The following is a 114,419-nucleotide window of genomic DNA, read 5'->3' on the forward strand; positions in this document are numbered from 1 at the left end:
TCAGAGTTCGATCCGAGGTTAATGCACTTCACTGAGAGGATCTGGGTTGCCAGCTGGGAAGTCCACACGTCTGAGTATCCTCAGTAAAGATGCATCAACCTCAGTCACCCCTGCGCTTTCCTTTGTGAAATGGGAAGCTACTGTTTTGATCTTGCGTGATATGTAGAACATTGAGAGAGTGCTGCTGCTGCTGTCCTCTCCGCTCATGGTCTCATGTCTCCGTTTGGTGGTAACTCGCCAAGATAACTGAATTAGCTTTTTTGATTTACCTAAACAGACATGGTTCAATGGCTATGGTTTCAAAGAGTAATTCCAAAGGCACCTCTAATATGTTTTGATACGCATAACTGCACCAGGAGGACGGCTGGGTGGCTGGTTTCAAACAAAGCAATCGCTGCGGCATTCTGAGCACTTTCCTTTGACAGAAGCTGCAATTTCAGAGATGAGAAGCTATCTCTATTTGCAGTAGCCTCCACCAAGTCCCTCTATTTTGTCCGCATGAAAATTGTCAGAAGGGTTTGCCACATAATATCAACTTGAAGCAAGAAACAAAGTTTGTAATTCAATCTGGCTGCATTGTAGGAAAGATTCCACACCGTTCCATGGTGATCTACAAGTTTCTTGTGTTGGGCCTGATTGCAAACGTCAAGAACATAATTTTTTTTGTTCTCCCTCCATGAGACTTCCTGTTTACACATAGAACACGGCAGTATTGGCTTGCTCTGTGCACCAAATGTCCTCCTCACGAAACCGATCTAAACCTTTTTTTTTTGTTTGTCTTTTTTTTGTGTACTTTTTAGAACTATAACTTGCAGGATTTATGGCACTCTATAAGCTCTTGGTACAAGGAAAACATATTGTGCGGTCTAGGCCTATATTTTCCAATAAACCCTAGATACTGCGTGTTTATATAACTGCGGTCGTTAACTCAGCCAGTCACACCCTGTGTGGGATGAGATCCTTTGTGGAAATGATTTTGTCAATTACTTCCACAGCAGGCTACAGTTTCTTTGTCCAGTGTCAGGGATGTTACCAGAGATTTGCCCCCCACCCCCTCCCCCCATTCCCTCTTCCTCCTGATTAAACATTAAAGTTGAAACCAGGTGATGTTTAATATTCATCACGTGTCTTTAAGGTCAGTAGCCAAATAGGCACCGATCCCATCACATTCAGGACAAACGTTTTTATCCTGCTGAGCAGACAGTGGATTTAAAGTGACGATGATGGAAATACCTCAATCGTTCCACGTGAGGTCAGAGTTCCATGTTTAAACTAAGAGCAGCAACTCTGAGCATAAACTGCGGGTGCTTCCCCAAATGAAACATTGTATTATCTCCAGGTTGATTTCAATAAGGTTACTGCCACTTGTACGTATTGTCACTGCTCCTAACTCGGCTCTGCTGCTGTTGCATGTGGCTTAAAATGTCTCAGGGGATCACTTTAATGTCTTATTGCCCTTTTGAATATACTGCAACTTACGTTGTGATAAGAAATACTTTTGTTGTTGTCCCATATTGATAGACTAACAATACAAGCTAGTGGCTACTGGTTATTGACTGGTGACAGAAAGTGATAAATGGTGACATTCTGGATTTAATTACTGTCTGAATTGGAATTGTATTTCATAAAAGCACAAGTGACTTTGTAGTCTGAAAACAACATTCTGGTTCTACATACAAATTATTTGCATCCTTTAATGTTGTGGTGGCTGACAGACTTCTGATGTTATGTGATATTCGTTTGGCTTGGACTTTCCTTTGGCCATTTCCAAAAATGTTTTCCTCAGCAGGTTAAAATCACCGTTTACTGGCTTGCTTGGTGGTGACAGGTGAGAGGGCTGTTGGATGAAGGCAGTATGAGTTCACACCATGCCGTGTTTTGTCTTTGATACGTGAGGAATTTGCCATATGCTGCCAAAAATGCACAGCTAAATGATTAATAGAAAATGAAAAGCCTAGTAGATTTGTATTCTACTATCTACATCCCACTGTAATCTACAATAACAACGTAAACTGAGACAACATCTACTTAGTGTAAACAAGAAACCTTTATGAATACAACATATTTCAATTTCTTCATCACATCCATACATCTGGAATTTAAACCTTCATTTTCAGCGTGCCACGAGAAAATCTTTGTTTCACTGATCACAGCTGAGAAGCCCTGGACCTTAACACAAAGAGGGAAAATGGAGATGTGGGACTAAGTGGCATGGTCAAGGGATGAAATGGGATTCATCTTAAATTAATTTGTCAAGTCTTATTTGTTTTTCCTCATTTTGGCCTCATTTCCAGCCAGTGCCCGTTCACATTACGGAAAATTACATTGCGTTTCCACTATCCACACCCTGGTGGAAAAACTCTGAACACTGTCTAAACTAACCTTTTGGTTTAGTATGAAAGGAAGTCAGTCTTGCTTCTGCATGCATAAGTACTTGCAATCAAGCTAATTGCATTTCAGTAAAACGCAGAGGACAGAAAGACACCTGGCTGGGTCAGTGTCCAGCTAGGAAGCAAAACATTTAAACATCCATAAAAACATGAAATCATGAGAATGGGACCGGGTTTTGTTTTTTTTTTGGAGGGGGTTTGCTCCTTAATTCACTGTGTGTTCTCGTAAGCAGGCAATGAAAATGAGCACCTGGTGATTTCTTGAAAACTTTCATTCTCAGGCGATATCTGAGAAAAAAAACAACAATATATCAAACAAAGCAATGACTACAGATATCACACGGTGCATAGATAATGACTTCCTCAGCCTCGCATGAGGATTGTGATGGACAATCCATGTTATTTTAGGCCAATTACCTTTGCCGGGAACCTTTCCATGACAACGAGTCACTGCACTGTATCTCTGTCCAAATCCATCTGGACACTAAACTAATGGCTTATTATATGACTGACGATGTTGAGTCATTTTCTCTGCCTTAGGCTGATCTCCTGTTATTCTGCCAGCGCTCCCATCATCATCACTAATACCCAACCCCCCCAACCAACCATGTCTGCAGCCACAAAAGCTATCAGGAGCTCTGGGTCAAGATGGATCAGACCCCCGTCTCCCGGATACATTATCACTGGCTATTTGATTTCACTGGGCTTTGCTCCATCATTGTGTTCCAGCATCAAGTTCAGTCATCGTTGAGAAAAATTGCAATGGCTCAGTAAGCTGTAAAATGTGACTGCATGAAAAAAAAAACAAAAAAAACTTGCAGGTGAAATACAGATGTTTACAAAGGGACCTTCGAAAAAAGCATCATTCTTGGAGGCTTCACAATTTGTCTTTGCAATTTTAACATGTGACAATAAAGTCAAAGGTAGTACCCTGAACATTTAAATGTCTCCTACATGGTCGTGACTACGTCCACAGAGCATCTGCTGAGACTTCTACCACTTGCTTACTACATTCAATATATTACAAGCAAGATCTGTTATTTCTTCTACTTTGTTTTATTTTTCATGTATATTACAATTTTGAAGACCATTATATCAGACAAGCTCATCAGTAGCATTGGACATGCCCTTTTGCTGCTATTTGTTGTCCATTGTAGTGGTTCTTAACTGGTGGAGTCTCAGGGTAAAGTGCCCACGAGGCCACAACCCAATCAAAACAGCTGCATGACCCACTTTTGGGTCGCGACTCACCAGTCGAGAAACACTGGTTTATTGATATAATGTCGGGACATAACAATAATTTGCATATGCATCGATGTGCGACTGCACTGCCAACTTAAGACGGGAAACAGGAAGCAGCAGAACAGCGTATGCAAAGGAAATTTGTATTTCTGAAACTCTAATGAGCTAATATTATTAGGCTCCTAAACTTGAATAAAATTACATTTTGCATATTAATTTCTTTTGAATAAATGTTGTGTTTTGTAAACTTTGCATTCACTACCGGCAGTTCAATAGCACAATGACTAACATGACAGACAGAATTAGCTTGACCGCAGTGGTGACTGCACTGTGAATATGTTGTCTGTCTGAAATATAGTGTAATTGTTTTTTTTTTTTGCTAAACTACTAAACAAAAGGCTTAAAAAAGCATTTTTTTTTAATTTTCTTATAATTTTAATTGAAGCACATTAATCAGATAAAAAATTGTATGAATACCATTTAAAATCTTTACCATTAGAATTATTTTAGCGTATTTTTTCAAACCACGCTTTGCAAATGTTAAAAAAAAGAAAAAAAGAAGAAGCGCAATGGAAACCGCAATGCCTTGTATTTTTTAGCTGCATGGTGCCCTCGCCCCCCTGCCACCCCCTACCTATATCCGCCCCTGCAAAAGGTGTCATTTCAAAATCATGGGAGCATTTGTTCCACTCCCCCCTCAGCAGTGAGGCACGACTTACTAGTCATTACGCGGACATGCACCAACGTGCTTTTTAGCCTACATTTCTCGGCGGACTAAAAAGCTGCATTCCGCCCCACCCCTTGCAAACAACATCATCATCATCATCATCACCGCACACAGTACCCAAATCAGGAAGCAGCGCCGCACGTTTTCTTTCAGTCTCTCGCCCCCCCACTTTTTTGTTTGTTTTTTTGTTTTTTGTTTTTTTTTTTTCTCTTGCGGAGGCGAGTTTTACGGTGATCAAAGCGACGGCGAACCATAAAGAGGAAAAAAAGGGCGTAATCGTTGGTTGGTGCCGTCGACAACCGACGTCGTCGCCCTGCTTGCTGACAGAAGACTGACAGCCGGTTACATCCAGTGTTCGGGCGCTCAGCTGTGGATGCAATTGGCACAGCAACCGGAGACGGGTACGTGCAACCAGGTCCAAGTGGTTCAATTCACTGAGTAGAAGTGAGGAGGGTGGGCATAAAAGCAAACGAGAACGGCTTGTAATCGCAATCGCGTCAGCCGCCGTGTTTCGCTCGCGGGTGGCGCGCGCGCGCGGTTACGATAAACGCGCGACGGCTTGTTTACAGCGCGTAATAGACGTTACGAAAGCTGCGGAGGCGTTGTTTTCGGAATATATCCGCGTCCAAGTCTACCGAACTCTCTCTCTCTCTCTACCTGGACGCATTAAACGCCGTTTCAGTCAGCGGCAGCAGCATCACGGCCACCAGACTGTGTCACTGCCTCGTCATGTGCTTTGACAAACCCTAACCCCACCGAAACACACACACACGCACGCACGCTGTTGTCTCTCTGCAGTCCCCACGTGCAATGTAACACTGTCGAACAAAAACCGAGAGTCACTCGCAATATTTCGACCCTTCTCTTTAATTCGGCTCACTGTTAGCGCTTCGACGTTTTATGAAGCGCCGGGCTACCAGGAAGCCCTGCGTGTTTGGATGTCAGTGGAGTTGTTAGTTACGTCAGCAGGGCTCTGCTGTACGTTCCTCACAAACTGAATCATTCATTCCAGCCGCCAGTATGCGGCGTTAATAGTGCCGACGAGTTCAAAGAAGAAGAAGTTAAATCTTTCAAACACAGGAAGTGGTACTGGACGAAGCACGTGCACTCATAAAAAATTCAAAGGATTTTGTGGGATGTTGCCGCAGAGCAGCTTTGTGCTTTACATTTTCCACCCCCACGCACCCATGTTAGCTTGAGCGTAGGCACAAACCTGGCAGTCCACCTGCAATTAAGTTAATCAATCCTGTAAACATCGAATTGTACACATGGTTGTTAGCATCACATTAAACGGTGCTGCCTTTTGTTTTAACGCTTGTAGTTCCAATTCCCCTTTCCTCATAAATAGACGTAATGCGACTTTTGCGCTGCCCCCATCGCACCTTGTCAGGTAACATGTATCGCTGTTAAATATTAAACCGTTAAATGTGTTCTGTGGTGTCATTTCGGTGGAATGTTTGGTAAAACTGGAATTCCAGGAGTCGCGACTCAACCTTGAAGCCCGGCAGCTCAAGAAGGAGCTTGAGTTTGCCTGTGACTACCTGAGCCGCGAGGCCCACAGGAATGCATTCCCCTCGCATTCCTCAGCGTTCTGTCGGATTTGCCTCCGCTTTACCCAGAAGGGAAAAATGCCAGGGGGGTTTACTTAGCTGTCACATGATCCGCTTGGCATTACACTGTTGAGCTAGAACCAACATACTGATACTTAATGCAATCTGGTAGGCGAGTTACTGAAAGAAAAAAAAAAAAAAAAAAAAGGTCAATCATTTCTAATTTCCCTGATGAATTAAGTGATCCGTGTCTCCTTGTGTAGACGTGACTGTGTCACTATGTTTTTCAGGTGACTCGGTGAGGTTTGTCAACTTCCGTGCTCGCGTTCTTACAAACTTCCTCTTCTCTTTCACTTCCCCCTCCTTGTCTGCCTGTGTTCTTGGCAGACAGGTTGAGTCACATTAGTTTAGCTGTTGTTGTGTTATTTTCCGCCAGGGGTGTATTCCCGCCAGTAATCTCAACGTGCGACTCTGACTGCTTTACACATCAATCGATATGCATACTGGCAAATTCTCACAGTTTTGTTTAAAGTGTTGCAAAGGACTTTTGTAATTGACACATTGGAGACCACAAATATGTTGGCTGTTTTCTTCAGCTGCAGAGAATTGTTTTCTATGTTTGGTTTGGTGTTGTTGTTTTTTTTTTGTTTTTGTTTTTTTTTACATGGATGCCTGGGCCTATTATTGTAGCATTTTTGTTATGTTAAAAGCATTGCAATAGATTGTGTGTGGTTTTTTTTTTTTTATAAAGTGAACTTGTCTATCTGTTTAAATAGTGCCATTTTTATATCCTGCTTAGGCTTTTTGCAACTTGTCAGCTTCTCTGAGATTTTCCAGCAGATGGTAAATGAATGCATTAATCTTGGGTCATTGAGAAAAGCTGATAAGTAAAGTAGTTGGATCGCGAACCCCCAGACGGCGGTGGGTATTTGTCTTCATTGAAAAACACTGAACTTATAGTTGGCGCCTAAGGCCGTCTCACCTCAGCAGATGTGTATTAAAGCAAAAACAAACATGTGCTTGGATTAACCATGCTGTAGCAGCACACAGCTGTACCTCACTGTGACTGGTATTCTGAAGAGCTGGTTGTGCTTGTTGAAGAGGAAAATATCCCAACTGAACAGTTATTTTTTTATTTTTTTGCCTTTATACGAATGTTCACATTAGTGATGATAATTGTCATCATCTAATGGGCCACTTTACGTTGCCAAACTCCAAGCCATCAGCTTATGTCAAGTGAGCTGCACGCTCAGAAAGCAGTGGCGCTGATGTGTCAGACGTACAGCTGGGGGATCAGAGGCAAACATTGTGGGCAGACACGACTGGGCGGTCGCTTGGCTGCCAAAACTCAAACTCGTCTTCTCGCTTGATGCAACACAACTGTGGCTCCCTTCTCCGTGGAGCAGTGTGAGCCAGAGTGGCACTGCTGTTCATGTGCAGTGGCAGTGCGGCGGTGACTACATGGAGGGTGTTGTTCTCGAGTTGAAAGTGAATGTCAGTCTGTCGGAAACGGCAGATCCACTCTTAAAATTCAAAAGGAAAAAACGTTTTACCGGCTGCTTTTGTTTCCCTGATATCATTTAATGGCAGTGTTAATGGGTACTTTTTTACAATGCCAGCCGACGACTGTCTTTATACTGAGAAATAAGGTCTGGTGACCTTTTTTTTTAATTTATTATGAAGCAGAGCCAATTAAACCAACACTTGCATCGTGAATTAGTTTGGATCCCTGTACATTGCTTCGCTTCTTTTCTATTTAGCCCGACTCATTAAAAAAAAAAAAAATAGCATTGCATAGAAAATCTGATGTCCTTCAGGCCATTCAAAACGAGCGGCGGACAAACAGCACAGAATCTGAATTTAACTCTGCCTGTCTTTTGGGAAAATATTACCCGAAGGACACGGTTGTTATTAGAGGGCTCCGTTTGGAAACATAACCTCTGACCTTTCAAGCTTATGAAATTTGTTTTGACAAACTTAAAGCAGAGAGTAAGCCTTGTTAGTTGTGGGCCTTGAGCGCTTAAGATGAAAATGCCAACAAATTAAGAGGTGGACAAATGCAATCTGGCCGTTCCTTGGTTTGTTCAGAAAACATTTTCCAGTCAAAATGATTTTCACCCGTATTTACTTTGGACTCAGATATGAGGTGCTATTTTTTCAGCAAACACACAAGGCAAATTGGCTTCCAAAGTATGTTTTAAAAAAAAAAGAAAAAAAAAGATGATTCTAAGCAGTTGAAGTGCCTCCAAAATGCGATGCCCGACAAATTCACAAGTCTGTTGTTGATTTATTTTGTGCCTTCAGGAACAGAAATCTACCATCTGCTCACTCATATGTAACAGGAGAGTTTCAGTTGCATAAACATGTCAGCTTATTAGTGGATATTTGTGAGTGTTTCTTTCAGTGTTGAATGCGTCCTGGTAATTTATTTAGAGGCTTATCCTTCAGTTTGTTTTTTTTCCAATTTAACTGCCTGAAAGGTTAAGACAGAAATGAATGTGTAAAAACTAGGAAGTAGGAAATGTGAGGAACAGCTTTTAGTCTTTTATTTCATTAGAAAATGCATATCATGTCACATGAGGTAAACACATTATCTTGTGTTATTATATAGCACGTGCTAACCCACCAGCCCAGTTAAGCTCCAGCGGTTAAATCAATTGGTAGGTTTGTGACCCACACATTTATCCATGCAGTCAGTTACAGCGAGTAACCCTCACTTGTTGGTAGTTAGTCTAGTCTAGTTCAGTCAGTTCGAGTCAGTTCAATAGTAAAGTCTGCCTGTTGGCCAAGATAAGTTGGCAGTGATTAGCTAAGCTGCTCTTCTTTCAGTGCGTGCATTTTATTTTCTGTTCTTTTGAACAGCGGTGCTATGGTGAACTAGATTGTCTGCACAAGGTGCACCACTGATCTGTCTGAGCATGGAAAATGAAACTGCTGTTGCAAGTGACGAGTCGAGACTCCACTGCTACGTCAGTAGTGACATGCAGTGCAGTCCTGTGTGGCTGTATTTCAAACAGAAGGATTTTTTTCATATCACAAATACATGTATACTTTAAAACCACCTCCTCCTCCTCCTCCGTGTCACCATAACTAGTATCAGCCTCCGTATTAACTTTGATCGAGTGACTGCATACTAAATGATGGCAGCGTCAGCTGACAACAAGGCGTTTGGCAGCTAATACGATGTGTCAGCAGCGTCAAACGCTATTGCAGAAGCTCTGCAAGCTCCCATTAGCAAAAGCAACTCGTGTCATCTGCTACACGCCCTGGTGTCAACAGACTGCTGCCACGGTATTGTCCATAAAGGCTGCTGTATTTTCAAGTCTCTGTCTCGAGAGGTACTTGTTTTTGTCAAAGACAAACAACAGAAGCACAGGCATAAAACAGCGTAAACAAAAAAGCAACAACAACAATGCAATCAAAACAAAATTAGCTAATAATGTGTAAGTCTAATTCCCTCTAACGTGAAAAGCAGCGCATTGGAGGTGCTGCACGTTTTACAGTCCGTATATATCTAATAAATTTGCCAGCTCACTTCTCTGGTCTGGCCGCTCCATTTTATCCTGGCATCCTCAGCTGTCAAAAGAACTCTAGGATTCTTTGAGCGGGGTCTGGTCTTGAAATTCTGCACATACAGGTGTTATGTTAGTGAAAGAAGCAAAGTGAACATGAAACACGTGTGCGTGTGTGTGTGGGGGGGGGAATAAGAGAGAAAAGGGAAGTGAGTCGACGAGCAGAGCGGCGAGGCCCGATGCCAGGCTTCCCAGGCGCAGCTCTCACACTCATTGCCGTGTAAACAGATGCCGCCTCCTCCGAGACAGATGTTGACATTTGACCTGAGATCCCATGCCAGCAGTGAAGTGCTTTCGCTGGTAGACTTGTCAGCGAGTAGCTCTCACTCTCTCCCTTCCCATAACGTTATCAGCTCCTCCTTTTACGCCCGTTTCGTTGCTACGTCGGGTGTTAAAAGAAGCTGTTGCCCCGCTCTCTCGCACACACACACACACACACACACACACATTAGCGATCTTGAACCCGAAACAAAGGTCCCGGGCAACGACAGGCAGGCAGACAGACGCTCCAGCCACTCCCAGCTCCTGTCAAGACAGTGAGGAATGTGCTTGTCAGCGTGTTGCATTGTGCTGTGCATGCGTCTGCTGCACTCCAGTACTCGTACAGCCCCCAACGTTAAAAGCACATTGCTCAGGGGCAGAAGTCTACTCTCGAAGTGATGAGTCTACTTGTTCGCATAATTATTATTTTTTTTATGTGTACTGCAGAGCTGTTGTGAGGGAAAGTTCACCCAAAATTGAAACGATCACTTCCTTACTGTTGGCATCTTCTAATCTGCAGGGTTCCCAGTAGGTCACAGGATACCACCACGTGGTATAGAAGTCGCAAAATTCCATCAAAGATAAAGAAAAAAAAATGAAAGAAAAGGAAGAAAAGCATTGCATGCCTCGATACTGCTCCTGTGGTTTCATCCGGTATCGCACGTGATTGAAATTGGACTCCGAATGGTGATATTCACAATATGTATTTTGCAAAATGTCAGCTGCAGGCCCCTCGCCTGGGTTGTGTCCACGTGAGCGTGCGTGAGAAGAACACTCCAAGCGCTTCCACTTCCTCTCTCTCTCTCTCTCTCTCGAAACACCACCGCGTTTGCGAACGTCGAATGTACGGCACTGATTAAAATAGCCGCAGCGTCACGTTGTCGCTCCGTCTCCTGTGTGAGAACATGTAGATCTTGGATTTTCTTTTTCTTTTTTTTTAAATGTTGTTTTCACACACAGACATTGAAGCGCTTTGTCACCGTAGACCTTTGGAGGGATTTTTTTTCCTCCCTGTGTGAAATGGTTGCTAATGTGGATTAGTAAATGGAAGCAGACAGTGCCTTTGCTGCAGGATAGCGAGTTAAAGGCAGAAATTTCAACTTTTCCTAAACTTTTCCCCCCAGTCGCGTCTGTGTATCTGTGTATCTCACGTCTCAAGTTGTGTTTTTACTGCTTTCCCTCCCCGGGGATTTTTCCAATGGTCCTTGAAAAAGGGTTGTGTTTAAATCCCCCAAGAACCAAAAACCCCCTCAATCAAATTCTTTAATCTCCCCTCCCAGATCCATTTTTTTTGGGGGGGGGGGCGGGGGGGGGAGTGAACCTGAATTTTTTGTAACGTGCAACAGGGGATCATTTAGACGAGCACGAGTCCGGTCCACTGCAAATTTTGCTGTCGATATTTTCTTAGTCACATTCCTGCTGAAATCATTTTTTTGTGCCTTCACGCTGAACCCTCTTTTGCAGTAACAATTCAGACGTTGCAGTCCCGCTGTTGTGTCATTGTTTCCTCATCATGAGAGCACCGAAGTTTGGGACTCAGCTGTGCTGCTGATTCCAGACCTGCACGTCCCTCAGAGTTTTCTCAGAGCAGTTATTATGCAGTGATCCATGTTTGTGTCTCTCTCACAAGGACAAACATGTTGCAGCAAAGTAATTCCTTTTGCCTTAGCAGGCAGCAGTAAACAATATATAATAGTGAAGTAATTTTCTTTTGTGTAGTTTTAATGTAGTTGCTAAAACCTCTGATTGAAACATGTTTTTTTTTAGCCGAGCTGGTTGATTTTTTCAATTTCAAATGAAATCGGCAGTTCAAGTTGCACTTCAGTAGCTTTATAACGCCGTCGTAACAGTTTTATGTGTTTTAATCTGTGTTCCCTTCGATCTTTTCAGAATGAAATGAAGTTTAGTTTCAGTCAATAATTCATACCAAGCTCAAACCTTTGATGAGAGTCGCGGCGTTGTCCCACGTTGATTTTCAGTATTTGCATCACAACCTGTATTTGTATTTATCATACATAATCAAGTGTCATATTTAAAGTGTTAACACAAACTAAGACTGAGATCATTGATATGCCTGTGGAAATATGTAAAACTCTAAATATATCAAAACTATATAGATAGATATATTGGATCCCTGCTTATCACACTGAAATCCTAAAACATATCATTGTATAAAGTGCCACTAAATGTAATGCAAGGTGCGTAAAGCCGGACGGTCATCCTGCAGGTGTTACTTCAACTCTTGTCTTTTCACTGCCCTTACTGCTTTTTTTTTTTTTTTTTTTTTTTCAATGGCAGGTCTTGCAACTAGTTAATCCTTGGCCTCAAATGACACTCTGGTCATTTTAAGTGTTTCAAAAAAAAAAAAAAAATACTCCTGAGCTGCTGGTGTCAGTCGTTTCTCCCATGGAAACGAAGCCCAGACGCTTGGTTGCATCCTCTCAGCCATAGTCGTATTAATGCAGTAGCCTGGCAGCCTCTGATAATCAGCGCAACATTAAAATTAAAAACAACTGCACTGCGGTCGCAGTTTTGTATTTGTCAAAACAATGCTCACCTGTATCTATGGCTGCAATTCCCCTTTTATGAGAGCGACAGCAGAGCCTCGGTGAAGCAGAGCCTTTGCTGTTAATTAGCCGAGAGGCTTTCAATTGTGGTTAACAGTGAAGCTGGTTCCTTGCTGCATCCCTCGCTGGCAGAAACCCTTCCACGCCCCCTGTTGATTTCACAGCCACTAGCTGCCGTACGCCGATCTTTTCCAGCCGATCAGATCCAGCCATTAAACCTGTCAAGATGTAATGAGTGCGCAGGCCCCAGTCGGCGCTGCTCCCAGCTTAACCCTCAGCAATCGCCACAAAAAGAAAAGTGGGCGATTAAAAACTTTTTTTTAATGCATCGTTCACGTTTTCTTTCTTTCTTTTTTTCCAAAATCGGAAAAATTAAATGCGTGTTGTTCTCAGGAGGATCAAAGGAGAATTGCTTTTTCTCCTGCTGCCTTCACAACATCTTCTCTTTTCTCACTAAATGACTGAGTGATGCGCAAGGAACAAAATAAATACTAGGCTGCAGGCTAGATAGAATTTCTACATAAATCACTGCTGCTCGTTTCATTTTCTTTTTCTTTTTTGGTATCACAAACTAGCCCCTCCCCCACCTTTCAGCTCCCCTGCTCTCTGCCTCTCTCTCTCTCTCTCCCTCTCTCTCTCTCCCTCCCTCTCTCTCTCTCGCTCTCTCTCTCACATATGCTATTATGCAACAGTCCTTCCTTGCATGTCCTTGCAGGATGTCAGTGATGATTGTGTAATATTTCCAGAGAGAAAGTGGCTGCGAGGCCTTGCGTTCACTTGCAGAGAATGCTTGCTTTATGCGTTTTCCCCACGCGCAGGTTTTAATGGCGTGTCGCTCTGGGGCACACAAAACGAGTGCGCACCTACTGGCAATGTGGCCGCATGCCCTCGCTGCAGATTTAGCCATATGCTTTACCTTCTTTCTTTTTTTTTCTGCTGTTGTGGCTCAGCAGCTAGGACACAAGATCTAATAAGGCTCAGCGTGCACAGCATATTAGGGCGTGATCGACCCTGTTTAAAGGGATTTATTAAATTCATTCTGGTGGTCGACCTCCAACAATAAAAACAAGGTTTGTTTGGTCAAAAAGCTCCTAGTTTGAGTTGTGCAGGCCTTACAGAACATTCGTCTCTGGCTCTCCTATTCCCACCCCAACCTGCTCCATCCATGGCTGTAACAGCCCAGTCCATTGTGATTGGCCAGCCGCTCACTGCTAGCGCTAGCTCTCATGCGGCGGCGATACCTTGCTCGTATTTAAAAAAAAAAAAAAACTAATAATAATAATAATAATAATCAGCTTGACTTGTGATGTAGAAAGTCAAGCAAAATCCAAACGGCTCATTGCAGTGTCTACCCAGAAATGTGCAAGTTGTAATTTTTCATACTTGGTGTGTTAGTTGACATGCCAGTAACACAAACACAACATGTTAAAGAGCTGAAAAGGTTGATTTTTCACAGTAGGACCCCTTTTAAAAGTGTCGTTTGTCTCCATAATGAAAATGTGAGTTAGAAAATGTACATGAAATACCCTACAAAGCTTCCACTTTACCTACATAGACAAGATAAAAGCTAAATGGATCAGAACAGTTTACTGCTGCTTCTTTAATAAAGCAAGAAAGAAAATCCAGGACCAGTGTTACATTTCTTTCTTGAAAGGTTCATGTGGTTATGATCTTTTTGTTTTTATAAGCTGCTTACAGTCATCTTACTCGGTGACCTGAGCTTGTGCCTTGGACCTAAAATTGAAACTGGACTGCTTTCTAGGCGTTAGAGGTTGCTTAAATCTTCCTGAAACGTACATACTACCTTATTTCTTGTCTTCATTTCAGTAAAACTACTAGTTAAAGATTAAAAATGAGTTAAAGATTAGTTTCAATAAGAAAGCTTGTTTGTTTTTCTTTTTCCTAATTAAGCTTAAGCCAAGCGACACTGATAATGGAGCAATTTCTCATTTGAAGAAAGCAATTTTATATCTATTCCTCGCTTAGTTTTTCAAGAAATGAACCATGAAAAGAGTGCTCTCTTCTGCTTGGACTTGTTGGATTAAGTCTTTTTAATGTGACTTTGACACTAATAAGAATACTTTCCACCGCGTGTTTCTCGCGCGCATAGAGAGAAGAATTAGAAAATGTATGAAAACGGCATAATTCCATCACGACTTCCTCTGATTGCGCTCCCTCGAGGTGTGTTCGTCTGTCTCAACTCAGAGGCACACTGCGCAACTTGTCTCATGCTAACGGGGCTTGCCGAACGCACGTCGACGTCGCGAGCGCTCCGCTATCGTGATCGAGGGACTGCAGCTGCAGGCGGCCAGCGTCAGCGGCACGAGCTTCAGCAGCCAAGACCCAGATATCGAGCCTGAGGAGATGATATGATGTGGCGAGGGAGCGTGATAAATTGAGCGCGTGGACGCCGAGCCGATCTGCATGCCCTGTGCCAACAACGTGTCTTCGATAAACTGGCTTAGCTGCCGCTCTATTGTGAAGAGAGTGACTTCCAGGAATCAATTTGCATCAGATATAGCTGCTGTTACGTGTTAGATGGAGGCTTACGCGGAGCCAGCGGGGGAACATTTTACACTGTGTGGGTGTTGCGATGGCAAATTCCACGTAGGCATCAGATCACAATTAGTTTGAGAATTCTGAGGTATTGAGGTTGTTTACCTGCACTGGCTTTGCTGTACAATATCCTTCTGTCCTGACCTGATTGCATTTTCCTCACACTTGCTCTGCTTGTTGTACTGCCTGCTTGTTGAAGCGGTGGTTTCAGCGTAAACCTCTGGGCACCCCTTGAAGCAGGCACTGTGTGCTGTTTTTGATTAACCCAAATTAAGTGTTACACAAGGCAAATTGTGTGTGTGTGTGTGTGTGTGCTTGTGTGTGAGAGTGTGAGAGAGAGAGACTCTGGTGTGGAGCATATTAATTGTGACCTAGATTTTGATTCCTTGGAACGACCGACCTTTTTAACAGTACACATTTAGAAATTATAGGTTGCGGACAGCGAAAAAGAGGTGGGATCAAGTGGGACATCGGGCAGGACGGATGAACATTGAGGGGAAACTGTTGACATTGACGTCTCCTGCTTTACATAGTGCGCCTCACTCACTGCCAGGTTAGATCGTTTTGGTTCGTATCTGAAGCCACACTAACCTTGAAGCTGTGCTCCATCCATCCATCCATCCATCCATCCATCCATCCATCCATCCATTCAAACACACATCTACTGCCAGTTTCCAATTAGCCCAATGTGAATGTCTCTGGGCTGTGGGAGGAAGCTGGAGTAACTGAAGAGAATCGACGGACATGCTTCACTTTCTCTTGAAAATTTCCACTGTTAATAATAATTTCTTCTTTTTCCCCCCTTGTAACACAGAAACATTACAACATCAAAGATATATATATATATATATATATATGTATATGTATATATATATATATATATATATATATACATATATATATATATATATATATATATATATTTATATACATACATACATACATACATACACACACACACACACACACACACAGAGAGAGAGAGAGAGAGAGAGAGAGAGAGAGAGAGAGAGAGAGAGAGAGAGAGCACCATACTCTGCCCATACACTGTTCAGAAATGCGCACTAACCAGAAAAGGAAATGTTCAAGGAGCCAAAGATGATGAAAGCCTTCTTTGTGATGCCTTGAGAACTCCCCTAAAAGCCCAGACTGCACGCTGGGATTATTCCAAAGTAAAAGGGGGAACGACCCCTCGGAGGGAAGAAAAATGCATCCCTGAGTGGCGGGCGCGTGGCCGAGATCGGGATTCATGCAACGTTTCGGCGCTTGAGCCGGAAAAAGACTTTACACCTTGGCCACTTGTGCCTTTGAAGTCTATCAGCAAATGACGAGCCGCTCTTTGCGCCCAGTCGAAACATTCAAGGCTCGCACTCGCTCGGCCACACTCACTTCTCCACGTACACGTCTCTTACTTCCTTGAATTAGGTAGATAGCACACTTCTTTGTTCTCTTGTTTTTCAGATTTGAGACACACCTATTCAAAGTGGCCCTGGAAACGCACAGTCTTGACTTTTGAGCCAAGTAAGAACTTGGTTGATGTTTGTTACCACTTAAATCCCCAAAGTCTCCAACACAGCAGCATTTTATAGGATTTTTTTGACTTCCTTTTTAAGTGGGAACGTCTTTGAAAAAAAAAAAAAAAAATAGACTTGTTTGAGATAAACCAGACTCGCACACAGCATCTCTCTTCTGAATGCTGCAATGGCTGCTGCTCCAGATTGATGTTTGTTTCAAATAAATAAATTAATGAACACCCGGCTGTTGGAAAACATTTCTTTTGGTTTGTTTATGGCAGCAGTTAACGAACAGTGTTTTGAGGTGGACGTTGCACGGGCTTATTTGCGCAGAGCGGGGAAATGGCAGCTCCTAAATTGCATCCGTGTCAGAGAGAAACGCCGGGCGGAGAATCTAACGCATCGCAGCCATAAATGGTTTCTGATGCTACCGTGTCACAGGGAGCATCAGAAACGTAATAAGGCAGTTTTAATGGTAAAAAAAAAAAAAATATATATATATATAACCAGGATGTTGAGTGTTTGTACGACTTCCTTTGAAAAGTCCAATGTTTAAAATTTGGCCTTATTTTTATATTGGTAAAGGCTTAATATCATTTTTAGTCGATAAAAAAACCCGATGAAGGCCAGAAAATCACCAGAAAAGAGTTTATTCCCAGCGTGCCGTCACAATGTCGTACGTGCCAGCCAGCGCGATGTCACCCGGGGCTGACGGGAAGCGCGCTGATCCAACCCTTCCGGCGACCTCGCCGTCCTCTGTCTGGGGAAATCAGGTCGACGTTTCCACCCGTATGGGTTCCCAGCAGGGACGCAGCTGGCGAGCGTTCCCCAGATTGTGATTCAGTGTCGGTTCCCGCGTTTTGTTTTTTTTTGCGCGGGCCCTGGCACCTGCACCTTCCTTCCACTAATGTGTTGACGTTTTAAAAAGGGTTAAAAAAAACAAGAAAAAACAAAAAGGTGTTTTCACGACCGCGAGCGCGTGAGTGCGATTGCACAGTTTTGCACCCTGCCTCTTAGAGGTAGCCCGTCTCAAGATAAGAAGGAGTACACAATCTTTACATAACGTGCACGCTCGTGCAGCTCTTAACCGGCCCTCTGCTTTCTCCCTCCAGTCTCTGTCGGCAGCATGGGCCAGCACCTAGGAAAGAGAGACTCACCTGCAGACAGCAAGGTAAGAGTGACTCAACCCCAAACCCTGAATGCGACTTCACCCTTTATCATCCCTTTGTATCACCTGTGTGTGTGTGTGTGTGTGTTTGTGTGTGTGTGCGCGCGCGCGCTTTACCGTGTTGGTCTGAGAAACAAGCATGTGTCGAATTTTTTTCTTTTTTTTTTTAATTTGAGGGCTTATCAGGCCGGCCTTTATCAATCAGACTTTGTACTGTGGGGCTGACAAGCTCTCAGTTATTACACACCCGGCGCTGAGTCATAACCTCCTCCAAGCGGGAGGAAAGATCTGAAGCCTGAAGTAGCTGGAAACCAAGTGCTGAATTTCTCTCAGGCTGTGAATGTGTGTACTTTTAAAGATCTAAGGAATGGAAGTTGTTCCCGTGTGTGTGTGTGTGTGTGTGTGTGTGTGTGTGTGTGTGTGTGTGTGTGTGTGTGTGTGTGTGTGTGTGTCGTTCGTACCTGTGGCACTTGGAAAACAAACACGGGCTCGGTGCAGATCTCGCTGCCGCTGGCAACAACTTTGCAGAGTCGATTCTCAGATGCTGTGAGAAGCTGCACCTGCTCGTCTTCGGAGACGTTTTTGGCTTCGCGTTCCGGAGCTGAAAGGGGAGATGAGGGAAATGTTTCTCTTTGAATGGTGGGGTGAGGTTTGTTTGGTTTTTTTGGGTTTTTTTTTTTTCCTCCATCCACCTGTTCCGTCCCAAAAGTCTATGTATGAATTCATTGAATATTTATTTATTTATTATTTTGGCCAGAAAACACACTAAAACAATACACAATTCATGTTTTTTAACATTACAACAGACCGAAAAGGTATGAGGCTGAAGTAGCTTTGTTCTAGAATATAAAATAAATAATTTTTGCAACATGTTCAACTGAAAAACCAACATGAAATCCTCATTTTTTTGGTGAAGAATAGTTGGCTGGATCACCTCCCCCCTCCCCATTAGTTTTATACAGATGGTCCGCTGATATTTTGCGCGCCGCATCTTTTTTTTTCCCAACTCTCTCTTGGGCGGCCGCCAGCATCCCACTCTCTCCCCTGTTGCCATGGCAGTGTCTGAAGCCCGACGAGCGTCCATGGCTTCCGTGCGTCGCCCTCTAATAACCTCTCCAAGCCACAAGCCGCAGCAGTGGTCCGCCAGAGCTCCTGTTTGAATTGGAGGGGATAGATTAATGAGTGTGCACGCCGGGGGGCGGGGGGGGAGGTCCACGTCTCTTCCGACCATCACCTTTTCTATTTGTCGACGCTCCCCCACCGTTAAACCCCTGTCCTCCCTCTATTATATTGAAGAGAATTTGTAACATTTGGCGAGTGCAGGGATAGAAAGATGGTACGACTGCTCTGGTTTCCTTTTTCAAAATGACTCCCAAAAGTGAAAAAAAAATCCTATAAGAGAATTTAACATTTGAACATTTTTTTTTCCCGGTGACACATTTTCTTCAATATAATATTCCCATTGGTATAACATGATGTCTGGTGCCACAGGCAGTTTTAAGCCGGGCAAGCAAACCTGCCTGAACCACACTCGTGTTTTGCAGTATTTTGCATTATACGCGGTGAAGACATGTCCCCATGTAGGTTTCACTCAGGCCCTGTTTGCACTTGGTAATTTCATGTGTTTTTCGTATTCCGATCGGCAAAAAACACACAAAGTAACCAAGTGCAAACAGTCCAAATCCGTTTTTGTTTTGGTGATCGCATCGCATAAAAACGCATTCGTCACGGACGTGCGAACAGAATGCGAGCTCAGTCCACATTAACGACCGCCTACTCCACTCACCTCTCCCGTGTACGTACTTGGTCGGCGCCCCACCTCCCGGCGTCGTCATTATAAAGTTACAAACAAGAAGCCAAAACAAATCATTTTTGTTAGACTCGTATATTAGCATGCTAATAAATTTCATTCCGGATAAGCGTATTTTGTCAGCGGAGCAGCGGGTCGCAGTTTCCCCACATATGTTGATTAAATGTGCGACGTTGCATCCGAAAATTTGCCAGCCACTGTTGATCCGAAAATAAAGTCGTCGGGGGGGGGGGGGGGGTAATGCGATCACAAATGGCACGCTCGAGACGCATTTTAATGCTACGTGCGAACAGATGCTTCGAGATCCGTTCTCGTGATCCAATCCACAGGTGTTGATGGCCCATCTGGAAACATCTGCATCACGTTAACCTCCTCGAGTTCACACAAGCTGGAACATTCGCAGATGTTAAGGCAGCAGACGGTTGTTTCCGTAAATACACACCCGAGCTAGCACATGTAGCGCTAGTAAGTGCACTAGTTAGGTACTCCCAGATTATTTGTTTTTGTGGCTGTTGTATATTTTATTCCTTTGACTTTTTTTTTTTTTTTTTTTTTTTTTTTTTTTGTTACACATTAACTTCGCCACAATCAGACCGCCTACATCAGCGTCGAGGTACATGAACTTCTCAGAAATTGTAGAAATGCCAGTGTTTACTGCAAAGAGGTATAACTGCCAAGCACAAACTTGCTCTGTGGATATCAAAACATATTTTTGAGGATATTTGAGGTGGATTCCAGCGAGCTCCAGCCAAACAGGGTCTTTACTTTAGCTTCAGATTTATGTGCCGAGTTACGCACAAAATAATTTGTGACTATTTGAGTCACAAGCTCAGCGGAGGCACAAGGGGTGGGCGACCTTGGGATATGTTTGAATCAACTGATGGTAAGTATCACACAGTTCTTGTTTAGTGGGTAGCTGGACTATATATGAGAACAAACTGTTTCCCAAATTTGTAAGACCACATTTTTGCAACTTTAAAACAAATGCAAGGATTGTTTACGGTCACCTTTCTTTGCCAGAAGAAAAAAAAAACAAATCGAGCAAATCCATCCCAGAAAAAGGTCAATATAAAATGGAAAGGTGAGTTCTGTTTTTTTTTTGTTCCCATTTTGGGGCACTGATAAGAGCATGCAAACGGCACACAAGGGAGAGTTAAAGCATTTTGGATTTATTCCGACACAATATTTTTCATCGCTTATGGAACACAAACACAAGCATTTCTCTCGTCTTCTTCTCTCTAATGGCAGAGCTGGTGGGTCTTCTGTGCCTGATGGAAAACATCTGCCTCTAATAGGGCTTCAATTAAGCAAAGCAAAATATATTAGATTTATTCGTTCGTCCACATTTTCTTGACTTCATTTCAATGCTCCTCCTCCAGTGCACAAGTTAAAAGGCGGCCGCTGCCTCCGCACTGTGTTGCGGAGGAGAATCACTAACTGAAGCAGCAATTTGATTTTATGACATTGTATGATTAACGCCGTCCTTGTTCAAAGCCGCCTTTTTTGTCACGGAGGTTCAGATCAGATGGTAATAAATCAAGGGCCGTTACGACTGAAGCCACAGTCAGAATTTAAGAGAGCTTGGGCTAATATTGGCATAGCATCGGGAATTAGATGAGTGCAACTCCTTAGGTGGCCGTTTGAGTTGTTTGGCTTAGAGGGTGCTAGTGCAAAAAAAGAAAAGAGAACTTTTTCAGGAGTTGAAATCTATCAGGTTGCCTTGCAAGTAGGGGAAGAGGGAGTGTGACAAGTACAGCAGCGTCTCAGATTTTAAGAGGAAATCTCAAATGCCAAACCCGAAAAGGACCTTTTTGGTGTTGCTTCTGGCCGGCTCGCCGACTCGATAATGGGCGGAACGATCATGCCGACGTACTTGAGAAGAGGGGATCCCAGATCAGCAGGGAGGCTGATGGCTCGGCTCACAGCTTTGCTCCCCAGGAGGAGAGAGCGCACTCTGGGGAGGAGAGAGTGGAACCGGGAGAGAAAGGTGGATCCGTCCGTCAAACACGAGGCTGTGGAGAGAGGCGTGAGGTCAGCGTGTCGCGCTGAAGCTGTGTCACTCGTCGGGGCCTCTTGACGAAGTTGGAGGGCCTCTTGCGGAACTGCTGTTTTTTGTTTTTACCTTCTTTCTTTTTTTTTTTTTGCCCTGATTATGGTGACATTAAAGTCAGTGGGAGGGTCTGGAGAAAACAACGGGTTGTCATAGTGACAGTCAAGCAGGAACAGATCGTGACCGGTGAGGGAAGGTTGTGTTTAGGCGCGGCTGGCTGAGTCGTGCCACCTCTCCAGATTCTGTGTCATTTTCAGTAAGGGTGAAATTCTCCTCTTTTGTGCGGGCTTAAAAGCATTGGCTCCGATGAAACACTTTTCTTCCAGCAGCCTTAAACACGGCAGGCTGATGACGTTTGAGACTTTTGTGTGAGGGTTCAAATGACGGGATGAAAGACCACTACCCCCACTCCCTAATGTTGTGTTGTGGGATGGAGTAAAAGCAAAGTCCTCAATAGTTTCAAGATTTCTATTGTCTACTTCTCAGTGTGATTATACACATGCCAAACAATCAGAATTTCCGAGAGAAGCGTGTGATTTGAGGAGCCTGCATGTATGTGTACCTCCCAGTTACCCTCCAACCTTAACTGCTGACTGTGAGCCTCCCGCCGAAGGAACTTTGAACTCTCCTTGGAGACCAACAGCGTTCATAAGCCATCTTTTCTCTCCTCGTGCCCAATTACAGCGCTGCACTGTATCGCACTGTGATTCGCACAGCGTGCTTTTTCACTGTCTCTGCTGTCCGCCTATGAGTCATTTCCACACTCCTGCAGCTTGGCCTGGTGTCCCTGTGTTAACACCGAAGGAAACCGCAGACACTGCTAATTAGCGCAGGAGTTTCCCTCAAGTGAAGAAGATCAGCTCTGCGAGTCCCCTTGTTAACTCACCATTTGAGATCACACACACTGGATTTAATTAGTCCTGGTTTGAAGTTATTATTTTCCATGGAGTTGTATTCATAGCTTAGAACATACCAGAGGCGCCAAGCCGAGCATGAGAAAGTCTTGAACTGCCTCAGAGCTTGATTAGAGACGGCCACTTTATCTGGTACATGATGCCTGTGGCACACACAACACAGTCGGTACCTGACTGGGTTCAAATGATCCTCAGATTTTTGCTGGATGCTGCTGGAAGCACCTGTTGATAAGACGGTGGGGAGAAAAGGACGGATGTGGTCTGCAACAGCACGCTGGTCGACTGTCCTGTCTCAGTCGGTACTAAGAGAAAAGAAGAGAAACTATATCCTGCGCTGAACCAGCAATGCTAGACAAAATGGATCTTCACTTTCCTGTTGTTCATGCAGAAACTCACGACCCGTCAAACTAGATGTTTTTTCCAGTCTTCAGTTGTCTCTGAACTGTAGCATCAATTTTCGGTCCTTAACACAAAGTCTTGCCAGCCTGTTTGCCTTTGTAGCCTATAGCAGAGGTCCCCAACCACCGGGCCGCGGACCGGTGCCGGTCCGTGGGTCATTTGTTGGTACCGGGCCGTACAGAAAGAATAATTAACTTCCGTTAAATTAATCCTGTTTCATTCATGATCCGAGTCTGAACAATTTTATTTTGAAAAATTACCGGATTCTCTCCGTTACGTCCATCTAACGCTCAACTCTTGACACGTGTCAAGGCGCTTGTCTCGGTCACCTGATACGTTACCGCGAGATTAAACCCACAAGATAGCAAGCTAGCGAACAACATGAGTGGTGATCGCCATGTGGTTGACTGATTAGAATTGATCATTGAGACGGCTGTGCAGGGTGTGTCATGCAATGTGGCTGCTGGGTTTTACACCCTCTTCCTATTCGCTCTGGCCTTTATAAGCCTGTTCACTTCTTAACCGCCTTCAATCTTTTTTTCTTTTCTCTCTCCTGGCATTTGATTAACGTGTCAGTAGTGGAAAATTGACATTTAAGGAGAAAGTCCCAGAGCTGCAAGTCTAATTTATTGGGGGACGTTTTAAAAAAAAAAAGGTCCACTTTGTATTTCCATCTCTGAAGAGTGGATAAAACCCCGAAGGAACTAGCTCTCACTCAGTCAAGTGGAGAGAAACCTTTTTTCTGTTCTTTTCATTTCTTTTCTCCTCTCTTTTTTAAACGTCCTACATCACTCCGGCTCTGAAAGGTGTTCAGACGGCCACATTCTTCTTCCCACCTTCTACTCAATTGTAAGGAATACTCAGGGACACGGAATAACCATCCGGCACTGATGATGAATGGATCTCAGACGTTCATGAGTGCACCAGCCTGAGACACCAAGACTTTGAGGAAACGAGCTCGCAGGCGTTCGTCTCGGAAATATTAAACAATCAACTTTTTTGCTGTGACACCGCTAACATGTCTACTGCGCTCCAAGCCCTTTTCATAGTGCTGGGATAAATGTCAGATTTTCTATTCTAATGCAAAGATGAGTTTTTATAATTTTTCAAAGCAGCTCGATTGTCATGTTTTGAATGCCCTTGCATGGTAAATGGTAAATGGGCTGCACTGATATAGCGCTTTCCAGCACCTTCACAGTGCCTCAAAGCGCTTTACAGTAGCCTCTCATTCACCCATTCACTCACACATCAATGGGTGGCTGCTGCCATGCAATGCACTGCCAGCCACATTGGGAATAATCTAGGATTCAGTGTCTGGTCCATGGACACTTCAAACATGTGGCCAGTTGCAGCCACCAACCCTTGGATCATCAATTCGCGACCCACTCTGCCAACTGAGCCACAGCTGCGTCACACGTCCCCATCAGGATCCTTTCGGTCTTGATGAAAACTCAAAGCCTCTGCAGCAAGCTGCCCTTAAAGCAAACGTTTGTAGACAAAGAGGCAACTGAAGGAAGTGAATGCAAGCTGAACTGCTGCTAATTTAACTATAGCAACAGTTTCACTATTGGCTGGTTTCATTAAAACTGAGAACAAAGAACAATGCATACAGGAGATGTTTGGAGTTTCACTTCAGACTGGTGTTGGCAAGTGTTTAGTTACACATTGCAGCCAATTAGCGGCGATGGACGTCCGCTGGATCCTTGCACCAATAGGAAGTCTCGACCTTTTGCTACCTGGCTAAACTGCCTGCAAAAGTTTTGTCATCTCTAAATCTAATAAACAGGAGGTTTGTCCACTCACCTTTCCATTTTATATTGACCTTTTTTCGGGGATGGATTTGCTCGATTGGTTTTGTTTTTTTTTTCTCCTGGCAAAGAAAGGTGACCTTAAACAATCCTTGCATTTGTTTTAAAGTTGCAAAAATGTAGTCTTACAATTTTGGGAAACAGTTTGGTCTCATATATAGTCCAGCTACCCACTAAACAAGAACTGTGTGATACTTACTTACTTTGCCCTGCACATATCTATCTATCTGCAACATATCTGCACGTGTTGCCAATTGACCTGTGCATTCCCACTGTTTGAAGAGCTGCCTTTAGATTTGGCTTTGTCAGAACCTGATGTCATAAAACCCACAATATTAACAGGACAGTAAGCCTTTGAAGTCCTCCCCACCCCCCACCCCTCTCACTGCACCAGGAGTTCACGCTGCGTATGGAGTCACTCTCCAACTCAGGGAAGTGACCTTGGGTTGGTGAATAGTTTGTGGGTCCACATTTCTCCCATTGTGCCGCATAATACGGAACGAAGTGAAGGAACAGACAAGCTATCTGTTCTGCACGACCCCCGCTGGAGTGGCTGTGAGCGGCTTCCGCACCTTTTACATTTCTCCCTGCCAGGTGATGCCGTGTTGCACAGCTGCAGCCACTCCGTTCGACGTGAGAAATGTTTAATGAGCCTCCGGCAGTCCGGGTGTGAAGTCCCATTGGCAGCTGCAACGACGGCATCAGGGTGCTCCTATTGAGAAGTGGACTAAAAAAAGAAAAATTGCTGATGGTTGGACGCTCTTTCAAATAATAAGAGTGCCATACGTTTTTTTTTTTTCTTTTGCCCCCCCATACTCTCTCAGGCTCTCTCAGCACTCTCTTGGTGCTGAAATGCACCTGTGTCTTTCTCTTTTTTAACCATATCTTAGATATAACTTATGTATATTCTTCCTGTTTCCACGATGCGCCGATTTTTGTTTGTGAGAGTCACTAACCCTCTCCAAATAAATCCTATCAGAGAGAGAGAGAGTCATTTTAAACTATGACGGGGCGTTTTATCCTTCCCAAAATATTTAGTCATCACCGTTCAATTCATGGAAAAATTGGCCTTTTTTTTTTTTTTTTTCCTCTTTTTGGCTCAGGATGAGAGCGCTGACGTACGATAATGATCCTGCTGGAGAGTGATTATACGCTTGGTAATTAAATCTGAAACCCCATTATGAACTTGTTCATCAGATATGCATCTGTCCACGTCAAACAGTTTGAGTAGCACTCCGCGATGGAGAAAAATTGACGTTGTAAAGCACACTCCCCCCCACCCCTTGACCTGTTTTTGCAATTCTCATCGTAGTAAGTAGTCACTTGTGAAATTTGTCTCAAGCCCTTTCAGCTCAATTTCCCTGGTTGTACCTCCAACTCTCTGCATACAAAGTGGATATATTGTGTTGCCAGGGACGAGGAAGGAATGATTAAGTGATTATGAAGGACTACGCCTTGATAGAAGGACTGTAAATTAGCATGTATATGAGGAGAACACGACAGCGATGATGGGGTGGGGGGACATTTTTTTTTATCCGCCCTTGTTCAAATATATGAGGGAGTTTAGATTTAGTGATGCTCCCTTTCACAATTATTCAAGACGGCCACAAATCTCATTAATGGTTAAGGAAAGGACGAGAAGGCTGGCAGACAGCACAGCTGATAACAAAGATATTTAAACATGTCATTGCAGAAAATTTACAACCGTCCGTCACATAATTTCCAATCGCAAAGAATGAAGAAAAGCATCATTCTGTGGGATCAACGCCTGTTTGACCTGTTTTGTAGGTGAGGAAACAATGGTGATTCTCTTCTGTTCCCATCTTTTTAAAAAAAATAATAAATCACCGCAGCAGGAAATTTGCGGGGTTTTTTTAAGTGCACAATTGACAACACATTTGCACGCAGAGTAATTACTTGACATAACACATGGTGATTTATTAAAGATATTTTAGTCATCTAGGCGTTGCCGTAGCAACTCGCACGACGCAATGTTTTCATTTTCGCCATTTTGTTGTTCTGCCCAGCACTGCGACCTGGACACACCATAATATGTTTAGTAGTAGGGACCCTCTCGGTATGGATGATCCCCGTGGGTGGCTGTTTCCTACTACAGGTCTCTCAGTGCCTTGCCATTTCAATTTTTATTGTGCTGATTGACTGACATTTTTTATGTATTTACTTACTTATTTTTAAACTGTTCTCTGGGATGTTTTGTGTGTGTTTGTATGTGCGCGTGTGTGTGTGCGTGTGGGGGGGTGGTAACCTGTATGTGACTTGGGAGGACATGGGTGGATGGTATTTGCTCTATTTTTCTTTTATCTTCACTAATATTTGATTTTAATTTCTGTTAAGCACCTTGAGTTGCAAGCCTTTGTATGAAAGGTGCTATATAAATAAAATTTGATTGATTGATTGATTGATAGTGTTCCATGAACAGTGTGGGTGAAATGCAGTGTCTCTCAATGATGGGAGCAAATGCACAGTGAGCAAAATAAGTTAAAGGGATATAATTGACCCGTTTATTACTCACCACTCTGTAGATTCGGACGCTTTTTTCTTTGAAAGGGAGCGAGGAAGGGAGACAAAAGTGCAATCAACAGCTGCCATTCCCTTGTATATACTAGGATATATCATGTCCTAATTTATCATATAATCTCCTATAATTACATTATTATCACATGTATGCCCAAGTATATAGCTTCTCATAGATGTCTTACCTTTCAAACCTTCATACCTACAAAACTCATAGAAAAAAGAAAAACAAAGCAGTGGAACTACATCCGTCTCATACACGGCCTGACCTCCACTCTCAGGTTTTATGAGGACAAATGCATAAAACGTTATTGCGTTTCTTGCAATCTTCATCTGGTTCTTCTTTAAGGCTCACCACGCAAAGAACATTTACGCCCAGCACACGGCGGTGAGAGCAAGCGGGTAGCGCTTGTAACTCATGGGCTTTATGGCTAAGAGAGCAGATCTTGATACACAAAAAAGGAGAGGAGACAAAAAAAACACTCCCCTGCTGCTGAAATTGCTGCTGCAGTGTCTGTGTCGAGGATGGAGGCTTGTCTCTTAAGGGCTGTTCATTGTGAGCAGCGAGCTATATGTGTTCCAAGGTTGTTCTGGTCGCAGGTTTCATTTGCGCCTCCTGTCGTGGCCCCCGCCCGCTGTCACTTCGAAAAGCTTGGGATTTATTTTGTTTGTTTCGAAAGCGGAGCCTTTTCCAACTCATTTGCCTCAGACAGTCAGGCACAGTCAGGTGCAGGTAGTCATTTTATTTTAACTGTAACTTTTAGTTGGCAAAAGTATCCACTTGGACCTGAATCCATTCTTGTGCACACGGTATATATCATGCTGACCTCAGATCAATGATCGCTCCCTTGTATTTCAGTATTCTTAGTGGCCAAAGATCTTGGTTGGCTTGACCTTTCACTCTTTTTCTGTTTCAATCTTTGAAATGTTTTTACAGATATCGAAAAGGTCACGTTAAAGGTCCCATATTATTCGCTTTTTTTAACCCTCCATTTACTGCCCCCACTTCAAGCGTCACTCTTTCGGTTTCCTGTTAAAGCCGATGCTTTGTTGAACCATCCACATCTTTGGCCAGGAATTTAAAACATTGGTGCTGCAAGGTGCTTCCATTGTGACGTCACAAAGGGCTGAAAGTGGATCAGGCGGAAGCAGTAAAGGATGGACATTTTTTTTTTTTTTCCATTTCTGATAGCTCAGTGAGACACTAAATAAATATTCATTTAAGTGAATTTTGCTCAAGTTGGCACCTTTAAATGTGAACAACCTGAGGTAATTGACATCATTACATTTACTGAGGCATTATTCCACACCGGAACTCAGGCTCATAAGTGGGACTAATGATGGCAACGATCATTAAATTTGCAGGGTTGCCGTCCCCCCGTCAGCTCAGTGATCTGGCTTGAGTTCTTAAAAAATAAAAATGATGATTAGCCTAGCGCTCTGAAGCTAATTACAACTCGCTCTTTGTCTTTTAGTCTCTCTGTTGCTGTCTTCACTCGGTTGCCATGGCGTCGCCGCGCCTCATCTCCTCAACTTGTTCTTATCTTCCCATTCCAGGCTCCATCACCCGAACCCAGAGCAGCAGAGGAGATGGCAGAAACCACTGATCCCGAATCTCAAGATGAAGTTTTTGGTAAGGGATCCACTGTTTTTAATGTATGAACACAAACTAGTACTGTAAACCTGTCTCTGCATTCAGGTGCAATACAATACAAATAATCCAAAAAAAAAAGTGATTTAAAAAAAAAAAAGTGTGCAGCAGCTCAGCACTCTCCTTTAAGCTGCTCATCTGAAGTGGCCCCAGCATTGGCCAAACTAAGTGTGACAGCTTGAAATCCACCCTGACGCATTCGTGCCCTCAGCTCTAACGAACTGAATACACAAAATCATTTTTTTTTCCTTCCAACTTACTTTTGGAGTAAACACTGTGTCCCAAAAACTTTAGCTCCCTCACTTTTGCCATAAGACTTGAACTGTTTGAACTGTCCCCCCTATAGTTGCAGTCTAATGCTAGAGGACAAGGCAGATCACAGCAGCCACTGTAATTCTGCAAGAAAGCAGATGAGGGCAGAATTCGGTGCACAACGAACAGGGGCACTTGCTGCTGCTCTCCGGCTGAGTTCATTCGAGGGCTTGATACGTGTTTAGGTCAGAGTAAGTACTGTCATTTCCAGGGCAAATTTTCAGTATTTAATTCTTCTGAATGTAGTAAAAACTGTCTTTTGCTTGCAAAGTGAAGTCGGCTCAAATTACAAGTTTACAAGAATTTCCCTTTAAGTGTAAATCAGCCAAGGCCCTGTCAGTGTGCCCGGTCCTGCTGCTGCCAACAGTCCGCTTTGAAAACAGAAACTGGGTGGAGCGACGTGTTTCTTCTAAACACAAACTACGTGTCGAGGCCAAACAATTCTGACAGTGACTTGCCCAGCGCAAGTGTCCCTGCGGATGGCGCTGGAAACTTTCTGCCAGAAAACCATTCATATAAAGTCATAAAGTGATGATGGAGGACAGAGGACAGAGGAAGGGTTGATTCTATTTTCCGAGGGGGAACTGTTCAGTCGAAACATCGTCAAGTCCGCTGAGGAGGAGGAGCACAGGAGAGAGGGATGAAATACAAGCGCAGTCTGTTTTTCTGCATTCTGCGGCAGTCATAATTGTAAGCAAGGGAGCGAAAGTGAGAGGAGGATTTTCTGGGGGAAAAAAAGAAAGATATTTCTATTGTAACTTCTTTGCAAAAGTATTTCAATAGTGGCCATGGATGTCTTTATGAAACACATCTTGAGTCACTTTGCATGGGGGGAAAAAAAAAAACAACAATTTTTTTTGGACTTTGTGAACTCAAACATTTGGGGCATTTGTGAAAATGATTTGAAAACTTGGATGTGTTGAACTTATTTCTGTTCCTGATCTGACGGTTCAGCTCCCCACAGTCTCACCTTGGCAGCATGTAAATGTGAGCGCTCTGGGATAGATGATAGTTAGTAACAGTGCAGTGGTGTGGTGGAGCAACATCCTGCCGACATAAGCCTACCAAGACATGTGCACGCACGCACGCACCTTATCGTGTGCATCTCGTAGGCGGGAATTTGAGCTTGAGACAAAAAGAAAATGTCACCCATCTAGTCTGAAATACCCCCGGTCATGTTGAAATACTGATACCATTCCATGGTTGAATAGCGTTGAAAAACCAAAGGCAAGGCAATCCTTTTCAACTCCAGGCACTGTCAGCACATTGTTTCTCTGTTTCTTAGTAACCCGAACACCGTCAAGGATTGAACAGGTAACAGAGGGCTGCGAAACGCTACTGAAGAAACGGTGACAAGAGGCTTTTTAAAGAGAGCCATTCAACTTTAATATATTATACGGCAAGCTTCAACTTTCCCCAGTGCATATTATTATAAGTTGATGAAGACAGATTCTTCCAAGAACAGTTTCTCTCAAGCAGTCCAGATAGACGGCGATGTCTCAGCCTGCTGTGTCTTGGTGGGCTGTATTGGATAATAGAAGGCCAATTCTGGGAGTGTACCGGTCCAAATAAGTTTTTCTTTTTTTATCCCTGGCCAGACAATGACATTCAGTGAGCTGCCAGTTCATATCGAGATCAGAGCGACGCCGCTCCCGTTGTGTCTCTAGTTCTCGCCGTGTCGTGGCTCCGTTTGCCTGGGGGTTCTGTGAATAAGTTCAGTTCAAAAGTTGATTTGAAAATTCTAAACTTTAACTGAGGGAAGAAAAAAAAAAAAAAAAAAACGTGTACTGTTTAAACAGGAACCAATGTAGGAAACCAGTGTGAAAGGATGCTTTAGAATTCAGGTCGGAAGGCTTCAAGCCCACTTCAAAAGATTGAGGCGGGATATAAGTCTGCCGGTTTTCTAGCACTGCATAATAGTGACACATAAGAGAGAGATAAGAAGAGAGAAAATGACAATGACCCACACTGAACAGCATCGCACAAGGGGGAGTGCAGTTGCAGTGTTGCACTGAATATCATATCAGGCCGCGCACACATCGAGCGCCAAGGAGCATCATCACCGATGCAAATCTTACGGCTGAGAAATCCTTGGCTCGAACTCGTAGGTTTTCAAACCAACAACAATCTCCAACTTTGCAGAACAGATTCTGCCACAGTTCCGCTGCTTTAAAACTTTTCTGATTTCGATGCAGGTGGGTGTTGGAAAAATCTCTTTCTACGCTCTAGTTGAAGCCATTTTTCACCGACCACCTGATTGTGACTGAGTCAGGAAGCGACAACTGCCCAGGCTATTGCACACTTACACATAATGGGTGCTGGTGAAGAGATGAGCAGTGATGCTGCAAAACCGAAGTGTTATCAGAGGTGGATGGCACTTTCACAGGAAAACAAAACATAGTGACATGACATGGAAATTGTTCCCGGGGTAAAAAAAAAAAAGGAAAAAAAATATGTTTTTTGTTGTCTCCCAGTTGGTGGAACTGGGTCTGATGTTATTCCTCACACCAATGAGGAGCATCAATCTGTTGCTAGGCGGCTTAACTCGCAGGAAAAATTAGATTTGCCCACTTCAAACAGGTTTTTGATAAGCCTCTCCTTTCCACACATTGTCTGTACACTCGTTCCCATATGGATACACAAACTACATCCACATATGAAAAATGTTCCATCTGGCTTGTCAGATTTAAAAAAAAAAAAGTTTGTTTTTTTAATATCCTTCTTAAAAGTTCACCTTTTGCAGTAACCCACACGATGCATCTCTTGACGGTGGGATTGCTTCTACAACAGTGGGGGGAGAGCCCATGAGGGTTGGATGCACACAATGACAGATTTTTAAACAAAAGGTCAATATTGACCTAATAGCATGGAAGAAATCAATTTCTCTGCCTGGCTGCCGTCAGCCTGTGTGTGTTTCTACATTGCACGCATGATCAGATTTGTGTCTTCCATATTGATGCTAGCGTCACGGCGGCCGGCTGGAGCACCAAATCATGGCTCGTCAATGTAGGGAAAAAAAACACCCCTCAGCCCCTCCCCAGCCCGCCGTCACTGTTACCGGTCCGCTCTTCTCGCTTGGTTATCAGCGGGAAAGTTATACCTGGCAGACGGCTCTGGCAGATTGATCCGTTTGCAACTCGATACGTTACTTCCCCGGGAGCTAATTAATGTCCCGCGCGTTTAACGCTTGTCATTGATCACCGCGAAGCAGACTCCGCGGGTCCACCTGTGACACCGACAATTCCTCAACGAGAGCCACCAGCACAGGCGACGCTGCCGTCGCATTCAGTCATCGGCGACGTTCCGCATGTCACGCTGCTCTGCGAGGGCAAAACGCAGCTGTTTCGGTGAATGACGGCGCAGTGGATTTACGTCTTTGATTACATCCTTCGTTTCATTTGCATGACTGAGTGCATCCAAGATGTGCGCTGAATGGTATTTCAATGCAGCTGCGATAGAAAACAGGTTGGGCGACGTCCACTTGTACGTTATCTGTCAGTTGCTAATTTGCTTTACGAAGATGTGACATCACGTAAATGATTGATTTTCAGACATCCTCACTTGCAGTTTGGAACGTCAGTGCGATGTTTTTCTGTCATATGAAGCGCTACTTCTTTCCACCGACTTGAATGTCTTGAATGTGGATTGGAGTGTGTATGCCGCCCATCCGCTGATAAGCTGACGACACTTGGCTACAAAACTGTAGCCACGCCCACAATTTTATGTCAATTTCTTTAAATTCAAATTTAGACCAAATTGGACATAATTCACATTAGAGGCTATTTAATGGTTTTTTTTTCTTAAACTAGCAAAACAATTTGAACTTTGAAATTTGAAGAGTAAGTGAAGCTACAAATTTAATGCTCCTTTTGGTATTGATAACCAGTCATTTTCAGTCTTTTTGCAACCATTTTTGTCGGCCCCTGCTGGGCAAACGATGGAATGCATGTTTTTGGCACTTCCGCGTCGGCCTCCGTTTTGAAATCGAAAGCTCTGTCCATCTCCATATACGGTCAGTGGTTTGACCTCAGTCTCCTCACCCTGGCATGGTTAATCTAAGTGTCGATCAGCCTGTAACTGATCACGCTACACGCTTGTCCATTTTTTTTTTTTTTTCTCTTTGGTTGGCAAAAGAGCAAGAATTACCGAGCTGAATCTCTGCCAAGAGGTAAAAATCATTTGTTTGATCTGGGGTTCCAACTACCGTGTGACCAAAGACGGCGCGCGCACACACTGCACTGCAGATAAAGCACTTAGTCTTCATTAAGGTTTGTTTGGAAGTAAAGTGGAAATCAAAGCTTGCTCGGTGTGTATAGCGCATGAGGTATTTGTCAGGAGGCTTCCTGAGGGCATTGTCCTGTGGTTCACACTTTGATGCTTAATGTTTAACTGCTCCACCAGCAAAGCTCAGTGTAAAAATCCCATTTTCTTATCAGTTTCGAGTTCTCGCCGAGGGAAAATGGACGCTCCTCCGACCTGCGCACCGATGTTGAACTAATTTACCCCCCCATTAGGTCGATTCAAGGTGCAGGCCAAGGATGAATAAAAGGAATTTCCACCAAATTGGCATGACGTGAGTGTTTTATGACGGATGGCCGGGCGGCGCTTTATTGGAGCCTGTTTTGGGAGAGTTGCCATCAGCGGACGTTGTGACTCATCCCGGCACGGCCAGCGGCCGGGGGATGTCTCCGCGCAGAACTTCCTGTTTGCACTGCCTTTCTGCCAAAAGAGCAAACACCGCCATCAGCTGTGTGACTGTTAAAAGCCCATTATGGCTCCATTACCCAGGCCAGTCCGCACCAGGCCCCTGCTTGGCAAAGCAGGACCCCTCTATCCGCTGGCCTGCCTGTTCCTCCATGACTCTGTCTGGGTCACGATTTCTTCATCATCACAGGGTGAGCAGAGGAGAAACAGGCATCAGCGGCGTGTGATATATAGAGGAAGAAGGATGGACATCGTCCTGTTGATGCCTGCCAGGCTAATCTCAGGGCTGAATGTCTGCTTTATTACATTATAGTGAGAAGTAATTCATTGGCGTTGATCAAAATGAAGTCACTCCTGAATTTATTTACTTACTTCAACTGTTACCATTTTTTTTTTTTTATCCTTCCTTATTTTTTTTATTTTTTTTTCTGCTCTCAGTTCAGTCATAATAAAAATCTTGAAGTGGATTTTAACTGATGAACAGATGGCTGTGCAGAGAGGGGACACACATGACTCCGGATGATTCCAGCTTCTCTTTGGATGAAGGGTGTTTTTCGGCGCTGCGCTCTCCTGCGGCACGCTCAACTCATCAAGGGGTTTGAATCAATACTGGTTATCTAAGCTCTTATGTCATAGGGTCAGCCTGTTCTCATGCAAAAAAAAAAAAAAAGCTTTGGCTCCGTCGGAAACAAAAAGGTTTACAAAGTCGGAAAGGGTGAGCGCCACGGCAGCTGTGGCAGTGTCTTATCAAATTGTCAGTTAATTGGGTTTTTTTTTTCTGAGTGTTTTAGCAGGTTATAGAGGCTAATACCTTTGTCATCCAGTAATGGTGAAGCCTTTCATGTTTTAAATCCTTCCCCTTTCACTTTCATTTGTCACCTCCTTGGAAGGAAATGGAGCTAGAGAGCGCGTGCAGTCAGTCGAGTAGCCGTGGCTATCTTCTTTAACCTCATTTATCCGCTGTGTAAAATGAGAGCACTCGGCAGTGTGGACCTAATTCCAGGTCTGACTGAAGTCTGTGGAGATGAGGCCGCTGGGTAAATGAATATGGTAGCACCCCGCGGTTGGTTATCAGCCAAGGGGGTTATTGGGGGTTAAAAGGGGGAAAAAAATGCATAGAAATTGGATTATTTAAGAGGAGAAGAAATAGCGAAATACCTACGCAGATGACTTCATGCACTGTGTGGACAATCTATCATCCATCATTGATGTTCAAAGCACAGTTCATGCTCTTATCCTCCCAACTATTTAAGTTGTCCAAGTATGTGTTGCCCTGTTTAAATTGCTACTGGCAGTTTGTTTTGTCTAAAGCAATCAGAATCCTAAACGCATCCAAAATCAGCGGACAGTGACTCTGTTTCCAAAGTTTGCCATTGTCTGTACTAGCGACCCTACCGAGGATACCAAAAATTACAAGAAAGAATTTATTTTAAATGACATTTATTCTACATATGCATTGTCATATTTATTTTGTACTTCACTTTGCAATCAGAGCGAGAACAGAGTGAACCCACAGGACATCTAAAACTGTAAATATGAACTAAAGAGTAACCACATACAGAGGCTCTCCGCGGATTCCCATCTGGTGGATTTAGATAGATGTTGAAGTCCCTTCTTAAAATAGAGGTGCTTTCTAAAAGCCCTCATCAGCCGCCTTCTGAAATGTCTTTAGCCGCTAATGCGGCGGAGGGAGATTAGCCAGTGCATCCATTTGCAGCTGCACTCAAGCGGGCTGTTATCGTAGATTTTCGAGCAAAGGGTCACAAAATGTAATGATACCGAACTGAGGACTGAATGCCTATCAGTGTTAAACTGCCTACATCCACCAGCTGCAGCTTTTTGCCATCTTTGCCAAATGTATGGCAAGCTTCTCAATCAATTGGGATTTGTGTGGCTGACAAGAAATTATTTAATCATGTTACATACCTGCCTTGGCCCGATGACAGCTGGGATAGGCTCCAGCAGACCCCCGTGACCCTGAGCTCGGGACTAAGCGGGTATGGAAAATGAATGAAAATAGGATGAATGTTGCATACCAGCTCTTCCCATCTTTTATTAAAATGAACAAAAAATATGGGCATTTGCTGCATTCTTGTTTCAGCTATTGTGACTCCACGCGGGTTTGCGCTGGTCATAGCCCAACAGACTTGTAGAATTGTAGTTCCACAAATACGTTTCAACCCGAAAGCAAATGACATGGAAGCATATCTTGGTTTAAAAAAAAAAAAAAAAATCCAAAATTCCCCCCCAAAAAATTAGATGTTACATGAGATTTAATTTTCAACTTCTATCAGTCATTTTATGCATCATGTGCTTCCTCTGTATTTTCCACGAGGAACTCACTAACCCCTGTTGAAATTTTTAACCCTGGAAACAGGCCGTTTCATTGATTGGGCTGGTGGCTGCTGGGGTTCATCAGAGTGTTCTGTGTTCCGACTCGCTGAGAGGGAACAAGAAGGCCCCTCCCACCTCTGTGTTGGCTCGTTACTAACCTTGTACGAAGTCCTGCGAACACAGATCAGCACATAATGAAAACAGAATCACAACATCCTCCCTGAAATTGGATTTCTCCCAAGCGGCCCTGTGAATATCTGATGTGTTGCTTATTTTTCTCGACTGAAGGGGTGGATGATTGAGCTCATTCTTTGGCCGTTCAGCACTCCTTTCAAGTAGTCTACAGTGCATCTGCTGCGCTTCTTAATAAACTGATTCTCTTCTCCTTTGGCATGATAAAGTATTCTGTTGTTTTCGTGCTATTTGAGCGGAATACGTTTTTCGGAGGCCTTTTCTTTTTTTTCTTTTTTTTTCTTTTTTTAATTTGGTTTCCGTTTCTTATCCAGCACCTGCAGTCAGCTCCCACCTTTGTTAATTATTCTCCACCTAGAGAAACAAACCCTCCATCCGACCTCCATACGTGACAGTTTTTGCATCCATACTTTACCTTGATCTACTAAATAAGTAACCGCATGTTACCTTTATTCAACCCCCCCCAAAAAAATAGACGTTATGTGCAATCTGTATTAATAAATAACTGGAAAAAGCTGGATGTATTGCTGTTTGGACATGAAGCCACTGCTGCACCTCGAGATTCATGTGTGTGCCACCTGCTATTGGGCTGCAGGTAACGCATAGCAGTCATCCATTTCTTGAAAAATGGACTGTCTGAAACTCCTTTCACTCCCCCAGTGGACAGCAGCAAAGTGTTGATTAGCTCTTTGGCGCCGGCTTATGTGTCATTAACCGTGTAAAATGACTCTCATCCGCAGGGGGAAACGGTGGAAATTGGTTGTGTCAACATTTAAACAAAGTGTTGCCGCTGTTGAAACTCGAGGTGAACTCGCAAGCATGGGTTTATTTATTTTTTGAGCAGCATTAGTCTCGAACATCTTCTGAGGAATGAGATACTCAAACACTGAAAGCTGTCATCAAAAGCCCCTGAGGTGACAATTATGGGTCAAGCAGCATTAAAAAAAATAAAATAATAATAATAATTTAGATATTTAGAGCACATACAGTAGTACAAAGTTTATATGTATGTAGTATTAGGCAGATGTAATTTTTTTAGCTTTCAAACCACCTCCTATTTGTCAAAGAAACTGTAGATCTAATGGAAGAAGAGCTTCAGTAGCAGCCCTGGCTAACACGCTACCCTGGAATTCCTCCTGTTTATTTTTGCTGACTGTGCACTGGGCACAGCATCGTGAACACATTGCAAGCGTGTACCGCGGCCTTTTCCATCATACGCGCGTTTAAAGTGCCGTGACTCAGTCATTGGGCTCTGTGGCCCGAGGCAGACACGGGCTGGTACCGGCCCCCGGCGCCGCCCCTCCTCCCGGAGTCAAAGCTCCGATTGTTGCACGGCAGCGTCTCTCACTGGCCCACTGTTCTAGGATTTGACACCATTGTCTCAGTTCCCCTAACCTTGAGTTCGCACCTCTGGTCCGTCACCCGTCCTGTGTTCCCCAGTCGGACGAATTCCCCTCACTTCCGTTTGCCGTCCGATATTCCTTTCCGTAATGTTTTCCGGCGTGTTTTCCTTTCGTAGCCTTTGAGACGCCGCAGGCCGCGTGTCCGCGTGTCCGCGTGTCCGCGCCCTCTGCGTGGCCTCCTGAACTCTCCATGAGTGCAGGAGGCCACGTCATTTGGCCTTGGCCATCTGGCAGGACAATTGCCCAGAGCGTGTGCGCGGTAGCAGCTGGGCCCGCAGCTACAGGAGTGCAGTTGGAAAGGATGAAGAGCAACAGAGGGTCCTGAAGAACCACCGGAGCCGCCGCATCCCATATGTCACGGTGATGTGGATCACGTCTCCCTGCCTCTCCTTGAAGCGAAGCCTTCAGCCGTGAGTGGCTGAAGATACCCGTGCCCTTGTTCTAACAGCATATGTTAAGTCCACCCCGCGTGAAAGCTCACGGGTTGTGTTTACTCGGCAGAGGCGGAACACGGTTCACGCTGGGAAACCAGATTGAGCTTTGATTGACTGCTCATCGCCCACTCCGCTTCCTCCGCTCACCTCCTGCATCGCTTAGCGCACTCCCGCTGATCCAGTCGAATTGAGAGACTTGCATGTTGCCCAGCTAAAGCCACTTACAAGCGCTGTGTTTGCTTGGCTACCGGCTCCGGGTCCATTATAAAAGGAGCTGAGCTTGCTGGCACGGGCCAGGGCCAAATGTTTCGGGCCGTTGTTAATCCCACGGAACACACTGACTGTCGTCTTCGCCCTCGTCTTCCGGAATGATCGGCAAGTAATCGTACGGAACGTCAGCACGGTCCATGTCGATGGCAAATCCCGTGGCGTGAGAATGTAAATATTAAGGTGGGATTCGAGACCGTGACACTAACGCCTCTTCTGCGCTCCACACTGCGCGTGACGCGCGCACTTCGTGCCGTGCAAGTTTTTACTCATAATATTTGGCCGAGGTTGGCGTCTCGCTCGCTCGCTCGCTCGGCGGAGTGACTATGTGGGGTGAACGAAGCTCTTTCGGAGCGCCAATGTTCTCACAGGCCAAACTGGATGAAGGTCAAGGACTCAACTTTGGAACGTGGTGGTGTGCGACGTGGCTCAGTGTGTTTTGTTGTGTTGAAGTCTCTCCAGGGAACCGCTGCGGCCACCAAGCTTTATTTTTATTGTTCGATGTGCAACTGGCACCGATTCAACTTCTCTTCTCTCCTCCAGTTCCAAAGGCGTCTCTGCAGTGTCTTGCACTTGTCCTGTCAAATGTCTTGAGTGTGTTCCATTTTGTCGTTTTGGCAGAGGTGGCAAAGGTTTTCACATTCTGTACTTAAGTAAAAGTTTGGATACTTGTGGGAGAAAAAACACTCTGAAACTTCATGAGCATCTGGATCATTTTTTAACAAACAAAGTTTGATCGTGCTGTTTCTGCGTATATTTATTTAGAATTTATGGTCAAAATACCATTTGCGTGTGCACTCAATGTGTTGTATCATTAAACTGAAGCCGGGAGGAAGTTGCTCCTAAATCAGTTGTTGTTCAAAGGGAGGGATCTTTGAGGGAAAAAAAGGCACTAAACAATGGAAAAAGTTTAAAATATAAACACATGAGAAGAGAGTAAATATGTGTGGCTTGTGGTAATAACCAAAACAGAAGGATAAATAAATAAACAAACGAACAAATAAATGAATAAATAAATAAGGCACCGTTGTGCATATTCAGCTTTAATGGCAGGAACAGCGAGCCTGGCTCGGCGGATGAATAATTTGTAAGATTTTCAATGATGATTCGGCAGGTGTAAATTGATGCATTTTTTTTTTGTTTTCTTTTCTTTTTTTTTATGTAATACCTTTAACAAAAATAAATAAATAAAAAAATAAAAATAACAAGCCGGGATATATTCTGCCTCATCAACGAGCGTCGTGCGGCGGCTCCTTAATGCGCCGAGTCTATTCCGCCGTCGGTCGCTCTCCGCGGACGAGTCGATGGGCTGCGTGCGCGGCTCCAGTTATGAGGAGGGAGTGGCCGTGCCGCCGCGGCTCTTATCTCATCTCTCCCGGAGGGGGGAAAAAAAAAGTGTGCGGAGTAGGACTGAAGCCCTGCATGCCAGCTGGGCTTTTAAAAACAGACGAGGGCTTTCTCCTCGAAGGTCCGTGGGGGCTTCAGATTGAAGATGAAATGCGGAGGCATGAGGATTCTTAGCCCTCGGTGGGAGGTTTCGCTCGTGCTCCACATAGTGATGGGTGGTTTTTTTTCCCCCTGCGGAATGCTATCGGCCCCGCCGCGCTCCTTGTTGCCGCGCCAGCGGCGTGGCCACACGTCCTCCACACATCCAGGGGAAAAATGAGCGGATTCAGGGCCCACTTTCGGCATATCTCTCCTCCTCTGGTTTCACCGAGTTGTCACACGAGGACAACTGGGAGTTGACACGTTGAGTTCATCAAGGCGAGGGCACACGCAAGTCATTTGGTCGACTTCAGACCACGATAATGCGGCAGTTACGTGAAAAAAAAGCTGCAAAGTGTTCCGCCGAGAGAGTGAAGTGCGTCCCCTGGACCCACCGTTTGGGAAGCCACATGTGAATAAAACGGAGGTCGGAGTAATGAGGGCGACAACCTTCCCCCTGCGGCCGTGCCCGTCGGACTGCTGGATAATTGGCCCTCAGCGTTCATTTTATTTATTTTTATTTTTTTCCGTTTGCGCTTCAACAGCGCGGCAACTCAGGTGAAATAAAGAACTCGCACCACCATCTCCGACTCGTTCTGCTTTTTGCACCAATGATTAATCTGAGCTGACAGGCCAGATGGGGACGTTTCCCAAATCGGTTGGATTTGCTTCGCACTGCACATCCGTCTGGAGGAGAAACAAACTCCCACGCACTGTCAACCTGGCATTTCAGTCATAGGGTTTATTGGAGGCGCAGCTCAAAGTGGAGCAATTTGGGTTTTGTTTTGTTTTTTTTTACGGCCACTTGCCAGTATATGCCGGCGCCAGGGGCAACACTGGATGCGCATGTCCGGCTTGTGGCGGGCTGCAGTACGTCGCCGTGTTGCGCTAAAACTCTTATAAGCTGCGTTTCCAGAAGTTAAAATTTGAAATGAAAAAGCGGTCACGGAAACCCCTGAGCTTTGCAAAAACCTCTCGAATGTCACGAAAAGCTTTTGACGCTCTCACGAGGTCGTTCAGACGTTTTTCAGATGTGTCGGTATTTGAGGTATATCGCAAAAGTGCAACGGAAGCACTTTTTTTTTCCGCATTTGTGACGGGACGAGAAGCGACGTAGCTGTTGCGTCACATTAAGAATAGCTCTTACCTCTCCGTGTGCAATTTCTGTCAGTGCAATCACCCACAGCGCACGTGCTCCCTTCTGCACAGGCTCATGCCCCTTGTTGCACATCCTGGGCAAGGACTAGAAATTAGTTTGCATATTTGTTTTCACAAAAGACATAAAAAAACAACATTATTTCAAAAATATGTGATGGCACCTGAAAGCGTTTTTTCCACTTGCAGTCCATGTGACTCAGAATATTGACCGCCTCGGCTGCGTCACTCACACATGAAGCAGTTTGGCTTTTGTTTGTTTGTTTTTTTCCCCACATTGTTCCTTATGACTCAACTCCTTCTGACTCACTCCATATATTCAGCTGTTATGTTTTTTGTTTGTTTTTTTCCTTCTTCCACTTGCTGTCGACGCCCAACTTGCAAGCGTGATGGACTGCCCGCCTATTCCAATCGCAGTGACTGAGCACAGCGCAGCAGATGATGATTATTATCATGATAGAAAATGATGAACAGACCCTTGAAACTCGGCTCGGTGCCGATTCATCGCGAGGGCCGACGAGGACGTTAGGACGCTCTTCCTTAACTTTAAAGCTGGCACATGGCGGCGCCCTCGGAGGAGATTGCCTCAACAATTCAGCCTTTTAGTTTTTTTTTTGTTGTTTTTTCATTACAGGGAGCTGGAATCGGCGGTGCATATATAACAGGCATTTGTGTAACCCGCCAAATGCCTTTGTCGAGGGAAGGAGCCGATCAAACAAAGCAACAGGAACGCCTCGTCCCCGCAGCTTCATTACCTGCCCGCTTGGCTTGTTGTTTCCGCGGTAATTGCGCTTTTTTTTTGGGTTGTCCTGCGCTGGGACGACGACCTCATTTTCTGTCTCAACCCATTAAGCACGTGAAAGATTGGCGTGTGACATCGCTGGAGGATGTGAAGTCTTGTTTTCCGTCCATTTTGTTTTCCTCTGACAGTTCCCCCGCGGCCGGGTTTGGGGGTCGGCAACACGGGTGACAATTAAAGCGTCGCAACATAGTTGTCAGTCGTTTTGAAGGTTTAAGTGTGTTTATATTTGAAGGTTTTGAGAAGAAACGGCGACATCGAGTGGTTTTGCGATTGCCCCCTCCTGTGTTTGCCAGTGAACTACGGCAGCCTGCGCGCACAAACCTGCATACCTCATCCACCTTCTTCTTTGTTGGTGTCTTGGAAGACTAGACAAGGCTAAGGTACGCAGCGTGCTTCCTTAGAAACGTGGCGGTGAAAGATGGCGACTGACTGGGAGCAAGACCTTTGCTCTTTGTATATTCTTATTGATGTGTAAGAGCTGTTCTGTAGGTAGGAGAACAAAATGACTCTTATTATACTGTGCATATACACTTTTATTAATGTGTTAACGATGGGTACATTAAGCTTTTGCCAATACGAAAATCGTAAATTAGGCCAAGTGTTGCACCTTGGACTTTAATGGGTGATAGTAGAGCGCAAGAACAGGCTTGTCTTTGCTGCGGTGCTGAGCAGTGAATGTCGATAAAACCTTGGACCTGTCGCAGCATGTTTTTTTGTTTCATTTTTTTTTTGTTGTTGTTGTTTTTTTGTTTTTTTTGAAGAGAATCACTTCAGCTCGCTCTGACGTTCATCACGCTTCCGCCCGTCAACAGCGTGGGAGAGCGTTTCTGCTTCCCCTCAAATCCTGTCTCGGCCCCTTGAGGGCCTCTCGATAGGGGACGAGCGTCACCGGCGTCAGCACCACGGTCGTTTGCACTCAGCCGACACGGCCGCACGTTACCATGACCAACAAAGGGCGTGCGATGAGTCAGCCCATGAAACCTGGAAATCGTCATTATGGTGCTTTCAGGTTTTTTACCTGCTGATCATTTTCGGCCCTCTCGACACATTTCGTCGCCCTCGACGCCTTCGTCGTTTTTCAACCGAGAACGAGCAGGATTGATTTCGTACTGTCCCTCGTTAAGAGCCACGGATTCTTTAAAAGTGCTGAGTAATCGATCTTTGAGGCAGCCGAGTGGCAGGTCGTGATGTCTCGCAGCTCTCTGTTTCGTTTTGTTTCCCCACGTGGCATCGACATCGACCCCCCCACCCCCTCCACTCCCGGGGAGACGGACGGATGACTGACTTCTATCTTGAAGAGCTCCCAACTGAACCTTTTTTTTTTTTTTCTCCCCACCAAGTAATGAGAGAGCAATCAACACCCTATTGAGATAAAAAAAAAAAAAAAAAAAAAAAGCCGACTGGTTGCAGCCGAGATGTAGTTGTGACAGCTGCGGATGCTGCAGAAATGGCATTTTTTTTTCCCCCATAATATTCAGAGCTGTAGAACTTTTTGGCTGGATTTACACTTCAACCCAGTGCTGATGTGACGCCTTTTCCATTGACAAGTTTTGGCAAGCTGCTGTCTGGCGGCACCCGGTGTGACAGCTGGAGCTGGAAGCCAGACAATAACGACAAGAAGGAAAAAAAATAACAATATACGAATAGATTATGTTAGATATTAGCAGACATATAGTTTTCCTAACCATTTCAGGGCTGCACAGAACACAACTCGTGCCAAGCGCTTGTTCTCAGCTTGGTTTGTTGCAGGATACATATTTCAGCGCCACACCAAACAAGTGTTGCTCGAGGGAGGTGGGGCAACCCTTGCTGTGATGTTCTGAAAACGTTGAGTCGAGTCAGGCACCGCCGTGTTCATCATGCGTTCTGAAGGAACCTGAACAGGTGGGAGCAATTTGCATTTGAAGACGGACGGGCGGGAGAGAAGCAAGTCTCCATCAAAGCAGCAGCAGTGAGAGAAGCAAGTCTCCATCAAAGCAGCAGCAGTGAGAGAAGCAAGTCTCCATCAAAGCAGCAGCAGTGAGAGAAGCAAGTCTCCATCAAAGCAGCAGTGGATCCACGTTTTCAATGACGAGCAACTCAACGCGCCTGGGAACGCCCGGCCTTGTCTGCTCCAACTACCTGATCATATTTATATTACTTTCATTTTCACGTTTCAAAACAGATTTATGTCACATAAGGAAAATATGTCAGAATTGTAGTGAACGTGGATCCAATTGTAGTTATTCAAAGGAGAAAACGAAACAGAGCAGTTTTACGACCCTTACGACAGTTTCACGACGTTTGTGAAAAATATATTTCGGAAAAAATATTTAAGACCTTTTTTATTTTCTTTTGTAGAATAAAATCAAGCTGGTTCCACTCTCCTCGTTGTCACAAACCGGCCATGGCGATTGCTCTGCTCTCGCTGAATGTCAAAAAAAAAAAAAAACGCATGAGTGGATTTCAACTTCTTTGAAAAGGCGCAGCGTCCGAATCGCGATTCGCTCTCCGCGTCCCGGGCGCGGCGGCCTCGTCGCTCGGATCGGAGGGGCCCCCGAATCGGATGAGTGTCGCCGTGCGTCAGGTCGACGGCTCGTACTTATATAGGAGTTATTTTAGCAACACTGGCCCCCTTTGTTCCCTTTTCTTTCTTTTTTTTCTTCCTGTAACGGCCACGCATCTCAGACAGCAGGCCACTGTTTGAGCCGACACCAGTGTGCAGATGCCCGGGTGTAGCGCGACACCATTCCTGGGGCAGTACAGTGCGGATATTGTTAGTAGTGCACTGGTTGTCCTCGGCTGTGGGAGCGCGCTAGCCTCGAATCTCACATGTACGAGCTAAAGTGGTCATAAAAAAAAAAGGAGGCGGTATGCGAGGGTAAAATATCAGGGAGTCGCGATAAGTCGATTCCTCTTTAACGCAACTTCGACTGGTTTTGCACAACCCCCCCCCCCCCGCAGGTGTAAGCAGGAACTGCGGGCACGACCTCCTCGTTAATCTACTCGCTCTCTGCTTCCCCCCCCTGCAAGCAGCAGCAGCAGCAGCAGCAACCGCCCCGTCAAAGGGCCCCATTGTCGCCCCGCTGCGGGGTTTGTTGTGCGCCACGCAGGCCCCCGGCCGAGCCCGTGCATGACCCCTTGTTGTCGTGTGTGTGTGTGTGTGTGTGTGTGTGTGTTTGTGCGCAGGCCTGGGTGAGGCAGATACCAACCAGAACAATGGCAGCGTCTCGCTGAAGCCGGCGGTGACTGACTCCACGGGCGCTGAGGTCCCCCGCCAGGACTGGAGCCCCGCCAGCACAGCTGACCCCGCTGACGCCGCCGTGCCACGCCCCCACCTGGTCCGCCTCTTCTCCCGAGATGCCCCGGGCCGCGAGGACAACACCTTCAAAGAGCGGCCCTCCGAGTCGGACGAGCTGCAGACCATCCAGGAGCACAGCGGAGCGGCTTCAGAGTGCGGATCGGAGAGCCCCGAGCAGGAACTAGACTAGGCCGGCTTTTTTAGTTCTTCCTCCCGCCCCTCTTCTCTCCTCCTGTCCCTCCTCTGGTTTTTCTTCTTCTTCTTCTTTTTTTTGACGCCCCCCTCCCGCGCACTCTTTGGCTCTCTCATTTAAGAGAGCGACAAGAAAAACCCGCTCTTTCCACTCGACCGAAACCCGCTCAGCAGCACAGAAGCATGGCATCCGCAAGCAGCTCCGCTCAGGCCGCCTTCGGGCTGGGCCGCAGGAAGAAGAACCCCGGACTCCTGGACCAGATCGGGAAGTTCTTCGGAGGGGACAAGAAGAGGAAGAGCAAGGTGAGGAGGGAGGCCGAGGGCCGAGGGGGAGGGAGGGACCCTCTTCTCAGGCGTCTTCTGGTTTCCTCCAACCAACGGGGCGCAGACTATTTGTGCTTTTTTTTGTTGTTGTTTTGTTTCGTTTTTACCGTAAACCTTTTTCTGCTTTTAAGTCTTAAAGATTTATCCCACTATGTAACTGACGAGGGCGCAGGGCGCCACCGGCTAATGACTCTGGGTGCGGGTTTGTTTTCTTTTGTTTTCATTTGTTTCCGCCATGTCGGCTCGTTCGGGGGGGTGGAGGGGGGGGGTTAGGTTCTGCCCCCTGCCTTTTATTTAAATGGTACTGGCGACGGTAGCGTTCCTCTCCCGTCCCGTCTCTTTGTACATACAACCGCCCGGCTCCTGCGTTCGCTGCCGCGCTGCAGCTTCAGGTGAGCCCGTAAAACCACGGTCAATATTTAAGACTTGGCGGGGGGGCATAAGGGGAACTGGACTGTCTTGTTTGCGAGTGTGGTCAGGAGTTCCTGTCGCTGCGGGTGTATTTACCGCTGTTTGCCCGCCCGGCGACGCTTCTTCTGATGTGAGTAACCAAAAAGCCATAAGATGCGTATTAACATGTGAAAGTCCACATTGGCAGAGGAGTATCTAATCACTGCCTGCTTTGGAGTACACATGCATATATATATATAAGTATATATAAATCGGCACTGTATAAAGTAAGGCCAGGCTCTTATTACACTGTACTGGAGGGGGGAAATGCAACGATATTTGCTTTTTGCTCGCGCGGCGCTGTCAGGATACCACAGCTTCAAACCACAGCTGCAATAATATAGAACCTCGGTTTAGCGCAATCCGCTAAAGCTGAAGCCCAAAGCTGCCAGAAACAATGATGGGGGGGGGGGGGGGGGTCTCTTCTTGTGAAAAGCGGAGACGGCTTCTGGTGTCACTGGTCATCTGTCCGCCCGAGGACAAGCGGCTCCAGGGCGTCGAAATATGCACACTTTCCTCCGCGCCTTGCATCCGCCGCGATGAGGTGTCGTCCGCGGCGATGATAATGCTGTGTTGTTACAACTTTGTTTGCTTTGCGCCCATTCAGAAGATCGCGTATCGCTGATTTATCCACCGACCTCTTGCTCACGTTCAGGGAAAGATATTATTTTTTACTGGTGTAGCGAATGCAAGTTGTTGGGTTTTTTTGTTTTTTGTTGTTTTTTTTTTTCATCTCGTTCACCTTCCGTTTTTATTTCCCAAGCCGTGAAATTGTACCTGCGCGCTCCTCGTCCGCCCGCTAACTCCAGCCAGAGAAATCTATATTTATGTATTCACCGAGGGTTTGCCTTCCAAAGATGATGTTTAAATAAAGACGAAGCGACTTTGCCCCCCACCTCTGCTGCCTCCGGCCGAAAACAAAACCACCTGCGCGGCCGCTAGTTCATCTCATTTCAGCAAGAACCCGGCGTGGAGTCGTCGAGTCGCTTTTTTATTTTTATTTTTCTCGACAGGCCACCCTGTCTCCGCACGCACGACTGCAGTGTCACCAGTAGGGGACGCAAATAATGTGCGAACACGTTTCTTCGTCGATTCTTTGCTCAGCGCGCTAATGGAGGTCTCGCTAAACTGCCTGATTACCTGGCAGTTGTTTGGAGCCGTGTTTTTTTGCTCAACTGATCCCTCAGGCTATTTACCTGCTTTTCTGGATGTTTGTTTTCTATAACTGTCACCCCCACCCCCGCCCGACCTAGCCTTGGTATTTTTGTCCGGCCTTTTGGGGGGGGGGGGGGGGATTAAGACAGCAGCCAAAAATTGTGAGTGGGAAACCTCCGCCCACCCCACCGGGGCTGCGGTAGGTCTTCACCGCAGTGACAGACGGTTGCTGCACGGGTAATCATATGGTAATTTGGAAGGGGGGGGTGGGGGGGGAATTGAGTTTTTCAATTGCAATGAGATCCATCCGGGCAGAAACGAGCTCTCCAAATGAACAGGCAGATATTTTCTACGTCCTAATTTGCATGTAAATTTTGCCACCCGGGCTCCGTTCATCAGCTCTCGCTCCAAGCCAAACCTCTCGTGATACTGTAACTCTTACCCTAGTGTCTTGCATGAGGTGGGGCAGGGGGAGGCGGCTTCCACGGGTCCCGCCCTGCTCCCAACCCCCCCCCCGCCAGCTCGCTCGCTCGCTCGCTCGCTCGCCTCAGGTTCACGTCTTTGACCCGGTCAGAGAGTTTCAACCAGCTCAATTTGCAACGCCTTCTGACTTTTTTTTTTCTCGGGTGGATGTGCGTCAAGTGTTTGTATCTGTTGTCAAGTGCTTGTGACCTTTGACCTGTTCCTAACCTGATCTTGTACTAAGCTTTTTTTGTTTTGTTTTGTTTTGGAATTGTTTGCTTGATTAAAACTCTTTAACCACACGCTCTGCATTCTCCTCGTTTTTGATTTCGTTCCAGCTCCCCCTTGTTGTTGCTCAACGTCTGACGTGAACGATTTTAAAGGTCCCGTATCATGCCTATGATGCCCCTTGTGATGTCACAAAGTACAGTTCCACTTGCCCCAAATAACGACATCGTCATACAGGCGATCCTGCCGCAGGCTGTTTTTATCCACCTGCGAAAAAAACAAAGTGCCAGTTTTTTGCAGACGGCTGTAAACAGAGGGCTAATAATGAGTGCTAATACTTTTGGGACAGTTAATCTGACCATACAGCTCCTTTGAAGTATGTACAAATATCTTGTGCATATATATGAATCTAAAAATAGATATAATAGGTGTAATATGGGACCTTAACTGCTCTTCTAACAGGTTTGTTCTCCACAAAAAGTGGGGATAACGCAACGCTGTGATGAAAAAGTCTTTTTAACAAAGGAGTCGACAAGTGAACGCATTCCACGGCCGAGTCCATCGGCCCAACGCACGCAGTCTCACGCACTCTGTGTGTTCATCTCCACCATGTAACTAAGTAATAGATGAGTGGCTCCACTTGCTGGCGTGAACCTTGAGATGAAATTGCTCAAAGATAGATTAACTCATCACTCCATTCTATCCCTGCCTCCCCGTAGGCCCTCGGAGGTGAAGATTTTTTTTCTTTTTTTTTCTTTTTTTTTTCCGAAGCAATTTAACAAATGGTGGGAGTTTCTTTTGTGGGCTAACAAAGAGAACTGCGCTCATCTGTCAATTCTGCAGAGACAAAAGAAATGTGGGGAGGGGGGATCACACAAACTGCTGGCAGGGAAGTGCAATCATGTGGACTCTAGAGTGGAGTGGAGGGGATATCTGTTGAATGTTAAAACTCCATCCTGAAATCTGCAATGAAATGAGGCCAGTCAGAGGTTTTAAGAGTGTTCCCCTTTTGAACTGGATGAAATATTTAGCGTCATCAATAATCACTCGGGTTCATGGCGGATGACCCTGACCTCTCGAGGGGCAGCTACACTCACCACGCAGTCAGCAGTTTGAGGTCTCAATGTAAAAAAAAAAAAAAAAAAAAAAAGATTTGACAAGAAAATGTACTCTACAGTAGTAACAATGCTCACTATTCTGTTTTTACACATATATATTAAAATAAAAAAAAAAGGAACACCTATTAGGGCTCCGAGCAAATTTCGACGTGTGACGGCGCAAACTTAAAGCTGCATTATGTAGTTTGTTTTTTTTTTTACTTAAAAATAAATAAGTTTCAGACTAATTTTTAAATTCATCATTTTCTAAAGGGCACAATCGGACCCCTGCCACTGACAGAGCACTCCCTGCTGCCCACATGGAGGACTATATTGCTCGTACCTGTCCGTTGCCTCAACAGGGTGCCGGGCAGGCAACCAGAGTTGGATTATATTAATGCTAGCTCGTTAGCTACATAGCCGTCACAAGATGGCCCGTCTTGTTGCACACGCTGGCTTTAAAACACGGATGAACTCGCATCAATCGAGCCTTTGCGAGTATTACTATTATTACAACATCTGCTCGTAACTTTCTGTTTTGTTTTTTTTTTATCAAACTTTCCAAAACCATCCCTTGTTTTCTCCAACTCGATCACCTTTCCATGGACTGATATAGGTCTCTGCTCTCCCGAGGTAAAAAGAATTTACGTCAATACCTTTTTGCTCGCTGCCTTTTGACCAACTGGCTCCTCTCCCGTCTTCTCCTGGCGCATCTGGCGGGCCCGTAAATCCTTAGTGGCAGATGCAATAAATCGCCTTCTCGCTGGATTCCCCCCCGTCGTCAACCTGACCTCTGCCGACCTCTGAGGCTGCGACTCATTCCGTCTGTCACAGCTCTCCAACTTTGCCGTTGACAGATATCTGAAAACATTTTTTTTTTTTTTTTTTTTTTTTGAAATGCGTCCTTCCACGGCGCAGTTACTCAACGAGCAAAGATTGCCTTGTTGTTTATCCATGCCAGTAATAAAAGGGAGGGGAAAAGAAATCCATTTGCTTCGGTTAATGGAGCACTTTTTTTTTTTTTTGCAAATGGTTTTCTTTTTATCTAGCGGGAATGCAGCGTCCCACCGATAATTTCATTACCTGCCTGTAGTCCTGGTCCGCCTGGATTTAAGCTAATACATGGCCCCTTTTTCCTCTGCATACGAGCAACTATTCTGAACAGACACACACCTACTAGTCCTGTTCTCGTCCCAGGACCGACTATCTGAGGTAGGATGATACATTTATCTCCTCTAACCTAATCGTATCACAATTCAGTTTACAGCAATTTTTAATTGAGAGTTAGGGTCCCCAACACGCTGATGTTGACGGAGGGAAGCTGAATGGCCAAAGGGAGGTGAACAACCTCACCGAAAGAACCGACCAGCAGCTTTCAGAAGGAAAAAGTGTTTCAACACTGGACATTTCTGTCTTTCTTCTCGCTCCCGTATACACATCCAAGCTAACCTCAAGCTAACTGCATCTGAGCCGCTACGATTCCAGGAAAAAATATCTCACTCAAAAAAGCAACTTTGCAACCAATGTTATTTTATGGCGAACGCTGCCAGCCGGCATTAAAAAACCAGAGAAAGAGACAAAGATGGAAAACAGGAAGCTGCCGTAAGCCCGGCCGAGGCTAAAGAGATTAGCGTAGATGTGCTGTGAATTATTCTGCAGTTCCGCCGTGAAGTGCTTCTCATTTCATTTTGCTTGGAACGTGAAATGAATCACTTTATGATCCTAAGCAAACAGGAGTCTGTGAACGCGATGCACTGCCTGTCAAAGTTACCCAAACACAGCCCCCATTCCATTGTTTCTCCTTTAATCAGAGCATCGAATGCTTTTCAGATTATTCAGATGGGGCCAGTGTCTGTATGACAGGTCTCAAAACAGAGTAGTTAACAATGAAAATCAAGTTTCCAACCCGATTACAAGCACAGAGCTCCCTTTGCGGGGACTTATCGATCGTGCCCTTCAAATTCTTTCAAGGTTCTCTCACAACTTTGCTCACAAAAAGCCCCCCCCCCCCCCCCCCCCCCCCCCCGCTCCCTTCAAAAGACGTTGAAAGCCAGAAATGATTTATTTCGCCCTTTCTCAGCGAGTGGGGTGCATTTCACGGCTGGGCCGGTTTTGTCAGAGCTGGGCGGCATTTTCACCTCAAAGGAAGAACAAATATAAGCTGCGGGTTACCAAGTCTGAACTTACTTACTTCTTCTGCCGCATTATCCGGGGTCGGGTCGCGGGGGCAGCAGCCTCAGCAGAGATGCCCAGACCTCCCCGGCCCCAGTCACCTCCTCCAGCTCATCCGGTGGGACCCCAAGGCGTTCCCAGGCCAGCCGGGAGACATAGTCCCTCCCGGCGTGTCCTGGGTTTTCCCCGAGGCCTCCTCCCGGGGGGACATGCCCGGAACACCTGCCTAGGGAGGCGTCCAGGAGGCATCCGGAACAGACCCCCGAGATACTTGAACTCCTCCACCTGAGGCAGGATCTCCCCACCGAGCCGGAACTTGCAGAAACAAATCCGATTGGCCCGCTTGGATGTGTTGGAGGTTTTGCCTCCAACGCAGAAACACTTTTTTCATGTACCTTTTTCAAGATGGATGCCCTAAAGGTAAAGCAAAACTTTGCATGGCAGGCTGACTTGCACACGTCCTCCTGTTTTCAAAGATTTAAAAAAAACAACAAATCATTTTCAAACTATATCTGGAAACACTTTTCAAACGTACTTCTCTAAGCAGTCCGCCGGGCTGCGGGCGGTGTTGTCGCTGCCGGGCAATGAAGATTTTTCATTTATTCTCCCTCCTGCCCTAAATAAGAAAAAGAAAAAACAAAATAGAGAACCCGTGAGCTGATCTTCTTTGACGTCGCTGTGCGGGAACTACACGGAGACGAGAGGCTCACATCAAAGGGACAAGCGGCTGAAAATTGAACGCGAGCCTTGCAAAATTCCCCCCGGGATTATTTGATCTTGTGTTTCCTGCACGGCCTCTTCGGATTTTTTCTTTAAATTTATTTATTTATTTTTTCCCTCCTCACCTCTCGCGACACAAAGGCAGGGTTAGCCAAGCTCTCTCTCTGTGTGCCCCACACATCCCACTCTCCCTTTCATGTTCAAAATCACTCAATTTCCCCGCCTCCATTTCCCATCATTTACATCCTGACAGGGAGGGACGAGCAGGGAGGGACGGACGCACTCACTCATGTCGGGGGGGGGCATCGTTGTGAGGTCACCGTCCCAGCGGCAAACACAGCAGGGGGAAGAAAAAAAAAACAGACAGAAATTTTGTGGACCTCTGTATGTTTTCAAGAAATCACAGCTTGAATGAGAATTATTGGTCCATCCAGGTGGAAATTTATCATCTTTTTTTTTTTTCTTTCATTTCCATACCTGGTCTGTCAGATGTTACAAAACATGACATTTGTGTGCATGTGTGTGTGTGTGTGTGGGAGAGAGAGGGAGAGAGAGAGAGAGAGAGAGAGAGAGAGAGAGAGAGAGAGAGACTATGACACTGCCAAATACAGAAGCTGGGTCTGTATCCAATTTTTTGTTGCCTCAATGTTGTTTGATGAGAGAAAAAAAAATGGATGTGAATCACCGACACAGCACATCACGCACACGCACACACACACACACACACACACACACACACACACACACACACACACACACACACAATGGACATTTAGCCCCCTCATTAACAAAATGAAAGCTGTAACATTAACCGAGCGGAGAGAATGATTTCTTTTTCCTGCTGGTGAGTTTCTGCTGGTTAATCATTAACAGAGTGAGAGACTTTCTGCCCTCGTGCCGTCTGTGTGTCTTTGCTGCAGGTTAGAAAAAAAGACAACGGAGGATTTGATCTGAAACGCAACGGGGTTCCACCCGCAGCCCTTGTTTATCTCCAGTCTGGAGAGTCAGACTGCATCGATTCGTACTCCGGGATAGCAATTATTCTCCTTTGTCCGAAATCAATCTAGGATCTGAGGGTGGAAAAAAAAAACTGTCGTCTGTTCACTTTTAATTAATTTCTAACGACTTGCGGGCAACCTTTTCTTTTTTTTTCCCGTACACTCAGGAGGAGGAGTTAATGAGGTCGGAAAAGGGCTGCGACCGTAATGTGAGGACATCATTAAGGGGGAGAGCTCATGCAATGTTGAGACGCCCGTCAGCAGAGTCGCTGGGAACATTTTCCACTCAGCGTAACTTTTCCAGAGTTTGACAGAGAATTCCACCGAGTGGAATCCTACAGTGGGAACCAATTAGTATGTAAAGTAGGAAAGCCGTGACATGTCTCCATACTCCATATGCCAAAACACTCCATGGCATGGCATACACAATGTTGGTGCGTAGGTAAAGACGACATTAACCGCAGGCCCAGATCCACACCGTGCAGAATAGTAAATGGAAAGTTTATTTCTATTTTTTCGTCTTTTGAGATGGTCCAAAAAGTTCTCCACATCGATTTCTACCTTTTTTTTTTCTTTTTTTTTTTGAATGATTTTATTCCTCTGGTTTTGTTATTTTTATTCTTTTTGGTGTATCATCTGTAGCTTTTTTTTTTTTTTTTTTTTTTTTTACTAAATTCAGAAATGAGAAGAAAGGAGAAGAGCAGTCCACATGCCTCAGTTCAAACCATTAGAACATCCTTCCTACATCCAACTATGTGCTATTTGAATTTTTTTTTTGATTTTTTTGATTTGGAGTTGTGTGGTTTTTAAAATCCTTTTTCACCTGGCAGGCGCACTGACGGTCACACGCACTCAAGTCAGCGTTTGTGTAAATTGTCAGCTGGCGCATTGGGGCCGTCTCCTCTGCGTGGCTCCCTGAAGGCCTCATCCCGCCAGATTGACCCCCTTTGCTTTTATTGTGAAAGAGCCTTGAGAAAGGTGTACCGTCGAAACTGCTTCCTCCCCGTGGTGACGCAACCTTCCTCCTGTCTGTCTGCGTGTCTGTCCTGTGTGTCTCCTCTCCTGCCAGGGCTCGTTCCGAGGCGCCCTCTCCCCCGGGACTCAGAAGGCCTCTGCCACCTCTCCCCGCAAGCGCGGTAGCGAGAACGCCGTGGTCCATTTCTTCCGCACGATCGTGAGTGACCCGCGCCGACTTCCCTCAAGCTGCGCCTCTTGACTCCTGACCTCCTGCTCTTTGCTCTTCTGCTTTGCCTGTTGCCCTTAAATGAAACCCTCTTGGCTTTCTGTGATTAATGTCTCTTCAGGTGTCCCCTGCCCCTCCCAAGTCTAGGGTGAGTCAATTAATATTAGCATATTTCATATTATATTAACATCATTGTTATCATCATATTTTTTTAATGTCACGATAAACCCAGTCAGATTTAATGTTAATGTATTCCCCTATCAAACTTCAATGTCACTTTGCAGCAGCAATGAATCGTAATCCAGCTCATTTGAATGATAGTGGTAATAATCATCCTCTACTGGTGCCTTGTTCATTAGATGATGTATGACGTGTTGTCAGTCTTTTTCACCGTGAGCCTCTGCCCCGCCCCTTTCTCTCTCTCCCTCCTCCCCCTCCTCCTCTGTCACCCCGTGACCCCACCCCCCGCCCTGGACGGACCCTCCTCCTCCTCTCCTCCCCACCATGCCCTCGTTGCGCTGAGTAAGACACACCTTCCTATTCTTCTTCTTCTTTTTACCTCTTGTCCTTGTCTCTCTGTTTCTCTGCTTGTCTAGTGGAGAGCACTAGCAGCCAAGATGGGCCTGGTAGGTGGCTTGAAACTAAAAAAAAAAAAGTGAAAACGACAAAGTAATTACGCAAAAAAAAAAAAAAAAAAAAAAACACGAAACAAACAAACAAACAAAAAAACGTCGGGTCGTCGTCTAAAAACCGCCTTTAGGAACGACGCCGGCGGCGCCGTCTCCTCCATCAGCCACTTCAGCAGCTGTAATCTGTCTGCAAGCCGGCGATAACGCACTCATCTCCCTCTGACTCCGATCCATTTGCACCTGCGGCGCTCCCATTTCGCAGCTTTCGCTGCCGCACTCATCCTGCGCTGTGCGCTCGGCGTTGTGTGTTGGTGCCTTTTTTTTTTTTTTTTTTTTCGTCTGCTTCTGTCGCTGTTCTGCGGTCCATCTCCAAATCCCCTCTGCTGCAGTGAGGCTGCATCCATCAGCGCTCCATTTTGAGGTGTGCAGCAGTGCCAGTGTTTGGGCAGTGCAGGTGATTCCAGACTAATTGAGTCCCTCATCTTCATACTTGATGGAAATGGACAAAGTCGATATCTTTAGCTATGGTGCCCTCAGTGCCACCCACTTCACTTTCTGTCACCACTTATCCTCCACTCTGCATCTCAGGGTGCTGCAGCCGATCCCGACAGTCCTGGTTGCACCGTTGGCAAGCCGTCATCATCCAGTTTCATGATAAACATCATCACTGAACAGTCTTCCCTGCAAGTTTTGGGCTGATCTGAGTCTTTAAATTGTATGAAGAAAAAAAGAAAGAAAAAAAAAGTCATACGATGCACTTTTTTTTTCTATTTTCGGACACCTTGAGACAGATTGAAAAGTAGCACCTAACTCTGTGTTTGGCAAGATTTCAAAATGAAGCAGCGAAGCGATCGATTTTTCTTAATGCCATGAAGACAAAGCTGAAAACGGCAGGATTATGAGGGCCAGAGGCTTACGGTGAGGCTCGTGTATGTTGACAGGAAGCCTGCAGTGATTTCCTCCTCTTTGAATTTCACAAAGTCAAGCGATCTCAGCCACAGGCAGGAAACTGCCTTGCGACTTTTTGCCTCAATTATGCACAGGAAACAGTGGAACTGTAACTGTAAGAAAGTGAAATTGAATGTGCGTACTTGCATCATGCCCAACCCTTAGACTTTGTACAACTCCACAATGTCCTAAAGTTTTTTTTTTGTTTTTTTTTTGCACCTGTCATCCCCTTCGAGCAAGGTAATGGTTGAGCTTGGTTCAATGGTTCAATCTCAGTCTCCCCCTGACACCTTTCCTTAAGAGGGATCTTAGACAGTGAAATGTGTTCTAGTGGTGAGAGTTCCGGGTTCCTTTTAGTGCGCAAGATAATTTAGCTCGGCTCACCAAGAAGACCACTTACTTTTTTTTTTTTTTTTTAACTCTGCAACATGAAGACTTATGATCTGTGTGTTGAATTATCCCATGATTATAAAACACAATTTCAGGATTTGAAGTTTTCAAAAGCAATGGAGACATCGTGAAATTATTGGAGGCAACTGTTTTCATGGTGTTTACTGAACTCTCCGAAACCACCCCCCCGTGAAACCACTCTGCCACGCAGAGCAGGTACGTGTCATTATTTAAATTGGATTAAATTAAGAATGGAAGGAGATTTGAACCACCGTCCTCCTCCTCCTCCACCGCAGTCGGGGCTTCCATCACCCTGAGCTGTTACTCCTGATGGCATCATGTTGTCAGATTCTAGCATTGTTCAAATGTGAGGGAGGCTGTTGCAACTTTTTTTTGGGGGGGGGGGGAATTGCGGCGCTGCCAGGTTGCTATTTGGTTTTGCACATCACCGCTGCGTTCTCCTTTCCCCAGGGTGACCAGAAGTCCCAGTCTGCCAAAGCCAAGAAGTCCAGCGCAGGGGACGGCAAAGGATCCCTGACTAGGATCTTCAAGATGGTAAAACTTTTCGTCTTATTTTCCTGGCGCCAAGAGTGAAGTCGCATAGATAATGGAGTTTGTCCCTACCGACTTACCGTCTCTTTCCTTTTTTGTCCTGCCTCAGTGATGAGATCAGCGGCGGAGTGAGTAACCGATGCGAGACGTGGCTCGGCTTATTCTATGTGCATTTGTGCAATATGCTTTGTAGACATTCTAATCTCATTGCAGCGCAGGGAGAATGATCACAAGAGGCTTTTAGAGGCAATGATCAAGGCCATGAGTTTCATGCTAGATATGCTGATACAATCACAGTGCGGCAGGGCTACAGCCAACGTACATACAGACAATTTCCTTAAGTATGAATACATATAATGTCGTTACGCTTCTTAAAACATAAAGCGTGGCTGCCATACAGGAGGAACTGTCTTTAAAAAAAAAAAAAAAAAAGTCGCATTCAAAATAACTGTCGGTGATTTTAAATGAAAAAAAAAAAAAGTTCTAAAGTTAAACGGGGAGTTTTATGCTGAAACGATGACAAAGCGTCACGCAAACAAGGATTCTCGGAAAAAACGAAAGACAGAAAGTCGGACAGTTCTAAAATGTGACCTTTTCCAAAACACTTTATAAATGAGCTTTTACAACCCACTGCATAATTCATCGCCTTCCTCGCTCCGCCGCATTCATTAGCGCTCCTGCTTTCCACTGTGTTCCAATTCCAGCCGAAGCGTCTTTCGTCCTGCACTTTCGTCAACCGAAAAAGGTTGCGCCGTGGATTTCCTCGCACCTCCTCTCATAGTCTCCCGCTCTCCCTCGCAGTGCTTTTCTTTCTTTCTTTTCTTTTTTTTTTAAAGCGCGACTTGAAGTTGGAGGGGCAGTTAAATGCCTACACCGTGGTCTCTGGGCAGAGAAGGAAGAGGAAGAGGTTTGGCAAACATGTCGGACGCTCACTTGGCACCTTTTCCTGGAGCCAACACCTCCACAGCGACTTCCCAACCTCCTCCCGTCACTGTGACTCACCCATTAGATGATTACCATTAGATCGGCACTTTGTGAGATGTGGTTTTGTCCCTTCGTGAGGGAGGCCGGCGCGCGACGGAATCCCCCGGACCGACAAAAACATTTTCCGCCTGAGCTTGTCAAGACGGACGAGCGAAATCCGATTTACTTCTAATTTTCACATCCTCATGGCAACGCTGTTCTTCTTACCGACTAACCAAACGAACCAGAATGCATTTCGGGACCTGGTTGACCACCATTGACGTGACTTGTTTTGTGTGTGTGTGTGTGTTTTTTCTGCAGGGAAGCAGGAGTTCTTCTCCGGCCAAACGCTGAGGTCCGTCCCCACCGCCCCTCCCGGGTTGTTGCCGACGTGCCAAGCGAACAAAACAACAGGACCAAATTTTTTTTTTGGGGGGGAAAGAAAAAAAAAGTCAAAGAAACAGCAGAAACACTTCCTCCCTTTAACCCCGCCCTCTTCCGTAACCACGCTAAACCTCCTCACGCCACCTCCCCCCCACCCCACCGCTGGTAGATAGCGACACAATCTCATGCCCTCCACCTCCTCTTCTGGCCGCACGCTTCTTGCAGTTTATCGCTCTCGGTGTGAAGTGTTTTTTTTTCCGGAAGGCTGACTTAACGCTGCGGATCCCTCTACCTGCGCTACCTGAGTTTTTGTGCTTGTGTCTCGTCGGTTTCTTTAACGCTGGATGGCGGCTAAACAGAAGCAGACCCCCCCCCCTCCAAGAAATAGTAATAAAAGAGGAGGGATTCGGGGGCCGGAGTGAGTCTGACTCACTCGACCGTCGTTGCCGCTTTCTGAATGGATCTTTTTTTTTTTTTTTTTTTTTTAATCTGGGCTGTTTCAGTTTCAGCAAAGAGTTTGTTTTTTTCCCCGTCTCGTCGACCCCCCACAACCTTTTTTGTAGACCAGATTTAACACTCACCCCCCCCCCCGCCTATGATCCTCTCGTGTTGTCGATGTAGTGTGTCAGTGTCCTGTCGCAAATTCAATGTTGAGCCATGTTTTTCTTGTTTGTTCTCTGGCTGTGAATATTGTGGTGAAAGCCTCGTATCTAAACCTTCTAGAGCAAGTTTGAAGTCGTCCCTTGAAAACATCGCATACGTTTTGCTTTTTCTGCTCAGTGTCTCCTTGATTTTGCCAACAGATAACAGCCGGCACCGTCTTCTCCATATGGGTAGCTTAATTATTTCACTCTTTACCTGCGTTTTCTTTTCTTTCCGAACTTGGCGCTTCGTCTTAGTAGCGCAGCACGACGCCAAAATCTTCTCTCTTCCTCTTTCCTGTTAATTCCTTTGAAGTTAATCATCAAGCAAAAACGCTCTCCTGACTACCACACACTCTTGTGTTTCTCTTTGTAAAGAAAATCAACACAACACAGTTTCACAAAGGTGCTTTCTAAATATTGAGTAACTGAAAGTTTTAAAAAAAGACCAGGCACAAATACAACAACATTGTTTGGTGGTATGTCATAAAAAAATAAATAAAATCAAATGCATAAAAAAAAAGAAGCATTTGTGTGAGAGCTGTTGCACTGATACGATCTCTACACGTGGGTTTTTGTGCTTCGGCCTCCCGAGTGCCGCGTGACGCTTTTTTCTGAAGGGATTGTCTGGATGAATGTAAAGATCCTTCCCATCTGTGTAATAAAACACAACCGGCCACTTAACTCAGAATAAAAAATAAATAAATAAATAAAAACGATTTGCCCACCGTCTTTTCTGCCTGAATGTGTGTTTTGTCCTGCCCGTTTGGTGAGTGAATGAAATAAACGCATCATTATACTATTTAGTCATTTATAAAGGGTGAAAGATCATTTGTCCTTCAATGACTTAAACATCTGTCACTTTTAGATTAAATCAGACTGATATTAAATTCCACTCTTTTTTTTTATGAATGTAAAAAGCGATATGAGAATAATCATTCAAATTAGCCTTGACTTCTCATGTGAGCAGCAGTAGGAAAAAGGCTGTTATATTTCCTAAAATATTATTGTGTGCAATAATACACCCATGGCAAAGACCATACAATATATATGTTTCCCCGCCCCTTCAATGGGTGACCCTGGTTTCTGAGTATATCATCGATCTGTACGATGCTGAAGGCATTTATACAGAATTAAGTTTGACTGCAGCGGGTGACATTTAAAACCAACTCGAGGAGAAAAATAGCAGAAAGGTATCAAACCACAGGACTTTTATCATCCAGATTCACATCTCCTCTATTAGTCACCAGTCTTGGTGGCTACTCGAGGAGTGCGAGACCAGGAACGGGACCAAAATTTCCATTTTGTGAAAAAAAAAAAGTAATTTATTTTTAACACAAAGTAAAAAATACCTTTCTCAGAAGGTAGAAGGAAAGCGGCTACAATCTGTACACTGTAACAAAAGCGACAATATTCTTCACTTTACATCTACGCCGAGTAAAAAAATATATGCAATATCACTACAATATATACAGAACGATTCCACGGAGCAACGCGAGGAGGAGGAGAAGAAGAAGAAGAAGAAGAAGAAGAAGAAGAAGAAGAAGGAGAAGAAGAAGAACCGTTTCGCAAAATAGAAGCTTTTTCCTCTCTGTTCAGCTGGAGGGCATCCTGCGCCCCAGTGTGGCTCTCCTGCTCTTCCTCCTCCTCCTCCTCCTCATCATCATCATGATCATCATCATCGTTATCACAATGACTATCAGACAGTAACCAGATGGACTAAAAGACGTTAGCCGATGGCAGGGGGAAGCAGACTTCCCCTCGCCAACGAAGGGCAGGGAGAGGCTCCGATCTTACTCGGGGGGGTGGGGGTGGGGGTCGGTGCCTCTAAGTGCTGTGAGTTGAGGTCCGATGGAGCTCGTCTGCCCAGCAGCACAAACCCCAGCGGGCAGCCTCGCCTAGGGGAAGACGCTGTGCCAGTCTCCGGTGGCTTCGGGAACCACCTCCAGGTCCAGCTCGGGCGCCACCTCCACCTGCACCTCGGGGACTCCTTCGCTCAGCGAGACCTCCTGGAGCTGACCTGAGGGGGGGGGGACAAGGGAAAATCGAAGAAATTAGGGAGCAAACGGGTGACTCGGGTTTGAGTGAACCATCATACAATTTCAATATCATTTGATATCACAACCTTTGGAACCCTGCCCTCCATCGACCCAACACACACATCTCTGAAAATCCATGTCTGCCGCCAGACTACACAATAACACTTGGGTAAATTTCTCCTGCGTGCCGCAATGACGCGGCTTTCGCCGGCGATGAATTTGCCCGCAAATAACTGAAGCCCCTGTACAGTGGCGAGCGTAAAAGAGGCGAGGTTGGCTGCCTCTGCTGCTGCAGGCCGTGCAGAGAATTGAGTTTTATGGTGGAAGTCATTTAATTCACTCTCTCTCTCTCTCTCTCCTCTCTTTCTCTCCGCCCATCCGAAACACTTCAAACACATTTTCATTAAGGCTGCGAGCGCACGCACTCTGCAAGACAAAAAAAAAAGAAGAAAAGACACAAACAAACGAGCACCAGGGATTCATTTGAACTTTCTCCTCCTCCGGAACAATGCGCACACCTCGTCTTTATTCCCACCGGAGGCGTAAACGCAACGCTGACGATTGAGACCAGGGCGGCGGCCAAATCTATTGTTGCTCTCTCTCGGCGTATGAGTAACAATAACGCCGCAAAGCCCTTCGGACGGGTTCACTGCGGGGAAAGACAGGAAGCGGCTGCTCTAAAGCCGCCGTCAACTTCGCTTCTGCGGCGCTCATTTCCAGCACATGGACAGAATCCTGTTCAACTTCCTGACATTTACAACTGCGCGATGGACTCGAGCCTGTATCGTCGCGGACGCTGCATACACTCAGACGTACGCTGAAAAGAAGCCATTGTGCAAGTAGGTCCACGGCGAGCGCTGCATGCTACTGCGGTAGCAGTGCACTCAGTGAGGCCATGAGAGCGCCCGGACTGGAGCATCGCGGCGAGGAGAGAGGGACGAGCCGCATCCACACTTTACAGTGCAGCCGTTGACCGCATACACAGGTGGATCAAGTTGTTGTGACTTCCTCCATTGGTTTGTGCATGGAGGTATTATCAGAACTGGATACCGGAAGGGTGCGACAATTTTTTCCCCCAGTGGCCATGCCAGGTACTGCAAAATAAATAAAAAATTCCCATAGACCGCAATACAAAAATAAAGGCCTTTAAAACAGCTGACGGCCGGTCTAGTGACAGTGCTCCTCAATTTATGTTTTTTTTTTTTCGCAACCATTTTTGGCGGTCCCCGCTGGACAAATGATAAAATGCACGTGTTTGCTGCTTGGGCATTGGTCTGCTTACTGCTCCGTCCCAGCGCTACACAGGGTCAGTGGTTTACGACCTTCACCGACGTTCAGGAGCTCTGGGTTGGCGACCGACACTCAGACAGGGCGAGGAGCAGTGACACACACAGCGAGACATGCTTCTCGCACCATCCTACTGAAAGGAGCCAATTGAGGCGGATGAGACATCTAATGATGATGACTCCACCTGAAGGACCCCGCTGCAGGGCTTACATGTCCTGCCTGGGCCACGTGGAGGACGGAAAGGTCCAGGGACTCGCTGCTGAGTCTGCTGCTGCCGTGACCAGACTGAAGATAAGTGGGTAAATATGGAGGAATAGAACATTGGTTCCGGCAAAAAAAAACAACGCACGGGCACAACAACCATCAACACGTGCGGTTGTTTCCCTGTTAAATTGAAATTAGCTGCGTTTCCATTATCCCCAGAATTGCACGAAAGCTAAATATCGTAATAAAAAGCTGGTCACGGAAACACCTGAGCGTATCGATATAGATGTATATCACAAAAGTGTCATGGAAACACTCGCATTTACACTGAGATTTAGCTGTGTCTGCTTTTTTTGACTTTGATAATAATGATAATAATAATAATAATAATAATAATAATAATAATAGTAATGATAATACATTTAATTTATAAGGCGCCTTTCAAGGCACTCAAGGTCGCCGAACAACAGTTAAAAAACAATTAAATAAAAGTCAACGTGATAAAACAACACCAAACAGAGCAAAACACTGACAGTCCGGGATATGCCTGCCTGAAAAGGTGGGTCTTGAGGTGGGATTTAAATGTGGAGACGGAGCACAAGTTTCTGATGTCGCGGGGGAGAGAGTTCCGGAGGCGGGGGGGCACAGTGGCTGAAGGCTCGAGCCCCCATGGTGGACAAAATTGGTAAAAAATTCTATCCCGTTCCCGTTTTGATTCTTCTTGTGAATTTTTGCTCGGCAGAGACTTTTTCTTCAGACGTGCTGGCCCTCAGGGACAGGTAGACGATGTTTTAACATTTAAAGGGCGAGATGATCGACGCGATGCTGGAAGCCAGATCCATGAGGAGCCGTGACCTGGGACGGCAGACGTAGAAGAGAAACACTCGCCGACAGCTCTCGGGAACAGATTGGACAAACCTGGCGCCGTCTGCTCGCCAGCGTCTCGGTCTGACGCCGAACCCGTCTGTTGTTCAGCTGATAACAACAGAGGCGGACGCCGGTGCAGGTGCAGAAAGCTGGGCGGGTGCGAGCTGCTCACCGTGGCCGTGGGACCTCTTCATGTGGTGCTTCATGTTGCTCTTCTGCGTGAAGCGGATGCCGCACACCTCGCACTTGAAGGGCTTCTTGCCAGTGTGCTTGACCATGTGGACCTGCAGTGCGCTCTTCTGGTTGAAGGCTTTGTCGCACTGAGTGCATTTGAAGGGACGTTCGCCTGCAAAAAAAAAAAGAGAAGGAGAAAAAAAGCAGGAGTTAAACCTGTTTTTCCACAAGCACATCCCGCTAATGCTTCTCAACGATCCCACCGAGGAGCATTCCATTCCATTTCTCCTTCCCTCCGGTCACTACCTACTTGGCACTACTAATCAATGCTTGTTTTTTTTCTTTGTCCAACTGACACTGTGGTTTCATAAAAACAGTGACCTCTGTCAAAATGTACACATGTCACTTTATGGTTTATGCATGCAGTTAAATGGTCTTGTATTTTGTCTATTTAGCCTTCTGCTATAGTTGCTGCTTTTTTTTTTAGACGCAGTGTGAGTTTTAGCACTGCAGAAGAGGATTAGGGCCACAAGAAGAGAAAAAAAAATTAAGATAGATTTTTTTCAAGTTTCAAATTCGAGAATCAAGTTGAAATTTTGAGATTAACGTCCAAATTTCGAGAATACAGTTGATGTAAAAAAGACAACATTTTGTGATTAAAATCGAACCCCAAAAAGTCAAAATGTCCACGAAATGTCATCTTTTTTACATCGACTTTATTCACAAAATTGTGTCTTTTTTAGGTGTTTCACAAAATTTTGTGCAGGTTCAGAGGCCGACCTCCACTCAGTGGAATGCATTACGAAATTTGTGGCCAAGTAGTTTTGAAAACATGAAAAAACATGAAAAAAAAAGCTGTCACTCCTAAAATGCAGGTGTTGGAAGATATTTCACCCCCCCCCGCCCCTTGAAACTGAGAGCTTGGCTCCCAGCTGCTCATGAAGTGCTGTCATTTCCTGCCTGTTCATGTTTCTTCCTACAGAAGACACAGAGTCTCGTATCTATATTTGATCTCGTTAATGGGCAGGGAGGGGGCGGGGGGGTGAATAAGAGGACAAAGGTACAATCAGCATCTCCCTCGACGGCATTGACGGTAATGGTCCGACAGAGACGATAGTGAGGCGAGGCATTCAAGGCACGTCACTGCTCACTGGCTAAGTATGTAAATCAGCGGTAGAAGATGGACATAATGCATAGTGTTTGAGTGAAGCAGCTCAGCAGCTCGCACTCAAAATGAAAGGCGACTTGATTTGACTGCGGCTGACGCGTTCTGAAGCGGCCACGAACGCAGAAAGCGCCGGCAGACGAGCTCCTGTCTGCTCCACCGGAACGAGTCGGATGCAGTGAACAAACCGAGTCGCGACCCGCGCAGTCCGACCTCTGACCTGTGTGGGTTCGGTTGTGTCTCTCCAGCTGGCTGCGCTTGGCGAAGGCCTTGGTGCAGGACAAGCAGTTGAAGACCCGGGGCTTCTGGGAGCTGGGGGAGGGGCCCGGCTGGTGCACCCGCTCGTGTTCCTGTGGACAGACACGACCATTTGCATCAGCGCCTCGCTTCCTGTCCTGCTGCGACGCGGCGTAGATCAGAGCCGGCGTCGCTTCTGGCCCGGGAACCTGTCGACTGCATGAGCAGCACAGCGGCTGACGACAGGCTGATCAAAGCCACTGTCTTTTCCTCTCTTGTTGCCTCCTTGTGAACGTCAAGGTTGGAACTATCATTATATATATATATGTATATATATATATATATATATATATATATATATATATATACATATATATATATATACATACATATATATATACACTACCAGTCAAAAGTTTCTATACTGCAGATACTGAAGACATCAAAAATCATGAAAGGTGGCTATTTTGAAGAATTGAAATATATTATTTAATGTGTTATTGTGTTTTTTGACACTACAAGGACCAGAGGCAGGTCTTTGTGGTACACCAAAAGCCATACTTGTATTAAACAGTGAAGATACAAACTAACTTGCAAAGGTGAGACACTTTGTTTGGTAAGATGAACTGACTGTACTGCCAGCAGATTTTCTTCAATACAACCTTTTGTCTTTTATCCTTTTTCTATGTTATATGCTACACAGTAACAATGAAAGCATTCTATCCCACTGTTCTATTACCGAGGCTGAAATTGTGAAAAAATAGAAAATAAAAAAGGTGGTGCCGCAACATTAGTTACGAAACACTGGAACCCCTTTTTGTAATGATAAGACAGATGAACAGGAACAAGTGTTGGAAAAAATAGCGTGCTAATGACACCCACAAGAGAAAAAAGCTCTGTCTTTGTCCTGTTAAAGTGACCGATGTGGAGGAGATGGGAATCACCATCGCTTTTCTCAATTATCATTCATTATTTTAGCACAGGCTTTTTGGCCTGGAATAAGAAAAATATATAAAAAACACATCTTTTATGATTATTTTGTGGATTTTGTTTTTTTCAAAGTCCCTACTTGTGTTAAAAGTGATTACCATCAGACAGTACCAATTCAGCAGAAACTCTTTGATTATCCAGCCAGTCATCATTAGCCACCCGAGAAAACTCACATTTTAAAACCTTGCCTATCATTTTCTTTCCTGCCTCGTGCAAAAAAAAACTGGTGGAGGAGGGATGATTCGTCTTGCCACCGGGACCTTTTCAAAAATGAGAATCGCCGTTTGAGTTCCGTCATCAGAATTTCATCCGCCCCCCGGCACGAAAGCAGCAGCGGCTTCTCCCCCCCCCCTCCCCTCGCCGTTTCCCATGGTCCCGGGGCTCCTGCGCTCGCGTGCTCGGGAGTCTCAGGGCTTGTTTCACGGAATGGTGGCTAGCGCTGCTGCTGCTCCGCGGGGACGGAGGGGGGCACCTCCTCCGCATGTTGGCCCGCTCCCTCAGCCACCTGCAGAACGCTTCGCAGCTTAAGTGGTTTCCCCCGCCCGGAGTCGCCGCATACGAGACCATCCGGGGGAGCTTTGACAGCAAAGGCTGAGAACTTTATGCTACACCGAGAAGAGTCGTTCTAATTCACTCGGTCCCTCGTCGCACAGAAAACCCCCGAGCGTTTAAATGGAGGAGGGCGCACGTCTGCGTTTTTGGTCGATTTCACTCCTAACTGTGCCGTGGGCCGGGGAACTGGGTAGTCTGTCTGTTCGATTGCGGATGCAACGTTCTGCTGGTCCCGGGGTTTGCGTTCACACTCCGTCCTGACAAACAAAACAACGTGACAGACGTGTTCCCCCTCCCCCGCCTGTGGTGGCGCTGCATCAAGACGCACACAAGGAACAAGAAGCCCCACTTGTCTAGTGGTTACGTGCACGTATGGATGCCCGACTGGCATCGTGGTGGCGCTGTGATCCCCCCCCCCCCCCCCCAGTGGCCTGCTGCTGCTGCTGAGGCCGTCCTCCTACCTTCAGGTGCGTGGCTCGCTTGAAGGCCTTGTTGCAGACGCCGCAGACGTGGCAGCGGTCTTTCCCGTGGGCCTGTCTGCAGTGGCGCCGCAGCGAGTTGGCGTTCTGGAACACCTGGTTGCAGTAGTAGCACTGGTTCTGGTTCTCAGCCCCCGACTGGCTGTGCTTCCTTCCCTTGTCATCCGGAGTGATCTGGAACAACGCAAACAGTAGCATGGAACACAAAAACGTGGAAGAACGTGGAAGCGTTAATAAGGAATCCTGTACAGTTTGTTTTTTTTCCCCCTGCTTTTTTCTTTTAGTTAAACAGTCGTAATCTTTTGCCACAGCTGTCTGAAAGAATGTGTCTAGATGTCAGACTGGAGCCAAGTCACTTTTGTCTGACAACATCAGCAGGCATGTCGCGACACATTAAAATTGCAATTTTGTGTGTGCAGCCTTTTCAAATGATAAGAAACAGTCAAAACGCAATGCGCTTCACCGACCGTGCTAAATCGGCTTTTTCACTCCAGCATAGAGACTCTCTGTCCCCCTCCTTTACTTGAAGGAGGACAGCCTGTGTCAGATGGCCAAATAGCCGCTTGTCGTCCTCGAGGGCGAAGTCTCGAGCGTCTGTGCGCGCCTGCGGGGCAGACACTTTCTCTGTCTGCAGCAAATGAATGGTCGCACGAGGGCAGATTGCTGCCGTCAAAAGCCAGATGATGCGGGCGAAGCTGCACGGATACACATCTGCCAGCCAGCTGATTCATTTGGCGGATTTCTTTGAAATAATAAAAGATTTACACAAAAGTGTGAAAAATCCAGAATTTGATCTGATGACGTGACTTGAATGGAAAATATCAAATTATGTCAAATTATGTCAAATTTTAGAACCCATTGTGGCCCACCAGTAAAGGATTTTGCCCACCCCTGCTCTGGATACACACATAAGGCACGGACACTCACGTTGTAGCCGTTGTCCGACGCCCCGTTAGTGGCCTGGGAAGGGTGGCTGACCAGTATCACCTGCTGGCCGGAGCCGCTGGACTGTCCGGACAGACCAGGATCATTCAGCACGGCGGGAAACGTCTGACCCTGAAAGTGACAGGCATTTTAAAATAAGCTGAAACGTGAAGAAGTCAGGCTGCCAATCACTTGTTTGGCCCCCAACAACACATACAATGTTAGTGTTTATTACCTGTGCATTGAGGTTTAGAGTGACGCCGTCCAACATGCCCTGAGTGTCCGTCAGCGTCAGCGTAACGCTGTTGTCGTTGGCCACACCCCCTGGTGACATCACCAGACTCTGGGATGCAGCGGCGTGGGACAGAGAGGTGCTGGCTGGCAGGCTGGACACTGATAGGTAACGGGGAGAAGGCACTGTTATAACACTGTTATAACACTGTTATAACACCGGCATCGGAGATGCAGACCTAAACTGGATTCGATTTGGGAAACTCGTACTTTCATCCCTGGAAAAGGAACAAAGTCCATGTCGGGATGATGGCACATTTACAACCAACGCACCAAATGCTTTCATCATTTTTGCAAAAACCTTGGAAGCCGCTCCCGTTACAGGTTAAAACTTGGTATTAGCACAAACGGTACCACAGAGCAGAGAGTGACTTTCAGAGAGCCAAATCACTGACGGCAGAGAGGCTTTTGATGCGTCGGCGGAGCAGCGTGAGCGCTTGTCGCTCGAGCGCTGAGAGGAAAGTAATGAAGCGATGGAGAGATGAGATGGGGAGTTTGATTAAGCGTTTAACGTGAGGTGCAAAGCAGTCAGCAGAACAATGAGAAGGCCAAGCCTGACTAAACACTGAACCATATTTGCTCCCTTTAAGACACATATAACCAACGCTGCCGCAGAAATAAAAGCAATCAGCGAGTGTTTGAACTCAAACGTGTGGCGTCTCGCGTTTGCCGCGATGAATGATTCATCGCCATCAAGGCGAAACAGCAGGAGATGAGGAGACGGGTGAACAGTGAGATCAAAGTCAGATTGTTTTTCTTTTTGTCGTCGTCATTGGATTTTGTTGTGTGTCTTGGACCACAATTACTTAAGTGTTGCAAATACGAAACCAGAGGAATATTAGAGCAGAAGAGAAGAAGCCAGCTCATTCATCCAGTCTTAGGGAAATTAAATGGGGCTATTTTGTGGCAAATCCCTTAATTAGGAAAACTGGGTTCACCATTACTTAATGATTAAAAGCATGTTTTGTTTCAAATAAGAGCAATAATAAGGCCAACAGCAAACAACAGTAAAGTCTATTCAGTGGTAAATCCTCCTGCATTGGCTGGCAAAGTTCAACTCATGATGCAGATGCACAGCAGGTGAAGTGGTGAGGTGCTTGATGAAGAACAGCAACGGTGCCTTCACTGGCTCGCTTTCTGGTCGGATATTTGGCGCCGGTGCACTCACAACAGCGGCAGGGCGGAGTTTCAATCGACCGTGGTCGTCCATCTGGCCGCTAGTGGAGCCTCATGCTCATGCTGTTATCACGACAACGGTGGGGGTGCATTCTGTGTGTTGCTATGCCCGTTCATTTAGAGGTCCTTGATCAGAAGGATCTTTATCCAATCCTGTGTATTGTCCACGGGATCCATCACTGCCAGTGCAGGTGCAGAGGGTTTTTATCAAATGCTTTGAGTTTAGATACACAGACTCCATCGTTTTTTTGTTTTCAAACTGCATTTTTGTGAGAGACAGTGTGAAATATATTTGAGGCAATAAATGGTGTCTGCTTTGCATCCCGCTTTTCACACGTAGCACGACCAAGTCCTGAAGTTGCGTTAACGCTGCGGCAACATCGTTGTTTTGAGACAAACTAGGCGTCCGCCACGTCCCCCCAGACACTTACAATAAAAGCGTGCAAGCGAAACAGACCGCAATGCTTTGCTTCTGTGTTGAGCGTAATGGGTTTCCACCGAGTGGAATTCATTTTACCTCGGGTGGAGCTCCTGCAACGGTTATGACGACTGGAAAAGGTTGCCGGAGCGATTTCACTCGCGGTGAGTGACAAATCGATTTTTGAGTGAAATACCCCTGAGTCCGCTCTGTCTATTGAGGAGGCTGGACAAGCGCGGCAAAGGGTGAAACAATCTGCGCAGTTGTGCGGAGAGGCACAGGTCGGACTTCAGTGAGGATCTATGTCTTGTGAGACAGAATATCATTGCTTTAAATGTTGGCGCTGAGTTATACTGGGAAATAAAATTTAAAGCAGCGTTTCTCAACTGGTGGGTCGCGACCAAAAAGTGGGTTTTTACATTGGGTTGCAGCTTTGTGGGCGGATTTCAAAACATATGTATTTCATAGAGAAATGTAAAATGCATTTATTTTGCAGGAGGGCCAGCGGTTTTATTTTTGTGGAATAAATTTGGGTCGCGACTTCTTTATAAGGAAAAAAATGTGGGTCCTGAGACTCCGGCAGTGGAGAGACACAGCTTGAAAGGGCTTTCATAGGTCCCACAGGAGTAAAGCCAAAGTTGAATCAAAGACACTGGGGAGAACATGCCGGCTGAATACAGAGGGACCGCTGCATAATACTAATATCTCTGGAGCTTTACTTGGTCATGATTTATATTTCAGTCCTGACCTGCCATTCCACTGTTGGCGGGGCTCTGAGGTAGAAGATGGTCATTGGTGATGGTCAGGGTGGCGCTGGCCGGCTGGCAGTTGAGCGGCGACGCCAGCCGTATGCTTCCATTCATCTCGGAACCGTTTGGGTTGCTGTGCTGGGCCAGTAGATCCTGGCCGCCTGCAAAATGCATGCGACAAAAGAAAAGAATTTAAAGAAACAGAAACGTTCCGGTTGAGTCGAGGAGCTAAAGTGTTGTTCTGCACCTGGAGATAAGAGGAAAGAGACCTGAAATCACTTCCAGCGCTTCGCTTGGAGCTTCGGCACTGTGTACGTGCTTGTTTTTTCAACCGCCTCAAGTGAGAGATAAACAGCTTTATCAACAAAACCCACATGAGGCAGCTCCAACTGGAAAAAACAGCGGTGCTGCGGAATTATATCAGCTTTAATGAAAAACAACGCGGCAAATGGGTGCCACACAATAAACGAAAAAAAAGCCGAGCACCTGCTTTTTTTTTTTTTTTTTTTTTTTTTAAAAAAAGGGGCATGGGGGTCTAAGCAGCACACCTGACTGTGGTTGAGGTCCCACGTGCAGGGTACAAAATGTCCCTGCCATTAAGCAAGTAGCTCACATTCCTGTTGGTTTGACTCTGTTTTGAGTCGGTGGGTGATTGGCTAATTAGCCCCTGATTGGTAACACCTGCTGATTGTACAGAGGGCAAAAGTATGAAGACGACGCCCGAAACGCCGAGCTGATTATTGCACTGATTGCAGAGCGACCGCACAGGGAACGGCACCTCCACCTGCTACTGAGGGCTCCTGTGTTGATTCCATAAATAGAGCAGAAAATGTACCGATGTTTATTCGTCATTCAAGACCGTCCAGCAACAAAAAACAATGGAAGAACAGCCCGAACTGTTCCCAAATGGGAGGGGAAATCCACCTCTCGGTTGTCACAGTGAGATTGCAAATGCACGACCCTGAAGGATGAGACGTCACTGGGAAGGGAAGTGAACGAGCTTTCCAGTGATGCCAGATTCAGAAAAGATCCAAAAGGTTCGACTGACAATGCAATTAAATGTATTAACAATGTTAATGCAGTGTATTCCACCATAATTGCAATATTTCCAGTCAACATTTAATTTGTATATACTGTTGATATCGAGTTTGTCTATATCTGGTCTGTTTATGCTATATACACTGTTCATACTGTTCATACCTATAAATGCCTGTACATACATTTACTTGTGTGAACCTTTATTTAAGTTTTTTTTAGCATTTTTATTATTTTAACATTAATTATTTAGGCTTACACCGGGACCTGAGTCCTAATTTCAAAAGTTCCTTGAATCCTTGAATCCTTGAGCTCAAGTGTCAGCTCTAATAGACTTAGACAGGATTTAATTTGCTGCAATAGGTTGCAAATAAAGAGACGTTTTAACATTGTGTGTGTTTCTGTTTCACCCTCACCTCAGTGAGAAATGAATGAACATGCAGGATGATGCTGACTGTTTGTTATACTCATTGAACGCGTATGAATAGAAACAACGAGGTTATGCTACAGGGCAGTGTCTTTGTCTCAGCATTTCCCTTTATTGATCGACATCCAAAAATGTACAGACCTGATATGGTGAGAGTGATCTCCTGAGGGTTGGCAGCGGCACCACCGGAGCACGAAGCCGAGGCAAAGGCCTGAGTCAGACTGGAGTTATTGATCGTCAGCGTGATCTCCTGTCCGCCTGCGCCTCCCGTGATCATTCCGGAGGTGCCCATGACGTGGCTCAGATCCTGGGAACCTGAGGAAGGGAGGGACAAGGGGTCAGGCCGGTCGGCTCGCACCTGAGGGTCGCCGCGCCTTGTCGTCCCGGTCGCTTCGCCGCGTACCTGTGTGGTCCGGCTCGGACAGACCGGCCATTGTGACCTGCGCAGGTGTGATGGTGGAGGGCGGCAGGGCCAGGCTGGTCAGCGGGTGGAGGACCAGGTTGGCCTGCACCGAGGGGTCGGTGGCCGACACCAGCTGGCCGCCCGACACCAGGCCGGCGTCGACACTGAGGGGTTGGGAGAGGAGGCCGCCCTGTTGGAGGGTCTGCTGGAGCAGCGCCGGGTCGATCTGGAAGAGAAGGTGCTGTTTAAGGTAAAGGTGTAGGAAAAAAGGGGGAGTGTGGCTGAGAGGACAAGGAGATTGGATCTGGTAGAAAAGTACTGAGAAAATGACAGAAGGATGAGATTTTCCTTCATTAGTGGTACACAAAAAAATTCCAATTCCAATATTTGATGTGTTTCTTTTAACTTGAGGTTTTACATAAGATTCCTCACATTTAAAGAACTTAATGGGAAATGTAACCTTTACTTTTTAAGCACGACTTTCAGCTAATTAGACGACATGCAAGTTGTGCTTACGCTGTTGAACTGTGTCTCTTTTTTTGGAGGAACAAACGTTTACCAATGCACCTGACATTTTCACCCCAGCACTGGATTAAACGTCACGAAAATTTGCGCATCCCTGCTGTCAGCTTCTTACTTGAAAGAAGCATCATGAATGCCAATCAAATTTTTTGGTGGGCCAGTGCGTCGCAGCACAATTTAAAAGATTTAAACTTGAAGAAACAATTAAGAAGTCTTTGAAAATTAATATTAAATGACTTAAAATATTTCTGTAATATATGTTGGTTATCTGTTGGGTAATGGGCCTCAGGCCAATCTATAATTGCATAATGAGGGCATAAAACATAAACACAACGCTAATTTTGTGCCATTAAAAGTTTGCAAGATCACAAATAAACAAGCATTAGTGGCACAGCACAAATTACAATAGTCGTTAATCATAGTAACGGTAAATATCTGCATTTTGCAAATGACGGCCAAGTGTTAATGGCAAAGTCAGGGTCATGAAAGAATTCCAGGCAGTTGGTGAGAACCAGATATGGCAGGAAGATGACGTAACTATGACAGAACTGATGAGCGGCTGTGTGTGTGTGTGTGTGTGTGTGTGCGTGTGCGCGCGTGTGCGTCACCTGTAATGTGATGTTGTTGATGTTGCCGGTGTCGATGCCAGAGATCTGCACGTTGGGGCACACCAGGTTAGCGGGTGTGAGCTGCAGGTGGATTCCATCCAGAGTGGTCAGGCCATCAGGGAGGGAAACTGTCAGGTCCCCTGCAGCTGCAGCACCAGGACGCACAAACAAACACAAACAGACACGTTATTGTCTGGAGAGCAGGAGAGACGTCTAATGTGAAACTAAGAGTGAAGAGGAGAACAGGTGAAGCAACGCAATCACAGAAAATCCAAAGGCTGAATCACACCGTCATGTTAGAAGTAACTACACCTGCTCAGCGGTTATGAAATGCTCTTTTCATCCGCCTGCACATTTACATGGGTTTAAAACAAGTAATGTAGCGACTTTTGTCGAATCTTCAGAGTGTTTCTTCGGATTTGTGTAGCAAGTTAAACCAGAGTTGATGAGCCAGCTTTTCACTTTTTCCACTTCCCTTGCCGAGCAATAAAATGATGTGAATGGACGCGGGCCGACCGACTGGAAATAATAATCCTGCAGTCTACAAGCTGAGAATTTAGAGGCACATTTCGCCAGCGCTGGCTCATTTCCTTCTCTCAGACTGAGATAGGTTGAAGCTCATTTCCTGCCCGTGTGCCGCTGGGCTCCATAGCGACGATGCCTTCTTCTGTGCGAGTCCCCGGTGCCTTACCTGACATGGAGGCGGGCAGGATGGCCTGTCCCACCAGCCCTGGCTGCAGGAGACTCTGGTCAAACTGTCCCGTCAGTACTGGGTTGGCTGGGAGGTAAATGTTGGGGTCGGAGTTCGCCGTCGGCAGGAGACCAATGGATTGAAGACCTTCCGACGCCGCCGGCTGCTGCTCCTGGTCGGCCGCCACCGCCTGCACCGCGCCCTGACCACTCTGACCGGCAGACGAGGCGGAACGCTTGGATTTGATTCGCTCGCTGTTCGGCCGGAAGTGGAATTGGATGTGCGTTTTCCGGTGGCCGGAGGTTCTGAAGCGAAGTTCGCAGAAGGGGCATTTGAAGGGCTTGGAGCCGGTGTGGAGGCGCATGTGCACCTTCAAGCTGCCTTTTGTGGAGAATGAGGTGTGGCACATGTGACAGCTGAACAGCTTTTGGCCTGCAAAGATGACAAAGATTGTTGGTGGAGATTCCAAAGATACCGGCATTGGAAACATTTCAAACATTATTTCAAAATGTTGCTCATTATTCAAATTAAATTTGGGTCAATTTTTTCAAAACTCCAGAGTGAGATAAATGCAACCTGTGTGTGTCTTCACGTGGCAGTCCAGGGTGGATTTCACAGTAAAAGTCTTGCCGCATTCATCACACTTGTAGGGTCTTTCTCCTGTATGGATCCGAACGTGCCTACAAATTCAAAGGGATGGATTTAAAAAAAAAAAGAAAAAAAATAAAAAAAAAAAAGAGAGCCTCGTGCCCTATTATTATATTTTGCCCGCCTTTTGCCAATTATTATCTGGCATTCGGCCTTGTGTAAATTGCTCAGAGCTTGACCTTCTGACGGCGGTGTCGAGGAAAACCTTATTGCCTCTAAAGGTCAAGAACTTTCATTAAACGTGCATATTTTACGTGTTAACCCGGAAAATGGTAAGTGGGGCGCGATTATTGGTACTTCGACCACCCAGTAATTGTGTTTTACAAGGGGTGCAAGGGGCAATCGCTGTCCCAGCGAAATATTTCGATGAGGGCTTTTTTTTCTCCTTCCTGTACCTGACAAGATCGCTGGGCTTTTTGAAGCTCTTGGGGCAGAAATCGCAGCAGTTGGCAAACTTTGGTTCCGTTTCGAGCTCGACCGCTCTGTCTTTGATCTCGCTGATTCGGTCCCTCTCGGCCGCCGACTGGGACAGGATGCGCTCCGACACCGAGGCCTCCTCGCCGGGGTCCTTCGCCAGCTCGGCCGTCTGCTCCTCGGTGAAGGTGATTATTTCCAAGCCTCTCCTCTTTGACATCTTTTGGTCGGGGTCTTCGTCTTCCTCCACGGCGTCTTGGTTGTCGAGGTAAATGACTGGAGAGGAAAAGAAAAAAAAAAATCATTGCCATAACGTGTCTGACGGTTTAAAAGCAGGATCTCAACTCAAGTCCTTCAACCAGCGGTGCAGAAAATGAGATTAATTCCTGAATAAAGGGACGGAAACGTTGCTTTTTTCCTGCACGATGACAACGTATTCAAGCATTTTTCGCTCTTTATTCATCTTCCTACTCTGATCGTCCATGGAATGCTCCTTCTTCATGTGCTTTTTACACAGCAGGCTGCTCCTGAAGCTCTCGTCGCACACGGAGCACTTGAAAGACTTGGCGTGGATAATCATGTGGCGGTTAAGGCTGCCGTTGGTGGTGAAGGACGCGGCGCAGACGTTGCACTTGAAGGGCTTCATCCCTGCGCGAGAGGCGAGAATTAGAGGGGCGGCGTTGAAAGCTACATTTACAACATCCTGCGATGACGACTGATGAAGACGGTGCCCGAAGCAAAAGAAAAAGAAAAGCTGATCCATTACTGTGATACCACTAATATAATGTCTTTCACTCCTAATGTTCTTTTATAGTTAATGGAGTGGGGGGAAAAAAATCCTGAACTAGGGCATTTTATCAGCACAGAACAAAGTAATGAGGGATTACACATTGTATTCCTTTAAAAAAAACTGATTTAAATGCGTGAACAATCCATCCATTTCTCGTCAGCAGCGAGCTCACCTGTGTGCGTGTTGAGGTGGGACTTGAGCACTCCGGCCGACACAAAGGAGCGGCCGCAGAGGTGACACCGGTACGGCTTCTCTCCGGTGTGGGAGCGCACGTGCTGCTTCAGGTGGCTGGACTTTTTGAAGGCTTTACTACAGTAATTGCATCTGAAATACACAGAGGAAAAAAAAAAGGCTCCAAATATTGCAGTTGTGGCAGTGTTGGTGCAAAACTGCAATCTGCATCACTGACGCCACCTAAAGCAAAAATGATGCCGCTCCTTGTCCAGAGCCCAGCGCGAGCAAATGTCATTTAAAAAAAAAGCTGATTTAATTTAATTTTAATTGTTATATTTTGTTGCATTTGCGGTTATGACAAAACCGTCAAAAATCAAGTACCTTGGCATTTACTTTATCATATTTTATGTATTATCTATTACTAACACCCTAGTTAGTGTTCCTCCCATAAAAAGTAACATCCTCATTTTTTTTTATTAAAAAAAAGTTTTAAAGTAAAATATATAGATCTGTGTTTTTTCATTGTTTCCGATTTTTCCCATTCTCTGTGAGAGCATCCCCAGAAGGGAAAAGCACAACAAACTTCACCGGTGCTTCATAAATAATAAACAAAGGCAGTGCTGGACCAAAGCCTTTTTTTATTTATCACCCGGTTCAGTCGGCTGCGATTCTCACCAGCAATCTCTGCCTTGTGCTCTGAGAGAACATTGGCCGGATCTTTGCAAATCAACAAAACAATAAAAGCGGCGCAATAAATAAGGAGTCGGCAAACAAATGAGAATAAACGAGTCACCTGCGTCCCCCCCGAGGATCACCGGGCACAATTCAGAGCAATCACGTCTAAAAGGCTGTGTGGGCGGAGCCTCTGGAGTGACCTACACTCTGAGCCCCGGCGCTGTTCTCATCATAACGTCGCCGTGCGGCTGCTGTGCTTTCTTGAAATACAACTCGACTGCGGACTCAGCCGACAAAAACGCGAAGGCCGGCAGAAGATTTACTGGTGAATGTGAATTGCTCTGCTGAGACAACGGGGAGAGTTTTATGGCGCACGAGCCCTCCAGCCGATGAATCACCCAAAAGTGCTGAAAAATGGTCCGCGACGCTCGGTGAACACGGATCTAAAACGTCGGGGTGACAGTCAGAAATCACCGCAGAGTGATGGAGGTGTGGACAAAGCAGCAGGGAGCCCACGACGGCGCGCACACGCACGCACGTGCGCACACACACACACACACACACACACACACACACACACACCTGTATGCTCTCTTGCTGTTGTCCTCACTGTCGTCCTGGTAGTCCTGCGCCTCAGGGGTCAGCTGGAGCTCACCTTGACTGTTCTGCTGAAGAAGCCCATCTGTCTGGATAACAAAAGACGAAAGGAAAATCCATCACAGTGCAAGTCCGCCCGGCGTTTGGCCACAGAATTACAGCCGGATTGGCCGTGGCCCGGTTCAAAGGTTCACCGCTGGACACTGCTAGCTGGCCAGTACCCACTCTGATTCGTGTTAGCTTTATGCTCCAAAACAAGATTTTTTTTTCAGGGAAGAACCCAGTCTCAGTCGGGCTCTGTTATCCCGAGAAACTGCTCGTCAAGATCTTTTAGGCCATCTGCTATAAGACTGTGGGAGTGAAACCTTTGCACGGATTAAACTAATCATGGATTGTGCCATCATTCAGCACAACTGATTGGAACTCTGTTGGTCCGCTGATCTGATTTGATCTTATTACTTACGGGATGTATTGCTTTCGCATATCGTCAGAGGCAGTCACAAGTGGCCTCCTTCATAACTGCACTGAGTTTATTGCTGTGTGCATGCATTCAATGTTTGTTAGTGTATATTATATTACATGATATGTGTGTGCCGTGTACGGCTTGGTGTCCCGCTGAGCTGAACTGCCCTTTGGAATGAATAAAGTTGTCTCAATGTAAATTCAAATCAATTCAGAACAAACAGACTGAAGGACCAACTTCTTTCTGGTGCCAGTAGAATGATAAACAACACTGTAAGAACATTTTCTTTGGATTTGTGGCCTGTAATGCATATAAATAAACATTTGAAAAAGAATCCTACAGCACCTGAATGTTAAGAGCTGACAGCTGAAGCTACTCATACTCACCACCTCAGCAGTTGACACGTGGAGCAGGTTTGGGGGGTGATAGCTGGACGACAGGGCCTGAGACTCCAGCGTGCTGGAATCCTGCAGCTGCTGGACGGTGGAGAACTGGGAATGATTGTAGCTCGGCTCAGCGACCGTGAAGCCTAGAGAAAACACAGACAGGCTCATCACTTTGTTAGGTAACTGATTAGGAGGAAATGCTGGCTGTGACTTCACTACTTCGCTTTTTCAATGGGGATATGATCGTTTGGCAAAACCCTCACTTGAAAATTGAAAAAAAAATCAAAATTCTCACGCTTAACTCATTCTACATAGAAAATCTAGACTTTTTTTCCATTTTTTTCTCTGCACAACACAAAAATACCAAAAAAAAGCAAGGATGGCATTGGCCATGACAACCGCTGCTCTTAGACAAAAACAAAATATTATTAACACAGCACATCCTAGGGGTGAGCTGAACTGAGGCAACAAAGAAAGTCTTTTAAAGTCTTTGAATTTTGATGTTTTAATACATTTTCGAACATCTTCAAGTCCCTTAAATGTGCATCCAAAAGCCAAACAACGGCAACTTTGACTCTATCTGAAGTTGAAAAAAAAAAAAAAATCAAAGCTACCCTTAAACAAAAGGACCCTAAAATGACTAAATTTCAGCCTCATTCCTGACATACACAGAAAAGGAATAACGATGATACATGGAGAGAAAGAGAGACCGGTGCCTGAACGAGGATTGTTATCAATGTGCAACACTACAATCTGCCGGCAACAGGTGGCAGGCACTCGGAAAACAAGTTTTTATGTCGCAAAATCTCAGGCTGAGGGGAATACGGTGGGATAAAAGTTGGTGAGGATGAGAACTGAGACATTAGAGTATGAGGCAGCGGCAGATGGAACGTGCAATAAAACCAAATGAAGTGTTCTGTTTTGTCGTCAGAGCCGCAGAGAGACTGACATTTGTCCACAAACTGAAACCAGAAACTGCTGCCTGTTTACACAGCTTGAAGGATTCAAACATTTAATTAACAGTACAGAGTCCTGAACATTGTGCCACTGAAGAAATTATGACAACAGAGGACAAAGAAGGTGACTTATTGCACACTGGCCAAACTTCTTTATCATTAAACAACAGTGACATTGTGCTGGCGTTTGTACCTTGAGTCAGGGTTTGCTGGTCGAAGGTGGGCTGCGGCAGCGCCGGCGTTTCAAACTGGCTGATGTTTTGAGGCAAAGCGTGTTGGGTGGTCACAAATGAGTCTGGCAGCAGAATGACAGGGAAAAGAAGAAGAACGGCAACACAGGAGGTCAGTCTGGGATTCACTGTCCATCACAAGCTTTTGGTACTTTTGGGACAGATTCACAACAAGGTCACATTTTATAGTCGCTTTGCAGGGACGCTGTTAAGACTTGGCTTGTGGCTATGTATTGAAAATCATTGGTATGCAGAGTGACCTTCAGTTCATACACTATTAAAATGTTATTAAATATAAATAGTGGAGGTGGAAAGCACTGGGGCTGCAGACAGGATGAGCATTTTAAAAAAAATGATAATAATTCTACGATAGTGAATCAGTATGCCGAGTCTCTGTTATATCTTTTTACTAAAAACTTTTAAGTTATAACTTCATTTTCACTGGTCATTTTTTACTCACCGTTACCATATATTGCGGATGAATATGTTTTACCTTCTCCTTGCACAAGAGCCTGGTCAGTCAGTGGCGCCTCCAGAGTCACCGTCTGGGTCCCGTTCACCACTTCCGCCTCACTCAGTCCCAGCATGCTTTGCTGCTCCGCCGTGGGAGCAGGTGGCTCCTCTATTTCCACCTGTACCTCGTGAGCCACGGCCACTCCACCCAGAGGGTCCTCGGCAGACTGCGGCTGCAGCTGCTGGGCCAGCTCGTACCTGCCGTCGGCAGAAAGAGAAAACGCACAGTCCTCAGCTCGGCGGTTTTAAGCTGCGTCGACTTCGGCTGAGATTAATTGGGGATTTTGAAGGAGAAACAGCGCCATCAAGTGGTTGCATTATAGATTGCAGCATCTTTCGCTCCCTCCCGCCCTGATCTTGCCAGTGAACTACTGTGGCCTGCGCACCCAAACCTGGATGCCTGGTCCACCTGCTCGGTTGATTTATTTAAAGACACGAGCAGTTGCTGTAATTATGAAACGCGCCATCAGGCGGGCTGGATTGTCCACACCGGGCTTCCTTAGAAATATGATGGTGCAAGATGGCAGCTAACTGGGAGGAAGACCCTTACTGCTCTCTACATATTCTTGTATATAGACTACCAAAAGTTTGAAAAGTTTCTTTTACACTTTTATTGTTCCCTACATAATTCCATGTGTATTCAGACGTAGTTTTGATGCCTTCAGTGAGGAACTGCAATGTCAATGGTCATGAGAATGAAAGAAAAGACATTAAATTCATAGGGTGTGGCCAAACTTTCGACTGGTACTGTATATATTAGCACCGCTCTAAGGGTAGGAAAATTGAATTACCTATTGTTGTATTGCGATTACACACGTCTATTAATGAATTTATGGGCAATATATTAAACTTTCACCAATGTATAAATCATAAATCAAGCCAAATATTACACAGTGGACGCTCGACTTGATCTTCTTTAAATTTATCCCTGCACGGAGACAAACCTGTGTGTCTTCATGTGCTTCCTGCAGTTGGGCGACGACTTGAAGGTCTTCTGGCAGTAGGGGCACATGTACGGCCGCAGGTCGCTGTGAGTGGTCATGTGGCGCCGCAGGCTGCCGCTGGTGGTGAACGTGGTGTCGCACATGAGGCACTTGTAAGCTTTCAGGCCCGAGTGGGTCCTGATGTGAGCCTTGAGGACGCCGGACGAGGCGAAGCCCCTGCTGCACTGCACGCACTTGAAGGGTCTCTCCCCCGTATGGGACCTGGAAGGGGGGGGGGGGGGGGTGAATGGAAAAGAATGAACAGCTCTGTTTTAAACAACAGGCTGAACAACAATTTTTTTTTTTCATAATACACACACAGTACACAGCGGAGCACAGCCGTGACAGAGAGAGAGAAAGTGCAGCAGTTTGATGCATGGCGTGTTTGCCTATACCTAAATATATTTATGCGTGGACAGGCAGATATAGATCCTCCGAGGTGCGAGGCGGCGGCAAATAAGAAAAGCAGAGACGCTTGGCTGGAGGTACTGAGTAGGTGGCGTCTCCAGAATTTAAATGGACCCCGTCTGCATTAAAATGCTGACAGTCTGTCGCACAGCCAAGGCTTTGTGTTCAACCCATAAAGATAAATCAGAGCATCAGGCCTCAGGCAACTTCATCATCGCCACCGACGTTCCCCATCAGCCAATAACCGCCGCTTCGGTGGGGTCATTTACACACGACGAAGACAATTCAAAGTGGGTCAACGCTTTTTTTTCCCTGTTGCTTTGCAACCTTTACGTTGTGTTTCAAAGAAGGTCATGTACCGCTGGTGGAACTTTATCTTTTTTCAAATGGCATCAATGGAAATGTGTCACCTGGCAAAGTGATTCTTCAAAGTCATCATTTTAACAGCACATTACTCAGTACTTAACCTTCTGCAAAAAATGATGAAAGTGGAGTGTCTGGGTTTCCCATCCTGTCTGCTCTAACGGCACACAGCCTCCTGATGTCAATGAACATTGAGGTATGACTAACTGGCTAAGAAAACATCAATTCTCTCGTTCTTGGATCAGGTTGAGAGCTTGAGGATTTGATCCTTCGCCCCCTTAAACACTCCATTAAATTCCAAGGTGCAGGTGGATCCACTCTGATGGAATCTAGTTTAAGGCATCTTGTAATGCTGAACCTAGTTTCTCTTTTTTTAAGCAGGAAATTTGTCCTCGCTTTGGAGAGAGGTTTTCAAAAGTAAGTGGGGGCCAATGCAATTAGATTATCAAGAAAGAAAAGCTGCTAAATTGCAGAGTTCTTTTTTTTTTTTATTCATTTTAGCCTGGTCTGCAGGGAACTGCACTCGGCCACCTCCTCTTCTCCCTTATCAACACAGAACTGGACACGTTTTCCTAAAAATAATTAATTACCGCCGCAGTTTAATCAGTGAATATTTCCCTGATTAAACCGTAATCAATCATTTTTTTTTTGTTTTTGTTGTTAATTTGTTATTTTCAAGAAATAATCTTCAGCGATATAATCATCAAAGAAGCCACACAGACAGACTAACCCTACAAGTACAACCAACCGGATAATTCTAACCTACAACCTTGCAGGAAGGAAGGTTGCCTCCAGATACTGCGTATTGACATGCATACAAATTACGACTAGTTGAACATTTCACGTTGAAAACTCAGGCAAAGTCGGGTTCAGATTTGATATCACTGCTCTTGCGCTTGACTGGCATGAGAACAAAGAAGCCTTACCTCACGTGCTGTTTCAGGTGGCTTGACTTCTTGTAGGCCTTACTGCAGTACTGGCACTTATACGGTCGGTCATTTCCTACTACTTCCAGATACTGCTGGAAAGCCAAGCGAGGGTTCTGGGATGGGATGAGGCCTATTAGGTGTAATGTGAACAAATAGCACGTGAACATCGCGAGCAGAAAAAAAAAGCATGTGAAAGAAAGATCAAAGGCAAAAGGGAACGCCTCCCCCTTTTGGCCCTCACGTGCGCTGAAATATTGGATTTATGATTTATCGACCTCTATTATGTGTCACGTGCTCTTACCAAAGTCTGTGATGAGGATGGGCTCCTGCAGGGGAATATCAGGTAGAGGTAGGTTACTCTTGGACACTTTGGCTTTGTTGCTTTTCCGGGGAAACTTGTGTTTCTTCTGCTGCGAGTTCTTGAAGTGAGAGGCGATGTGTGTTTTCCTGTGACCCGACGTCCTGAAGATCTTGTCGCAGTGAGGGCAGGGGAAGGGCCGAACGCCTGCCGTGAAAAAAAAAAGCTCTTTAGAGGGACACTGGCGTAGCAAGCGAGTCAGGCTGATGACGGCACGTGTCTTGCTTGGTCCACAAAGAAAAAAAAAAGCTATGAAAATGCAACATCTGTCCGTGCATGATATCCCTAAGCCAGTGCAAATAAGAAATATAAACCTTGAACAGAAACAGAGGTCAAATGTTACAGTCTACAAGTCAGTGACTACAAGGCTGTGCAGAATTTTTATGTCAAATGTTCTGGTACCTTGGCACGAAGCAAAGCAGCAGATTGATATGTAGACAAAGCTCATCTTAGTGCCAAAACACATGCAAACTTGACCGATCACCTGGCACGCTAATTTGCATAGATGGATAGATAGACGTACTTGATTGATCCCATCCTGGGAAATTACACTTCCTTCATTAATAAAAATTAGATTGAACTAATGAGCAGGTGTTCAGTCAATGAACTGTTGCGCAGTTATTGGCTCTTTTTTATTTGTTCTAGAGTTAATGTCTCTCAATGAACATGAAAGAAAAGCTCTGCAACCACCACTAAAGTTGGTTAGATTCTAAGAAACAAGCTGCGTAATTCAAATTAACATGTAGTCAATCATAAAAGGTAACAAGGTGCCAGGAATACTAAAAGCAATGAGGGCTTTTTTTTATAATTGCTTTTCATGCATTATTTTTTAATTCATTCATTCATCTTAATCAATTTAACTCTCTTATCTCGTATATATATATATATCCTAGATGCATCATGCTGACAAGATCTCCTGCCTCCATATCATGAGAGGACAAACAGAGGAGGCAAAAAAAAAAAATAATAATTGTTTGATCCATACGCTGCATTTTACTTCAAGTGTTCCCCTCTGTCTCCAAGTGGACGTGCATCTCACCTGTATGCAGACGCATGTGTACTTTCATGCTCCCAGAAGTGGAGAAGCACTTGAGGCAGGATTGACACTCAAACGCCTTGACGCCCGTGTGCGTTTTCATGTGCGCCGTGAGGGTGCTCTTGACAGCGAAGGCTCTGAAGCACTGTTTGCACTTGAAAGGCTTCTCGTGGGTGTGGATGCGGATGTGGCGCACCAGATCGCTGGGCTTCTTGAACTCCTTGGAGCAATACGGACAGCCATGCCAGCGGACGCCGTTCTCCTCCCTGATTGAGCCTGAGAAAAGCAGAGGACGATGAAACAGCTGGCTGGTGCAGTCGGTGAGTGGCTTGGTGTAGTAACTACACGATATTTTTAAATGAAAAATCTATCTATCTACCTATCTATCTATCTATCTATCTATCTATCTATCTATCTATCTAAATCCACCATGCATCTGTGATCTAATGAATTGCACTACAAATCAGTCTTCCAATTTATTTCAGTGCAGTCAGCAACTTTTACCCTCATGCACTGTGCCATCCAGCTCGGAACTGGATGTTTCAGCAATACAACGTGTCTGGCAAACTTTTAATATCAATATTGGAATTGTGCAAAAAACAAAAAAAAATCACGACTATGACCTGTGTGTGTGTGTTAATGATAGCTGAGTTTATTGAAAAGTATTTTCATTTTATGGTGCACATAATAGTGCAGCCACACTGTGTGTATTTCTGCACATAAAATCATTCAGAATTGAGCTAATAGTGCAATTTATATGTCAGTTCAGTGCCTTACTACAGACTTAGAACAGTCCCTATGACCGGAGGGATGATGTACTAAATGTATCAGAGGCTGAATGAACCCCCTACCTGGCATCTGTATGGGCTTTTTCAAAATGCTTCTTTTCTTCTCTCTGGCTGTTTTCTCAGGCAGCTGTGCCTTCTTTGTTTCCGCGGCAGCCCCCTCGGCGGCCTGGTTCTGCGACTCCCTAGATGTTGCATCGCACTGGGGCTGCACAACACTCAGCCCGCTGTTTTCTAACGCTTGCTGCAGAGACAGAAAGCACAACAACACAATGTAAAATGCAGCACGATAGCGTGGCACATCAAAAACTCTCTAATCAAACAAGTTTCTTGGACATGACAAAGAGCCCCCTGTGCTTAAATAATGCAGGTAACAAAATCTGCAACAACTGTGGGATGTTGTCATGTCAATATGGATAATACTCCAGGCAAACGTTTCTAGCATCTTTGCTGAATGCATGCCACAAATAATAAATGCAGTGTTGACGGTCTGAAGTGCCTAAAATTGAGTGTAGACTACATTCTCATTCGTCTAAACCATTCGGACATCATTTAGGATATAATGGAACTACCTGTTCTCCAGTTTTCACATTTGGGGGTCTTAATCTGGTATAAACCCCAGACGTAACTAAACTTTGGGCTCACAGGATAATCCCCAGATGACAAGAACAAACCCCGCTGGGACAAGTATTATGGCATGAACGGGGAGATCATTTAGATCTCAAAGATGAGATGATCTCGTCTTTCACTCACCTGCAAGATGTCCTGGTTGATGGCCGTGTCCATCGAGATGCTTGGCTCTGGAGGTTGTGGATGAGTCGACTCTTCTGTAACTTGTTCAGACAACTCTAAAAGCTGCTGAATGACATCTGTCACCCCTTCGCCACCCTCTGACCCCCCGGGAGCCTGACCCGTCACCTCGGTCTCCTGACAGAATGAGAAGTAAAGCAATCAATCAAACATAGTGGAGAGTAACGTACCGAGCATTTAATTTGCAAAATCAGGGATAAAACTACATTAATTTGTTTGTTTGTATATTAGAACTATGTATTGGTGCTGCATGAGTCACTGGCAGTTTGGCCTTGTGTTATTATACAACTAAATGAATGCGGACAGTGATTGTGATTAACAAGCAGGGTTGTTGTTTGTCTGGAAATAAGAGGCACACAACACAGACAAAATAATGAGCAATTTTCAATAATCACCTAATTAGCAAATAATATATAACATTATTCACTGAGCGCTGACAAATGGCAGTTGTGAATGAAAGAAAACAAGAATGAAAGGCATTACACTTGGGTTTCAGATTGTATGTCAGCTGTAATTTACTTGAAATAAAACTGAATGCCTGAATAAATGATCAACAGGGTTGTGGGGGTTAACAGTAGTTCAGGGCTACACCTTGAGTGCTAATTAAAGGGAACATTTAAGCGCTTTTAAGCATTTTCTGCAGAGAAATTAGAGAAGAAAGCAAGCTACACAGGGCTCCCAGCCTCCCAGCCCAGCCTGAAGTGCTGATGAAGAAACCGTTTTATCCAGATGCCTTGATGTCAGGATTAAAGGGACAGTTCAACATTTTAGCAAATTTGCTAATTGCCACAATCTCAATAGTCAGATGAGAAGGTACATTCCTTCGATCGTCAGTGCCTGGTGTGTTAAGATTCGAGAAGGGGAGGAGAGGATGCAAGCATCTTAAAACGTGTCAAGTACACAATCAAACAACTCCAAAACACTCTTGTGGACGTGTTGCGCGTTGGCTACCATAGTCTTCGCACAGACAACGAATATAAAGAAAAAGATTAAACACTGATGTCAAGCAAGACAACAATTCTGGACATAAAATCTATCAGCAGTTTTGCAGAAGTCTGAGAATCCTAATATCTAAATCAGTGGCGTGACGAGCCACTGAAATCTGCAGCACATGTCATGAGCGACAGTAAGAGACTCAAAAGGAGGAATGCGTTTAAGCGAGTGCACTCTAATGAAGATGAAGTGTTGCGCTGTGCCACAGAGTCCTGTGTGATTTGCACACTGATCCCTTACCGGAGTGTTGGCAGGCACCTCGATCACAGAGATGTGCATCTTACTAATGTGGGCGTTTAGGCTCCCCAGCTTCTTGAAAGCACAGCTGCAGTCCATGCACGGAAACAGAGGTGCACCTTTTGACTGTGTGACAGAGAGACAGAGAGAGAGAGAGAGGGAGAGAGAAAGAGAAAAAAAAAAGATACTGGATTTCTTCTATTTGCATATTTTTATGGCAAAGTTCAGACTTGACTTGCACTCAAACAGCGCAGGTCAACAGTCCAGAGCAACACAGAGTGTGGTGCAAAGTGTGTGCCAGCAGGTTGGAACTGCTGGAGAAAAGTGTCAGGTGTGATGTGCACTGGAAGGGTATCAAGAAGGAAAAGACAAGTGCACAGAACAGTTGTGAGAGCATTGATACTGCATTGTTTAGAAACACTGAGGAAAAGACTGGAGCCAGAGCAGCAGGAGGTAGAGGAGATTAGAACTGTTGATCTTCTCCCTAATAGTAAACCAGGACAAACAGGATCAGGAATGAGGACGTCAGACAGACAGAGCAGGTCAGATGTTTTGGAGGTGAAACCAGAGTGAGGCGGTTTGGACATGTTCAGAGGAGGAATAGCAAATACGTCAGTAAGGAGGATGCTGAGGTAGGATGACTGGAGGACGACAAAAGAGATTTGTGTATTTATTTAGTCAAAGAGAATGCGACATTAGTTATCGCGCGAGACGAGGACGCAGAAGATCGGCTGTATATGGAGACACGGGATTGGCTGCAGCACCTGAAGGGAGCAGCCAAATGGGGAAGAAGATAAGATAAGGCCGCTCAAGAGGTTCGACACATTCACTCTCAGACAACGCCGATGTGGACTCACCTTGGAGAGTCGTACATCACATTATAATTCAACCTGTGCAAGCGAGGACCATTCGTCAAGGTGACAAAGGACCGACCTCGATTTATCATACTACGGCGTAAACAACAATATTTGCACATCGGTATATATGTCGGCGATGTGACGGATATTATAAAGTGAAGAATATTAGTAAATAAATAGTCGGGCAAATTGTTTGTTGCAATATTGTGTTGCATAAACAGAAACGGGAGCAGGCCGAGATAATAACTGATTAACATAATATTTCATCCATCATCCTTTCTTAAGGAAATGATGCATCTGCTATGTGGATAGTGTAAAAATGGATACATTATTCAAACAGTCCTGCTGCGGGGCTTTCAGTGATGATTTAATTACTGGCTCCCGCTGGAGCTGTAAAATGTAGAACTCAGATAAAGCATGCAAAGATTTTGGCCATTATACATGCAACAAACAAAAGTCCAAAGAAAGAAAATAAAACGTTTTAGCAAGAAAATCTCTTCAAAGTGAAGTTTGTGTAAAATATGATTTTTTTTAAACTCTTAATTTCAAGGAGGCTAACTTGGTTACTGAATGCTGCACAATTTCCAGCACATCAGAAAATAAACATGAGACCTGTGGGGGATAGACTGACACTATTATCATGCGTAATTGCTAAAAGCAATGCATTTCATACAGAAATACAATTAATTTCAGTGTCATGCCCCGTGCTTCTTTGAAGCACCGAGGAGTAACTGGGAGACTTTGAGTGAATAATCTCAGGTCAATGATACTTCCACAAGGACTGCATACGGTCAGCATTTCTGTGTCTCAGTCATCTGCCTCTCATTTTGGAGATAATGCTCGATTTCCCAGAATGATTCTGCACCTCTTTGGGCTCATGGAGATATTTAAGAAGGGACATCGAATCGCCATCAAATCGAAATCCTGAATGAACCCCGAAATCCCATCCTACTTAATAGGACTTTGATGACTAGTAAGTATGGGACTTAATGTTCAAGCATAAGTCAAACTTCAGAAGCCCTGATGAGCAGTCCGCCGCGTCTCCTGTGATGTGGATCACAGAGCTGGAAGCTCTCCTTGTACATTAGACGTTGCAAATCCACTGAGGCATCAGCGCCCCAATTAATCCACTTTAAAGAGTCTCTACCACTCGGCCACAAAGGAGGTCTTTTCACAGAGAGACAGATCTCTGCAAAGGGACCGACACTGAACTGAAAAGCAGAACGGATAAATGATCTGAGGTCTTCCAAAAATAAAAAGGATGAATGGACTTAGAGGACAAACAAAGAGCTGCAATTTCATCTCAGTACGTTTCCCCGCTGACAAGCAATTCATCAAGCTGCCCCGCTGAAGTGAAAGAGGCAAGGTGTGAGCAGGAAGGCTGGTTATTTGATCTGTAGGAGGAGGGGGCTCCCATTAAAAACAAACAATTCTTGGGAAAAGCAAGAGGAAAAACAACTAAGCCTGGCACCCTGCGGGCCAAGCCGACGCTCATAAGTCACGTTTATCATCATGCAAGGACCACATATAAAAACATAACTCTCGTAATAAGGAGAGATTCCACAGTGGACAGGTTACAAAACGCTGACCATCGCAGTTAGAAGATGCAGAGACGTTTCCAAGAGTGTGTTTCGCAGACGTTGCTGTGAGTTGTTGAGGGAGACACCTTGCAACGCAGCAGTTTGTCGCTCTCACCTCAGAATGAACCCTCTGGACGTGGGAGTGCAGGTTCCCTCGCTGGGAGAAGGAGGCCGGGCAGAACATGCAGAGGTGAGGCTTCTCGCCCGTGTGTCTCGCCATGTGAGTCTGCAGCACCACCTTCTGGTTGAAGGCCTTGCCACAGTGCGAGCACTTGAAGGGTCTCTCGCCTGAGAGTGAGAGAGAGAGAGAGAGAGAGGAAGAGAAAGAGAGAGAGCAAGGCAGGATCAAACATAGGTCAGACTCCACAGGAGGGTCGTTGGAAATTAAAATGTTCACTTCAGAATTAAAGCTAACAACTGAAGGCTCGGAGTGAATATTAGAAGCTATTAACCACTGCTCTTTGTTCAAAGTGGCACTGCTGGGGCTTGTGCATTGAGAGCAGAAGATATTTAAACAATCATGAAACTATAATAACTTTCTCCTCTACACATGGCCCTAAACTTATAAGCAGAGGTATTTAAAGATATTTTTGCAGCCACTGTGAAGCCTGAAGAGAGGCGACCCAGAGTAGGTGTGCAAATTTATGAACACCAATGTACGTGATAGGAGTGAATAAAAAAAATATTCCAACCGGACATTGTGCTCCTCGAGTGGCTCTCTCCCTCATCAGCGCACGAGCGGCTCAGATTTACAAGGTGCAGAGAAACCGACTACATCTGGAATTAGTCACACAGTCAGCCAGCCAAACAAATTAACGCGTGGCTGATGAGCAGAAAACATCTGGGTGGGAACTGCTGTTAACCTTGGCTGAACCCAGACTCGGCGTTCAACAGTAGTGAACTTCAGACTGCATGCGGAACCTGACGCTGAGTGACAAAGCTGTGGAGTGGCTGATATCTTGTTGTGAAGACAATGAGGAAAAACTCATCAGAGCAGGTCTTGGTTCAAAAAGACAATCATGAGACTCGGTTGCTTGAAACGATATCGAGGGCTCACTGGGAAACTTTTCGATGCACCACACCACACAACGAGCTTCTCACCTGTGTGTATTCGTATGTGCCTGACAAGCTGACTGGGCTTCTTGAAAGCCTTTCCGCAGTGTTGGCAGCTGTTTGCGAAGCCGCTGCGGTCGATGTTCTTCTTGTAATTCCTGGAACTGGAAGACAGGGGCCTGCCAGGGAGGAAACACACACCGAGGTTATACATGCAAGAAATGTGCAGCATTTATCAACTTGGCATAGTGCAGGTATTTCATTGTTTATTTTAACATTTTCTGCTTTTTTTTTTTTTTAAATACATTGCAACTTTCAACACATGAAATCAGATATTAGACATTGTTATGCAGGTGGACTTGGTTAGTAACTGGTAGCTAATAAAGTGGCCAGTGAGTGAATAAAGTAAGATCACATCAAAACTTACTTTATTTACTTACACGTTACAGTTGCTGCAAGGTTTTATGTGTTGACCTTGGTTATCTATGGCCAGCTCACAACACTGAACTCTCTTCCCTGTGTATCAGCTTATTTCAGGGCGGAACATATGCTGCTGGAAACTGTCTGTGGTGTACACTCTGTTCCAGACAGGAGATGTGACAAAACTATACGTTCTAACTGTTGAACGGCAGAGCAATCATCTTCTTTAGACGGGAAAAAAAATAAATATTGCAGATAGTAGATATTAGAGCAGCATCCACAAAGGCTGCACTGGAATATCACATAATCATGTATGAAATAACAGAATATTAATAACTGATGTAAGACAGACTCTGCTGATGCTTTCCGTGTCAGTTATGTATCAAAAACCTACTTTTAGTTGACTCTAAAGAACTGATCTAAAAAGAAAAAAAACACTTTTAGTGTCACTGTATTAAGTCTTTCAAATGCTAATCAGACTCTGACTCACATGCACTCGCCTGTCAATAGCTCCTTAGACATCGAATAGCTGTTGGAGCCTGTTTCAACCACCTCCTGACTCTGCTAAATGAAACCAAATGGAGTCTGCGATCCCTCCTGACCTCATTTTGGTGTGACTCTTCATGTGCTCCTTGAGGTGCAGAGACGTCTTAAACTCCTTGTCGCAGGTCTTGCAGGTGTACACCCTGACGCCCGCCAGTTCCTTGCGGTGTTCCTCCAGGTGCAAGGACAGCTGGCTCTGCAGGACAAACTCATCGCCGCACTCGGGGCAGATCAGATTCTGCAGTGTTGAGTTTGGAAGACAGAGGACGCAGTCGACAGTGGTCACTGCTAGAGGGGAGTAAAAGGCAATGGCCTCGCGCACGGCCGGCTGGACTACTGACCTCCTCCTTTTCGTGCAGCATGATGTGAGATTTGAGGCTGGCGATGCGGGAGAACCTTTTATTGCACACCGGGCAGGTGAAGTCGGAGGTTTTGTGTGTGGACTTGTGGAGGGTGAGGTTGAACTCCACGTTGAACGTCTGCGGGCACTGGTCACATCGATGAGGCTGCAAGAGGGAGAGAAATGAGTCAAAGGTTCTTTATGGCATCTTACCGGTTACCGGAGGAGGGTAATTAGAACATAAGGAGAGCAATAAAAATGACACACTGCAGTGTTAATAGTTCAGGGGAGCAGTAACAAACCTCTGAACCATCTGGTGACACAGTCGATGCAAACTGCAGGACTTTTTTAGTATCTATCTACCAAGATCAAAGGAAACATATTCAAACGCGGACTAATCTGAGCACAGAAATTAAATTGTGCATGCAGAACCAGGCAAATGCAGTTCATTGTCAATTAAGTTAGAATTCAAGTTTGGGGTTTTTGACATAAAACAATAAATGAAATGCATTCTGTTAACTATGTCAAATAAGCCAACACGTCTAATTTTTTGGAGTCAAGGTCAACTTAATCAATAGTCTTTAATCGGGCTGGGCTTATTTACTCATCTTATCACCCCCGTTGACGAAATACAGGGACACACATGAGACATACTGTATGAAGAATAATATAAAATAGAGGTTCATGCTGCTGGGAATGAGAGGTTTGAGAAGTAATCGAGACCATGAATCATGTTGAGAACTTGTTACATGAGAACAATTGTTAAGACCAATATTGAGACAGACCTTCACCAAGTCTTCTAGGTAAACAACAGCAACGACGGGGCTTTAAATTTCAACACTGGGCAAAGGATTATAGGACCATAAAATCTGAGCGCTTACAACTTTGACACAAAGATGCGAGAGCACATTGCAGCAGAGGGTTATGGTCCTCCACTATGGTCCTCATAAGTCTAATTAAACTCTCATAAAGTTGTCAGGCTTTTATAGGCATACAAATTCAGAAGCAAAACAGTTTCTCTCTAAAGATTCTATTTATATATGCACTGAATACATATTTATGTTTTTAAAGATAAATACAAAATATAAAAAAATAAAATCCAACCATCCTCCATAGCAGAGCAAGGCCCCTTTCAGCAAAGCGAAAAAACAAGCACCAAACAAACAATAACGATTCAACACTTTTCTGGCACCTGGACTTGCACTTGATGTCTTCTAACAGCCATGAATGCAAGCACTTGGGTGCTGCGCTCACCTTATCGTTGATAGCACGATCACGCGCGTGCTTCTGAGGCTGGCTCGGAGTGGTGAAGATCTGAGGGTCTCCATCACCCCCCATTTTCCCCTTACTGTCACTGGGATCCACATCTGGCCAAGAAGTGAGACAGAGACAGAGGAGGGCGAAACAAGAATACTTTCAGTTTGCTTCAAGAGACTTTCAAACACTGAGGACAGAATGCAGACAGAGTTGTGGCATGATGCCATTTTTACCCCACCCCCATTTTTAAGATAAAGGTGAAAAGTCCAATTAGGCCTGAATTACAAACTAGTGCAAACAAAGGGCTGGTTGTGCTGTCTGAATGCAGTAAAACGAATCAACTGGCAAGCAAAGGTTTCTTTCAGCTCAAATATGCTGCACGAATAAAAACACAGAGCTAAATCTGCATCAAAAATGTAACACAAACAGAAGTGTGGTGTGGCCTTTTCACTCGTTTTTGCTTTAAAATGCTGTGGCATCACCACTTTTTTAAAAAAATTATTATTGCGTATATATCAATAAGCAAAGCAATCGCTGTATATATATGAATGGCACACTTTACGGTCATATTGACTGGATATTTTCAAATGTTTATTTTTCTATCCCAGTCTGGCATGATTATTATGAAAACAAAAACAAAACTCTACAGAAACAAAACACTTTCAGGCTGCCTAAATTATTATTATTATTATTATTATTATTATTAGTAGTAGTAGTAGTAGTAGTAGTAGTAGCAGTAGTAGCAGCAGCAGCAGCACAATTTTTTTAAAAATTCTAAAATTCAATGACTGTTGAACCGCTGATATGGTTCAACAGAAAAACAAGCACGTTTTAAAGACAAGGTTGAACTGAAACTAGCATAATGAATCCAAAACTATTGGGCGAAAACGTTACACGATCATACGCGTTGGAAAACGTGGGGACATCCTGCTGTGACACACCATTGATCTGTATTCATGAAATCGAGCAAAGCATTTTCTACCCAGGTTGTGATGATAGTTTTGCCGCTGTCACCCATCAGCTTTGTCGCACCGGCACATCTGTCACAGTGGGGGCATCGCCAGGACAGAGTCGCATCAAATAACCCCGAGGCACATTTTTCTCATTTTGTGTCAGCGCTGATGTGTTTAGATCGTGCGCGTCCCCTCCAGAGGGGGGAATCGTGTTTCGTTTCACTTTGCTCAACTTTAACGTCATCTCTAATCCAGATTAATGTCGCGATCCAGCGTTCGTACCAGCAAAATACTGGCGGGGCAAAGTGACTTTGGGGCGCAACTGAACGGAGCGAGAGGGACGTTGACGGGCGGGCTGCGACCGTTGACATGTGAACAGCCACCACGCCGCTGTGCCGAGCGAGATAAACAACAATGGCCAACGTTTCGGCATGTTAGCTTCCAAGCTAGCGGAAGCGGAGCGGGCTAGTTAGCAACGTCAGGCTAGTAACGAATATCGTTTAAAAACTGCACTCAAGTGCAAAAACAACAGAGCGGCCGCAACTGCACAACGTCGCACTTCTTGCTCTCACGGGCACCAATTTAGACTGGAAGCCAATAAGAGGAGGCACCGAGATGTTATTAATATCATTCCGCCTCAATCACTCCTTCGCCGCACAAAGCAAAGCCCACCCGCAATACTATATCCGGGGACTATATCCACCACATTGAAATGTTGTTATTAAAGAGCCCGGCGAGTTTGACTAGACGATACGGGGTTTTTTGGAAAGCCTATATTCTGTACTTTTTATTCGTCCCTTTTTCGGACTTATTACCTGTCTCGTCGCTGCTTTGAACTCTCAGTTTGCGAGGCCGGCCCCGCGGCATAGTTCCAGTATTCGGAGTGGGTGTGCTGTGAACGATTTGTTTTTCAAAATGGCGACTCGTTCATCGGTAGACACCGCTGGTACCTCAGAAGACACACAGCTTACCCGGAGTAGGGAGACATCTACCGACCGAAAAGCAGCACACACGTCATGTTTGGCATCGTGCCCCACGTTGCACAGCGTGCAACAAAACTGCCAATGATCGAAGACGCAGAACTTTTTTTTTTAATATTTTATCATCTGGCTATAATCTTGCAATTCTATGAAACAACACGGATTAATGTAGTAACTAAAAGGAAATTATTGGTATCATTAAAATACACCCCAGCTCTTTATTGTGGAGCAACTACATCTTAAACTCACTTTGCAAAGCCTATTTTCTGTTGAGGGAACACATGAGAAAAACTATTTTTTTTGAGTTCATAGAATAAAAATGTAAATAGGTCATTTGTGTTTTTTATTTTTTTTTATTTTAAGAAAACAACGTCCTACGAAATGTACCACATTTATGTTGTGCCTAGGAAAATAAACCATGAAAAATTAAGGTTTGCTTTGTACAAATTAATTTTAACAATTATATATTTCCAACTTTACCATTATCCAATTTACAAATTAATAATGGCATAATTAGTATTGAATATTAATGACTGATGTTTAATACACTGGAAGTTTATAAAGTGAAGTTATAAAGGGTCTTTATTGTTTTCAATTCTAAACCTATTTCATACTTCATTCACTTTAGTATTGGCTGCCTACACATCAAATTCTTTTTATTTATTTTTTTTGAAGGTCAGTTCTAAACAGTTTAAACACAAGTATATTTTGTTATCCAACAGAGGAAATCAAGAGTTGTAAATGGTTTTGCTCATTGAGGGCCATCAAAAAAATGTTACACCTCAGACTGTTAAACATTGGCAGATACACAGCGTAGGCTGTGGATTAAAAGTAAAACACACGAAACCAACAAAGTGCTCCTTTTTGCTTTCAGATGGTGAATCATGACAAAAGGCGGAACACTCATCCAAATACCCAACAGCAGCTAGTTGCTTGATCCAGAGGCTGCGGACTGACTGCCCACTAACAGCAGCACCTACAGTGACTACCCTAAGTAGCTTCTATTTTAGTCACCTTAAATGTCACTGCTGGCTGCCAAAGTTGTGGTAATTGTAATAGTGGGGAGAGTTCTTTATGATCTCTAACCTACGCCAGTGATGCAACAGTTCTCTTGCGTTCAGTCCACCAGAGATAAAGTTGTCTCGTTGTAAAGCATTTTCGGTAGTCACAAAAGTAGTCCGTCAGCCGTCCAAACTGTTGCTACAGTTGCTGCAAGGTTTTATGTGTTGACCTTGTTGTTTTATTCACCTCTTTACCAGCCTGCACACAACACTGAACTCTCCTCCCTGTGTTATCGGCTTATTTCAGGGGATATATGCTTCTTGAAACTGTCTGTGGTGTACACTCTGTTCCAGACAGGAGATATGACAAAACTAATACTTTCTAACTGTTAAATGGCACTGCAGGAAGTGGGTTCTTTAAGGGGAAAAAAGCCCAACTAAAGTCTATTCTGATTGCCAATATTAGCCATTCGAGCAGCCTCTAACGTGGCTGCACTGGAATATTAGTCACATCTAAAATAACATAATGATAATGATAACCGATGTAAAACGGGCTTTACTGATGTCTTCTATATCAATTATGTATCAAAAACCTGCTGTTAGTTGGCTCTAAAGAACTGACCTCAAAGCAAAAAGCATTGTTAGTGTCACTGTATTCAGTCTTACAGATGCTAATCAGACTCTGACTCACATGCATTCGCCTTTCAATAGCTCCTTAGACATCGAATAGCTGTTGGAGCCTGTTTCAACCACCTCCTGACTCGGATAAATGAAACCAAATGAGGTCTGCGATCCCTCCTGACCTCATTTTGGTGTGACTCTTCATGTGCTCCTTGAGGTGCAGAGACGTTTTAAACTCCTTGTCGCAGGTCTTGCAGGTGTACACCCTGATGCCCGCCATTTCCTAAAAAAATAAATAGATAAATAAAATTTAAAAATAAACTTCAAAGTAGACAACGCAGCTTTACATTTCAACACTGGCTAAAGAGTTGTTCAAGTGCCATAAAAAACAGAGTGCTTACAGCTTTACCACAGAGACACTGTGCTAATTAGACTCTAATTAAGCCTCTAATTAGTCTCATAAATTCAGAGTCTGGCATGTTGTGTGAAGGTTGTCTGTCAGGTGAACAAATACTACATTTGGAAAACATTTTGACACAGGAATTGGGTGAATGGATGGCAACAATCTGCCCAAGTAATCTATGATACCTGACCCTATTATGAAGTGCATTTCTCTGAAGATTCTATTTATTTATTTATTTATTTATTTACGCTGTATTTTAAATCAAAGTCAATACAAAAAACACATTTCTAATAATCCTCCAACGCAAGGCCCCTTTCAGCAAAGCAAAAACAAGGAACCATAGAACACACTTTTCTGATACCTGAACTTGTATTATTAGTACTCGTCCTTTTACAGGCATGAATGCTGGCACTTGGGTGCTGCGCTCACCTTGTTGTTGATCTCGTACTCACGCAGGTGCTTCCGCAGCTGGCTCTCCGTGTTGAAGATCTGAGAGTAGACAGTGCACTTTGTGTTTGAGCGCTCCATTACTGAGATTTCCCACATCTGTCCAAGTGAGAGCAAGAGAGAGCGAGAGTACAATTTAGTTCAAGAGACTTTCCTCTGAAGACAGATGGAAGACAGAAAGCAGGCAGAGATGAGACATGGCGTTAGCGCTACCAGCCTCTTTAAAACACAGATGCTCTGTCCAATTTGTTTTAGCTGAATTACCAATTGATGTCATATACAGCCCCATGTAGATTTATTTCAAATGCTGTTTTGACAAAATAATCAGTGGGCAAGTTCAGGCAAGTGGCACAAAAAAAAAAAACAATAAAACAAAAACAAGATAGTTGCCCTGCGTCAACATCTGCAGGTATCTACAATAACACATTATGAAGATCTCTTGCAATTATTTGCTTTACAGTGCAGCGTCACCAAATGTCGAGTATTTCGTGCCATCTAGACATTGTCCAGCAGAGGGAGTCATGAGTCATAAATGGCTTTGGTCGTTAACGGCCGTCGACGTTCCAGGAGAAACCAACAAACCGACTGTCCTGATACTTCCTGTAGCGGAGGAACACTTTGCGCATGTCTCTGTCAGCTTTGCTCTGTGTGTCACCGTGATAACGACTTGGTTATGAATTGTGCTGCTGAACATAAGGCGGCTGACTTGCAGGATGACTGGCTACTTTCAAAGAGCACGCCAGATACCTTTCTGTGTTCATACTTGGGATCTTTTCATAGATGCACAATGACAGGAAGTGAGGAGAGTTTCTTTTTTTCATCATACAGAATAGGCACTCTTTGTCTTGACCACAAGTCCCGAGGGAACAGAGCTGTGTATAGAAGAATGTCTCGCTAAGAGTGTGTGTGTGTGTGTGTGTGTGTGTGTGTGTGTGTGTGTGTGTGTTACACATTGCTATAATTAAATTAATGGCAATTAAATTTATAAATCAAAACATTTGGCACAGGATAAAGAAATGTATCATTTGTTATTACAAGTAGTAATATTTTAGAGCAGCAAAGGGCCACCGTGCAGTCCCCAAGTGCATCAAAGCATTCTTGAGAATGTGTGTATATATATATATATATATATATATGTATATGAACAACAACACCGAAACACAACAGCATTTGAACAGCAAATAAAACAAATAGAGGTGAGGCATTGAAGGTTACAACAGATTATCAGTAAATGGGCACACAGGCCAAACAATCAAAGCTCTAACTGTAGCATTTTAAGTGGGCAAAGACACAAGAACTTTCTACTTACTGTGGAGTCTGACTCAAATGGTGTTAAAAGTAATGAAAAATCTATGAGATTCTAATTCTTTAGGTGTTCTTCTGTACCGAGGAAGTGTTATTAAAATTCCTGTCCTAGCTTTCATCCTTTTTAAATGAGCGGCAGCATCTGTCTTTTTTTTTTTTTTTTTGGCAATTAAAGGCATTAGTCAACCAGAGTGCCTCTAATCCAATTGAACTAAAGACCATCGATGATTCTGACACTGTTTACAAACACTGGGGAAACAGTTTTCCTTTTGTCAATAGTCTCCGACACAGCTGTTTTTAATTGAAAAAAGATAACACAAGATTATCATGAACATGAAAACTGATGCCATTTGCTAACATGGTGTTATCTGTTGCAGTTATGTATGAAATGTATTGTCTCGTGACTCTAGCACACGGTTATTTCAGTTTGTTTTATGATGAAGCACTGTAGAAAACAATCATCCGTATAAGAACCAGAGACATTTTTAATCTTGTAAAAACACTGCACACCAAACATCAAGCTGTCAACTGTGGATGCACACGGGTTGCATATGGGTGTGCATCTTTAGCAGAATATAAATTAGACTGCATGTCAGCCTCTTTGCCTCTGCAACATTTCTTTCTTTCCATGCTGGCCGACAGGTGAAAATATGGAGTTCTTCGAATTTTTTTATTTTATTTTTTTTACTAACCGGAATCAGTCCCTTGACTTTACATGCCTTAGCAACCAACCAAGAGCATGTTGTGTAATAACACTGGTTCCTGCCAAGTCACCGGCTACCCTGCTTGTTCACTGGCAGCTGTACAGCTGCACTGATCTCACAGCTTGAAAACAAAAGGCTGGACATCACTGTGACCTTGCGGGACTGTTGACCTCCCCTTTCCCTTCCGTTCCCTTCCCTGTTTGTCGCCGCCGTCGACTCCGTGGACCTCTTTCTTTTCGATCCAACCGTAGCGAGAGGAGAGCCATCAATCATCAGGATCGTCGTGGGATCTGGGAGTGTAGGCTCGACGGGAAGCACACGTCTGTGGGAGGCACGCCGCGCTCGCGTTGTTGAGAGTCGCACTCCTGGTCTCGTTCACGGTAACAAGCCTCGCAGCTGTGACACACGAGCTTCCCCACACACCCATCGAGACACGAGCCAGGCCTGATTTTCTGATTCACTGAATGAAAAGGTCCCCCCTCGCTGTTCTGGTCACTTCACACTGAGGCAGATGACGGGTCAAGTCAGTCATGAAACAAGTGATAAATACAGCAACGCAACATGGTATTCATATCTAATATTCATGTATGATGTTTAGCAAAGGCCCCGGCTATAAATTGTTGCTGTGACCTTGTTCCGTTTCATTCTCCAGCGTGGCCGGGCGTCTTCTCCCAGGTGTGGCACGGTCTTCACCTCTGCGCTGTCAGGGATCGCTGCCTGGATCCATGAGAGCGATCATTCTTCGGCATCACGGAAACAGCTTCTGACAGCCGTGGCCACCGCGGGCATCCTCCCCTGAGACCATTCTCAGCAGGGGGGGACCGGGGAGGTACAGCTGAACCGAGCAGCACACAATGCGGTCGGCAGGCTCTCCTGTCTCACCGCGGTGAGCAAGACACCGTGCTTTTTTTTTTAGTGGAAAGATTCAAGGCACAACGCATAACAGACGACCCTCGCGACGATCTCCCCAATATGAACGGCTGCACTGGTAGGAAAAATGACACAATGGCACGAGCCATCTAAAATTACACAGTCGGTTTCAGATGCGGTTCTCTGTGGTTAATATTCAGTATGTTAAGATGTTCACAGCTTACAGGCTGTGCACAACGTCACATGTGGGGCTTTAAAGCTGCTGTGATGAGCCAATTATTGTATTAGTGTATCAGCAGGTTACTTTGTTCCCACTGTTCTTTCAAAAGGTCTTTTTTTTATTCAATTATGAAGCCTAGGGGTTGCATATTATGCAAAGTCATTATTTTTTACTTCCACTACACAACTACTACTACTACTACTAATAATAATAATGATAACAATATCTCTATCATGTCAATAGAGTCCCCATATAAACATTCCCTTTGTGATGTCACAAGGGGAGCAAGAGATTGGCACTGCATCTGTCGTGTTTCAACAAGGCATGTATTCCAGCAGGAGGCGGAAACCGACAGTTTTGGCAGGATGTCGTAAACAGAGGGCTCAATACTCTGTCGAGATATTTTCAGATCAGATTTTGTTTTCCAGGAATTAATCGTGCCGGACTGATCTACTGGAATCCAGAGATATGAAAATGTATATAACATGGGGCTTTGCAGGATCAGTCCAGGATATTACTCATCGTATCACAAGATATGTTTTTTGGTAAATGTATTTGTACTGCGCTGTACAAAATGCAACCTTTAGACCTTTAATAAAAAATAAACTAAATGTAATATCACAAGCAGTTCAGTATATACTGTATGTACGGCGTCATATTTTGTATTTTATTTTTTTATGTTATTTTACTTTTATTACGGTAGTTCCGTTGTCAAGATGCTATAAACATGAATCTCTCCTTGACATCAATAAAGTATCTATCTATCTATCTATCTATCTATCTATCTATCTATCTATCTATCCATCTATCCATCTGTCTATCTGTCTATCTATCTGTCTATCTATCTGTCATCTATCATCAACAGCAAAAGTATTTTCAATACATCAGTATACACAGAGCATGTATTTATATCGAAACATGATCTTTGCAACGCACCGTAGTGTCGCCGCCAGCTGTGAGCTGCTGAATGTGAGTTGGTGCCGGAACCATCCGGCTGCGTCTCACCCTCCCATTGTTCTCTGTTAGTTTGCCTCTGCCTACCTTTGTCTTTTGTCTTGCGCAGTTCTCTGTCAGCAGTGCAGAGGGATGTGGCGATAAGGGAGCTGTTTCTGCATATCTACCGTTTAGCCTCCCACTGGGTGCTACGGGGAACAGAAGGTAAAGGATGGGAGGGGCTGTCAAGGGGTAGGAGGGGGGTGCGGCGATGCAAAGGAGGAAAAAAACAAAAACAAGACAAAAACAAAACATCACCCACAACAAACATGCAGTCAGACAGCCAGCCAGCCAACAAGGAACATGCATGAGCTGCAAATCCTTCAGACAGAAAGAAAAAAAAAACAACAAAGCAAAGATTCAGCTGTGCTTAAAAGATAAAATGCCATTGCAGGAGTGTTTTGTGATCAATAATGCATGACTGTCCATCTTCGGAAAAAGAGAAAGCCCCTCCGAACACACCAGAGGCATCAGACACTTTTCATTTCATGCTGAAGGTCAACAGGGCAGCATGGACGGTCCCTGCAGAACGCACACACCAGGAAGTAAACACACACACACACACACACACACACACACACACACACACACACACACACACACACATTTGTGTAGATTTGTGCTGTTATGACATCGAGAATGCTTTTAAGGTGTGAAACGTGGAAGTGTAAAAAACAAACAGAGTATTCAGCTTCACTGTGGACGAGTAAAGCACAAGAAGCCACACATGCGTAGCAGGGTAGACTGAGAAATAAACTGTGATGATGTCACAATATGGAGACAAACCACAGAGCCCCTGTCTTCAGATATTTCATCTAGTGCAGGCATGGGCAAACTAGTGGCCTACCAGTCAAAAGGTTTGTCCACCCTGCTCTAGAATCAGTTTGTTTGTTGTTGTTGTTGTGGGTCAAATAGACGTTCCAGGAGACTTGCAGTCATCAAGAGCACGGCAGGAATTCTGCATCCCTATTTATCAAATCAAACAACCAATATTACAACATTTTACAGTTATCACAAGCCTGAGTCTTTTTGCAAAGTCATGAGTCGCTCCCAAACTAAACAGAATTTCCAAGAGGGCTGCTGGGTATTTTGCACTATCTAGAATTTGCAGCAAAATGATAAAATGACAAAGCTCTGCAAGCTGGTATTTTTATGCTTAAATATCGAGCGAAGCGTTAGTTCTGACAGGGCACGACGTCAGCCTTATTAGTATTTCCCGCTGTGCGACCCTAATTAGCTGTAGGCTGACATCACTTCCCTCAGCTCCTATTGGTCAGCCTCTTTAGAAGTGGCTGATCATCTTCCTCTGCTTCTTCACCGGCGATCGAACAACCCACCTCCTCCCCTGCTCCTCCATCACAATAAAAACTAACATTTTCTCTGTCGCTCTGGTTCTGCACGGCTGGCTCGTAGTTGCTGCCGCTGGGCTCCCTGCGTCGCCTTTCACGATGGCTCGTGAAGGGCAGGAAGAGCTTCCTGCCCAGGCCTCTCACGCAAGCGCGTGGGAGAGGGAGTCCCCAGACCGAACCTGAGCTGCCCTCCCTGCCTGATGCCTTTCACGATGGCTCGCGAAGGGCGGGAAGGGCTTTCCACGCAAGCGCGTGGAAAGGGTGGGTGGGTGGGGGGGGGGGGACCCCAAGCAGAACCATACCGCCAAACCTAACGTGCTTGATTGTATAATAGCATTGTTCATTTTGACAAAGTGACCCTGTCTGAACTAAAATTAACCCCTGATCAAGCTGAACCGTGCTTTGGTTCAATTTGTGTGACAGCGTGGATGCTGAATCTTTTAATTTGTTTTCCCGAGAGGGTGAAACAAAGGGGAAGGACAGGGGCGACTGCAAGGGAGTTCAGAGAAGTGTGGTAGAGAAAGCAAGCAACAGAAGGAGCAATTTTCCACACACACACTGAAGTCTGATGGCCGCACACCAACAAAACCAATCAATGTGAAGCATAGGCAGGCAGCCATATACTTAATAAAGATGTAATGTATGTTCGACATGTAAAGCCCATTAGTCCTTCCACCGCGACGCTGTGTGGAAAAACAATAACCAACTGGACCAAAAGCTTATCTTGAGGCTTTGGACAAGACTTACATTTGCAAAACGTGTTGCAAATAATGATTAGATTTCAACCTTTGTATTCTGTCTTCTTTCTGTCCTCTTATTTTAACCAAAAGGTATTGTCATGAATTTTGATTATTACTGATCACTACCTTGATGCAAATTCACGCCTGTATGGCCAGATATTTTCTTATTTATTTTAAGTTGTTTTGTTTTTTATCAATGGCCATCTGTTTGGTCCACATGGCTGTTCAATACATAATCCCTCCCCACGCTGGCCTTATGGTGACGCCGTGCTTGCCCATCCCCTGCTGCTCAGAGGCCGTCTTCTCTGCTGATTTCCCTCAAGCGTCCTCGCATCTGGATGCTAAATTACTCTGACCGCCGCTGTGGCTTCTCCTCGGCCCACGACATGCATATACAAATACACACCAGAAACCCACCCACCCACACACACACACACTGACACTGTCACACCTCGTGCACACAGCTGTGCGGCATACACTATCTGCGACTTGCCAAAAGCAAGACATACTTAGACATATACACTGTATGTATATGACACGACTGGTTTACAACTCTACTTTGAGCAACACTTCCAGGGCATGCACACGGTTGGTACAAATACAGTTGGTTACAGTTACAAGTTACCCTATTGAAAATGTATGCGGGTAACTATTTCAATTACTTTATCAAAGTGATGTAACTAATTACATTTGATTACATTTCGATTGCTTTTTCTAAATTTCGATTAAACGTTTGTTTCTGATCCTTGATTATTTTTGCCTGCACAAACGAGCACACCTGTGGGATCACACACACACACACACACACACACACACACACACACACACACACACACATCACACCATTAAAAGGCCGGCCGGTTCCCCGCACGGCCGTATAGCGACTTCCTGATGTCTTCTTCCTCCTCCTCTGCAGGGGCGCTCACCAAAATCCATCTTCTCCCAAGCCCCAAACCTAATTACAGGTGGAGATGCGCCGCGCGAGATGAAAAGCTGGGAGACGCTTTGATGGATGGCGGGCTGCTGCAAAAACAGAGCAAACAGGTAATTAACATGACAATGGGGACGAGGACGGAGGTCTCAAACAAAGACGCCGGGGAGGAGGGCGCGTGGGGGTGGTGGGGGGTGGGGCGCGTGGGAGGAGAGTTGTGTAGGGAGGGTGGGGGGCAGAGACACCAAAGTGGAAAAAAAATGCAAGAAAGAAGCAAGAGAACAGAAAACTTTGATGTGTGTCCGCCGTGCCAGCTGAAATGGGCCAGATAACATTGGTTTGCGGGGGGGGGGGTGAACTGACCAGACACTCGAGCGGAGGCGTTGAAATGTTGTACCGCAATAAATTATTGATCCTTTGACAAAGTACACCTCATTAATTTTTCACTCCGCCGCATTTATGGGCGCATCACGCCGGGCTGATGTTTAGATACGTCAGATGAATGGCGGGGAGAGCCGCCGCTCCTCTTCAAACACTCCACAGATGTGACCAAATTATCCGGTTTCGCCCCTACCCCATTCAGCGCGCGTCCTTATCTCAAAGACACATAAACCATTAGCGGCCGACGCTTGAGCCGCCTCATTAAAAGAAACGGCGATAACGGCGAAAACGTGAAGTGAAAGCAGCTCCGGCAAGAAAACCTGCAGTTCAAAAGGAAGTCGGGAGGGAAGAGGAAGTTGACTGCAGCGATGAGGAGGTGCAGTTTGATGAGGTCGGGACGACAGCGATCACTTTTTCTTCCTCCTGCTGTCGTCAGATCACCGTCGCAAAGTGTTTTACGCTGTCGTTCAAAACCGCAAGCTTGGAGGGTCGTGAATTCACCGCGCCGGCTTGTTAGCAGGTGACGACACGCAGACTGGGGGAAAAAAGTTCTCAGGCCTCCGATGACGCGCAGTGAAAGTGACTTGGGGATGAGGGGGGGGGGGCGGGGCATGACTTCTGATTGACAGGTTTCGGAAGATTGGACGCGGCCGTCGCCCCGTCTGCAATGCAGCGAGTGGCACCGAGAGATCCCGTCGTGCATCGGCGAAAAACAATGAGCTGTCTGCAGGCCGACGAGTCCAACATCAGATCGCCGCCAGCTGACGGTGTTGTGCGGAGGGGCTTGTTTGAATATTTGTGATTGTGGTATTACAGCTGCAAGCCTCTGTACGAGACAGTGGATTTAGTGGGAAATGTGGCTAAACGGCCGTCAGAGGTGGATGTTGACAAGGCACTGCAAGGCATCGTCATGAGCATGTAAAAGAACATCAGGTCCCCCCCCCACACAAGAAAGAGAAAAAGAAAGAAATAATAATGACTATTTATTTGTCAGTCGACAAGCTGGACAGATGTTGTTACAAGTACAGACTCAATATGTCCTACTGCTTGCCTTCTCGTTTTGATCGCAGCCAAACCGTTGCTACACACCTCTGCTCCTCAATTCGCCCAGTTGCCTCCTTAGCAGCGGGAAATGAATGAGGAAGTTTTGGAGATGGATGAGGAGATTAGGCAGATTAAAATTCAAGAATGGATAATTGTGTCCAAAAACCGGTACGTTTTTCAAACTCAATCTGTTTTGGTATTTCTCACTGGAAAAAGCAGAAATGACAAAATGCCGTAAGGCGTATTTTTTTTTTAAAGCATCATTGTCAAACGGAAAACAGGTAATAGGTAATATCATAAAAACATAATAACGATAAAATATAATGGGACATTTCAGCTGCTGATTGTTGTGAATCTACAACTGTCAGAGAGTTCATGACAAAATCCGATCTTCTTTTGTTACGTTTCTGCTGGAGAATGTAATTCAAATGAACATTTTTTAATTAAAATCATACCCCAAACGAAACACTGCACCCAAAGATGATCTGCTCACTGTCCAGATTCCTTATGAATAACCTCTTCCTGAAACTCTTCCCACTGGCGGGTCATGACCTGTATCTTTTTATCCTTAAACATTGCTTTTATTATACAAGGCCCCCTTTAATTCCCCCCCATCTCCCCACATGTCTATAAAAAAAATGATATGATCTATTATCTCGCCGAAATGACGTGATAAATTCTTGGTCTCTCGTCCACCTCTGGACTTAAACACGCGCAGGGAAACGCTGTAAAGCGGTCGCTTGATGGCCCATCACATGATTGAAATCCCCAGTAATTCCTACGCTGGGCCCAAAACGCTCCTGCGGGATTAACGTTGCGGACAAGACTCCTTTTGTTTTTGGGATTTCAGTCGAACATTCTCTCCAGTCGTTGCACAACCGCCAGAGTCCTCGGCTGATTTCGACACCGCCAACCTGTCGCCGTCCTTTAACCTAGCGGAAATTAAGGCGACGATCGTGTGCAGCGCAACAGTTTTTCTGTTTTTTCGCGTATCTCTGAAGGGGTTCGCGGAGGAGGCAGCGAACGCGAAAAGGGAGGTGGGGGGGGGACGCTCTGAAAACTCGCAGCGCGCATTTGTCATGCTTTCAAGTGATTCACAAATGAGCGCAGGCGAGGCTTTGTGAGCAGCGGGAGCGACGGAGGAAGAGAAGAGGGGGGCATTCTCAGCCGGGAGGGCTTTGTGCGTCTGCGCATACCCGCGGCATATAGATGGTGGCTGGAAGTTGTGTTTGTGCGTCATCGCCGGTGATTAAGCCGGGAGACACAACAGAGCCACTTGTGGTACGCGGGGGAGGGGGAGGAGGCCAGAAAAGGGGAAATGATGACGATTATGATAATGATGGTAAAATGTTTTTCTCTCACTTTTTTCAAAACTTTATGCTCTGGAAACAACAGTGAATGTCTTGTTGTTGTTGTGTGTATGTAAATGTATTCTTTTTATTGTAATATGACCTGGCCTTCCTCTGACTTTACACCCACTCACTCACACTGCACTCTCGCCCTCTATATATAAGACACGTGCTGCCATTTTCACCACACATTAATAAAGAAATGGGCCCTCTGACATGAATCTTTGGCCCGCTGTCCTCTCACTTCTTTTGACTCTGGATCAGCAAACTCGTTGTCGCCGGGCAGCAGCTCTCGAACAAAGATGAGCGGGAACAGAAAAAAGAAAAGAAAAAAAACAGACAGGGGTCGAAGTGGGAGGAGGAACAATCTTATAAGCCGCCCATCCCCCTCCTCTGGCTCTAACAAGAAAAAAAAGCAGTGGTTAATAACAAATCAGACCTGCTCTCGTGAGTAATCTTCTGATCTTTTCTCTATGTGAATTACAACCAATTCTGTCTGTAAGATCTTTGCACGTTGTATCTATTTGTCATAGTGTATTGTGCATACATAATGTATTGTTTCTAGGTTTTTAGGACAACGGAATAAAATGAGCATTCATGCTAACTCCGGCATATTTACGTTGATGCTTTTGCTGACATGTCAATGGATGTGCCTTGTCCTAATCAAACAAATAAATGAAAAAAAGAAAAGAAAACACACGCCTTGCCATGGTTTCCTCCCTCACCTTCCTATACGGGACAAGTGTTTTTCCAACTAGGCAATCGGGGCCTTCAAACCAACGCCAGCCCGCGCAGGGATGTATTGCTATTCACGGCCGCTTGGCCGACCCTGAAATTGATTAGCATAAATCTGCTGGAGCCGCTCCGTCGTTCAACAGGTTCCCCCTGCATTGAGCGGGAGGAGCAGCTTCGGCTCGCCGGCTCCCGGGCGACGTTGACAAACGGTGTTTAGGGTGCGACCCAGGGGCAGCGCTCGCTCCGCGTTCCCCTCCGTTCTCTTTGGCGTGAGCTCACAAAACCAGCAGCGCTTTTTCCGTGTCAGCTGTTTTTGAACGTGGCTTGTGTTCGGGAGCCATTGTCACCGGGGCCCCGTGTTTGAAGTGCGTGCGCGTATTGTAAGGATGGCGGGGGAGGGTGGGGCGTGGGGGGGTAGAGCCACTGTGAAGTGGACTGGAAGGGTGACCTCCCGCCCGCACTCGCACTCACACACACCACACTTCGGTATAGTAAAACACAGATAGGCCTAATTACAAAGTGGGTCTGAGCACTTGGGGCAACACAAATAACAGCTGTCTGTGGCGTAAGTAGGAAAGTCAAACATGCAGTTGCGTACACAGCCACACAAACACACGCTGTGGGTGTAATTAGCGGGATAAGTGGAGGGCATCTTATGTTGTTGCATCATGTTGTTGGTGTGTTGGTGTGTGTGTTTTTTTTTGTCTTTCGGATAGATGTTTGTTACTCCTGAAGTTGACAAACATTTTTTTTTTTTTTTTTTGCTTTTTTTTTGCAGCTTTCTGACCAACAGCCGGACAGCAGCCCGTAGTTGGAATGGCTGTCGCCTTAAAAGACAGTTTGCGAAGACCCGGCCCCTCAGCCTTTGTTGAAGAGGGAACTTATGTAAGAAACAGGGTAATTCATTTTTTTTTTCTTTTTTTTTCACCTATTACCTTTTTGAGAGGAGAGTGAAACAGTAATTCCTGTCCTTCAGAATTGACATTTATGTATTTCCAATTTACTGCATTTAAAGCATCCGTTTGTCCTGTTCAAGGAGTCCAGGTGACGTTCAGCGACAAAAAAGGATGTCCGTGTGCCGATGCAGCAGGTGTCCCTGGAAAAATGGTGATAAATACAGATTTTGACGTGACATGGATTCAGGCAGGCGCTTCAGCAAGAGTGTGGAAAAAATGTTTTTTTTGAATGTCCCCTGCTTGTTCCAATGACAGAGGGGGAAATACAGATGGCATTCCATTTCTTAGTCATGTATTCCGCCAATGTATACAATGACTCTTAGATGGGGTTTAAATTTAAAATAACTGACTTCCCGTTTTATGGGAGAGTCCCTCTAACAAAGCCCTGGTATTGTGTGTGTGTGTGTGTGTGTGTGTGTGTGTGTGTATTCCAGCATTTTATGTTTTGTTTGTAATCTATATAGACTTGATTCTCAAATAAAGATCCTACTTTTAGACCCAATCATTCATTCATTCATTCATCTTCCATACCCGCTTCTTCCTGAGGGGGTCCGGGGGTCTGCTGGAGCCTATCCCAGCTGTCATAGGGCGACAGGTCGCCAGTTCATCGCAGCGCTACATAGAGACAAACAACCATTCACACTCACATGCACACCTACGGACAATTTAGAATGTTCAATTGACCTCACATGCATGTTTTTGGAGTGTGGGAGGAAGCCGGAGAACCCGGAGAGAACCCACGCAGACACAGGGAGAACATGCAAAGACCAAAGGCCCCGGAAACGAACCCACAACCTTCTTGCTGTGAGGCGGCAGCGCTAACCACTGCGCCACCGTGTCGCCCTAGACCCACTCAAGCAGATCAAATTCAGACATTTTACTTGTTTAACATGAAAATACCAGATACTGACTGTTCATTTATCATTGAACAAGGTCAGTTGAGAACTGGTTCTCATTTACATTTGCAGAAAAAAGATCATACATTTAGACATTATGTCAGTTGTCAGATGTGGGTGCAGTTTGGAGCAGATCCTTTATTTTCTTCCTGCTTCTGTTTAGTTTAAAGGCCGTAATATTTTCAAGGAAGGCTAGTAAGACAAACAAACAAAAATCACTATTCTTATGTCATAAAACCAGCCAAGAAGTTTGAAATTCAATTTTTAAAAAAAGAAGGGATGGAATAGGAAAACTATAAAACAGAGTTTACTTTATTAATAGAATCAAAAATTCAGTTCCTGTTTGTAACTCGACAGTTTTCCTGTCACTACAGCTGCTGAACATGCTTCATATTCTATTATAAGTCGTTGTTTTTTACTCCCTCGGTGCAATCCAGAATATTTCACCCTGAAGAGCTTTTGCAGTTGCCGTCTTGATTTTTAAGTCGCAGAGACATTGCCTAGATTTGCATCAAAATAAAGATTGTTTAAAAATATGAAGGCATCTAACATTGAGGAAGAATTGCAGCAACTTTTTTTTTTAAGTGTTATTTTTTTAAGCGTTAGTACTTTATGGATGTTTGCCTTTCCAAATTAGCTATTTGGCCTGAAATTTGTATTTCCTCTTATTCTCTCAATCATTTTATTTCCGTTCCCCCGGATGAATATTTCTCCAGCAGAGATTTCTTTCTGTGCCTTTTTTTTTCACCCAAAAACCTGAAATCAATGCGTGAGCTGCTTCGTTTAGGGAATCTCATGGACACATTTCAACAGAGGAGCATTTACTGCCGGCTGCAGTGTTCACTAAATTGAAGTAATAGAGCCTCATGCCAGACAATAATGCGAGTTAAGTCCTTTAGGGCAAGGAGCTGGAGAGATGGCCAAACAAAAGATAATCAATATCATATGATGTGTGGCCTGGAGTCTAGACCAGCCCCTTGCCGGCATAACCATCACATGCCTCTGAGCGCTTGTCTACCACCATATTCAATGTCAGACACAATGTCAAACAGCCAGCACGTTGGCCGATGTGTTAATTAGCGCGCCGCTGCACAAACAAGCGGTGCGCTGATATAAATACGGCGCAAGGATAATGTTAGAAGCAATTTAAAAAGTAAGGTACAGGATACTGCGGCTGTGACTGCATGTCTACAGATAAGATTAGTGACATATAATCTAAAAATACACAGGCCTTACTTTTTTTTTACTTAAATATCGCATCTGTCCTGTGTAAATAAATAATCTCTCAGGTCTTTCAGAGAACTGGAGGCAGAACCTGGGTGTTGGTTTTTTTTTTCTTTATTATTCGGGTACACTGGGCATCAAAAATGGAAGAGTGCAGCATGCAGAATAATAGATCTGGGACTCGCACGCACGCATGCACGCACGCACGCACGCAAGGCTTGGATTCCTCCGAGCCCCATGCGAGGGGAGTCGCTGTCACCAGTAAAACAGAGCGCGCGTGCTGGCGTGGCGAGGTGCAACGACAGCTGCCTGCCCCGACTTCCTGTTTGCCTTGTGCAAGTCAGACACGGGATCCTTTGCAACGTGCTAACAGCAGCGACACACAAGGTGAACTGACATGAAGTGAAACCCCCATGCTGTGATATCCAAAGACGTGCCTCGCGCGCACACACACACACACACACACCGGACACACACACACACACGCACACAGCCCCAACCGGCTCTTTTTTGTGTCATCATTCGCAACCTTGTCGCTGGACATGTGTGCACGGCTGCCTTTGAATGTGGGATGTGTGCGCTGTTTGCTGGAGAGAGGGGTGTCAGCAGCATCTGTGTGTGTGCATGTGTGCTGGTACTTTTGCTGCAGGGGGAACATGGAGCTACCTTTTGGTTCCGCGGTTTGCATCTGTTGGGACACAAGGTCCTTTTTCGATCACCTTGGGCATATTTTCCCCCAACACCAGCACGTGCCGTGCTTTTCATGCAAAGAAGGTGCATAATATGCTTGCATGTCCTGCATCTGTGTGCATCGGAGACTAGTGTATGTGTGTGTGTGTGTGTGTGTGTGTGTGTGTGTGTGTGTTTTAGAGTGATAATTCTGCTGAGAGGCAGCCAGGCAGCAGGGGAGGGTGGAGGATGAGGAGGAAGAGGGGCAGGAGGGGGGAGTGGAAGGGGAGGAGGTGGAGGAGGAGGACTGAAGACAATGTACAGCGCTGCAGTATGATCCTGTATCCATCAGGCTGCCTCCTGCAGTCACCTCTGCTTAAAATGCACTGCCACAGACACGCACACACTTGCTACACTCTTCTCTCTCTCTCTCTCTCTCTCTCTCTCTCTCTCTCTCTCTCTCTCTCTCTCGCTCCCTCACACACACACATGCACGCAAACACACACACGCACACTTGCACAGGAAATGGCCTCAATCACTGTAGCACACAGTCCACAGTTTCTCATTCCAGATGGGATTATGATGTTATTACTGCACGGTTACACCACGTAACTATATTAACGACAGAACACAACCTGGGACTACTCAATCAGTCACCTTCACTCCTGACTGAGAGGACTTTTCAACAACCCCTCCTTGTCTCACACAGACACACACACATACACAGACACACACACCTAGAGCTAACAAACAGCAGCAATCAGTGCCTTTCATCTTCATCCACCCCTGCTGCTGTTCTATTAGCTATTATAAGCCGACTGTAACAACGTTTGCGCTCTGACGTATTGCCGCTTTTTCAGATCTCGGCCCCGGCGGTGACGCGACAAAATTTGTTTAGCATGAGGGGCTTTATGCAGGTGGAGGCTTCGCAGCCCCAGCTGAGGGCAGTGACGCTAAAATAGCGCCAGCGATTACTCATGTGGGTGGATCCGCCCTCACTTCCCCTCCCCACCCCGTGGAATTTGATAAGATGGAAAAGAAAGGTGGTCAAGGGAAGGGAAAGGGGAGAAGTGAGGGTCCGGGAGAGAGGCAGATGCAAAGTTTTCTTTTAGAAACGAAAAGGGAAGGGGGGTGGGGGGGGGGGGTAGGTTGAGCGTAACCAGGAAGCAGAGACGAGATCCAAAAAAGAAGGCTGTTTCTGATTGAGTCAACAAGATAGAGAGTGTTCGAGAGAGAGAGGTAGCAGCAACCCTCCCTGCGACTTTCAATCCCTGTGAAGATGTCACGTCTCTGGCATTAACATGCAAACAATGCTGCCTCCGTGCAAGGCGCACAATTCACCGCTAAGAAGTGGCAAAGGCAGATTCTGTGCAACCATGATATTGGTTTGTTTATACCTGCAAAACATGTCTAGGATGAAATTAGTGTCTTTTTCAGTGAGACAGAAACAGGCTAATGTGACAGACAATAAATATTTCACGATGCGCTTCCCTCTTCCTGCCTGCAACGCCGTATTTGCTCATGGGCAGGTTCGGCAACAAAGCACACCGACACCATTACACCCAGCCCCCCACCCCCCCACCCCCCTTAAGGAGCGAGGCAGCTCCTTGAGGGTTTCTCCTCGCACTCAGTCCTCTGCCAGCCTGACAATTAGCATGTGGTCGCTAATGCACTACAAGCTAATTGAGCACAAGGGGGCTGAGGGTGTCAGTCACCAGAGAGGAGGCTCCTGAACGTTGTGTTTCCCCGCCAGTGAACACCGCTGCCGTTTTGAGAACAAAAGAGCACCAAGTTTATTGAACCAATTAAGAGAAGTGGGTCAGAGAATAAGCACAGATAAGCGCCGGAACAGTGTGATGGGGGCGGTTGTGATTATTTGGGATGTTTCGGGGGTGCAGCACCCGCCACCGTCGGCGCATGCCTCAAACGTAGCCTTCGTGTGCTGCGGAAATGCAGAAGATAGAAAGAAATGTGCCAAATGCGGCACCCACCACACCACCACGTTATGCAAAAGAAAGATCTTTAACTATCAAATCACACAAACAGGATTTTGTTGATGAACACAGACCGGCGGCGCCAGTGTGTGTTCCCCTATTTTTAGTCGTAAGAGCCGCTCGAGGTTTCCGTTTTTTTCCCCCCCTCTGCCATGCAGCAGGGCAGCTGTGCATGCGATGATGAGCAAGTGTACTGTGCGCTAACGCGGCTGTCTGCATGTCAGCGTGCACGGCTTGGCAGTGTGCGGCGGCAGGTTTTTCTTTTCTTTTTTTTTTTTTAAAGACTGTTTTTGGACGCGCACAAAAAAAGGGAGTGCAGGTTCAGGAAGAGCGTTTTAAAATGAGTGAGCAGTGGACTGAAGTGTGTTTGATAGCAGGGCTTCTCTGCAGACTGCTTCAGAGAGAAAAGAGGGAGAGTAGCGTGCGTGTGTGCGTGTGTGTGTTTGTGTGTGTGTGTGCGTGTGTGTGCGTGCGTAGGGGGCGGGGGGACACCTTGGTGTGCGTTTTGCCTGACATTCCCTCAGACTCGGTAAGCAGGGCTGGAGAAAGAGGGAGGCAGCTATAGAGGACTGCTCTCTATTAACAGGAAGTGTCTCAACAGTGACTCACAGCACGTAGAGTGAAAGCCTCTGTTCAGCCGTGTATCACTACGTTGTGCACGTTTGCGTGCCTTTATAGTGCACCACGCCACCGTGGCGCACAATGAATTTGACTAATGGCGTTTTTTCCCCACGTCAGGTGGCCTGATCTTTTTTCTTTCGGTTGCCTTTTGTCTCGGCGGGCTCCTTCGCGGGCACGTCTCTCAAGCTGAACTGCTGAGAACCTCCCATTTCACCCAGGGCGTGATGCGCGTGGCATTCTTGCGCGGGGGCGGAGCAACGTGGTGGCCGTGCCTCCACTTGCCACATAAAAAAATGTGTATCAATATATGTATGATGTATTTCTGACTGGCCTGGATTTTGTTCTTGGTGGGAGCAAGACCCTTAAAGATAGAAATGTGATGTCACCCTAATTCTCACTCTATGACAGTGGGAGCAAGATGATATA

General features: G+C 45.3%; 2 protein-coding genes and 1 long non-coding RNA gene across 7 annotated transcripts; 1 reads left to right on the forward strand and 2 right to left on the reverse strand.

Annotated features, from left to right (window-relative positions):
• The first annotated feature begins 4,458 nt into the window (after window positions 1–4,458).
• LOC142879562 (myelin basic protein-like) lies at window positions 4,459–59,280 on the forward strand. Its single transcript, XM_076012928.1, is given in 10 exon segments — window positions 4,459–4,760; window positions 17,492–17,550; window positions 28,621–28,696; window positions 44,971–45,237; window positions 45,408–45,577; window positions 53,950–54,054; window positions 54,185–54,211; window positions 54,660–54,689; window positions 56,502–56,585; window positions 57,867–59,280. Coding segments are annotated over 10 exon segments (879 nt in total). The 5' UTR covers window positions 4,459–4,732; the 3' UTR covers window positions 57,900–59,280.
• A 600-nt stretch (window positions 59,281–59,880) lies between these two features.
• znf236 (zinc finger protein 236) lies at window positions 59,881–97,107 on the reverse strand. Of its 5 annotated transcripts, none has more exons than XM_076012913.1 (32): window positions 94,375–94,521; window positions 92,604–92,716; window positions 91,351–91,515; window positions 91,069–91,247; window positions 90,095–90,225; window positions 89,109–89,281; window positions 86,560–86,682; window positions 85,270–85,443; window positions 84,583–84,760; window positions 83,735–84,007; window positions 82,639–82,842; window positions 82,335–82,467; window positions 80,599–80,859; window positions 79,635–79,852; window positions 79,105–79,206; window positions 77,956–78,098; window positions 77,092–77,195; window positions 75,833–75,984; window positions 75,342–75,518; window positions 74,852–75,146; window positions 74,385–74,488; window positions 73,809–74,240; window positions 73,118–73,263; window positions 71,988–72,213; window positions 71,726–71,899; window positions 70,122–70,283; window positions 67,724–67,881; window positions 67,492–67,620; window positions 66,547–66,738; window positions 64,527–64,656; window positions 63,140–63,313; window positions 59,881–60,590 (listed from the first exon to the last, which is right to left on the reverse strand). In XM_076012913.1, exons 1-32 carry the CDS (start codon window positions 94,424–94,426, stop codon window positions 60,469–60,471), a joined length of 5,499 nt encoding a protein of 1,832 aa, XP_075869028.1. In that variant the 5' UTR covers window positions 94,427–94,521; the 3' UTR covers window positions 59,881–60,468. The 5 variants fall into 5 exon arrangements, with proteins under 5 accessions (XP_075869028.1, XP_075869030.1, XP_075869029.1 ...); XM_076012915.1 differs by lacking the exon at window positions 94,375–94,521 and adding an exon at window positions 93,589–94,168; XM_076012914.1 differs by lacking the exon at window positions 94,375–94,521 and adding an exon at window positions 93,548–94,168.
• A 1,470-nt stretch (window positions 97,108–98,577) lies between these two features.
• Window positions 98,578–100,902, reverse strand: LOC142879563 (uncharacterized). Its single transcript, XR_012925322.1, has 2 exons — window positions 99,651–100,902; window positions 98,578–99,522 (listed from the first exon to the last, which is right to left on the reverse strand). It is a non-coding gene; the product is annotated as an uncharacterized LOC142879563 (long non-coding RNA).
• Window positions 100,903–114,419: the final 13,517 nt, after the last annotated feature.

This window comes from Nelusetta ayraudi, unplaced genomic scaffold (genome assembly GCF_046127955.1).
Source record: "Nelusetta ayraudi isolate G7.1 ecotype Tasmania unplaced genomic scaffold, CSIRO-AGI_Nayr_v1 ptg000136l, whole genome shotgun sequence".
Taxonomy (NCBI): Eukaryota; Metazoa; Chordata; class Actinopteri; order Tetraodontiformes; family Monacanthidae; genus Nelusetta; species Nelusetta ayraudi.

Bases quoted from the DNA above. Each gene is read 5' to 3' on its own strand.
- znf236 (XM_076012913.1), bottom strand. From the start codon at position 94,426: ATGCCGCGGGGCCGGCCTCGCAAACTGAGAGTTCAAAGCAGCGACGAG. The intron at 80,860-82,334 runs GTAAGGCTTCTT...CCCCCCTTCCAG, and splicing joins CACCTGAAACAGCACGTGAG to GTCCCATACGGGGGAGAGAC. The intron at 67,882-70,121 runs GTCAGGACTGAA...GTTACCTATCAG, and splicing joins CGCCAACAGTGGAATGGCAG to TGTCCAGCCTGCCAGCCAGC.